This window comes from Schistocerca gregaria, unplaced genomic scaffold (assembly GCF_023897955.1).
Source record: "Schistocerca gregaria isolate iqSchGreg1 unplaced genomic scaffold, iqSchGreg1.2 ptg000378l, whole genome shotgun sequence".
Lineage (NCBI taxonomy): Eukaryota > Metazoa > Arthropoda > Insecta > Orthoptera > Acrididae > Schistocerca > Schistocerca gregaria.
Window position 1 is genome coordinate 10,004,002 of NW_026061824.1, and position 144,179 is coordinate 10,148,180.

Here is a 144,179-nt window from a genome sequence, read left to right on the forward strand (position 1 = left end):
TTTAAGTCGATTCCATAACAAATGACGAAAACGGACGGATTTCTCAGGTTTTTACTACATATGAACACTTTTCACATTCTCCCGTGCAACTCAGCTGCTAGCCCTCCTTTCATGCAGAATCTTAAGGTCCTAGCTCATGTCCAAGGCACCAAAGCCAGCTAAAAGTCAATAATCGATACCTAAAACTGGTATTGTATTAATTCTTACTGGCTATTACATCATCTTAGAAGCTTCATCTGTGTTCTACTACGGTGCTCTTAGTGTCTCCGCATACCGCAGCAACGCGACATAGCTTTGCAGACGATAAGTACAACCGTTTCAGAGAGTAGAGCGGAAAATGTGACGATCTGGCTTTAAGTCGATTCGATAACAAATGACGATGGCGAACGGATCTCTCAGGTTTTTACTACATATGAGCACATTTCACATTCTCTCGTGCAACTTAGCTGCTAGTCCTCCTCTCACGCAGATTCTTAGGGTCCTAGCTCATGTCCAAGGCACCAAAGCCAGCTAAAAAGTCAATAATCGATACCTAAAACTTGAATTGTACTACTTCTTACTGGCCATTAAATCAACATAGAAGCTTCATCTGTGTTCTACTATGGTGATTTTAGTGTCTTCGCATACCGCAGAACGCGACATAGCTTTGCAGTCGATAAGTACAACCGTTTCAGAGAGCAGAGCGGCCAATGTGACGATCTGGCTTAAAGTCCATTCGATAACAAATGACGATAACGAACAGATTTCTCAGGTTTTTACTACGTATGAACACTTTTCACATTGTCCCGCGCAACTCGGCTGCTAGTCCTCCTTTCATGCAGAATCTTATGGTCCTAGCTCATGTCCAAGGCACCAAAGCCAGCTAAAAAGTCAATAATCGATACCTAAAACTTGAGTTGTACTACTTCTTACTGGCTATTACATCAACTTAGAAGCTTCATCTGTGTTCTGCTATGGTGCTATTAGAGTCTCCACATACCGCAGCACTGCGACATTTCTTTGCGGACGATAAGTACAACCGTTTCGGAGAGAAGAGCGGGCAATGTGACGATCTGGCTTTAAGTCGATTCGATAACAAATGACGAATACAGACGGATTTCTCAGGTTTTTAGTACATATGAACACTTTTCACACTCTCTCGTGCAACTCGGCATGCTAGTCCTCGTTTCATGCAGAATCTTATGGTCCTAGCTCATGTCCAAGGCACCAAAGCCAGCTAAAAAGTCAATAATCGATATCTAGAACTTGAGATGTACTACTTCTTACTGGCTATTACATCAACTTAGAAGCTTCATCTGTGTTCTACTATGGTGCTTTTAGAGTCTCCACACACCGCAACACGCGACATAGCTTTGCAGACAATATGTACAACCGTTTCAGAGAGAAGACCGGCCAATGTGACGACCTGGCTTTAAGTCGATTCGATAACAAATGACGGAAACGGACGGATTTCTCAGGTTTTTACTACATATGAACACTTTTCACATTCTCCCGTGCAACTCGCCTGCTAGTCCTCCTTTCATGCAGAATCTTAAGGTCCTAGCTCATGTCCAAGGCACCAAAGCCAGCTAAAAAGTCAATAATCGACACTTAAAACTTGAATTGTACTACTTCTTACTGGTTATTACATCAACTTAGAAGCTTCATCTGTGTTCTACTATGGTGCTTTTAGTGCCAACACATACCGCATCACGCGACATAGCTTTGCAGACGATAAGTACAACCGTTTTAGAGAGAAGAGCGGCCAATGTGACGATCTGGCTTTAAGTCGATTCGATAACAAATGACGAAAACGGACGGATTTCTCAGGTTTTTACTACATATGAACACTTTTCACATCCTCCCGTGCAACTTGGCTGCTAGTCCTCCTTTCATGCAGAATCTTAAGGTCTTAGCTCACGTCCAATGCACCAAAGCCAGCTAAAAAGTCAATAATCGATACCTGAAACTTGGATTGTACTACTTCTTACTGATTATTACATCATCTTAGAAACTTCATCTGTGTTCTACTATGGTGCTTTTAGTGTCTCCACATACCGCAGCACGCGACATAGCTTTGCAGACGATAAGTACAACCGTTTCAGAGAGAAGAGCGGCCAATGTGACGATCTGGCTTTAAGTAGATTCCGTAACAAATGACGAATACGGACGAATTTCTCAGGTTTTTACTACATATGAACACTGTTCACAATCTCGCGTGCAATTCGGCTGCTAGTCCGCCTTTCATGCAGAATCGTAAGGTCCTAGCTCATGTCCAAGGCACCAAAGCCAGCTAAAAAGTCAATAATCGATACCTAAATCTGGTATTGTACTAAATCTTACTGGCTATTACATCATCTTAGAAGCTTCATCTGTGTTCTACTATGGTGCTTTTAGTGTCTCCGCATACTGCAGCACGCGACATAGCTTTCAGACGATAAGTACAACAGTTTCAGAGAGAAGAGTGGCCAATGTGACGATCTGGCTTTAAGTCGATTCGATAACAAATGACGAAAACGGACGGATTTCTCAGGTTTTTACTACATATGAAAACTTTTCACATTCTCCCGTGCAACTCGGCTGCTAGTCCTCCTTTCATGCAGAATCTTATGGTGCTAGCTCATGTCCAAGGCACCAAAGCCAGCTAAAATGTCAATAATCGATACCTAGAACTTGAGTTGTACTACTTCTTACTGGCTATTACATCATCTTAGAAACTTCATCTGTGTTCCACTATGGTGCTTTTAGTGTCTCCGCATACCGCTGCACGCGACATAGCTTTCAGACGATAAGTACAACCGATTCAGAGAGAAGAGCGGCCAATGTGACGATCTGGCTTTAAGTCGATTCGATAACAAATGACGAATACAGACGGATTTCTCAGGTTTTTACTACATATGAACACTTTTCACACTCTCTCGTGCAACTCGGCATGCTAGTCCTCGTTTCATGCAGAATCTTATGGTCCTAGCTCATGTCCAAGGCACCAAAGCCAGCTAAAAAGTCAATAATCGATATCTAGAACTTGAGATGTACTACTTCTTACTGGCTATTACATCAACTTAGAAGCTTCATCTGTGTTCTACTATGGTGCTTTTAGAGTCTCCGCATACCGCAGCACGCGACATAGCTTTGCAGACGATAAGTACAACCGTTTCAGAGAGAAGAGCGGCCAATGTGACGATCTGGCTTTAAGTAGATTCCATAACAAATGACGAATACGGACGAATATCTCAGGTTTTTACTACATATGAACACTGTTCACAATCTCGCGTGCAATTCGGCTGCTAGACCTCCTTTCATGCAGAATCGTAAGGTCCTAGCTCATGTCCAAGGCACCAAAGCCAGCTAAAAAGTCAATAATCGATACCTAAATCTGGTATTGTACTAATTCATACTGGCTATTACATCATCTTAGAAGCTTCATCTGTGTTCTACTATGGTGCTTTTAGTGTCTCCGCATACTGCAGTAGGCGACATAGCTTTCAGACGATAAGTACAACAGTTTCAGAAACAAGAGTGGCCAATGTGACGATCTGGCTTTAAGTCGATTCGATAACAAATGACGAAAACGGACGGATTTCTCAGGTTTTTACTACATATGAACACTTTTCACATTCTCCCGTGCAACTCGGCTGCTAGTCCTCCTTTCATGCAGAATCGTATGGTCCTAGCTCATGTCCAAGGCACCAAAGCCAGCTAAAATGTCAATAATCGATACCTAGAACTTGCGTTGTACTACTTCTTATTGGCTATTACATCATCTTAGAAGCTTCATCTGTGTTCTACTATGGTGCTTTTAGTGTCTCCGCATACCGCAGCACGCGACATAGCTTTCAGACGATAAGTACAACCGATTCAGAGAGAAGAGCGGCCAATGTGACGATCTGGCTTTAAGTCGATTCAATAACAAATGACGAAAACAGACGGATGTCTCAGGTTTTTACTACATATGAACACTTTTCACATCCTCCCGTGCAACTCTGCTGCTAGTCCTCCTTTCATGCAGAACCTTAAGGTCCTAGCTCATGTCCAAGGCACCAAAGCCAGCTAAAAAGTCAATAATCGACACTTAAAACTTGAATTGTACTACTTCTTACTGGCTATTACATCATCTTAGAAACTTCATCTGTGTTCTACTATGGTGCTTTTAGTGTCTCCGCATACCGCAGCACGCGACATAGCTTTGCAGACGATAAGTACAACCGTTTCAGAGAGAAGAGCGGCCAATGTGACGATCTGGCTTTAAGTAGATTCCATAACAAATGACGAATACGGACGAATTTCTCAGGTTTTTACTACATATGAACACTGTTCACAATCTCGCGTGCAATTCGGCTGCTAGTCCTCCTTTCATGCAGAATCGTAAGGTCCTAGCTCGTGTCCAAGGCACCAAAGCCAGCTAAAAAGTCAATAATCGATACCTAAATCTGGTATTGTACTAATTCTTACTGGCTATTACATCATCTTAGAAGCTTCATCTGTGTTCTACTATGGTGCTTTTAGTGTCTCCGCATACTGCAGCACGCGACATAGCTTTCAGACGATAAGTACAACAGTTTCAGAGAGAAGAGTGGCCAATGTGACGATCTGGCTTTAAGTCGATTCGATAACAAATTACGAAAACGGACAGATTTCTCAGGTTTTCACTACATATGAACACTTTTCACATTCTCCTGTGCAACTCGGCTGCTAGTCCTCCTTTCATGCAGAATCTTATGGTCCTAGCTCATGTCCAAGGCACCAAAGCCAGCTAAAATGTCAATAATCGATACCTAGAACTTGAGTTGTACTACTTCTTACTGGCTATTACATCATCTTAGAAGCTTCATCTGTGTTCTACTATGGTGCTTTTAGTGTCTCCGCATACCGCAGCACGCGACATAGCTTTCAAACGATAAGTACAACCGTTTCAGAGAGACGAGTGGCCAATGTGACGATCTGGCTTTAAGTCGATTCGATAACAAATTACGAAAACGGACAGATTTCTCAGGTTTTCACTACATATGAACACTTTTCACATTCTCCTGTGCAACTCGGCTGCTAGTCCTCCTTTCATGCAGAATCTTATGGTCCTAGCTCATGTCCAAGGCACCAAAGCCAGCTAAAAAGTCAATAATCGATATCTAGAACTTGAGATGTACTACTTCTTACTGGCTATTACATCAACTTAGAAACTTCATCTGTGTTCTACTATGGTGCTTTTAGTGTCTCCACATACCGCAACACGCGACATAGCTTTGCAGACGATAAGTACAACCGTTTCAGAGAGAAGAGCGGCCAATGTGACGATCTGGCTTTAAGTAGATTCCATAACAAATGACGAATACGGACGAATATCTCAGGTTTTTACTACATATGAACACTGTTCACAATCTCGCGTGCAATTCGGCTGCTAGACCTCCTTTCATGCAGAATCGTAAGGTCCTAGCTCATGTCCAAGGCACCAAAGCCGGCTAAAAAGTCAATTATCGATACCTAAATCTGGTATTGTACTAATTCTTACTGGCTATTACATCATCTTAGAAGCTTCATCTGTGTTCTACTATGGTGCTTTTAGTGTCTCCGCATACTGCAGCACGCGACATAGCTTTCAGACGATAAGTACAACAGTTTCAGAAACAAGAGTGGCCAATGTGACGATCTGGCTTTAAGTCGATTCGATAACAAATGACGAAAGCGGACGGATTTCTCAGGTTTTTACTACATATGAACACTTTTCACATTCTCCCGTGCAACTCGGCTGCTTGTCCTCCTTTCATGCAGAATCGTAAGGTCCTAGCTCGTGTCCAAGGCACCAAAGCCAGCTAAAAAGTCAATAATCGATACCTAAATCTGGTATTGTACTAATTCTTACTGGCTATTACATCATCTTAGAAGCTTCATCTGTGTTCTACTATGGTGCTTTTAGTGTCTCCGCATACTGCAGCACGCGACATAGCTTTCAGACGATAAGTACAACAGTTTCAGAGAGAAGAGTGGCCAATGTGACGATCTGGCTTTAAGTCGATTCGATAACAAATTACGAAAACGGACAGATTTCTCAGGTTTTCACTACATATGAACACTTTTCACATTCTCCTGTGCAACTCGGCTGCTAGTCCTCCTTTCATGCAGAATCTTATGGTCCTAGCTCATGTCCAAGGCACCAAAGCCAGCTAAAATGTCAATAATCGATACCTAGAACTTGAGTTGTACTACTTCTTACTGGCTATTACATCATCTTAGAAGCTTCATCTGTGTTCTACTATGGTGCTTTTAGTGTCTCCGCATACCGCAGCATGCGACATAGCTTTCAAACGATAAGTACAACCGTTTCAGAGAGAAGAGCGGCCAATGTGACGATCTGGCTTTAAGTCGATTCGATAACAAATGACGAAACCGGACGGATTTCTCAGGTTTTTACTACATATGAACACTTTTCACACTCTCTCGTGCAACTCGGCATGCTAGTCCTCGTTTCATGCAGAATCTTATGGTCCTAGCTCATGTCCAAGGCACCAAAGCCAGCAAAAAAGTCAATAATCGATATCTAGAACTTGAGATGTACTACTTCTTACTGCCTATTACATCAACTTAGAAGCTTCATCTGTGTTCTACTATGGTGCTTTTAGAGTCTCCACACACCGCAACACGCGACATAGCTTTGCAGACGATATGTACAACCGTTTCAGAGAGAAGACCGGCCAATGTGACGACCTGGCTTTAAGTCGATTCGATAACAAATGACGGAAACGGACGGATTTCTCAGGTTTTTACTACATATGAACACTTTTCACATCCTCCCGTGCAACTTGGCTGCTAGTCCTCCTTTCATGCAGAATCTTAAGGTCCTAGCTCATGTCCAAGGCACCAAAGCCAGCTAAAAAGTCAATAATCGATACTTAAAACTTGAATTGTACTACTTCTTACTGGCTATTACATCATCTTAGAAACTTCATCTGTGTTCTGCTATGGTGCTTTTAGTGTCTCCGCATACCGCAACACGCGACATATCTTTGCAGACGATAAGTACAAAAGTTTCAGAGAGAAGAGCGGCCAATGTGACGATCTGGCTTTAAGTAGATTCCATAACAAATGACGAATACGGACGAATTTCTCAGGTTTTTACTACATATGAACACTGTTCACAATGTCGCGTGCAATTCGGCTGCTAGACCTCCTTTCATGCAGAATCTTAAGGTTCTAGCTCATGTCCAAGGCACCAAAGCCAGCTAAAAAGTCAATAATCGACACTTAAAACTTGAATTGTACTACTTCTTACTGGTTATTACATAAACTTAGAAGCTTCATCTGTGTTCTACTATGGTGCTTTTAGTGCCTCCACATACCGCATCACGCGACATAGCTTTGCAGACGATAAGTACAACCGTTTTAGAGAGAAGAGCGGCCAATGTGACGATCTGGCTTTAAGTCGATTCGATAACAAATGACGAAAACGGACGGATTTCTCAGGTTTTTACTACATATGAACACTTTTCACATCCTCCCGTGCAACTTGGCTGCTAGTCCTCCTTTCATGCAGAATCTTAAGGTCTTAGCTCACGTCCAATGCACCAAAGCCAGCTAAAAAGTCAATAATCGATACCTAAAACTTGGATTGTACTACTTCTTACTGGTTATTACATCAACTTTGAAGCTTCATCTGTGATCTACTATGGTGCTATTAGTGTCTCCGCATAACGCAGCACGCGACATAGCTTTGCAGGCGATAGGTACAACCGTTTCAGAGCGAAGAGCGGCCAATGTGACGATCTGGCTTTAAGTAGATTCCATAACAAATGACGAATACGGACGAATTTCTCAGGTTTTTACTACATATGAACACTGTTCACAATCTCGCGTGCAATTCGGCTGCTAGACCTCCTTTCATGCAGAATCGTAAGGTCCTGGCTCATGTCCAAGGCACCAAAGCCAGCTAAAAAGTCAATAATCGATACCTAAATCTGGTATTGTACTAATTCTTACTGGCTATTACATCATCTTAGAAGCTTCATCTGTGTTCTACTATGGTGCTTTTAGTGCCTCCACATACCGCATCACGCGACATAGCTTTGCAGACGATAAGTACAACCGTTTTAGAGAGAAGAGCGGCCAATGTGACGATCTGGCTTTAAGTCGATTCGATAACAAATGACGATAACGGACGGATTTCTCAGGTTTTTACTACATATGAACACTTTTCAAATCCTCCCGTGCAACTTGGCTGCTAGTCCTCCTTTCATGCAGAATCTTAAGGTCTTAGCTCACGTCCAATGCACCAAAGCCAGCTAAAAAGTCAATAATCGATACCTAAAACTTGGATTGTACTACTTCTTACTGGTTATTACATCAACTTTGAAGCTTCATCTGTGATCTACTATGGTGCTATTAGTGTCTCCGCATAACGCAGCACGCGACATAGCTTTGCAGGCGATAGGTACAACCGTTTCAGAGCGAAGAGCGGCCAATGTGACGATCTGGCTTTAAGTCGATTCAATAACAAATGACGAAAACGGACGGATGTCTCAGGTTTTTACTACATATGAACACTTTTCACATCCTCCCGTGCAACTCGGCTGCTAGTCCTCCTTTCATGCAGAATTTTAAGGTCCTAGCTCATGTCCAAGGCACCAAAGCCAGCTAAAAAGTCAATAATCGATACTTAAAACTTGAATTATACTACTTCTTACTGGCTATTACATCATCTTAGAAGCTTCATCTGTGTTCTACTATGGTGCTTTTAGTGTCTCCGCATACCGCAGCACGTGACACAGCTTTGCAGAAGATAAGTACAACCGTTTCACGGAGAAGAGTGGCCGATGTGACGATCTGGCTTTAAGTCGATTCGATAACAAATGACGAATACAGACGGATTTCTCAGGTTTTTACTACATATGAACACTTTTCACATTCTCTCATGCAACTCGGCTGCTAGTCCTCGTTTCATGCAGAATCTTATGGTCCTAGCTCATGTCCAAGGCACCAAAGCCAGCTAAATATTCAATTATCGATACCTAGAACTTGAGATGTACTACTTCTTACTGGATATTACATCAACTTAGAAGCTTCATCTGTGTTCTACTATGGTGCTTTTAGAGTCTCCACATACCGCAACACGCGACATAGCTTTGCAGACGATATGTACAACCGTTTCAGACAGAAGAGCGGCCAATGTGACGACCTGGCTTTAAGTCGATTCGATAACAAATGACGAAAACGGACGGATTTCTCAGGTTTTTACTACATATGAACACTTTTCACATTCTCCCGTGCAACTTGGCTGCTAGTCCTCCTTTAATGCAGAATCTTAAGGTCCTAGCTCATGTCCAAGGCACCAAAGCCAGCTAAAAAGTCAATAATCGATACTTAAAACTTGAATTGTACTACTTCTTACTGGTTATTACATCAACTTAGAAGCTTCATCTGTGTTCTACAATGGTGCTTTTAGTGTCTCCGCATACCGCAGCACGCGACATAGCTTTGCAGACGGTAAGTACAACCGTTTCAGAGAGAAGAGCTGCCAATGTGACGATCTGGCTTTAAGTCGATTCCATAGCAAATGACGAATACGGACGGATTTCTCAGGTTTTTACTACATATAAACACTTTTCACAATCTCGCGTGCAATTCGGCTGCTAGTCCTCCTTTCATGCAGAATCTTAAGGTCCTAGCTCATGTCCAAGGCACCAAAGCCAGCTAAAAAGTCAATAATCGATACCTAAATCTAGAATTGTACTAATTCTTACTGGCTATTACATCATCTTAGATGCTTCATCTGTGTTCTACTATGGTGCTTTTAGTGTCTCCGCATACTGCAGCACGCGACATAGCTTTCAGACGATAAGTACAACCGTTTCAGAGAGAAGACCAGCTAATGTGACGATCTGGCTTTAAGTCGATTCGATAACAAATGACGAAAACGGACGGAATTCTCAGATTTTTACTACATATGAACACTTTTCACATTCTCCCATGCAACTCGGCTGCTAGTCCTCCTTTCATGCAGAATCTTATGGTCCTAGCTCATGTCCAAGGCACCAAAGCAAGCTAAAAAGTCAATAATCGATACCTTGAACTTGAGTTGTACTACTTCTTACTGGCTATTACATCATCTTAGAAGCTTCATCTGTGTTCTACTATGGTGCTTTTAGTGTCTCCGCATACCTCAGCACGCGACATAGCTTTCAGACGATAAGTACAACCGTTTCAGAGAGAAGAGCGGCCAATGTGACGATCTGGCTTTAAGTCGATTCGATAACAAATGACGAAAACGGACGGATTTCTCAGGTTTTTACTACATATGAACACTTTTCACATTCTCTCGTGCAACTCGGCTGCTAGTCCTCGTTTCATGCAGAATCTTATGGTCCTAGCTCATGTCCAAGGCACCAAAGCCAGCTAAAAAGTCAATAATCGAAACCTAGAACTTGAGATGTACTACTTCTTACTGGCTATTACATCAACTTAGAAGCTTCAGCTGTGTTCTACTATGGTGCTTTTAGAGTCTCCAAATACCGCAACACGCGACATAGCTTTGCAGACGATATGTACAACCGTTTCAGACAGAAGATCGGCCAATGTGACGACCTGGCTTTAAGTCGATTCGATAACAAATGACGAAAACGGACGGATTTCTCAGGTTTTTACTACATATGAACACTTTTCACATTCTCCCGTGCAACTCGCCTGCTAGTCCTCCTTTCATGCAGAATCTTAAGGTCCTAGCTCACGTCCAATGCACCAAGGCCAGCTAAAAAGTCAATAATCGATACCTAAAACTTGAATTGTACTACTTCTTACTGGCTATTACATCAACTTAGAAGCTTCATCTGTGTTCTACTATGGTGCTTTTAGTGTCTCCACAAACCGCACCACGCGACATAGCTTTGCAGACGATAAGTACAACCGTTTCAGAGAGAAGAGCGGCCCATGTGACAATCTGGCTTTAAGTCGATTCAATACCAAATGACGAATACAGACGGATTTCTCAGGTTTTTACTACATATGAACACTTTTCACAATCTCGCGTGCAATTCGGCTGCTAGTCCTCCTTTCATGCAGAATCTTAAGGTCCTAGCTCATGTCCAAGGCACCAAATCCAGCTAAAAATTCAATAATCGATACCTAAATCTGGTATTGTACTAATTCTTACTGGCTATTACATCATCTTAGAAGCTTCATCTGTGTTCTACTATGGTGCTTTTAGTGTCTCCGCATACCGCAGCACGCGACAGACGATAAGTACAACCGTTTCAGAGAGAAGAGCGGCCAATGTGACGATCTGGCTTTAAGTCGATTCGATAAGAAATGACGAAAACGGACGGATTTCTCAGGTTTTTACTACATATGACCACTTTTCAAAATCTCGCGTGCAATTCGGCTGCTAGTCCTCCTTTCATGCAGAATCTTAAGGTCCTAGCTCATGTCCAAGGCACCAAATCCAGCTAAATAGTCAATAATCGATACCTAAATCTGGTATTGTACTAATTCTTACTGGCTATTACATCATCTTGGAAGCTTTATCTATGTTCTACTATGGTGCTTATAGTGTCTCCGCTTACTGCAGCACGCGACATAGCTTTCAGACGATAAGTACAACCGTTTCAGAGAGAAGAGCGGCCAATGTGACGATCTGGCTTTAAGTCGATTCGATAACAAATGACGAAAACGGACGGATTTCTCAGGTTTTTACTACATATGAACACTTTTCACATTCTCCCGTGCAACTCGGCTGCTAGTCCTCCTTTCATGCAGAATATTATGGTGCTAGCTCATGTCCAAGGCACCAAAGCCAGCTAAAAAGTCAATAATCGATACCTAGAACTTGAGTTGTACTACTTCTTACTGGCTATTACATCAACTTACAAGCATCATCTGTGTTCTACTATGGTGCGTTTAGAGTCTCCACATACCGCAACACGCGACATAGCTTTGCAGACGATATGTACAACCGTTTCAGAGAGAAGAGCGGCCAATGTGACGACCTGGCTTTAAGTCGATTTGATAACAAAGACGAAAACGGACGGATTTCTCAGGTTTTTACTACATATGAACACTTTTCACATCCTCCCGAGCAACTCGGCTGCTAGTGTTCCTTTCATGCAGAATTTTAAGGTCCTAGCTCATGTCCAAGGCACCAAAGCCTGCTAAAAAGTCAATAATCGATACCAAAAACTGGTATTGTACTAATTCTTACTGGGTATTTCATCATCTTAGAAGCTTCATCTGTGTCCTACTATGGTGCTTTTAGTGTCTCCGCATACCGCAGCACGCGACATAGCTTTCAGACGATAAGTACAACCGTTTCAGAGAGAAGAGCGGTCAATGTGACGATATATCTTTAAGTCGATTCGATAACAAATGACGAAAACGGACGGATTTCTCAGGATTTTACTACATATGAACACTTTTCACATTCTCCCGTGAACTCGGCTGCTAGTCCTCCTTTCATGCAGAATCTTATGGTCCTTGCTATGTCCAAGGCACCAAATCTAGCTAAAAAGTCAATAATCGATACCTAGAACGTGAGTTGTACTACTTCTTACTGGCTATTACATCAACTTACAAGCATCATCTGTGTTCTACTATGGTGCTTTTAGAGTCTCCACATACCGCAACACGCGACATAGCTTTGCAGACGATATGTACAACCGTTTCAGAGAGAAGAGCGGCCAATGTGAAGATCTGGCTTTAAGTCGATTGCATAAAAAATGACGAATACAGACGGATTTCTCAGGTTTTTACTACATATGAACACTTTTCACAATCTCGCGTGCAATTCGGCTGCTAGTCCTCCTTTCATGCAGAACCTTAAGGTCCTAGCTCATGTCCAAGGCACCAAATCCAGCTGAAAGGTCAATAATCGATACCTAAATCTGGTATTTTACTAATTCTTACTAGCTATTACATCAACTTAGAAGCTTCATCAATGTTCTACTATGGTGATTTTAGTGTCCCCGCATATCGCAGCACGCGACATAGCTTTGCAGACGATATGTACAACCGTTTCAGAGAGAAGAGCGGACAATGTGACGACCTGGCTTTAAATCGATTCCGTAACAAATGAAGAAAACAGACTGATTTCTCAGGTTTTTACTACATATGAACACTTTTCACATTCTCCCGTGCAATTCGGCTGCTAGTCCTCCTTTCATGAAGAATCTTAAGGTCCTAGCTCATGTCCAAGGCACCAAAGCCAGCTAAAAAGCCAATAACCGATACGTAAAACTGGTATTGTACTAATTCTTACTGGCTATTACATCATCGTAAAAGCTTCATCTGTGTTCTACTATGGTGCTTTTAGTGTCTCCGCATACCGCAGCACGCGACATAGCTTTCAGACGATAAGTACAACCGTTTCAGAGAGAAGAGCGGCCAATGCGACGATCTGGCTTTTAGTCGATTCGATAACAAATGACGAAAACGGACGGATTTCTAAGGTTTTTAATACATATGAACACGTTTCACATTCTCCCATGCAACTCGGCTGCTAGTCCTCCTTTCATGCAGAATCTTAAGGTCCTACCTCACGTCCAATGCACCAAGGCCAGCTAAAAAGTCAATAATCGATACCTAAAACTTGAATTGTACTACTTCTTACTGGCTATTACATCAACTTAGAAGCTTCATCTGTGTTCTACTATGGTGCTTTTAGTGTCTCCACAAACCGCAGCACGCGACATAGCTTTGCAGACGATAATTACAACCGTTACAGAGAGAAGAGCGCCCATTGTGACGATCTGGCTTTAAGTCGATTCCATACCAAATGACGAATACAGACGGATTTCTCAGGTTTTTTCTACATATGAACACTTTTCACAATCTCGCGTGCAATTCGGCTGCTAGTCCTCCTTTCATGCAGAATCTTAAGGTCCTAGCTCATGTCCAAGGCACCAAAGCCTGCTAAAAAGTCAATAATCGATAACTAAAACTGGTATTGTACTAATTCTTACTGGCTATTTCATCATCTTAGAAGCTTCATCTGTGTCCTACTATGGTGCTTTTAGTGTCTCCGCACACCGCAGCACGCGACATAGCTTTCAGACGATAAGTACAACCGTTTCAGAGAGGAGAGCAGCCAATGTGACGATCTGGCTTTAAGTCGATTCGATAACAAATGACAAAAACGGACGGATTTCTCAGGATTTTACTACATATGAACACTTTTCACATTCTCCCGTGCAACTCGGCTGCTAGTCCTCCTTTCATGCAGAATCTTATGGTCCTACCTCATGTCCAAGGCACCAAAGCCAGCTAAAAAGTCAATAATCGATACCTAGAACTTGAGATGTACTACTTTTTACTGGCTACTACATCAACTTAGATGCTTCATCTGTGTTCTACTATGGTGCTTTTAGTGTCTCCGCATACTGCATCACACGACATAGTTTTCAGACGATAAGTACAACCGTTTCAGAGAGAAGAGTGGCCAATGTGACGATCTGGCTTTAAGTCGATTCGATAACAAATGGCGAAAACGGACGGATTTCTCAGGTTTTTACTACATATGAACACTTTTCACATTCTCCCATGCAACTCGGCTGCTAGTCCTACTTTCATGCAGAATCTTATGGTCCTAGCTCATGTCCAAGGCACCAAAGCAAGCTAAAAAGTCAATAATCGATACCTAGAACTTGAGTTGTACTACTTCTTACTGGCTATTACATCATCTTAGAAGCTTCATCTGTGTTCTACTATGGTGCTTTTAGTGTCTCTGCATACCGCAGCACGCGACATAGCTTTCAGACGATAAGTACAACCGTTTCAGAGAGAAGAGCGGCCAATGTGACGATCTGGCTTTAAGTCGATTCGATAACAAATGACGAATACGGTCGGATTTCTCAGGTTTTTACTACATATGAAGACTTTTCACATCCTCCCGTTCAACTCGGCTGCTAGTCCTCCTTTCATGCAGAATCTTATGGTCCTAGCTCATGTCCAAGGCACCAAAGCCAGCTAAAAAGTCAATAATCGATACCTAGAACTTGAGATGTACTACTTCTTACTGGCTATTACATCAACTTAGAACCTTCATCTGTGTCCTACTATGGTGCTTTTAGTGTCTCCGCATACCGCAGCACGCGACATAGCTTTCAGACGATAAGTACAACCGTTTCAGAGAGAAGAGCGGTCAATGTGACGATCTATCTTTAAGTCGATTCGATAACAAATGACGAAAACGGACGGATTTCTCAGGATTTTACTACATATGAACACTTTTCACATTCTCCCGTGAACTCGGCTGCTAGTCCTCCTTTCATGCAGAATCTTATGGTCCTAGCTATGTCCAAGGCACCAAAGCTAGCTAAAAAGTCAATAATCGATACCTAGAACTTGAGTTGTACTACTTCCTACTGGCTATTACATCAACTTACAAGCATCATCTGTGTTCTACTATGGTGCTTTTAGAGTCTCCACATACCGCAACACGCGACATAGCTTTGCAGACGATATGTACAACCGTTTCAGAGAGAAGAGCGGCCAATGTGAAGATCTGGCTTTAAGTCGATTGCATACCAAATGACGAATACAGACGGATTTCTCAGGTTTTTACTACATATGAACACTTTTCACAATCTCGCGTGCAATTCGGCTGCTAGTCCTCCTTTCATGCAGAACCTTAAGGTCCTAGCTCATGTCCAAGGCACCAAATCCAGCTAAAAAGTCAATAATCGATACCTAAATCTGGTATTTTACTAATTCTTACTAGCTATTACATCAACTTAGAAGCTTCATCAATGTTCTACTATGGTGATTTTAGTGTCCCCGCATATCGCAGCACGCGACATAGCTTAGCCGCCGATATGTACAACCGTTTCAGAGAGAAGAGCGGACAATGTGACGACCTGGCTTTAAATCGATTCCGTAACAAATGAAGAAAACGGACGGATTTCTCAGGTTTTTACTACATATGAACACTTTTCACATTCTCCCGTGCAATTCGGCTGCTAGTCCTCCTTTCATGCAGAATCTTAAGGTCCTAGCTCATGTCCAAGGCACCAAAGCCAGCTAAAAAGTCAATAACCGATACGTAAAACTGGTATTGTACTAATTCTTACTGGCTATTACATCATCGTAAAAGCTTCATCTGTGTTCTACTATGGTGCTTTTAGTGTCTCCGCATACCGCAGCACGCGACATAGCTTTCAGACGATAAGTACAACCGTTTCAGAGAGAAGAGCGGCCAATGCGACGATCTGGCTTTAAGTCGATTCGATAACAAATGACGAAAACGGACGGATTTCTCAGGTTTTTACAACATATGAACACTTTTCACATCCTCCCGTGCAACTCGGCTGCTAGTGCTCCTTTCATGCAGAATCTTAAGGTCCTAGCTCATGTCCAAGGCACCAAAGCCTGCTAAAAAGTCAATAATCGATACCAAAAACTGGTATTGTACTAATTCTTACTGGCTATTTCATCATCTTAGAAGTTTCATCTGTGTCCTACTATGGTGCTTTTAGTGTCTCCGCATACCACAGCACGCGACATAGCTTTCAGACGATAAGTACAACCGTTTCAGAGAGAAGAGCGGTCAATGTGACGATGTATCTTTAAGTCGATTCGATAACAAATGACGAAAACGGACGGATTTCTCAGGATTTTACTACATATGAACACTTTTCACATTCTCCCGTGAACTCGACTGCTAGTCCTCCTTTCATGCAGAATCTTATGGTCCTAGCTATGTCCAAGGCACCAAAGCTAGCTAAAAAGTCAATAATCGATACCTAGAACTTGAGTTGTACTACTTCTTACTGGCTATTACATCAACTTACAAGCATCATCTGTGATCTACTATGGTGCTTTTAGAGTCTCCACATACCGCAACACGCGACATAGCTTTGCAGACGATATGTACAAGCGTTTCAGAGAGAAGAGAAGCCAATGTGAAGATCTGGCTTTAAGTCGATTCGATAACAAAGACGAAAACGGACGGATTTCTCAGGTTTTTACTACATATGAACACTTTTCACATCCTCCCGTGCAACTCGGCTGCTAGTGCTCCTTTCATGCAGAATCTTAAGGTCCTAGCTCATGTCCAAGGCACCAAAGCCAGCTAAAAAGTCAATAACCGATACGTAAAACTGGTATTGTACTAATTCTTACTGGCTATTACATCATCGTTAAAGCTTCATCTGTGTTCTACTATGGTGATTTTAGTGTCTCCGCATACCGCAGCACGCGACATAGCTTTCAGACGATACGTACAACCGTTTCAGAGAGAAGAGCGGCCAATGCAACGATCTGGCTTTAAGTCGATTCGATAACAAATGACGAAAACGGACGGATTTCTCAGGTTTTTAATACATATGAACACGTTTCACATTCTCCCATGCAACTCGGCTGCTAGTCCTCCTTTCATGCAGAATCTTAAGGTCCTAGCTCACGTCCAATGCACCAAGGCCAGCTAAAAAGTCAATAATCGATACCTAAAACTTGAATTGTACTACTTCTTACTGGCTATTACATCAACTTAGAAGCTTCATCTGTGTTCTACTATGGTGCTTTTAGTGTCTCCACAAACCGCAGCACGCGACATAGCTTTGCAGACGATAATTACAACCGTTTCAGAGAGAAGAGCGCCCAATGTGACGATCTGGCTTTAAGTCGATTCCATACCAAATGACGAATACAGACGGATTTCTCAGGTTTTTTCTACATATGAACACTTTTCACAATCTCGCGTGCAATTCGGCTGCTAGTCCTCCTTTCATGCAGAATCTTAAGGTCCTAGCTCATGTCCAAGGCACCAAGGCCTGCTAAAAAGTCAATAATCGATACCTAAAACTGGTATTGTACTAATTCTTACTGGCTATTTCATCATCTTAGAAGCTTCATCTGTGTCCTACTATGGTGCTTTTAGTGTCTCCGCATACCGCAGCACGCGACATAGCTTTCAGACGATAAGTACAACCGTTTCAAAGAGGAGAGCGGCCAATGTGACGATCTGGCTTTAAGTCGATTCGATAACAAATGACAAAAACGGACGGATTTCTCAGGATTTTACTACATATGAACACTTTTCACATTCTCCCGTGCAACTCGGCTGCTAGTCCTCCTTTCATGCAGAATCTTATGGTCCTACCTCATGTCCAAGGCACCAAAGCCAGCTAAAAAGTCAATAATCGATACCTAGAACTTGAGATGTACTACTTTTTACTGGCTATTACATCAACTTAGATGCTTCATCTGTGTTCTACTATGGTGCTTTTAGTGTCTCCGCATACTGCATCACACGACATAGCTTTCAGACGATAAGTACAACCGTTTCAGAGAGAAGAGTGGCCAATGTGACGATCTGGCTTTAAGTCGATTCGATAACAAATGGCGAAAACGGACGGATTTCTCAGGTTTTTACTACATATGAACACTTTTCACATTCTCCCATGCAACTCGGCTGCTAGTCCTCCTTTCATGCAGAATCTTATGGTCCTAGCTCATGTCCAAGGCACCAAAGCAAGCTAAAAAGTCAATAATCGATACCTAGAACTTGAGTTGTACTACTTCTTACTGGCTATTACATCATCTTAGAAGCTTCACCTGTGTTCTACTATGGTGCTTTTAGTGTCTCTGCATACCGCAGCACGCGACATAGCTTTCAGACGATAAGTACAACCGTTTCAGAGAGAAGAGCGGCCAATGTGACGATCTGGCTTTAAGTCGATTCGATAACAAATGACGAATACGGACGGATTTCTCAGTTTTTTACTACATATGAAGACTTTTCACATCCTCCCGTTCAACTCGGCTGCTAGTCCTCCTTTCATGCAGAATCTTATGGTCCTAGCTATGTCCAAGGCACCAAAGCTAGCTAAAAAGTCAATAATCGATACCTAGAACTTGAGTTGTACTACTTCTTACTGGCTATTACATCAACTTACAAGCATCATCTGTGTTCTACTATGGTGCTTTTAGAGTCTCCACATACCGCAACACGCGACATAGCTTTGCAGACGATATGTACAACCGTTTCAGAGAGAAGAGCGGCCAATGTGAAGATCTGGCTTTAAGTCGATTGCATACCAAATGACGAATACAGACGGATTTCTCAGGTTTTTACTACATATGAACACTTTTCACAATCTCGCGTGCAATTCGGCTGCTAGTCCTCCTTTCATGCAGAACCTTAAGGTCCTAGCTCATGTCCAAGGCACCAAATCCAGCTAAAAAGTCAATAATCGATACCTAAATCTGGTATTTTACTAATTCTTACTAGCTATTACATCAACTTAGAAGCTTCATCAATGTTCTACTATGGTGATTTTAGTGTCCCCGCATATCGCAGCACGCGACATAGCTTAGCCGACGATATGTACAACCGTTTCAGAGAGAAGAGCGGACAATGTGACGACCTGGCTTTAAATCGATTCCGTAACAAATGAAGAAAACGGACGGATTTCTCAGGTTTTTACTACATATGAACACTTTTCACATTCTCCCATGCAATTCGGCTGCTAGTCCTCCTTTCATGCAGAATCTTAAGGTCCTAGCTCATGTCCAAGGCACCAAAGCCAGCTAAAAAGTCAATAACCGATACGTAAAACTGGTATTGTACTAATTCTTACTGGCTATTACATCATCGTAAAAGCTTCATCTGTGTTCTACTATGGTGCTTTTAGTGTCTCCGCATACCGCAGCACGCGACATAGCTTTCAGACGATAAGTACAACCGTTTCAGAGAGAAGAGCGGCCAATGCGACGATCTGGCTTTAAGTCGATTCGATAACAAATGACGAAAACGGACGGATTTCTCAGGTTTTTAATACATATGAACACGTTTCACATTCTCCCATGCAACTCGGCTGCTAGTCCTCCTTTCATGCAGAATCTTAAGGTCCTAGCTCACGTCCAATGCACCAAGGCCAGCTAAAAAGTCAATAATCGATACCTAAAACTTGAATTGTACTACTTCTTACTGGCTATTACATCAACTTAGAAGCTTCATCTGTGTTCTACTATGGTGCTTTTAGTGTCTCCACAAACCGCAGCACGCGACATAGCTTTGCAGACGATAATTACAACCGTTTCAGAGAGAAGAGCGCCCAATGTGACGATATGGCTTTAAGTCGATTCCATACCAAATGACGAATACAGACGGATTTCTCAGGTTTTTTCTACATATGAACACTTTTCACAATCTCGCGTGCAATTCGGCTGCTAGTCCTCCTTTCATGCAGAATCTTAAGGTCCTAGCTCATGTCCAAGGCACCAAAGCCTGCTAAAAAGTCAATAATCGATACCTAAAACTGGTATTGTAATAATTCTTACTGGCTATTTCATCATCTTAGAAGCTTCATCTGTGTCCTACTATGGTGCTTTTAGTGTCTCCGCATACCGCAGCACGCGACATAGCTTTCAGACGATAAGTACAACCGTTTCAGAGAGAAGAGCGGTCAATGTGACGATCTATCTTTAAGTCGATTCGATAACAAATGACGAAAACGGACGGATTTCTCAGGATTTTACTACATATGAACACTTTTCACATTCTCCCGTGAACTCGGCTGCTAGTCCTCCTTTCATGCAGAATCTTATGGTCCTAGCTATGTCCAAGGCACCAAAGCTAGCTAAAAAGTCAATAATCGATACCTAGAACTTGAGTTGTACTACTTCTTACTGGCTATTACATCAACTTACAAGCATCATCTGTGTTCTACTATGGTGCTTTTAGAGTCTCCACATACCGCAACACGCGACATAGCTTTGCAGACGATATGTACAACCGTTTCAGAGAGAAGAGCGGCCAATGTGAAGATCTGGCTTTAAGTCGATTGCATACCAAATGACGAATACAGACGGATTTCTCAGGTTTTTACTACATATGAACACTTTTCACAATCTCGCGTGCAATTCGGCTGCTAGTCCTCCTTTCATGCAGAACCTTAAGGTCCTAGCTCATGTCCAAGGCACCAAATCCAGCTAAAAAGTCAATAATCGATACCTAAATCTGGTATTTTACTAATTCTTACTAGCTATTACATCAACTTAGAAGCTTCAGCAATGTTCTACTATGGTGATTTTAGTGTCCCCGCATATCGCAGCACGCGACATAGCTTAGCCGACGATATGTACAACCGTTTCAGAGAGAAGAGCGGACAATGTGACGACCTGGCTTTAAATCGATTCCGTAACAAATGAAGAAAACGGACGGATTTCTCAGGTTTTTACTACATATGAACACTTTTCACATTCTCCCGTGCAATTCGGCTGCTATTCCTCCTTTCATGCAGAATCTTAAGGTCCTAGCTCATGTCCAAGGCACCAAAGCCAGCTAAAAAGTCAATAACCGATACGTAAAACTGGTACTGTACTAATTCTTACTGGCTATTACATCATCGTAAAAGCTTCATCTGTGTTCTACTATGGTGCTTTTAGTGTCTCCGCATACCGCAGCACGCGACATAGCTTTCAGACGATAAGTACAACCGTTTCAGAGAGAAGAGCGGCCAATGCGACGATCTGGCTTTAAGTCGATTCGATAACAAATGACGAAAACGGACGGATTTCTCAGGTTTTTACTACATATGAACACTTTTCACATCCTCCCGTGCAACTCGGCTGCTAGTGCTCCTTTCATGCAGAATCTTAAGGTCCTAGCTCATGTCCAAGGCACCAAAGCCTGCTAAAAAGTCAATAATCGATACCAAAAACTGGTATTGTACTAATTCTTACTGGCTATTTCATCATCTTAGAAGCTTCATCTGTGTCCTACTATGGTGCTTTTAGTGTCTCCGCATACCACAGCACGCGACATAGCTTTGCAGACGATAAGTACAACCGTTTCAGAGAGAAGAGCGGTCAATGTGACGATCTATCTTTAAGTCGATTCGATAACAAATGACGAAAACGGACGGATTTCTCAGGATTTTACTACATATGAACACTTTTCACATTCTCCCGTGAACTCGGCTGCTAGTCCTCCTTTCATGCAGAATCTTATGGTCCTAGCTATGTCCAAGGCACCAAAGCTAGCTAAAAAGTCAATAATCGATACCTAGAACTTGAGTTGTACTACTTCTTACTGGCTATTACATCAACTTACAAGCATCATCTGTGATCTACTATGGTGCTTTTAGAGTCTCCACATACCGCAACACGCGACATAGCTTTGCAGACGATATGTACAAGCGTTTCAGAGAGAAGAGAAGCCAATGTCAAGATCTGGCTTTAAGTCGATTCGATAACAAAGACGAAAACGGACGGATTTCTCAGGTTTTTACTACATATGAACACTTTTCACATCCTCCCGTGCAACTCGGCTGCTAGTGCTCCTTTCATGCAGAATCTTAAGGTCCTAGCTCATGTCCAAGGCACCAAAGCCAGCTAAAAAGTCAATAACCGATACGTAAAACTGGTATTGTACTAATTCTTACTGGCTATTACATCATCGTTAAAGCTTCATCTGTGTTCTACTATGGTGATTTTAGTGTCTCCGCATACCGCAGCACGCGACATAGCTTTCAGACGATACGTACAACCGTTTCAGAGAGAAGAGCGGCCAATGCAACGATCTGGCTTTAAGTCGATTCGATAACAAATGACGAAAACGGACGGATTTCTCAGGTTTTTAATACATATGAACACGTTTCACATTCTCCCATGCAACTCGGCTGCTAGTCCTCCTTTCATGCAGAATCTTAAGGTCCTAGCTCACGTCCAATGCACCAAGGCCAGCTAAAAAGTCAATAATCGATACCTAAAACTTGAATTGTACTACTTCTTACTGGCTATTACATCAACTTAGAAGCTTCATCTGTGTTCTACTATGGTGCTTTTAGTGTCTCCACAAACCGCAGCACGCGACATAGCTTTGCAGACGATAATTACAACCGTTTCAGAGAGAAGAGCGCCCAATGTGACGATCTGGCTTTAAGTCGATTCCATACCAAATGACGAATACAGACGGATTTCTCAGGTTTTTTCTACATATGAACACTTTTCACAATCTCGCGTGCAATTCGGCTGCTAGTCCTCCTTTCATGCAGAATCTTAAGGTCCTAGCTCATGTCCAAGGCACCAAAGCCTGCTAAAAAGTCAATAATCGATACCTAAAACTGGTATTGTACTAATTCTTACTGGCTATTTCATCATCTTAGAAGCTTCATCTGTGTCCTACTATGGTGCTTTTAGTGTCTCCGCATACCGCAGCACGCGACATAGCTTTCAGACGATAAGTACAACCGTTTCAGAGAGGAGAGCGGCCAATGTGACGATCTGGCTTTAAGTCGATTCGATAACAAATGACAAAAACGGACGGATTTCTCAGGATTTTACTACATATGAACACTTTTCACATTCTCCCGTGCAACTCGGCTGCTAGTCCTCCTTTCATGCAGAATCTTATGGTCCTACCTCATGTCCAAGGCACCAAAGCCAGCTAAAAAGTCAATAATCGATACCTAGAACTTCAGATGTACTACTTTTTACTGGCTATTACATCAACTTAGATGCTTCATCTGTGTTCTACTATGGTGCTTTTAGTGTCTCCGCATACTGCATCACACGACATAGCTTTCAGACGATAAGTACAACCGTTTCAGAGAGAAGAGTGGCCAATGTGACGATCTGGCTTTAAGTCGATTCGATAACAAATGGCGGAAACGGACGGATTTCTCAGGTTTTTACTACATATGAACACTTTTCACATTCTCCCATGCAACTCGGCTGCTAGTCCTCCTTTCATGCAGAATCTTATGGTCCTAGCTCATGTCCAAGGCACCAAAGCAAGCTAAAAAGTCAATAATCGATACCTAGAACTTGAGTTGTACTACTTCTTACTGGCTATTACATCATCTTAGAAGCTTCATCTGTGTTCTACTATGGTGCTTTTAGTGTCTCTGCATACCGCAGCACGCGACATAGCTTTCAGACGATAAGTACAACCGTTTCAGAGAGAAGAGCGGCCAATGTGACGATCTGGCTTTAAGTCGATTCGATAACAAATGACGAATACGGACGGATTTCTCAGTTTTTTACTACATATGAAGACTTTTCACATCCTCCCGTTCAACTCGGCTGCTAGTCCTCCTTTCATGCAGAATCTTATGGTCCTAGCTATGTCCAAGGCACCAAAGCTAGCTAAAAAGTCAATAATCGATACCTAGAACTTGAGTTGTACTACTTCTTACTGGCTATTACATCAACTTACAAGCATCATCTGTGTTCTACTATGGTGCTTTTAGAGTCTCCACATACCGCAACACGCGACATAGCTTTGCAGACGATATGTACAACCGTTTCAGAGAGAAGAGCGGCCAATGTGAAGATCTGGCTTTAAGTCGATTGCATACCAAATGACGAATACAGACGGATTTCTCAGGTTTTTACTACATATGAACACTTTTCACAATCTCGCGTGCAATTCGGCTGCTAGTCCTCCTTTCATGCAGAACCTTAAGGTCCTAGCTCATGTCCAAGGCACCAAATCCAGCTAAAAAGTCAATAATCGATACCTAAATCTGGTATTTTACTAATTCTTACTAGCTATTACATCAACTTAGAAGCTTCATCAATGTTCTACTATGGTGATTTTAGTGTCCCCGCATATCGCAGCACGCGACATAGCTTAGCCGACGATATGTACAACCGTTTCAGAGAGAAGAGCGGACAATGTGACGACCTGGCTTTAAATCGATTCCGTAACAAATGTAGAAAACGGACGGATTTCTCAGGTTTTTACTACATATGAACACTTTTCACATTCTCCCGTGCAATTCGGCTGCTAGTCCTCCTTTCATGCAGAATCTTAAGGTCCTAGCTCATGTCCAAGGCACCAAAGCCAGCTAAAAAGTCAATAACCGATACGTAAAACTGGTATTGTACTAATTCTTACTGGCTATTACATCATCGTAAAAGCTTCATCTGTGTTCTACTATGGTGCTTTTAGTGTCTCCGCATACCGCAGCACGCGACATAGCTTTCAGACGATAAGTACAACCGTTTCAGAGAGAAGAGCGGCCAATGCGACGATCTGGCTTTAAGTCGATTCGATAACAAATGACGAAAACGGACGGATTTCTCAGGTTTTTAATACATATGAACACGTTTCACATTCTCCCATGCAACTCGGCTGCTAGTCCTCCTTTCATGCAGAATCTTAAGGTCCTAGCTCACGTCCAATGCACCAAGGCCAGCTAAAAAGTCAATAATCGATACCTAAAACTTGAATTGTACTACTTCTTACTGGCTATTACATCAACTTAGAAGCTTCATCTGTGTTCTACTATGGTGCTTTTAGTGTCTCCACAAACCGCAGCACGCGACATAGCTTTGCAGACGATAATTACAACCGTTTCAGAGAGAAGAGCGCCCAATGTGACGATCTGGCTTTAAGTCGATTCCATACCAAATGACGAATACAGACGGATTTCTCAGGTTTTTTCTACATATGAACACTTTTCACAATCTCGCGTGCAATTCGGCTGCTAGTCCTCCTTTCATGCAGAATCTTAAGGTCCTACCTCATGTCCAAGGCACCAAAGCCTGCTAAAAAGTCAATAATCGATACCTAAAACTGGTATTGTAATAATTCTTACTGGCTATTTCATCATCTTAGAAGCTTCATCTGTGTCCTACTATGGTGCTTTTAGTGTCTCCGCATACCGCAGCACGCGACATAGCTTTCAGACGATAAGTACAACCGTTTCAGAGAGGAGAGCGGCCAATGTGACGATCTGGCTTTAAGTCGATTCGATAACAAATGACAAAAACGGACGGATTTCTCAGGATTTTACTACATATGAACACTTTTCACATTCTCCCGTGCAACTCGGCTGCTAGTCCTCCTTTCATGCAGAATCTTATGGTCCTACCTCATGTCCAAGGCACCAAAGCCAGCTAAAAAGTCAATAATCGATACCTAGAACTTGAGATGTACTACTTCTTACTGGCTATTACATCAACTTAGAAGCTTCATCTGTGTTCTACTATGGTGCTTTTAGAGTCTCCACATACCGCAACACGCGACATAGCTTTGCAGACGATATGTACAACCGTTTCAGACAGAAGATCGGCCAATGTGACGGCCTGGCTTTAAGTCGATTCGATAACAAATGACGAAACCGGACGGATTTCTCAGGTTTTTACTACATATGAACACTTTTCACAATCTCGCGTGCAATTCGGCTGCTAGTCCTCCTTTCATGCAGAATCTTAAGGTCCTAGCTCATGTCCAAGGCACCAAAGCCTGCTAAAAAGTCAATAATCGATACCTAAAACTGGTATGGTACTAATTCTTACTGGCTATTTCATCATCTTAGAAGCTTCATCTGTATCCTACTATGGTGCTTTGAGTGTCTCCGCATACCGCAGCACGCGACATAGCTTTCAGACGATAACTACAACCGTTTCAGAGAGAAGAGCGGTCAATGTGACGATCTGGCTTTAAGTCGATTCGATAACAAATGACGAAAACGGACGGATTTCTCAGGATTTTACTACATATGAACACTTTTCACATTCTCCCGTGAACTCGGCTGCTAGTCCTCCTTTCATGCAGAATCTTATGGTCCTAGCTATGTCCAAGGCACCAAAGCCAGCTAAAAAGTCAATAATCGATACCTAGAACTTGAGTTGTACTACTTCTTACTGGCTATTACATCAACTTACAAGCATCATCTGTGTTCTACTATGGTGCTTTTAGAGTCTCCACATACCGCAACACGCGACATAGCTTTGCAGACGATATGTACAACCGTTTCAGAGAGAAGAGCGGCCAATGTGAAGATCTGGCTTTAAGTCGATTGCATACCAAATGACGAATACAGACGGATTTCTCAGGTTTTTACTACATATGAACACTTTTCACAATCTGGCGTGCAATTCGGCTGCTAGTCCTCCTTTCATGCAGAACCTTAAGGTCCTAGCTCATGTCCAAGGCACCAAATCCAGCTAAAAAGTCAATAATCGATACCTAAATCTGGTATTGTACTAATTCTTACTAGCTATTACATCAACTTAGAAGCTTCATCAATGTTCTACTATGGTGATTTTAGTGTCCCCGCATATCGCAGCACGCGACATAGCTTTGCAGACGATATGTACAACCGTTTCAGAGAGAAGAGCGGACAATGTGACGACCTGGCTTTAAATCGATTCCGTAACAAATGAAGAAAACGGACGGATTTCTCAGGTTTTTGCTTCATATGAACACTTTTCACATTCTCCCGTGCAATTCGGCTGCTAGTCCTCCTTTCATGCAGAACCTTAAGGTCCTAGCTCATGTCCAAGGCACCAAATCCAGATAAAAAGTCAATAATCGATACCTAAATCTGGTATTGTACTAATTCTTACTAGCTATTACATCAACTTAGAAGCTTCATCAATGTTCTACTATGGTGATTTTAGTGTCCCCGCATATCGCAGCACGCGACATAGCTCTGCAGACGATATGTACAACCGTTTCAGAGAGAAGAGCGGACAATGTGACGACCTGGCTTTAAATCGATTCCATAACAAATGAAGAAAACGGACGGATTTCTCAGGTTTTTACTACATATGAACACTTTTCACATTCTCCCTTGCTACTCGGCTGCTAGTCCTCCTTTCATGCAGAATCTTAAGGTCCTAGCTCACGTCCAATGCACCAAGGCCAGCTAAAAAGTCAATAATCGATACCTAAAACTTGAATTGTACTACTTCTTACTGGCTATTACATCAACTTAGAAGCTTCATCTGTGTTCTACTATGGTCCTATTAGTGTCTCCGCTTACTGCAGCACGGGACATAGCTTTGCAGACGATAAGTACAACCGTTTCAGAGCGAAGAGCGGCCAATGTGACGATCTGGCTTTAAGTCGATTCGATAACAAATGGCGAAAACGGACGGATTTCTCAGGTTTTTACTACATATGAACACTTTTCACATTCTCCCGTGCAACTCGGCAGCTAGTCTTCCTTTCTTGCAGAATCTTAAGGTCCTAGCTCATGTCCAAGGCACCAAAGCCAGCTAAAAAGTCAATAATCGATATCTAACACTTGAATTGTACTACATCTTACTGGCTATTACATCATCTTAGAAGCTTCATCTGTGTTCTACTATGGTGCTTTTAGTGTCTCCACAAACCGCAGCACGCGACATAGCTTTGCAGACGATAAGTACAACCGTTTCAGAGAGAAGAGCGGCCAATGTGACAATCTGGCTTTAAGTCGATTCCATACCAAATGACGAATACAGACCGTTTTCTCAGGTTTTTACTACATATGAACACTTTTCACAATCTCGCGTGCAATTCGGTTGCTAGTCCTCCTTTCATGCAGAATCTTAAGGTCCTAGCTCATGTCCAAGGCACCAAATCCAGCTGAAAATTCAATAATCGATACCTAAATCTGGTATTGTACTAATTCTTACTGGCTATTACATCATCTTAGAAGCTTCATCTGTGTTCTACAATGGTGCTTTTAGTGTCTCCGCATACCGCAGCACGCGACATAGCTTTCAGACGATAAGTACAACCGTTTCAGAGAGAAGAGCGGCCAATGCGACCATCTGGCTTTAAGTCGATTCGATAACAAATGACGAAAACGGACGAATTTCTCAGGTTTTTACTACATATGAACACGTTTCGTATTCTCCCATGCTGCTCGGCTGCTAGTCCTCCTTTCATGCAGAATCTTATGGTCCTAGCTCATGTCCAAGGCAATAAAGCCAGCTAAAAAGTCAATAATCGATACCTAAAACTTGAGTTGTACTACTTCTTACTGGCTATTACATACACTTAGAAGCTTCATCTGTGTTCGACAATGGTGCTTTTAGTGTCTCCACATACCGCAACACGCGACATAGCTTTGCAGACGATAAGTACAACCGTTTCAAGGAGAAGAGCGGCCAATGTGACGATCTGGCTTTAAGTCGATTCGATAACAAATGACGAAAACGGACGGATTTCTCAGGTTTTTACTACATATGAACACTTTTCACATTCTCCCGTGAACACGGCTGCTAGTCCTTCTTTTCATGCAGAGTCTTAAGGTCCTAGCTCACGTCCAATGCACCAAGGCCAGCTAAAAAGTCAATAATCGATACCTGAAACTTGAATTGTACTACTTCTTACTGGCTATTACATCAACTTAGAAGCTTCATCTGTGTTCTACTATGGTGCTTTTAGTGTCTCCACAAACCGCAGCACGCGACATAGCTTTGCAGACGATAAGTACAACCGTTTCAGAGAGAAGAGCGGCCAATGTGACGATCTGGCTTTAAGTCGATTCCATACCAAATGACGAATACAGACGGATTTCTCAGGTTTTTGCTACATATGAACACTTTTCACAATCTCGCGTGCAATTCGGCTGCTAGTCCTCCTTTCATGCAGAATCTTAAGGTCTATGTTCTACTATGGTGCTTTTAGTGTCTCCGCATACTGGAGCACGCGACATAGCTTTTAGACGATACGTACAACCGTTTCAGAGAGAAGAGCGGCCAATGTGACGATCTGGCTTTAAGTCGATTCGATAACAAATGACGAAAACGGACGGATTTCTCAGGATTTTACTACATATGAACACTTTTCACATTCTCCCGTGATCTCGGCTGCTAGTCCTCCTTTCATGCAGAATCTTATGGTCCTAGCTATGTCCAAGGCACCAAAGCCAGCTAAAAAGTCAATAATCGATACCTAGAACTTGAGTTGTACTACTTCTTACTGGCTATTACATCAACTTACAAGCATCATCTGTGTTCTACTATGGGGCTTTTACAGTCTCCACATACCGCAACACGCGACATAGCTTTGCAGACGATATGTACAACCGTTTCAGAGAGAAGAGCGGCCAATGTGAAGATCTGGCTTTAAGTCGATTGCATACCAAATGACGAATACAGACGGATTTCTCAGGTTTTTACTACATATGAACACTTTTCACAATCTCGCGTGCAATTCGGCTGCTAGTCCTCCTTTCATGCAGAACCTTAAGGTCCTAGCTCATGTCCAAGGCACCAAATCCAGCTAAAAAGTCAATAATCGATACCTAAATCTGGTATTGTACTAATTCTTACTAGCTATTACATCAACTTAGAAGCTTCATCAATGTTCTACTATGGTGATTTTAGTGTCCCCGCATATCGCAGCACGCGACATAGCTTTGCAGACGATATGTACAACCGTTTCAGAGAGAAGAGCGGACAATGTGACGACCTGGCTTTAAATCGATTCCGTAACAAATGAAGAAAACGGACGGATTTCTCAGGTTTTTACTTCATATGAACACTTTTCACATTCTCCCGTGCAATTCGGCTGCTAGTCCTCCTTTCATGCAAAATCTTAAGGTCCTAGCTCATGTCCAAGGCACCAAAGCCAGCTAAAAAGTCAATAACCGATACGTAAAACTGGTATTGTACTAATTCTTACTGGCTATTACATCATCGTAGAAGCTTCATCTGTGTTCTACTATGGTGCTTTTAGTGTCTCCGCATACCGCAGCACGCGACATAGCTTTCAGACGATAAGTACAACCGTTTCAGAGAGAAGAGCGGCCAATGCGACGATCTGGCTTTAAGTCGATTCGATAACAAATGACGAAAACGGACGGATTTCTCAGGTTTTTAATACATATGAACACGTTTCACATTCTCCCATGCAACTCGGCTGCTAGTCCTCCTTTCATGCAGAATCTTAAGGTCCTAGCTCACGTCCAATGCACCAAGGCCAGCTAAAAAGTCAATAATCGATACCTAAAACTTGAATTGTACTACTTCTTACTGGCTATTACATCAACTTAGAAGCTTCATCTGTGTTCTACTATGGTGCTTTTAGTGTCTCCACATACCGCAGCACGCGACATAGCTTTGCAGACGATAAGTACAACCGTTTCAGAGAGTTGAGCGGCTAATGTGACGATCCGGCTTTAAGTCGATTCGATAACAAATGACGAAAATGGGCGGATTTCTCAGGTTTTTACTACATATGAACACTTTTCACATCCTCCCGGGCAACTCGGCTGCTAGACCTCCTTTCATGCAGAATCTTAAGGTCCTAGCTCATGTCCAAGGCACCAAAGCCAGCTAAAAAGTCAATAATCGACACCTAAAACTTGAATTGTACTACTTCTTACTGGCTATTACATCAACTTAGAAGCTACATCTGTGTTCTACTATAGTGCTTTTAGTGTCTCCGCATACCGCAGCACGCGACATAGCTTTGCAGACGATAAGTACAACCGTTTCAGAGAGAAGAGCGGCCAATGTGACGATCTGGCTTTAAGTCGATTCGATAACAAATGACGAAAACGGACGGATTTCTCAGGTTTTTACTACATATGAACACTTTTCACATTCTCCCGTGCAACTCGGCTGCTAGTCCTCCTTTCATGCAGAATCTTATGGTCCTAGCTATGTCCAAGGCACCAAAGCCAGCTAAAAAGTCAATAATCGATACCTAAAACTTGAGTTGCACTACTTCTTACTGGCTATTACATCAACTTAGAAGCATCATATGTGTTCTACTATGGTGCTTTTAGTGTCTCCACATACCGCAGCACGCGACATAGCTTTGCAGACGATAAGTACAACCGTTTCAGAGAGAAGAGCGGCCAACATGACGATCCGGCTTTAAGTCGATTCGATAACAAATGACGAAAATGGGCGAATATCTCAGGTTTTTACTACATATGAACACTTTTCACATTCTCCCGTGCAACTCGGCTGCTAGTCCTAATTTCATGCAGAATCTTAAGGTCCTAGCTCACGTCCAATGCACCAAAGCCAGCTAAAAAGTCAATAATCGATACCTAAAACTTGAATTGTACTACTTCTTACTGGCTATTACATCAACTTAAAAGCTTCATCTCTGTTCTACTATGGTGCTATTAGTGTCTCCGCAAACCGCAGCAGGCGACATAGCTTTGCAGACGATAAGTACAACCGTTTCAGAGAGAAGAGCGGCCAATGTGACGATCTGGCTTTAAGTCGATTCCATACCAAATGACGAATACAGACGGATTTCTCAGGTTTTTACTACATATGAACACTTTTCACAATCTCGCGTGCAATTCGGCTGCTAGTCCTCCTTTCATGCAGAATCTTAAGGTCCTAGCTCATGCCCAAGGCACCAAATCCAGCTAAAAAGTCAATAATCGATACCTAAATCTGGTATTGTACTAATTCTTACTGGCTATTACATCATCTTGGAAGCTTCATCTATGTTCTACTATGGTGCTTTTAGTGTCTCCGCATACTGGAGCACGCGACATAGCTTTCAGACGATACGTACAACCGTTTCAGAGAGAAGAGCGGCCAATGTGACGATCTGGCTTTAAGTCGATTCGATAACAAATGACGAAAACGGACGGATTTCTCAGGTTTTTACTACATTTGAACACTTTTCACATTCTCCCGTGCAACTCGGCTGCTAGTCCTCCTTTCATGCAGAATCTTATGGTGCTAGCTCATGTCCAAGGCACCAAAGCCTGCTAAAAAGTCAATAATCGATACCTAAAACTGGTATTGTACTAATTCTTACTGGCTATTTCACCATCTTAGAAGCTTCATCTGTGTCCTACTATGGTGCTTTGAGTGTCTCCGCATACCGCAGCACGCGACATAGCTTTCAGACGATAAGTACAACCGTTTCAGAGAGAAGAGCGGTCAATGTGACGATCTGGCTTTAAGTCGATTCGATAACAAATGACGAAAACGGACGGATTTCTCAGGATTTTACTACATATGAACACTTTTCACATTCTCCCGTGAACTCGGCTGCTAGTCCTCCTTTCATGCAGAATCTTATGGTCCTAGCTATGTCCAAGGCACCAAAGCCAGCTAAAAAGTCAATAATCGATACCTAGAACTTGAGTTGTACTACTTCTTACTGGCTATTACATCAACTTACAAGCATCATCTGTGTTCTACTATGGTGCTTTTACAGTCTCCACATACCGCAACACGCGACATAGCTTTGCAGACGATATGTACAACCGTTTCAGAGAGAAGAGCGGCCAATGTGAAGATCTGGCTTTAAGTCGATTGCATACCAAATGACGAATACAGACGGATTTCTCAGGTTTTTACTACATATGAACACTTTTCACAATCTGGCGTGCAATTCGGCTGCTAGTCCTCCGTTCATGCAGAACCTTAAGGTCCTAGCTCATGTCCAAGGCACCAAATCCAGCTAAAAAGTCAATAATTGATACCTAAATCTGGTATTGTACTAATTCTTACTAGCTATTACATCAACTTAGAAGCTTCATCAATGTTCTACTATGGTGATTTTAGTGTCCCCGCATATCGCAGCACGCGACATAGCTTTGCAGACGATATGTACAACCGTTTCAGAGAGAAGAGCGGCCAATGTGACGATCTGGCTTTAAATCGATTCCGTAACAAATGAAGAAAACGGACGGATTTCTCAGGTTTTTACTTCATATGAACACTTTTCACATTCTCCCGTGCAATTCGGCTGCTAGTCCTCCTTTCATGCAGAATCTTAAGGTCCTAGCTCATGTCCAAGGCACCAAAGCCAGCTAAAAAGTCAATAACCGATACGTAAAACTGGTATTGTACTAATTCTTACTGGCTATTACAACATCGTAGAAGCTTCATCTGTGTTCTACTATGGTGCTTTTAGTGTCTCCGCATACCGCATCACGCCACATAGCTTTCAGACGATAAGTACAACCGTTTCAGAGAGAAGAGCGGCCAATGCGACGATCTGGCTTTAAGTCGATTCGATAACAAATGACGAAAACGGACGGATTTCTCAGGTTTTTAATACATATGAACACGTTTCACATTCTCCCATGCAACTCGGCTGCTAGTCCTCCTTTCATGCAGAATCTTAAGGTCCTAGCTCACGTCCAATGCACCAAGGCCAGCTAAAAAGTCAATAATCGATACCTAAAACTTGAATTGTACTACTTCTTACTGGCTATTACATCAACTTAGAAGCTTCATCTGTGTTCTACTATGGTGCTTTTAGTGTCTCCACAAACCGCAGCACGCGACATAGCTTTGCAGACGATAAGTACAACCGTTTCAGAGAGAAGAGCGGCCAATGTGACTATCTGGCTTTAAGTCGATTCCATACCAAATGACGAATAAAGACGAATTTCTCAGGTTTTTACTACATATGAACACTTTTCACAATCTCCCGTGCAACTCGGCTGCTAGTCCTCCTTTCATGCAGAATCTTATGGTCCTAGCTATGTCCAAGGCACCAAAGCCAGCTAAAAAGTCAATAATCGATACCTAAAACTAGAGTTGTACTACTTCTTACTGGCTATTACATCAACTTAGAAGCTTCATCTGTGTTCTACTATGGTGCTTTTAGTGTCTCCACATACCGCAGCACGCGACATAGCTTTGCAGACGATAAGTACAACCGTTTCAGAGAGTTGAGCGGCTAATGTGACGATCCGGCTTTAAGTCGATTCGATAACAAATGACGAAAATGGGCGGATTTCTCAGGTTTTTACTACATATGAACACTTTTCACATCCTCCCGGGCAACTCGGCTGCTAGACCTCCTTTCATGCAGAATCTTAAGGTCCTAGCTCATGTCCAAGGCACCAAAGCCAGCTAAAAAGTCAATAATCGACACCTAAAACTTGAATTGTACTACTTCTTACTGGCTATTACATCAACTTAGAAGCTACATCTGTGTTCTACTATAGTGCTTTTAGTGTCTCCGCATACCGCAGCACGCGACATAGCTTTGCAGACGATAAGTACAACCGTTTCAGAGAGAAGAGCGGCCAATGTGACGATCTGGCTTTAAGTCGATTCGATAACAAATGACGAAAACGGACGGATTTCTCAGGTTTTTACTACATATGAACACTTTTCACATTCTCCCGTGCAACTCGGCTGCTAGTCCTCCTTTCATGCAGAATCTTATGGTCCTAGCTATGTCCAAGGCACCAAAGCCAGCTAAAAAGTCAATAATCGATACCTAAAACTGGTATTGTATTAATTCTTACTGGCTATTACATCATCTTAGAAGCTTCATCTGTGTTCTACTATGGTGCTCTTAGTGTCTCCGCATACCGCAGCACGCGACATAGCTTTCAGACGATAAGTATAACCGTTTCTGAGAGAAGAGCGGCCAATGTGACGACCTGGCTTTAAGTCGATTCGATAACAAATGACGAAAACGGACGGATTTCTCAGGTTTTTACTACATATGAACACTTTTCACATTCTCACGTGCAACTCGGCTGCTAGTCCTCATTTCATGCAGAACCTTAAGGTCCTAGCTCATGTCCAAGGCACCAAATCCAGCTAAAAGTCAATAATCGATACCTAAAACTTGAATTGTACTACATCTTACTGGCTATTAACTCATCTTAGAATCTTCATCTGTGTTCTACTATGGTGCTTTTAGTGACTCCGCATACCGCAGCACGCGACATAGCTTTGCAGGCGATAAGTACAACCGTTTCAGAGAGAAGAGCGGCTAATGTGACGACCTGGCTTTAAGTCGATTCCGTAACAAATGACGAAAACGGACGGATTTCTCAGGTTTTTACTACATATGAACACTTTACACATTCTCCCTTGCTACTCTACTGCTAGTCCTCCTTTCATGCAGAATCTTAAGGTCCTAGCTCACGTCCAATGCACCAAAGCCAGCTAAAAAGTCAATAATCGATACCTAAAACTTGAATTGTACTACTTCTTACTGGCTATTACATCAACTTAAAAGCTTCATCTCTGTTCTACTATGGTGCTATTAGTGTCTCCGCAAACCGCAGCACGCGACATAGCTTTGCAGACGATAAGTACAACCGTTTCAGAGCGAAGAGCGGCCAATGTGACGATCTGGTTTTAAGTCGATTCGATAACAAATGACGAAAATGGGCGAATATCTCAGGTTTTTACTACATATGAACACTTTTCACATTCTCCCGTGCAACTCGGCTGCTAGTCCTCCTTTCATGCAGAATCTTATGGTCCTAGCTATGTCCAAGGCACCAAAGCCAATTAAAAAGTCAATAATCGATACCTAGAACTTGAGTTGTACTACTTCTTACTGGCTATTACATCAACTTACAAGCATCATCTGTGTTCTACTATGGTGCTTTTAGAGTCTCCACATACCGCAACAACACGACATAGCTTTGCAGACGATATGTACAACTGTTTCAGAGAGAAGAGCGACCAATGTGACGACCTGGCTTTAAGTCGATTCGATATCAAATGACGAAAACGGACGGATTTCTCAGGTTTTTACTACATATGAACACTTTTCACAACCTCCCATGCAACTCGGCTGCTAGTCCTCCTTTCATGCAGAATCTTATGGTCCTAGCTATGTCCAAGGCACCAAAGCCAATTAAAAAGTCAATAATCGATACCTAGAACTTGAGTTGTACTACTTCTTACTGGCTATTACATCAACTTACAAGCATCATCTGTGTTCTACTATGGTGCTTTTAGAGTCTCCACATACCGCAACAACACGACATAGCTTTGCAGACGATATGTACAACTGTTTCAGAGAGAAGAGCGACCAATGTGACGACCTGGCTTTAAGTCGATTCGATATCAAATGACGAAAACGGACGGATTTCTCAGGTTTTTACTACATATGAACACTTTTCACATTCTCCCGTGCAACTCGGCTGCTAGTCCTCCTTTCATGCAGAATCTTATGGTCCTAGCTATGTCCAAGGCACAAAAGCCAGCTAAAAAGTCAATAATCGATACCTAAAACTGGTATTGTATTAATTCTTACTGGCTATTACATCATCTTAGAAGCTTCATCTGTGTTCTACTATGGTGCTCTTAGTGTCTCCGCATACCGCAGCACGCGACATAGCTTTCAGACGATAAGTATAACCGTTTCTGAGAGAAGAGCGGCCAATGTGACGACCTGGCTTTAAGTCGATTCGATAACAAATGACGAAAACGGACGGATTTCTCAGGTTTTTACTACATATGAACACTTTTCACATTCTCACGTGCAACTCGGCTGCTAGTCCTCATTTCATGCAGAACCTTAAGGTCCTAGCTCATGTCCAAGGCACCAAATCCAGCTAAAAGTCAATAATCGATACCTAAAACTTGAATTGTACTACATCTTACTGGCTATTAACTCATCTTAGAATCTTCATCTGTGTTCTACTATGGTGCTTTTAGTGACTCCGCATACCGCAGCACGCGACATAGCTTTGCAGGCGATAAGTACAACCGTTTCAGAGAGAAGAGCGGCTAATGTGACGACCTGGCTTTAAGTCGATTCCGTAACAAATGACGAAAACGGACGGATTTCTCAGGTTTTTACTACATATGAACACTTTACACATTCTCCCTTGCTACTCTACTGCTAGTCCTCCTTTCATGCAGAATCTTAAGGTCCTAGCTCACGTCCAATGCACCAAAGCCAGCTAAAAAGTCAATAATCGATACCTAAAACTTGAATTGTACTACTTCTTACTGGCTATTACATCAACTTAAAAGCTTCATCTCTGTTCTACTATGGTGCTATTAGTGTCTCCGCAAACCGCAGCACGCGACATAGCTTTGCAGACGATAAGTACAACCGTTTCAGAGCGAAGAGCGGCCAATGTGACGATCTGGTTTTAAGTCGATTCGATAACAAATGACGAAAATGGGCGAATATCTCAGGTTTTTACTACATATGAACACTTTTCACATTCTCCCGTGCAACTCGGCTGCTAGTCCTCCTTTCATGCAGAATCTTATGGTCCTAGCTATGTCCAAGGCACCAAAGCCAATTAAAAAGTCAATAATCGATACCTAGAACTTGAGTTGTACTACTTCTTACTGGCTATTACATCAACTTACAAGCATCATCTGTGTTCTACTATGGTGCTTTTAGAGTCTCCACATACCGCAACAACACGACATAGCTTTGCAGACGATATGTACAACTGTTTCAGAGAGAAGAGCGACCAATGTGACGACCTGGCTTTAAGTCGATTCGATATCAAATGACGAAAACGGACGGATTTCTCAGGTTTTTACTACATATGAACACTTTTCACAACCTCCCATGCAACTCGGCTGCTAGTCCTCCTTTCATGCAGAATCTTAAGGTCCTACCTCATGTCCAAGGCACCAAAGCCTGCTAAAAAGTCAATAATCGATACCTAACACTGGTATTGTACTAATTCTTACTGGCTATTTCATCATCTTCGAAGTTTCATCTGTGTCCTACTATGGTGCTTTTAGTGTCTCCGCATACCGCAGCACGCGACATAGCTTTGCAGACGATAAGTACAACCGTTTCAGAGAGAAGAGCGGCCAATGTGACGATCTGGCTTTAAGTCGATTCGATAACAAATGACGAAAACGGACGGATTTCTCAGGTTTTTACTACATGTGAACACTTTTCACATTCTCCCGTGCAACTCGGCTGCTAGTCCTCCTTTCATGCAGAATCTTATGGTCCTAGCTATGTCCAAGGCACCAAAGCAAGCTAAAAAGTCAATAATCGATACCTAAAAATGGTATTGTATTAATTCTTACTGGCTATTACATCATCTTAGAAGCTTCATCTGTGTTCTACTATGGTGCTTTTAGTGTCTCCGCATACCGCAGCACGCGACATAGCTTTCAGACGATAAGTATAACCGTTTCTGAGAGAAGAGCGGCCAATGTGACGACGTGGCTTTAAGTCGATTCGATAACAAATGACGAAAACGGACGGATTTCTCAGGTTTTTACTACATATGAACACTTTTCACATTCTCCCTTGCTACTCGGCTGCTAGTCCTCCTTTCATGCAGAATCTTAAGGTCCTAGCTCACGTCCAATTCACCAAAGCCAGCTAAAAAGTCAATAATCGATACCTAAAACTTGAATTGTACTACTTCTTACTGGCTATTACATCATCTTAAAAGCTTCATCTCTGTTCTACTATGGTGCTATTAGTGTCTCCGCATACCGCAGCACGCGACATAGCTTTGCAGACGATAAGTACAACCGTTTCAGAGCGAAGAGCGGCCAATGTGACGATCTGGTTTTAAGTCGATTCGATAACAAATGACGAAAACGGACGGATTTCTCAGGTTTTTACTACATATGAACACTTTTCACATCCTCCCGTGCAACTCGGCTGCTAGTCCTCCTTTCATGCAGAATCTTAAGGTCGTAGCTCATGTCCAAGTCACCAAAGCCAGCAAAAAAGTCAATAATCGATACTTAAAAGTTGAATTGTACTACTTCTTACTGGCTATTACATCATCTTAGAAGCTTCATCTGTGTTCTACTATGGTGCTTTTAGTGTCTCCACAAACCGCAGCACGCGACATAGCTTTGCAGACGATAAGTACAACCGTTTCAGAGAGAAGAGCGGCCAATGTGACGATCTGGCTTTAAGTCGATTCCATAACAAATGACGAATACGGACGGATTTCTCAGGTTTTTACTACATATGAACACTTTTCACAATCTCGCGTGCAATTCGGCTGCTAGTCCTCCTTTCATGCAGAATCTTAAGGTCCTACCTCATGTCCAAGGCACCAAAGCCTGCTAAAAAGTCAATAATCGATACCTAAAACTGGTATTGTACTAATTCTTACTGGCTATTTCATCATCTTAGAAGCTTCATCTGTGTTGTACTATGGTGCTTTTAGTGTCTCCGCATACCGCAGCACGCGACATAGCTTTGCAGACGATAAGTACAACCGTTTCAGAGAGAAGAGCGGCCAATGTGACGATCTGGCTTTAAGTCGATTCGATAACAAATGACGGAAACGGACGGATTTCTCAGGTTTTTACTACATATGAACACTTTTCACATTCTCCCGTGCAACTCGGCTGCTAGTCCTCCTTTCATGCAGAATCTTATGGTCCTAGCTATGTCCAAGGCACCAAAGCCAGCTAAAAAGTCAATAATCGATACCTAAAACTTGAGTTGTACTACTTCTTACTGGCTATTACATCAACTTAGAAGCATCATATGTGTTCTACTATGGTGCTTTTAGTGTCTCCACATACCGCAGCACGCGACATAGCTTTGCAGACGATAAGTACAACCGTTTCAGAGAGAAGAGCGGCCAACGTGACGATCCGGCTTTAAGTCGATTCGATAACAAATGACGAAAATGGGCGGATTTCTCAGGTTTTTACTACATATGAACACTTTTCACATCCTCCCGTGCAACTCGGCTGCTAGTCCTCCTTTCATGCAGAATGTTAAGGTCCTAGCTCATGTCCAAGGCACCAAAGCCAACTAAAAAGACAATAATCGATACTTAAAACTAGAATTGTACTACATCTTACTGGCTACTTCATCATCTTAGAAGCTTCATCTGTGTCCTACTATGGTGCTTTTAGTGTCTCCGCATACCGCAGCACGCGACATAGCTTTCAGACGATAAGTACAACTGTTTCAGAGAGAAGAGCGGCCAATGTGACGATCTGGCTTTAAGTCGATTCGATAACAAATGACGAAAACGGACGGATTTCTCAGGTTTTTACTACATATGAACACTTTTCACATTCTCCCGTGCAACTCGGCTGCTAGTCCTCCTTTCATGCAGAATCTTATGGTCCTAGCTATGTCTAAGGCACCAAAGCCAATTAAAAAGTCAATAATCGATACCTAAAACTTGAGTTGTACTACTTCTTACTGGCTATTACGTCAACTTAGAAGCTTCATCTGTGTTCCACTATGGTGCTTTTAGTGTCTCCACATACCGCAGCACGCGACATAGCTTTGCAGACGATAAGAACAACCGTTTCAGAGAGAAGAGCGGCCAATGTGACGATCCGGCTTTAAGTCGATTCGATAACAAATGACGAAAATGGGCGAATATCTCAGGTTTTTACTACATATGAACACTTTTCACATTCTCCCGTGCAACTCGGCTGCTAGTCCTAATTTCATGCAGAATCTTATGGTCCTAGCTATGTCCAAGGCACCAAAGCCAATTAAAAAGTCAATAATCGATACCTAGAACTTGAGTTGTACTACTTCTTACTGGCTATTACATCAACTTACAAGCATCATCTGTGTTCTACAATGGTGCTTCTAGAGTCTCCACATACCGCAACAAACGACATAGCTTTGCAGACGATATGTACAACTGTTTCAGAGAGAAGAGCGGCCAATGTGACGATCTGGCTTTAAGTCGATTCGATAACAAATGACGAAATCGGACGGATTTCTCAGGTTTTTACTACATATGAACACTTTTCACATCATCCCATGCAACTCGGCTGCTAGTCCTCCTTTCATGCAGAATCTTAAGGTCCTACCTCATGTCCAAGGCACCAAAGCCTGCTAAAAAGTCAATAATCGATACCTAAAACTGGTATTGTACTAATTCTTACTGGCTATTTCATCATCTTAGAAGCTTCATCTGTGTCCTACTATGGTGCTTTTAGTGTCTCCGCATACCGCAGCACGCGACATAGCTTTGCAGACGATAAGTACAACCGTTTCAGAGAGAAGAGCGGCCAATGTGACGATCTGGCTTTAAGTCGATTCGATAACAAATGACGAAAACGGACGGATTTCTCAGGTTTTTACTACATATGAACACTTTTCACATTCTCCCGTGCAACTCGGCTGCTAGTCCTCCTTTCATGCAGAATCTTATGGTCCTAGCTATGTCCAAGGCACCAAAGCCAGCTAAAAAGTCAATAATCGATACCTAAAACTGGTATTGTATTAAATCTTACTGGCTATTACATCATCTTAGAAGCTTCATCTGTGTTCTACTATGGTGCTTTTAGTGTCTCCGCATACCGCAGCACGCGACATAGCTTTCAGACGATAAGTATAACCGTTTCTGAGAGAAGAGCGGCCAATGTGACGACCTGGCTTTAAGTCGATTCGATAACAAATGACGAAAACGGACGGATTTCTCAGGTTTTTACTACATATGAACACTTTTCACATTCTCCCTTGCTACTCGGCTGCTAGTCCTCCTTTCATGCAGAATCTTAAGGTCCTAGCTCATGTCCAAGGCACCAAATCCAGCTAAAAGTCAATAATCGATACCTAAAACTTGAATTGTACTACATCTTACTGGCTATTAACTCATCTTAGAATCTTCATCTGTGTTCTACTATGGTGCTTTTAGTGACTCCGCATACCGCAGCACGCGACATAGCTTTGCAGGCGATAAGTACAACCGTTTCAGAGAGAAGAGCGGCTAATGTGACGACCTGGCTTTAAGTCGATTCCGTAACAAATGACGACAACGGACGGATTTCTCAGGTTTTTACTACATATGAACACTTTTCACATTCTCCCTTGCTACTCTACTGCTAGTGCTCCTTTCATGCAGAATCTTAAGGTCCTAGCTCACGTCCAATGCACCAAAGCCAGCTAAAAAGTAAATAATCGATACCTAAAACTTGAATTGTACTACTTCTTACTGGCTATTACATCAACTTAAAAGCTTCATCTCTGTTCTACTATGGTGCTATTAGTGTCTCCGCAAACCGCAGCACGCGACATAGCTTTGCAGACGATAAGTACAACCGTTTCAGAGCGAAGAGCGGCCAATGTGACGATCTGGTTTTAAGTCGATTCGATAACAAATGACGAAAATGGGCGAATATCTCAGGTTTTTACTACATATGAACACTTTTCACATTCTCCCGTGCAACTCGGCTGCTAGTCCTCCTTTCATGCAGAATCTTATGGTCCTAGCTATGTCCAAGGCACCAAAGCCAATTAAAAAGTCAATAATCGATACCTAGAACTTGAGTTGTACTACTTCTTACTGGCTATTACATCAACTTACAAGCATCATCTGTGTTCTACTATGGTGCTTTTAGAGTCTCCACATACCGCAACACACGACATAGCTTTGCAGACGATATGTACAACTGTTTCAGAGAGAAGAGCGACCAATGTGACGACCTGGCTTTAAGTCGATTCGATAACAAATGACGAAAACGGACGGATTTCTCAGGTTTTTACTACATATGAACACTTTTCACATCCTCCCATGCAACTCGGCTGCTAGTCCTCCTTTCATGCAGAATCTTAAGGGCCTACCTCATGTCCAAGGCACCAAAGCCTGCTAAAAAGTCAATAATCGATACCTAAAACTGGTATTGTACTAATTCTTACTGGCTATTTCATCATCTTAGAAGCTTCATCTGTGTCCTACTATGGTGCTTTTAGTGTCTCCGCATACCGCAGCACGCGACATAGCTTTGCAGACGATAAGTACAACCGTTTCAGAGAGAAGAGCGGCCAATGTGACGATCTGGCTTTAAGTCGATTCGATAACAAATGACGAAAACGGACGGATTTCTCAGGTTTTTACTACATATGAACACTTTTCACATTCTCCCGTGCAACTCGGCTGCTAGTCCTCCTTTCATGCAGAATCTTATGGTCCTAGCTATGTCCAAGGCACCAAAGCCAGCTAAAAAGTCAACAATCGATACCTAAAACTGGTATTGTATTAATTCTTACTGGCTATTACATCATCTTAGAAGCTTCATCTGTGTTCTACTATGGTGCTTTTAGTGTCTCCGCATACCGCAGCACGCGACATAGCTTTCAGACGATAAGTATAACCGTTTCTGAGAGAAGAGCGGCCAATGTGACGACCTGGCTTTAAGTCGATTCGATAACAAATGACGAAAACGGACGGATTTCTCAGGTTTTTACTACATATGAACACTTTTCACATTCTCACGTGCAACTCGGCTGCTAGTCCTCATTTCATGCAGAACCTTAAGGTCCTAGCTCATGTCCAAGGCACGAAATCCAGCTAAAAGTCAATAATCGATACCTAAAACTTGAATTGTACTACATCTTACTGGCTATTAACTCATCTTAGAATCTTCATCTGTGTTCTACTATGGTGCTTTTAGTGACTCCGCATATCGCAGCACGCGACATAGCTTTGCAGGCGATAAGTACAACCGTTTCAGAGAGAAGAGCGGCTAATGTGACGACCTGGCTTTAAGTCGATTCCGTAACAAATGACGACAACGGACGGATTTCTCAGGTTTTTACTACATATGAACACTTTTCACATTCTCCCTTGCTACTCTACTGCTAGTCCTCCTTTCATGCAGAATCTTAAGGTCCTAGCTCTCGTCCAATGCACCAAAGCCAGCTAAAAAGTCAATAATCGATACCTAAAACTTGAATTGTACTACTTCTTACTGGCTATTACATCAACTTAAAAGCTTCATCTCTGTTCTACTATGGTGCTATTAGTGACTCCGCAAACCGCAGCACGCGACATAGCTTTGCAGACGATAAGTACAACCGTTTCAGAGCGAAGAGCGGCCAATGTGACGATCTGGTTTTAAGTCGATTCGATAACAAATGACGAAAATGGGCGGATTTCTCAGGTTTTTACTACATATGAACACTTTTCACATCCTCCCGTGCAACTCGGCTGCTAGTCCTCCTTTCATGCAGAATGTTAAGGTCCTAGCTCATGTCCAAGGCACCAAAGCCAACTAAAAAGACAATAATCGATACTTAAAACTAGAATTGTACTACATCTTACTGGCTACTTCATCATCTTAGAAGCTTCATCTGTGTCCTACTATGGTGCTTTTAGTGTCTCCGCATACCGCAGCACGCGACATAGCTTTCAGACGATAAGTACAACTGTTTCAGAGAGAAGAGCGGCCAATGTGACGATCTGGCTTTAAGTCGATTCGATAACAAATGACGAAAACGGACGGATTTCTCAGGTTTTTACTACATATGAACACTTTTCACATTCTCCCGTGCAACTCGGCTGCTAGTCCTCCTTTCATGCAGAATCTTATGGTCCTAGCTATGTCTAAGGCACCAAAGCCAATTAAAAAGTCAATAATCGATACCTAAAACTTGAGTTGTACTACTTCTTACTGGCTATTACGTCAACTTAGAAGCTTCATCTGTGTTCCACTATGGTGCTTTTAGTGTCTCCACATACCGCAGCACGCGACATAGCTTTGCAGACGATAAGAACAACCGTTTCAGAGAGAAGAGCGGCCAATGTGACGATCCGGCTTTAAGTCGATTCGATAACAAATGACGAAAATGGGCGAATATCTCAGGTTTTTACTACATATGAACACTTTTCACATTCTCCCGTGCAACTCGGCTGCTAGTCCTAATTTCATGCAGAATCTTATGGTCCTAGCTATGTCCAAGGCACCAAAGCCAATTAAAAAGTCAATAATCGATACCTAGAACTTGAGTTGTACTACTTCTTACTGGCTATTACATCAACTTACAAGCATCATCTGTGTTCTACAATGGTGCTTCTAGAGTCTCCACATACCGCAACAAACGACATAGCTTTGCAGACGATATGTACAACTGTTTCAGAGAGAAGAGCGGCCAATGTGACGATCTGGCTTTAAGTCGATTCGATAACAAATGACGAAATCGGACGGATTTCTCAGGTTTTTACTACATATGAACACTTTTCACATCATCCCATGCAACTCGGCTGCTAGTCCTCCTTTCATGCAGAATCTTAAGGTCCTACCTCATGTCCAAGGCACCAAAGCCTGCTAAAAAGTCAATAATCGATACCTAAAACTGGTATTGTACTAATTCTTACTGGCTATTTCATCATCTTAGAAGCTTCATCTGTGTCCTACTATGGTGCTTTTAGTGTCTCCGCATACCGCAGCACGCGACATAGCTTTGCAGACGATAAGTACAACCGTTTCAGAGAGAAGAGCGGCCAATGTGACGATCTGGCTTTAAGTCGATTCGATAACAAATGACGAAAACGGACGGATTTCTCAGGTTTTTACTACATATGAACACTTTTCACATTCTCCCGTGCAACTCGGCTGCTAGTCCTCCTTTCATGCAGAATCTTATGGTCCTAGCTATGTCCAAGGCACCAAAGCCAGCTAAAAAGTCAATAATCGATACCTAAAACTGGTATTGTATTAAATCTTACTGGCTATTACATCATCTTAGAAGCTTCATCTGTGTTCTACTATGGTGCTTTTAGTGTCTCCGCATACCGCAGCACGCGACATAGCTTTCAGACGATAAGTATAACCGTTTCTGAGAGAAGAGCGGCCAATGTGACGACCTGGCTTTAAGTCGATTCGATAACAAATGACGAAAACGGACGGATTTCTCAGGTTTTTACTACATATGAACACTTTTCACATTCTCCCTTGCTACTCGGCTGCTAGTCCTCCTTTCATGCAGAATCTTAAGGTCCTAGCTCATGTCCAAGGCACCAAATCCAGCTAAAAGTCAATAATCGATACCTAAAACTTGAATTGTACTACATCTTACTGGCTATTAACTCATCTTAGAATCTTCATCTGTGTTCTACTATGGTGCTTTTAGTGACTCCGCATACCGCAGCACGCGACATAGCTTTGCAGGCGATAAGTACAACCGTTTCAGAGAGAAGAGCGGCTAATGTGACGACCTGGCTTTAAGTCGATTCCGTAACAAATGACGACAACGGACGGATTTCTCAGGTTTTTACTACATATGAACACTTTTCACATTCTCCCTTGCTACTCTACTGCTAGTGCTCCTTTCATGCAGAATCTTAAGGTCCTAGCTCACGTCCAATGCACCAAAGCCAGCTAAAAAGTAAATAATCGATACCTAAAACTTGAATTGTACTACTTCTTACTGGCTATTACATCAACTTAAAAGCTTCATCTCTGTTCTACTATGGTGCTATTAGTGTCTCCGCAAACCGCAGCACGCGACATAGCTTTGCAGACGATAAGTACAACCGTTTCAGAGCGAAGAGCGGCCAATGTGACGATCTGGTTTTAAGTCGATTCGATAACAAATGACGAAAATGGGCGAATATCTCAGGTTTTTACTACATATGAACACTTTTCACATTCTCCCGTGCAACTCGGCTGCTAGTCCTCCTTTCATGCAGAATCTTATGGTCCTAGCTATGTCCAAGGCACCAAAGCCAATTAAAAAGTCAATAATCGATACCTAGAACTTGAGTTGTACTACTTCTTACTGGCTATTACATCAACTTACAAGCATCATCTGTGTTCTACTATGGTGCTTTTAGAGTCTCCACATACCGCAACACACGACATAGCTTTGCAGACGATATGTACAACTGTTTCAGAGAGAAGAGCGACCAATGTGACGACCTGGCTTTAAGTCGATTCGATAACAAATGACGAAAACGGACGGATTTCTCAGGTTTTTACTACATATGAACACTTTTCACATCCTCCCATGCAACTCGGCTGCTAGTCCTCCTTTCATGCAGAATCTTAAGGGCCTACCTCATGTCCAAGGCACCAAAGCCTGCTAAAAAGTCAATAATCGATACCTAAAACTGGTATTGTACTAATTCTTACTGGCTATTTCATCATCTTAGAAGCTTCATCTGTGTCCTACTATGGTGCTTTTAGTGTCTCCGCATACCGCAGCACGCGACATAGCTTTGCAGACGATAAGTACAACCGTTTCAGAGAGAAGAGCGGCCAATGTGACGATCTGGCTTTAAGTCGATTCGATAACAAATGACGAAAACGGACGGATTTCTCAGGTTTTTACTACATATGAACACTTTTCACATTCTCCCGTGCAACTCGGCTGCTAGTCCTCCTTTCATGCAGAATCTTATGGTCCTAGCTATGTCCAAGGCACCAAAGCCAGCTAAAAAGTCAACAATCGATACCTAAAACTGGTATTGTATTAATTCTTACTGGCTATTACATCATCTTAGAAGCTTCATCTGTGTTCTACTATGGTGCTTTTAGTGTCTCCGCATACCGCAGCACGCGACATAGCTTTCAGACGATAAGTATAACCGTTTCTGAGAGAAGAGCGGCCAATGTGACGACCTGGCTTTAAGTCGATTCGATAACAAATGACGAAAACGGACGGATTTCTCAGGTTTTTACTACATATGAACACTTTTCACATTCTCACGTGCAACTCGGCTGCTAGTCCTCATTTCATGCAGAACCTTAAGGTCCTAGCTCATGTCCAAGGCACGAAATCCAGCTAAAAGTCAATAATCGATACCTAAAACTTGAATTGTACTACATCTTACTGGCTATTAACTCATCTTAGAATCTTCATCTGTGTTCTACTATGGTGCTTTTAGTGACTCCGCATATCGCAGCACGCGACATAGCTTTGCAGGCGATAAGTACAACCGTTTCAGAGAGAAGAGCGGCTAATGTGACGACCTGGCTTGAAGTCGATTCCGTAACAAATGACGACAACGGACGGATTTCTCAGGTTTTTACTACATATGAACACTTTTCACATTCTCCCTTGCTACTCTACTGCTAGTCCTCCTTTCATGCAGAATCTTAAGGTCCTAGCTCTCGTCCAATGCACCAAAGCCAGCTAAAAAGTCAATAATCGATACCTAAAACTTGAATTGTACTACTTCTTACTGGCTATTACATCAACTTAAAAGCTTCATCTCTGTTCTACTATGGTGCTATTAGTGACTCCGCAAACCGCAGCACGCGACATAGCTTTGCAGACGATAAGTACAACCGTTTCAGAGCGAAGAGCGGCCAATGTGACGATCTGGTTTTAAGTCGATTCGATAACAAATGACGAAAATGGGCGAATATCTCAGGTTTTTACTACATATGAACACTTTTCACATTCTCCCGTGCAACTCGGCTGCTAGTCCTCCTTTCATGCAGAATCTTATGGTCCTAGCTATGTCCAAGGCACCAAAGCCAATTAAAAAGTCAATAATCGATACCTAGAACTTGAGTTGTACTACTTCTTACTGGCTATTACATCAACTTACAAGCATCATCTGTGTTCTACTATGGTGCTTTTAGAGTCTCCACATACCGCAACACACGACATAGCTTTGCAGACGATATGTACAACTGTTTCAGAGAGAAGAGCGACCAATGTGACGACCTGGCTTTAAGTCGATTCGATAACTAATGACGAAAACGGACGGATTTCTCAGGTTTTTACTACATATGAACACTTTTCACATCCTCCCATGCACCTCGGCTGCTAGTCCTCCTTTCATGCAGAATCTTAAGGTCCTACCTCATGTCCAAGGCACCAAAGCCTGCTAAAAAGTCAATAATCGATACCTAAAACTGGTATTGTACTAATTCTTACTGGCTATTTCATCATCTTAGAAGCTTCATCTGTGTCCTACTATGGTGCTTTTAGTGTCTCCGCATACCGCAGCACGCGACATAGCTTTGCAGACGATAAGTACAACCGTTTCAGAGAGAAGAGCGGCCAATGTGACGATCTGGCTTTAAGTCGATTCGATAACAAATGACGAAAACGGACGGATTTCTCAGGTTTTTACTACATATGAACACTTTTCACATTCTCCCGTGCAACTCGGCTGCTAGTCCTCCTTTCATGCAGAATCTTATGGTCCTAGCTATGTCCAAGGCACCAAAGCCAGCTAAAAAGTCAACAATCGATACCTAAAACTGGTATTGTATTAATTCTTACTGGCTATTACATCATCTTAGAAGCTTCATCTGTGTTCTACTATGGTGCTTTTAGTGTCTCCGCATACCGCAGCACGCGACATAGCTTTCAGACGATAAGTATAACCGTTTCTGAGAGAAGAGCGGCCAATGTGACGACCTGGCTTTAAGTCGATTCGATAACAAATGACGAAAACGGACGGATTTCTCAGGTTTTTACTACATATGAACACTTTTCACATCCTCCCGTGCAACTCGGCTGCTAGTCCTCCTTTCATGCAGGATCTTAAGGTCGTAGCTCATGTCCAAGTCACCAAATCCAGCTAAAAAGTCAATAATCGATACTTAAAAGTTGAATTGTACTACTTCTTACTGGCTATTACATCATCTTAGAAGCTTCATCTGTGTTCTACTATGGTGCTCTTAGTGTCTCCACAAACCGCAGCACGCGACATAGCTTTGCAGACGATAAGTATAACCGTTTCAGAGAGAAGAGCGGCCAATGTGACGATCTGGCTTTAAGTCGATTCCATAACAAATGACGAATACGGACGGATTTCTCAGGTTTTTACTACATATGAACACTTTTCACAATCTCGCGTGCAATTCGGCTGCTAGTCCTCCTTTCATGCAGAATCTTATGGTCCTAGCTCATGTCCAAGGCACCAAATCCAGCTAAAAAGTCAATAATCGATACGTAAATCTAGTATTGTACTACTTCTTACTGGCTATTACATCTTCTTAGAAGCTTCATCTGTGTTCTACTATGGTGCTTTTAGTGTCTCCACAAACCGCAGCACGCGTCATAGCTTTGCAGACGATAAGTACAACCGTTTCAGAGAGAAGAGCGGCCAATGTGACGATCTGGCTTTAAGTCGATTCCATAACAAATGTCGAATACGGACGGATTTCTCAGGTTTTTACTACATATGAACACTTTTCACAATCTCGCGTGCAATTCGGCTGCTAGTCCTCCTTTCATGCAGAATCTTATGGTCCTAGCTCATGTCCAAGGCACCAAAGCCAGCTAAAAAGGCAATAATCGATACCTAGAACTTGAGATGTACTACTTCTTACTGGCTATTACATCATCTTAGAAGCTTCATCTGTGTTCTACTATGGTGCTTTTAGTGTCTCCGCATACCGCAGCACGCGACATAGCATTCAGACGATACGTACAACCGTTTCAGAGAGAAGAGCGGCGAATGTGATGATCTGGCTTTAAGTCGATTCGATAAAAAATGACGAAAACGGACGGATTTCTCAGGTTTTTCCTACATACGAACACTTTTCACATTCTCCCTTGCAACTCGGCTGCTAGTCCTCCTTTCATGCGGAATCTTAAGGTCCTAGCTCATGTCCAAGGCACCAAAGCCAGCTAAAAAGTCAATAATCGATACCTAAAACTTGAATTGTACTACTTCTTACTGGCTATTACATCAACTTAGAAGCTTCATCTGTGTTCTACTATGGTGATTTTAGTGTCTCCGCATATCGCAGCACGCGACATAGCTTTGCAGAAGATATGTACAACCGTTTCAGAGAGAAGAGCGGCCAATGTGACGACCTGGCTTTAAGTCGATTCCATAACAAATGACGAAAACGGACGGATTTCTCAGGTTTTTACTACATATGAACAATTTTCACACTATCCCATGCAATTCGGCTGCTAGTCCTATTTTCATGCAGAATCTTAAGGTCCTAGCTCATGTCTAAGGCACCTAAGCCAGCTAACAATTCAATAATCGATACCTAAAACTTGAATTGTGCTACTTCTTACTATTTATTACATCAACTTAGAAGCTTCATCTGTGTTCTACTATGGTGCTTTTAGTGTCTCCACATACCGCAGCACACAACATAGCTTTGCAGACGATAAGTACAACCGTTTGAGAGAGAAGAGCTGCCAATGTGACGATCTGTCTTTAAGTCGATTCCATAACAAATGACGAATACGGACGGATTTCTCAGGTTTTTACTACATATGAACACTTTTCACAATCTCCCGTGCAATTCGGCTGCTAGTCCTCCTTTCATCCAGAATCTTAAGGTCCTAGCTGATGTAAAAGGCAACAAAGCCAGCTAAAAATTCAATAATCGATACCTAAAACTTGTGTTGTACTACTTCTTACTGGCTATTACATCAACTTAGAAGCTTCATCTGTGTTCTACTATGGTGCTTTTAGAGGCTTCACATACCGCAGCACGCGACATAGCTTTGCAGACGATATGTACAACTGTTTCAGAGAGAAGAGCGACCAATGTGACGACCTGGCTTTAAGTCGATTCGATAACAAGTGACGAAAACGGACGGATTTCTCAGGTTTTTACTACATATGAACACTTTTCACATCCTCCCGTGCAACTCGGTTGCTAGTCCTCCGTTAATGCAGAATCTTAAGGTCCTAGCTCATGTCCAAGGCATCAAAGCCAGCTAAAAAGTCAATAATCGATATCTAAAATTTCAATTGTACTACTTCCTACTAGCTGTTACATCAACTTAGAAGCTTCATCTGTGTTCTACTATGGTACTTTTAGTGTCTCCACATACCGCAGCACGCGACATAGCTTTGCAGACGAATTGTACAACCGTTTCAGAGAGAAGAACGGCCAATGTGACGGCCTGGCTTTAAGTCGATTCGATAACAAATGACGAAAACGGACGGATTTCCCAGGTTTTTACTACATATGAACACTTTTCACATTCTAACATGCAACTCGGCTGCTAGTCCTCCTTTCGTGCAGAATCTTAAGGTCCTAGCTCATGTCCAAGACACCAAAGCCAGCTAAAAAGTCAATAATCGATACCTAAAACTGGTATTGTATTAATTCTTACTGGCTATTACATCATTTTAGAAGCTTCATCTGTGTTGTACTATGGTGCTTTTAGTGTCTCCGCATACCGCAGCACGCGACATAGCTTTCAGACGATAAGTATAACCGTTTCTGAGAGAAGAGCGGCCAATGTGACGACCTGGCTTTAAGTCGATTCGATAACAAATGACGAAAACGGACGGATTTCTCAGGTTTTTACTACATATGAACACTTTTCACATTCTCCCGTGCAACTCGGCTGCTAGTCCTCCTTTCATGCAGAATCTTAAGGTCCTAGCTCATGTCCAAGGCACCAAATCCAGCTAAAAGTCAATAATCGATACCTAAAACTTGAATTGTATTACTTCTTACTGGTTATTACATCAACTTAGAAGCTTCATCTGTGTTCTACTATGGTATTTTTAGTGTCTCCACATACCGCAGCTCGCGACATAGCTTTGCAGACGATAAGTACAACCGTTTCAGAGAGAAGAGCGGCCAATGTGACGATCTGGCTTTAAGTCGATTCGATAACAAATGACGAAAACGGACGGATTTCTCAGGTTTTTACTACATATGAACACTTTTCACATTATCCCATGCAATTCGGCTGCTAGTCCTCCTTTCATGCAGAATCTTAAGGTCCTAGCTCATGTCCAAGGCACCAAATCCAGCTAAAAGTCAATAATCGATACCTAAAACTTGAATTGTACTACTTCTTACTGGCTATTACATCAACTTAGAAGCTTCATCTCTGTCCTACTATGGTGATTTTAGTGTCTCCGCATATCACAGCACGCGACATAGCTTTGCAGACGATAAGTACAACCGTTTCAGAGAGAAGAGTGGCCAATGTGACGATCTGGCTTGAAGTCGATTCGAAGACAAATGACGATAAACTACGGATTTCTCAGGTTTTTACTACATATGAACACATTTCACATTCTCCCGTGCAAGTCGGCTGCTAGTCCTCCTTTCATGCAGAATCTTAAGGTCCTAGCTCATGTCCAAGGCACCAAAGCCAGCTAAAAAGTCAATAATCGATACGTAAAACTTGAATTGTACTACTTCTTACTGGCTATTACATCAATTTAGAAGCTTCATCTGTGTTCTACTATGGTGCTTTTAGTGTGTCCGCATACCGCAGCACGCGACATAGCTTTGCAGACGATATGTACAAGCGTTTCAGAGAGAGGAGCATCCGATGTGACGTTCTGGCTTTACGTCGATTCCATAACAAATGACGAAAACGGACGGATTTCTCAGGTTTTTACTACATATGAAAACTTTTCACAATCTCCCGTGCAATTCGGCTGCTAGTCCTCCTTTCATGCAGAATCTTAAGGTCCTAGCTCATGTAAAAGGCACCAAAGCCAGCTAAAAAGTCAATAATCGATACCTAAAACTTGAGTTGTACTACTTCTTACTGGCTATCACATCAACTTAGAAGCTTCTTCTGTGTTCTACTATGGTGCTTTTAGAGTCTTCACATTCCGCAGCACGCGACTAGGTTTGCAGACGATAAGTACAACCGTTTCAGAGAGAAGAGCGGCCAATGTGACGATCTGGCCTTAAGTCGATTCGATAACAAATGACGAAAACGGACGGATTTCACAGGTTTTTACTACATCTGAACACTTTTCACATTCTCCCATGCAACTTGGCTGCTAGTCCTTCTTTTATGCAGAATCTTAAGGTCGTAGCTCATGTCCAAGGCACCAAAGCCAGCTAAAAGTCAATAATCGATGCCTAAAACTTGAATTGTACTACTTCTTACTGGCTATTACATCTACTTAGAAGCTTCATCTGTGTTCTACTATGGTGATTTTAGTGTCTCCGCATACCGCAGCACGCGACATAGCTTTGCAGACGATATGTACAACCGTTTCAGAGAGAAGAACTTCCAATGTGACGACCTGGCTTTAAGTCGATTCGATAACAAATGACGAAAACGGACGGATTTCTCAGGTTTTTACTACATATGAACACTTTGCACATTCTCCCATGCAACTCGGCTGCTAGTCCTCCTTTCATGCAGAATCTTATGGTCCTAGCTCATGTCCAAGGCACCAAAGCCAGCTAAAAAGTCAATAATCGATACCTAAAACTGGTATTGCATTAATTCTTACTGGCTATTACATCATCTTAGAAGCTTCATCTGTGTTCTACTATGGTGCTTTTAGTGTCCCCACATACCGCAGCACGCGACATAGCTTTCAGACGATAAGTACAACCGTTTCTGTGAGAAGAGCGGCCAATGTGACGACCTGGCTTTAAGTCGATTCGATAACAAATGACGAAAACGGACGGGTTTCTCAGGTTTTCACTACATATGAACACTTTTCACATTCTCCCGTGCAACTCGGCTGCTAGTCCCCCTTTCATGCAGGATCTTAAGGTCCTAGCTCACATCCAAGGCACCAAAGCCAGCTAAAAAGTCAATAATGGATACCTAAAACTTGAAATGTACTACTTCTTACTGGCTATTACATCAATTTAGAAGCTTCATCTGTGTTCCACTATGGTGCTTTTTGTGTCTCCGCATACCGCAGCACGCGACATAGCTTTGCAGACGATACGTACAACCGTTTCAGAGAGAAGAGCGGCCAATGTGACGATCTGGCTTTAAGTCGATACGATAACAAATGATGAAAACGGACGGATTTCTCAGGTTTTTACTACATATGAACACTTTTCACATTCTCCCGTTCAACTCGGCTGCTAGTCCTCCTCTCATGCAGAATCTTAAGGTCCTAGCTCATGTCCAAGGCACCAAAGCCAGCTAAAAAGTCAATAATCGATACCTATAACTTGAATTGTACTACTTCTTACTGGTTATTACATCAACTTAGAAGCTTCATCTGTGTTCTACTATGGTGGTTTTTGTGTCTCCGCATACCGCAGCACGCGACATTGTTTTGCAGACGATAAGTACAACCGTTTCAGAGAGAAGAGCGGCCAATGTGACGCTCTGGCTTTAAGTCGATTCGATAACAAATTGACGAAAACGGACGAATTTCTAAGGTTTTTACTACATATTAACACTTTTCACATTCTCCCGTGCAACTCGGCTGCTAGTCCTCCTTTCATGCAGAATCTTAAGGTTCTAGCTCACGTCCAAGGCACCAAAGCCAGCTAAAGAGTCAATAATCGATATCTAAAACTTGAATTGTACAACTTCTTACTGGCTATTACACAACTTAGAAGCTTCATCTGTGTTCCACTATGGTGACTTTAGTGTCTCCGCATAACGCAGCACGCGGCATAGCTTTCAGACGATAAGTACAACCGTTTCAGAGAGAAGAGCGGCCAATGTGACGATCTGGCTTTAAGTCGATTCGATAACAAATGACGAAAACGGACGTATTTCTCAGATTTTTACTACATATGAACACCTTTCACATTCTTTCGTGCAACTCGGCTGCTAGTCATCCTTTCATGCAGCATCTTTAGGTCCTAGCTCATGTCCAAGGCACCAAATCCAGCTAAAAGTCAATAATCGATACCTAAAACTTGAATTGTACTACGTCTTACTGGCTATTACATCAACTTAGAAGCTTCATCTGTGTTCTACTATGGTGCTTTTAGTGTCTCCGCATACCGCAGCACGCGACATAGCTTTGCAGACGATAAGTACAACCGTTTCAGAGAGAAGAGTGGATAATGTGACGATCTGGCCTTAAGTCGATTCGATAACAAATGACGGAAACGGACGGATTTCTCAGGTTTTTACTACATATGAACACTTCTCACTTTCTCCCGTACAACTCGCCTGCTAGTCATACTTTCATGCAGAATCTTAAGGTCCCAGCCCATGTCCAAGGCACCAAAGCCAGCTAAAAAGTAAATAATCAGAACCTAAAACTTGAATTGTACTACTTCTTACTGGCTATTACATCAACTTAGAAGCTTCATCTGTGTTCTACTATGGTGCTTTTAGTGTCTCCGCATAACGCAGCACGCGACATAGCTTTGCAGACGGTAAGTACAACCGTTTCAGAGAGAAGAGCGGCAATGTGACGATCTGGCATTAAGTCGATTCCATAACAAATGACGAAAACGGACGGATTTCTCAGGTTTTTACTACATATGAACTCTTTTCACATTCTCCCGTGCAACTCGGCTGCTAGTCCTCCTTTCATGCAGAATCTTAAGGTTCTAGCTCACGTCCAAGGCACGAAAGCCAGTTAAAAAGTCAATAATCGATACCTAAAACTTGAATTGTACAACTTCTTACTGGCTATTACACAACTTAGAATCTTCATCTGTGTTCCACTATGGTGACTTTAGTGTCTCCGCATAACGCAGCACGCGGTATAGCTTTGCAGACGATAAGTACAACCGTTTCAGAGAGAAGAGCGGACAATGTGACGATCTGGCTTTAAGTCGATTCGATAACAAATGACGAAAACGGACGTATTTCTCAGATTTTTACTGCATTTGAACACTTTTCACATTCTCCCATGCAACTCGGCTGCTAGGCCTCCTTTCATACTGAATCTTAAGATCCTAGCTCATGTCCAAGGCATCAAAGCCACCTAAAAAGTCAATAAACGATACCTAAAATTTGAATTGTACCACTTCTTACTGGCTATTACATCAACTTAGAAGCTTCATCTGTGTTCCACTGTGGTGATTTTAGTGTCTCCGCATAACGCAGCACGCGACATAGCTTTGCAGACGATAAGTACAACCGTTTCAGAGAGAAGAGCGGCAATGTGACGATCTGGCTTTAAGTCGATTCCATAACAAATGACGAAAACGGACGGATTTCTCAGGTTTTTACTACATTTGAACACTTTTCACATTCTCCCATGCTACTCGGCTGCTAGTGCTCCTTTCATACTGAATCTTAAGATCCTAGCTCATGTCCAAGGCATCAAAGCCACCTAAAAAGTCAATAATCGATACCTAAAATTTGAATTGTACCACTTCTTACTGGCTATTACATCAACTTAGAAGCTTCATCTGTGTCCCACTGTGCTGATTTTATTGTCTCCGCATAACGCAGCACGCGACATAGCTTTGCAGACGATAAGTACAACCGTTTCAGAGAGAAGAGCGGCCAATGTGACGATCTGGCTTTAAGTCGATTCGATAACAAATGTCGAAAATGAACGGATTTCTCAGGTTTTTCCTACATATGAACACTTTTCACATTCTACCGTGGAACTCCGCTGCTGGTCCTCGTTTCATGCAGAATCTTAAGGTCCTAGCTCATGTCCAAGGCACCAAAGCCAGCTAAAAAGTCAATAATCGATACCTAAAACGTAAATTGTACAACTTCTTACTGGCTATTACACAACTTAGAAGCTTCATCTGTGTTCCACTATGGTGACTTTAGTGTCTCCGCATAACGCAGCACGCGGCATAGCTTTGCAGACGATAAGTAGAACCGTGTCAGAGAGAAGAGCGGCCAATGTGACGATCTGGCCTTAAGTCGATTCGGAACAAATGACGAAAACGGACGTTTTTCTCAGATTTTTGCTATATATGAACACCTTTCACTTTCTTTCGTGCAACTCGGCTGCTAGTCATCCTTTCATGCAGAATCTTAAGGTCCTAGCTCATGTCCAAGGCACGAAAGCCAGCTAAAATGTCAATAATCGATACCTAAAACTTGAATTGTACTACTTCTTACTGGCTATTACATCAACTTAGAAGCTTCATCTGTGTTCTACTATGGTGCTTTTAGTGTCTCCGCATACCGCAGCACGCGACATAGCTTTGCAGACGATAAGTACAACTGTTTCAGAGAGAAGAGCGGCCAATGTGACGATCATGCTTTAATTTGATTCCATAACAAATGACGAAAACGGACGGATATCTCAGGTTTTTCCTACATTTGAACACTTTTCACATTCTCCCATGCAACTCGGCTGCTAGTCCTCCTTTCATAATGAATCTTAAGATCCTAGCTCATGTCCAAGGCATCAAAGCCACCTAAAAAGTCAATAATCGATACCTAAAATTTGAATTGTACCACTTCTACTGGCTATTACATCAACTTAGAAGCTTCATCTGTGTTCCACTGTGCTGATTTTAGTGTCTCCGCATAACGCACCACGCGACATAGCTTTGCAGACGATAAGTACAACCGTTTCAGAGAGAAGAGCGGCAATGTGACGATCTGGCTTTAAGTCGATTCCATAACAAATGACGAAAACGGACGGATTTCTCAGGTTTTTACTACATTTGAACACTTTTCACATTCTCCCATGCTACTCGGCTGCTAGTGCTCCTTTCATACTGAATCTTAAGATCCTAGCTCATGTCCAAGGCATCAAAGCCACCTAAAAAGTCAATAATCGATACCTAAAATTTGAATTGTACCACTTCTTACTGGCTATTACATCAACTTAGAAGCTTCATCTGTGTCCCACTGTGCTGATTTTATTGTCTCCGCATAACGCAGCACGCGACATAGCTTTGCAGACGATAAGTACAACCGTTTCAGAGAGAAGAGCGGCCAATGTGACGATCTGGCTTTAAGTCGATTCGATAACAAATGTCGAAAACGAACGGATTTCTCAGGTTTTTCCTACATATGAACACTTTTCACATTCTACCGTGGAACTCCGCTGCTGGTCCTCGTTTCATGCAGAATCTTAAGGTCCTAGCTCATGTCCAAGGCACCAAAGCCAGCTAAAAAGTCAATAATCGATACCTAAAACGTAAATTGTACAACTTCTTACTGGCTATTACACAACTTAGAAGCTTCATCTGTGTTCCACTATGGTGACTTTAGTGTCTCCGCATAACGCAGCACGCGGCATAGCTTTGCAGACGATAAGTAGAACCGTGTCAGAGAGAAGAGCGGCCAATGTGACGATCTGGCCTTAAGTCGATTCGGAACAAATGACGAAAACGGACGTTTTTCTCAGATTTTTGCTATATATGAACACCTTTCACTTTCTTTCGTGCAACTCGGCTGCTAGTCATCCTTTCATGCAGAATCTTAAGGTCCTAGCTCATGTCCAAGGCACGAAAGCCAGCTAAAATGTCAATAATCGATACCTAAAACTTGAATTGTACTACTTCTTACTGGCTATTACATCAACTTAGAAGCTTCATCTGTGTTCTACTATGGTGCTTTTAGTGTCTCCGCATACCGCAGCACGCGACATAGCTTTGCAGACGATAAGTACAACTGTTTCAGAGAGAAGAGCGGCCAATGTGACGATCATGCTTTAATTTGATTCCATAACAAATGACGAAAACGGACGGATTTCTCAGGTTTTTCCTACATTTGAACACTTTTCACATTCTCCCATGCAACTCGGCTGCTAGTCCTCCTTTCATAATGAATCTTAAGATCCTAGCTCATGTCCAAGGCATCAAAGCCACCTAAAAAGTCAATAATCGATACCTAAAATTTGAATTGTACCACTTCTACTGGCTATTACATCAACTTAGAAGCTTCATCTGTGTTCCACTGTGCTGATTTTAGTGTCTCCGCATAACGCACCACGCGACATAGCTTTGCAGACGATAAGTACAACCGTTTCAGAGAGAAGAGCGGCCAATGTGACGATCTGGCTTTAAGTCGATATGATAACAAATTGACGAAAACGGACGAATTTCTAAGGTTTTTACTACATATGAACACTTTTCACATTCTCCCGTGCAACTCGGCTGCTAGTCCTCCTTTCATGCAGAATCTTACGGTTCTAGCACATGTCCAAGGCATCAATGCCAGCAAAAAGGCAATAATCGATACGTAAAACTTGAATTGTACTACTTCTTACTGGTTATTACATCAACTTAGAAGCTTCATCTGTGTTCTTTTATGGTGGTTTTTGTGTCTCCACATACCGCAGCACGCGACATAGTTTTGCAGACGATAATTACAACCGTTTCAGAGAGAAGAGCGGCCAATGTGACGATCTGGCTTTAAGTCGATTCGATAACAAATTGACGAAAACGGACGAATTTCTAAGGTTTTTACTACATATGAACACTTTTCACATTCTCCCGTGCAACTCGGCTGCTAGTCCTCCTTTCATGCAGAATCTTAAGGTTCTAGCTCACGTCCAAGACATCAAAGACAGCAAAAACGCAATAATTGATACCTAAAACTTGAATTGTACTACTTCTTATTGGCTATTACATCAACTTAGAAGCTTCATCTGTGTTACACTATGGTGGTTTTAGTGACTCCGGATAACGCAACACGCGACATAGCTTTGCAGACGATAAGTACAACCGTTTCAGAGAGAAGAGCGGCCAATGTGACGATCTGGCTTTAAGTCGATTCGATAACAAATGTCGAAAACGAACGGATTTCTCAGGTTTTTCCTACATATGAACACTTTTCACATTCTACCGTGGAACTCCGCTGCTGGTCCTCGTTTCATGCAGAATCTTTAGGTCATAGCTCATATCCAAGGCACCAAAGCCAGCTAAAAAGTCAATAATCGATACCTAAAACGTAAATTGTACAACTTCTTACTGGCTATTACACAACTTAGAAGCTTCATCTGTGCTCCACTATGGTGACTTTAGTGTCTCCGCATAACGCAGCACGCGGCATAGCTTTGCAGACGATAAGTACAACCGTTTCAGAGAGAAGAGCGGCCAATGTGACGATCTGGCTTTAAGTCGATTCGGAACAAATGACGAAAACGGACGTTTTTCTCAGATTTTTGCTACATATGTACACCTTTCACATTCTTTCGTGCAACTCGGCTGCTAGTCATCCTTTCATGCAGAATCTTAAGGTCCTAGCTCATGTCCAAGGCACCAAAGCCAGCTAAAATGTTAATAATCGATAAATAAAACTTGAATTGTACTACTTCTTACTGGCTATTACATCAACTTAGAAGCTTCATCTGTGTTCTACTATGGTGCTTTTAGTGTCTCCGCATACCGCAGCACGCGACATAGCTTTGCAGACGATAAGTACAACCGTTTCAGAGAGAAGAGTGGCCAATGTGACGATCTGGCCTTAAGTCGATTCGATAACAAATGACGAAAACGGACGGATTTCTCAGGTTTTTACTACATATGAACACTTCTCACTTTCTCCCGTACAACTCGCCTGCTAGTCCTCCTTTCATGCAGAATCTTAAGGTCCCAGCTCATGTCCAAGGCACCAAAGCCAGCTAAAAAGTCAATAATCGATACCTAAAACTTGAATCGTACTAATTCTTACTGGCTATTACATGAACTTAGAAGCTTCATCTGTGTTCTACTATGGTGCTTTTAGTGTCTCCACATACCGCAGCACGCGACATAGGTTTGCAGACGATAAGTACAACCGTTTCAGAGAGAAGAGCGGCCAATATGACGATCTGGCTTTAAGTTGATTCCATACCAAATGACGAAAACGGACGGATTTCTCAGGTTTTTACTACATATGAACACTTTTCACATTCTCCCATGCAACGCGGCTGCTAGTCCTCCTTTCATACTGAATCGTAAGGTCCTAGCTCATGTCCAAGGCATCAAAGCCAGCTAAAAAGTCAATAATCGATACCTAAAATTTGAATTGTACTACTTCTTACTGGCTATTACATCAACTTAGAAGCTTCATCTGTGTTCCACTGTGCTGATTTTAGTGTCTCCGTATAACGCAGCACGCGACATAGCTTTGCAGACGATAAGTACAACCGTTTCAGAGAGAAGAGCGGCCAATGTGCCGATCTGGCTTTAAGTCGATTCCATAACAAATGACGAAAACGGACGGATTTCTCAGGTTTTTACTACATATGAACACTTTTCACATTCTCCCGTACAACTCGGCTGCTAATCCTCCTTTCATGCAGAATCTTAAGGTCCTAGCTTATGTCCAAGGCACCAAAGCCAGCTAAAATGTCAATAATCGATACCTAAAACTTGAATTGTACTACTTCTTACTGGCTATTTATTACATCAACTTAGAAGCTTCATCTGTGTTCAATCATGGTGCTTTTAGTGTCTCCGCATACCGCAGCACGTGACATAGCTTTGCAGACGATAAGTACAACCGTTTCAGAGAGAAGAGCGGCCAATGTGACGATCTGGCTTTAAATCGATTCGATAACAAATGACGAAAACGGACGTATTTCTCAGCTTTTTACTACATATGAACACTTTTCGCATTCTCCCATGCCACTCGGCTGCTAGTCCTCCTTTAATGCAGAATCTTAAGGTCCTAGCTCATGTCCAAGGCACCACAGCCAGCTAACAAGTCAATAATCGATACCTAAAACGTGAATTGTATTACTTCTTACTGGCTATTACATCAACTTAGAAGCTTCATCTGTGTTCTACTATGGTGCTTTTAGTGTATCCGCATACAGCAGCACGCGACATAGCTTTGCAGACGTTAAGTACAACCGTTTCAGGGAGAAGAGCGGCCAATGTGACGATCTATCTTTAAGTTGATAAGATAACAAATGACGAAAACGGACGGATTTTTCAGGTTTTTACTACATATGAACACTTCTCACATTCTCCCGTTCAACTCGCCCGCTAGTCCTCCTTTCATGCAGAATCTTAAGGTCCTAGCTCATGTCCAAGGCACCAAAGCCAGCTAAAAAGTTAATAATCAGTACCTAAAACTTGAATTGTACTACTTCTTACTGGCTATTACATCAACATAGAAGCTTGATCTGTGTTTTACTATGGTGCTTTTAGTGTCTCCGCATAACGCAGCACGCGACATAGCTTTGCAGAAGATAAGTACAACAGTTTCAGAGAGAAGAGCGGCCAATGTGACGATCTGGCTTTAAGTTGATTCCATAACAAATGACGAAAACGGACGGATTTCTCAGTTTTTTACTACATATGAACACTTTTCATATTCTCCCGTGCAACTCGGCTGCTAGTCCTCCTATCATGCAGAATCTTAAGGTCCTAGCTCATGTCCAAGGCACCAAAGATGGCTAAAAAGTCAATAATCGATACCTAAAACTTGAATTGTACTACTTCTTGCTTGCTATTACATCAACTTAGTAGCTTCATCTGTGTTCAATCATGGTGCTTTTAGAGTCTCCGCATACCGCAGCACGCGACATAGCTTTGCAGACGATAAGTACAACCGTTTCAGAGAGGAGAGCCGCCAATGTGACGATCTGGCTTTAAATCGATTCGATAACAAATGACGAAAACGGACGGATTTCTCAGGTTTTTACTACATATGAACACTTGTCACATTCTCCCGGGCAACTCGGCTGCTAGTCCTCCTTTCATGCAGAATCTTAAGGTCCTAGCTCATGTCCAATGCATCAAAGCCAGCTAAAAAGTCAATAATCGATACCTAAAACTTGAATTGTACTACTTCTTACTGGCTAATACATCAACTTAGAAGCTTCATATGTGATCCACTGTGGTGATTTTAGTGTCTCCGCATAACGCAGCACGCGACATAGCTTTGCAGACGATAAGTACAACCGTTTCAGAGAGAAGAGCGGCCAATGTGACGATCTGGCTTTAAGTTGATTCCATAACAAATGACGAAAACGGACGGATTTCTCAGGTTTTTACTACATATGAACACTTTTCACATTCTCCCATGCAACTCGGCTGCTAGTCCTCCTTTCATACTGAATCTTAAGGTCCTACCTCATGTCCAAGGCATCAAAGCCACCTAAAAAGTCAATAATCGATACCTAAAACTTGAATTGTACTACTTATACTGGCTATTACATCAACTTAGAAGCTTCATCTGTGTTCCACTGTGGTGATTTTAGTGTCTCCGCATAACGCAGCACGCGACATAGTTTTGCAGACGGTAAGTACAACCGTTTCAGAGAGAAGAGCGGCAATGTGACGATCTGGCTTTAAGTCGATTCCATAACAAATGACGAAAACGGACGGATTTCTCAGTTTTTTACTACATATTAACACTTTTCACATTCTCCCGTGCAACTCGGCTGCTAGTCCTCCTTTCATGCAGAATCTTAAGGTCCTAGCTCATGTCCAAGGCACGAAAGCCGGCTAAAAAGTCAATAATCGATACCTAAAACTTGAATTGTACTACTTCTTGCTTGCTATTACATCAACTTAGAAGCTTCATCTGTGTTCAATCATCGTGCTTTTAGTGTCTCCGCATACCGCAGCACGCGACATAGCTTTGCAGACGATAAGTACAACCGTTTCAGAGAGAAGAGCGGCCAATGTGACGATCTGGCTTTAAATCGATTCGATAACAAATGACGAAAACGGACGGATATCTCAGGTTTTTACTACATATGAACACTTTTCGCATTCTCCCATGCAACTCGGCTGCTAGTCCTCCTTTAATGCAGAATCTTAAGGTCCTAGCTCATGTCTAAGGCACCAAAGCCAGCTAACAAGTCAATAATCGATACCTAAAACGTGAATTGTATTACTTCTTACTGGCTATTACATCAACTTAGAAGCTTCATCTGTGTTCTACTATGGTGCTTTTAGTGTATCCGCATACCGCAGCACGCGACATAGCTTTGCAGACGTTAAGTACAACCGTTTCAGGGAGAAGAACGGCCAATGTGACGATCTATCTTTGAGTCGATTCGATAACAAATGACGAAAACGGACGGATTTCTCAGGTTTTTACTACATATGAACACTTGTCACATTCTCCCGTGCAACTCGGCTGCTAGTCCTCCTTTCATGCAGAATCTTAAGGTCCTAGCTCATGTCCAAGGCATCAAAGCCAGCTAAAAAGTCAATAATCGATACCTAAAACTTGAATTGTACTACTTCTTACTGGCTATTACATCAACTTAGAAGCTTCATCTGTGTTCCACTGTGGTGATTTTAGTGTCTCCGCATAACGCAGCACGCGACATAGCTTTGCAGACGATAAGTACAACCGTTTCAGAGAGAAGAGCGGCCAATGTGACGATCTGGCTTTAAGTTGATTCCATAACAAATGACGAAAACGGACGGATTTCTCAGGCTTTTACTACATATGAACACTTTTCACATTCTCCCGTGCAACTCGGTTGCTAGTCCTTCTGTCTTGCAGAATCTTAAGGTCCTAGCTCATGTCCAAGGCACCAAAGCCAGCTAAAAAGTCAATAATCGATAGGTAAAACTTGAATTGTACTACTTCTTACTGGCTATTACATCAACTTAGAAGCTTCATCTGTGTTCTACTTTGGTGCTTTTGGTGTCTCCGCATACCGCCGCACGCGACATAGCTTTGCAGACGATAAGTACAACCGTTTCAGAGAGAAGAGCGGCCAATGTGACGATCTGGCTTTAAGTCGAGTCGGTAACAAATGACGAAAACGGACGGATTTCTCAGGTTTTTACTACATATGAACACTTTTCGCATTCTCCCATGCAACTTGGCTGCTAGTCCTCCTTTAATGCAGAATCTTAAGGTCCTAGCTCATGGCCAAGGCACCAAAGCCAGCTAAAAAGTAAATAATCAGTACCCAAAACTTGAATTGTACTACTTCTTACTGGCTATTACATCAACTTAGAAGCTTCATCTGTGTTCTACTATGGTGCTTTTAGTGTCTCCGCATACCGCAGCACGCGACATAGCTTTGCAGACGATAAGTACAACCGTTTCAGAGAGAAGAGAGGCCAATGTGGCGATCTGGCCTTAAGTCGATTCGATAACAAATGACGAAAACGGACGGATTTCTCAGGTTTTTACTACATATGAACACTTCTCACTTTCTCCCGTACAACTCGCCTGCTAGTCCTCCTTTCATGCAGAATCTTAAGGTCCCAGCTCATGTCCAAGGCACCAAAGCCAGCTAAAAAGTCAATAATCGATACCTAAAACTTGAATCTTACTAATTCTTACTGGCTATTACATCAACTTAGAAGCTTCATCTGTGTTCTACTATGGTGCTTTTAGTGTCTCCACATACCGCAGCACGCGACATAGCTTTGCAGACGATAAGTACAACCGTGTCAGAGAGAAGAGCGGCCAATATGACGATCTGGCTTTAAGTTGATTCCATACCAAATGACGAAAACGGACGGATTTGTCAGGTTTTTACTACATTTGAACACTTTTCACATTCTCCCATGCAACTCGTCTGCTAGTCCTCCTTTCATACTGAATCGTAAGGTCCTAGCTCATGTCCAAGGCATCAAAGCCAGCTAAAAAGTCACTAATCCATACCTAAAATTTGAATTGTACTACTTCTTACTGGCTATTACATCAACTTAGAAGCTTCATCTGTGTTCCACTGTGCTGATTTTAGTGTCTCCGTATAACGCAGCACGCGACATAGCTTTGCAGACGATAAGTACAACCGTTTCAGAGAGAAGAGCGGCCAATGTGCCGAACTGGCTTTAAGTCGATTCGATAACAAATGACGAAAACGGACGTATTTTCAGGTTTATACTACATATGAACACTTTTCACATTCTCCCGTGCAACTCGGCTGCTAGTCCTCCTTTCATGCAGAATCTTAAGGTCCTAGCTCATGTCCAAGGCACCAAAGCCAGCTAAAAAGTCAATAATCGATACCTAAAACGTGAATTGTATTACTTCTTACTGGCTATTACATCAACTTAGAAGCTTCATCTGTGTTCTACTATGGTGCTTTTAGTGTCTCCGCATACCGCAGCACGCGACATAGCTCTCCAGACGTTAAGTACAACCGTTTCAGGAAAAAGAGCGGAAAATGTGACGATCTGGCTTTAAGTCGATTCGATAACAAATGACGAAAACGGACGGATTTCTCAGGTTTTTACTACATATGAACACTTCTCACATTCTCCCGTTCAACTCGCCCGCTAGTCCTCCTTTCATGCAGAATCTTAAGGTCCTAGCTCATGTCCAAGGCACCAAAGCCAGCTAAAAAGTAAATAATCAGTACCCAAAACTTGAATTGTACTACTTCTTACTGGCTATTACATTAATTTAGAAGTTTGATCTGTGTTCTACTATGGTGCTTTTAGTGTCTCCGCATACCGCAGCACGCGACATAGCTTTGCAGACGATAAGTACAACCGTTTCTGAGAGAAGAGCGGCAATGTGACGATCTGGCTTTAAGTCGATTCCATAACAAATGACGAAAACGGACGGATTTCTCAGGTTTTTACTACATATGAACACTTTTCACATTCTCCCGTACAACTCGGCTGCTAATCCTCCTTTCATGCAGAATCTTAAGGTCCTAGCTTATGTCCAAGGCACCAAAGCCAGCTAAAATGTCAATAATCGATACCTAAAACTTGAATTGTACTACTTCCTACTGGCTATTACATCAACTTAGAAGCTTCATCTGTGTTCTACTATGGTACTTTTACTGTCTCCGCATACCGCAGCACGCGACATAGTTTTGCAATCGATAAGTACAACCGTTTTAGACAGAAGAGCGGCCAATGTGACGATCTGGCTTTAAGTCGATTCGATAACAAATGACGAATACGGACGGATTTCTCGGGTTTTTACTACATGTGAAGACTTTTCACATTATCCCGTGCAAATCGGCTGCTAGTCCTCCTTTCATGCAGAATGTTAAGGTCCTAGCTCATGTCCAAGGCACCAAAGCCAGCTAACAAGTCAATAATCGATACCTAAAACGTGAATTGTATTACTTCTTACTGGCTATTACATCAACTTAGAAGCTTCATCTGTGTTCTACTATGGTGCTTTTAGTGTATCCGCATACAGCAGCACGCGACATAGCTTTGCAGACGTTAAGTACAACCGTTTCAGGGGAAGAGCGGCCAATGTGACGATTTATCTTTAAGTTGATAAGATAACAAATGACGAAAACGGACGGATTTTTCAGGTTTTTACTACATATGAACACTTCTCACATTCTCCCGTTCAACTCGCCCGCTAGTCCTCCTTTCATGCAGAATCTTAAGGTCCTAGCTCATGTCCAAGGCACCAAAGCCAGCTAAAAAGTTAATAATCAGTACCTAAAACTTGAATTGTACTACTTCTTACTGGCTATTACATCAACATAGAAGCTTGATCTGTGTTTTACTATGGTGCTTTTAGTGTCTCCGCATACCGCAGCACTCGACATAGCTTTGCAGAAGATAAGTACAACAGTTTCAGAGAGAAGAGCGGCCAATGTGACGATCTGGCTTTAAGTTGATTCCATAACAAATGACGAAAACGGACGGATTTCTCACGTTTTTACTACATATGAACACTTTTCACATTCTCCCATGCAACTCGACTGCTAGTCCTCCTTTCATACTGAATCTTAAGGTCCTACCTCATGTCCAAGGCATCAAAGCCACCTAAAAAGTCAATAATCGATACCTAAAACTTGAATTGTACTACTTATACTGGCTATTACATCAACTTAGAAGCTTCATCTGTGTTCCACTGTGGTGATTTTAGTGTCTCCGCATAACGCAGCACGCGACATAGTTTTGCAGACGGTAAGAACAACCGTTTCAGAGAGAAGAGCGGCAATGTGACGATCTGGCTTTAAGTCGATTCCATAACAAATGACGAAAACGGACGGATTTCTCAGTTTTTTACTACATATGAACACTTTTCACATTCTCCCGTGCAACTCGGCTGCTAGTCCTCCTTTCATGCAGAATCTTAAGGTCCTAGCTCATGTCCAAGGCACGAAAGCCGGCTAATAAGTCAATAATCGATACCTAAAACTTGAATTGTACTACTTCTTGCCTGCTATTACATCAACTTAGAAGCTTCATCTGTGTTCAATCATCGTGCTTTTAGTGTCTCCGCATACCGCAGCACGCGACATAGTTTTGCAGACGATAAGTACAACCGTTTCAGAGAGAAGAGCGGCCAATGTGACGATCTGGCTTTAAATCGATTCGATAACAAATGACGAAAACGGACGGATATCTCAGGTTTTTACTACATATGAACACTTTTCGCATTCTCCCATGCAACTCGGCTGCTAGTCCTCCTTTAATGCAGAATCTTAAGGTCCTAGCTCATGTCTAAGGCACCAAAGCCAGCTAAGAAGTCAATAATCGATACCTAAAACGTGAATTGTATTACTTCTTACTGGCTATTACATCAACTTAGAAGCTTCATCTGTGTTCTACTATGGTGCTTTTAGTGTATCCGCATACCGCAGCACGCGACATAGCTTTGCAGACGTTAAGTACAACCGTTTCAGGGAGAAGAACGGCCAATGTGACGATCTATCTTTGAGTCGATTCGATAACAAATGACGAAAACGGACGGATTTCTCAGGTTTTTACTACATATGAACGCTTGTCACATTCTCCCGTGCAACTCGGCTGCTAGTCCTCCTTTCATGCAGAATCTTAAGGTCCTAGCTCATGTCCAAGGCATCAAAGCCAGCTAAAAAGTCAATAATCGATACCTAAAACTTGAATTGTACTACTTCTTACTGGCTATTACATCAACTTAGAAGCTTCATCTGTGTTCCACTGTGGTGATTTTAGTGTCTCCGCATAACGCAGCACGCGACATAGCTTTGCAGACGATAAGTACAACCCTTTCAGAGAGAAGAGCGGCCAATGTGACGATCTGGCTTTAAGTTGATTCCATAACAAATGACGAAAACGGACGGATTTCTCAGGTTTTTACTACATATGAACACTTTTCACATTCTCCCGTGCAACTCGGTTGCTAGTCCGTCTGTCTTGCAGAATCTTAAGGTCCTAGCTCATGTCCAAGGCACCAAAGCCAGCTAAAACGTCAATAATCGATAGGTAAAACTTGAATTGTACTACTTCTAACTGGCTATTACATCAACTTAGAAGCTTCATCTGTGTTCTACTATGGTGCTTTTAGTGTCTCCGCATACCGCCGCACGCGACATAGCTTTGCAGACGTAAGTACAACCGTTTCAGAGAGAAGAGCGGCCAATGTGACGATCTGGCTTTAAGTCGATTCGATAACAAATGACGAAAACGGACGGATTTCTCAGGTTTTTACTACATATGAACACTTTTCGCATTCTCCCATGCAACTTGGCTGCTAGTCCTCCTTTAATGCAGAATCTTAAGGTCCTAGCTCATGGCCAAGGCACCAAATCCACCTAAAAAGTAAATAATCAGTACCCAAAACTTGAATTGTTCTACTTCTTACTGGCTATTACATCAACTTAGAAGCTTCATCTGTGTTCTACTATGGTGCTTTTAGTGTCTCCGCATACCGCAGCACGCGACATAGCTGTGCAGACGATAAGTACAACCGTTTCAGAGAGAAGAGCGGCCAATGTGACGATCTGGCTTTAAGTCGATTCCATAACAAATGACGAAAACGGACGGATTTCTCAGTTTTTTACTACATATGAACACTTTTCACATTCTCCCGTGCAACTCGGCTGCTAGTCCTCCTTTCATGCAGAATCGTAAGGTCCTAGCTCATGTCCAAGGCACCAAAGCCGGCTAAAAAGTCAATAATCGATACCTAAAACTTGAATTGTACTACTTCTTGCTTGCTATTACATCAAATTACAAGCTTCAACTGTGTTCAATCATGGTGCTTTTAGTGTCTCCGCATAACGCAGCACGCGACATAGCTTTGCAGACGATAAGTACAACCGTTTCAGAGAGGAGAGTGGCCAATGTGACGATCTGGCTTTAAATCGATTCGATAACAAATGACGAAAACGGACGGATTTCTCAGGTTTTTACTACATATGAACACTTGTCACATTCTCCCGTGCAACTCGGCTGCTAGTCTTTCTTTCATGCAGAATCTTAAGGTCCTAGCTCATGTCCAAGGCACCAAAGCCAGTTAAAAAGTCAATAATCTATACCTAAAACTTGAATTGTACTACTTCTTACTGGTTATTACATCAACTTAGAAGCTTCATCTGTGTTCTACTATGGTGCTTTTAGTGTCTCCACATAACGCAGCACGCGACATAGCTTTGCAGACGATAAGTACAACCGTTTCAGAGAAGAGGGGATAATGTGACGATCTGGCTTTATGTCGATTCGATAACAAATAACGAAAACGGACGGATTTCTCAGGTTTTTACTACATATGAACACTTGTCACATTCTCCCATGCAACTCGGCTGCTAGTCCTCCTTTCATACAGAATCTTAAGGTCCTAGCTCATGTCCAAGGCACCAAAGCCGGAAAAAAGGTCAATAATCGATACCTATAACTTGAATTGTACTACTTCTTACTGGCTATTACATCAACTTCGAAGCTTCATCTGTGTTCTACTATAATGCTTTTAGAGTCTCCGCATACCGCAGCACGCGACATAGCTTTGCAGACGATAAGTACAACCGTTTCAGAGAGAAGAGCGGCCAATGTGACGATCTTGCTTTAAGTCGATTCGATAACAAATGACGAAAACGGACGGATTTCTCAGGTTTTTACTACATATGAACACTTTTCGCATTCTCCCATGAAACTCGGCTGCTAGTCCTCCTTTCATGCAGAATCTTAAGGTCCTAACTCATGTCCAAGACACCAAAGCCAGATAAAAAGTCAAAAATCGGTACCTAAAACATAAATTGTACTACTTCTTACTGGCTATTACATCAACTTAGAAGCTTCATCTATGTTCTACTATGGTGCTTTTAGTGTCTCCGCATATCGCAGCATGCGACATAGCTTTGCAGACGATAAGTACAACCGATTCAGAGAGGAGAGCGGCCAATGTGACGATCTGGCTTTAAGTCGATTCGATAACAAATGACGAAAACGGACGGATTTCTTTAGGTTTTTACTACATATGAACATTTTTCACATTCTCCCGTGCAACTCGACTGCTAGTCCTCCTTTCATGCAGAATCTTAAGGTCCTATCTCATATCCAAGGCACGAAAGCCAGCTAAAAATTAATAATCGATAACTAAAACTTGAATTGTACTACTTCCTGCATGCTATTACATCAACTTAGAAGCTAAATCTGTGTTCTACTATGGTGCTTTTAGTGTCTCCGCATACCGCAGCACGCGACATAGCTTTGCAGACGATAAGTACAACCGTTTCAGAGAGAAGGGCGGCCAATGTGACGATCTGGCTTTAAGTCGATTCGATAACAAATAACGAAAACGGACGGATTTCTCAGGTTTTTACTACATATGAACACTTTTCACATTCTCCCATGCAACCCGGCTGCTGGTCCTCCTTTCATACAGAATCTTACGGTCCTAGCTCATGTCCAAGGCACCAAAGCCAGAAAAAAGGTCAATAATCGATACCTATAACTTGAATTGTACTACTTCTTACTAGCTATTACATCTACTTAGAAGCTTCATCTGTGTTCTACTATGGTGCTTTCAGTGTCTCCGCATACCGCAGGACGCGGCATAGCTTTGCAGACGATAAGTACAACCTTTACAGTGAGAAGAGGGGCCAATGTGACGATCTGGCTTTAAGTCGATTCGATAACAAATTACGAAAACGGACGGATTTCTTTAGGTTTTTACTACATATGAACACTTTTCACATTCTCCCATGAAACTCGGCTGCTAGTCCTCCTTTCATGCAGAATCTTAATTCCTAGCTCATGTCCAAGGCTCCAAAGCCAGCTAAAAAGTCAAAAATCGATACCTAAAACGTAAATTGTACTACTTCTTACTGGCTACTACATCAACTTAGAAGCTTCATCTATGTTCTGCTATGGTGGTTTAGTGTCTCCGCATACCGCAGCACGCGACATAACTTTGCAGACGATAAGTACAACCGTTTCAGAGAGAAGAGCGGCCAATGTGACGATCTGGCTTTAAGTCGATTCGATAACAAATGACGAAAACGGACGGATTTCTCAGGTTGTTACTACATATGAACACTTTTCACATACTCCCGTGCAACGCGGCTGCTAGTCCTCCTTTCATGCAGAATCTTAAGCTCCTAGCTCATGTCCAAGGCACCAAAGCCAAGTAAATAGTCAATAATCGATACCTAAATCTTGAATTGTACTACTTCTTACTTGCTATTACATCAACTTAGAAGCTTCATCTGTGTTCAATCATGGTGCTTTTAGTGTCTCCGCATACCGCAGCACGCGACATAGCTTTCCAGACGATAAGTACAACCGTTTCAGAGAGAGGAGCGGCCAATGTGACGATCTTACTTTAAGTCGATTCGATAACAAATGACGAAAACGGACGGATTTCTAAGGTTTTTACTACATATGAACACTTTTTGCATTCTCCCATGAAACTCGGCTGTTAGTCCTCCTTTCATGCAGAATCTTAAGGTCCTAGCTCATGTCCAAGGCACCAAAGCCAGCTAAAAAGTCAAAAATCGATACCTAAAACGTAAATTGTACTACTTCTTACTGGCTATTACATCAACTTAGAAGCTTCATCTATGTTCTACTAAGGTGCTTTTAGTGTCTCCGCATACCGCAGCACGCGACATAGCTTTGCAGACGATAAGTACTACCGTTTCAGAGAGAAGATCGGCCAATGTGGCGATCTGGCTTTAATTCGATTCGATAACAAATGACGAAAACGGACGGATTTCTCAGGTTTTTACTACATTTGAACACTTGTCACATTCTCCCGTGCAACTCGGCTGCTAGTCCATCATTCATGCAGAATCCTAAGGTCCTAGCTCATGTCCAAGGCACCAAAGCCAGCTAAAAAGGCAATAATCTATACCTATAACTTGAATTGTACTACTTCTTACAGGTTATTACATCAATTTAGAAGCTTCATCTGTGTTCTACTATGGTGCTTTTAGTGTCTCCGCATAACGCAGCACGCGACATAGCTTTGCAGACGATAAGTACAACCGTTTCAGAGAAGAGGGGCCAATGTGACGATCTGGCTTTAAGTCGATTCGATAACAAATGACGAAAACGGAAGGATTTCTTTAGGTTTTTACTACATATGAACACTTTTCACATTCTCCCATGCAACTCGACTGCTAGTCCTCCTTTCATGCAGAATCTTAAGGTCCTATCTCATATCCAAGGCACCAAAGCCAGCAAAAAAGTCAATAATCGATACATAAAACTTGAATTGTACTACTTCTTACAGGCTATTACATCAACTTAGAAGCTTCATCTGTGTTCTACTATGGTGCTTTTAGTGTCTCCGCATACCGCAGCACGCGACATACCTTTGCAGACGATAAGTACAACCGTTTCAGAGAGAAGAGCGGCCAATGTGACGATCTGGCTTTAAATCGATTCGATAACAAATGACGAAAACGGACGGATATCTCAGGTTTTTACTACATATGAACACTTTTCGCATTCTCCCATGCAACTCGGCTGCTAGTCCTCCTTTAATGCAGAATCTTAAGGTCCTAGCTCATGTCTAAGGCACCAAAGCCAGCTAAGAAGTCAATAATCGATACCTAAAACGTGAATTGTATTACTTCTTACTGGCTATTACATCAACTTAGAAGCTTCATCTGTGTTCTACTATGGTGCTTTTAGTGTATCCGCATACCGCAGCACGCGACATAGCTTTGCAGACGTTAAGTACAACCGTTTCAGGGAGAAGAACGGCCAATGTGACGATCTGGCTTTCAGTCGATTCGATAACAAATGACGAAAACGGACGGATTTCTCAGGTTTTTACTACATATGAACACTTTTCACATACTCCCGTGCAACGCGGCTGCTAGTCCTCCTTTCATGCAGAATCTTAAGCTCCTAGCTAATGTCCAAGGCACCAAAGCCATCTAAATAGTCAATAATCGATACCTAAAACTTGAACTGTACTACTTCTTACTAGCTATTACATCAACTTAGAAGCTTCATCTGTGTTCTACTATGGTGCTTTTAGTGTCTCCGCATACCGCAGCACCCGACATAGCTTTGCAGACGATAAGTACAACCTTTACAGTGAGAAGAGCGGCCAATGTGACGATCTGGCTTTAAGTCGATTCCATAACAAATGACGAGAACGGACGGATTTCTTTAGGTTTTTACTACATATGAACACTTTTCACATTCTCCCTTGCAACTCGGCTGCTAGTCCTCCTTTCATGCAGAATCTTAATTCCTAGCTCATGTCCAAGGCTCCAAAGCCAGCTAAAAAGTCAGAAATCGATACCTAAAACGTAAATTGTACTACTTCTTACTGGCTATTACATCAACTTAGAAGCTTCATCTATGTTCTACTATGGTGGTTTAGTGTCTCCGCATACCGCAGCATGTGACATAGCTTTGCAGACGATAAGTACAACCGTTTCAGAGAGAAGAGCGGCCAATGGCTCGACCTGGCTTTAAGTCGATTCCATAACAAATGACGAAAACGGACGGATTTCTCAGGTTTTTACTACATATGAACACTTTTCACATACTCCCGTGCAACGCGGCTGCTAGTCCTCCTTTCATGCAGAATCTTAAGCTCCTAGCTCATGTCCAAGGCACCAAAGCCAGCTAAATAGTCAATAATCGATACCTAAAACTTGAACTGTACTACTTCTTACTAGCTATTACATCAACTTAGAAGCTTCATCTGTGTTCTACTATGGTGCTTTTAGTGTCTCCGCATACCGCAGCACGCGACATAGCTTTGCAGACGATAAGTACAACCTTTACAGCGAGAAGAGCGGCCAATGTGACGATCTGGTTTTAAGTCGATTCCATAACAAATGACGAAAACGGACGGATTACTTTAGGTTTTTACTACATATGAACACTTTTCACATTCTCCCATGCAACTCGGCTGCTAGTCCTCCTTTCAAGCAGAATCTTAAGGTCCTAGCTCATGTCAAAGGCTCCAAAGCCAGCTAAAAAGTCAAAAATCGATACCTAAAACGTAAATTGTACTATTTCTTACTGGCTATTACATCAACTTAGAAGCTTCATCTATGTTCTACTATGATGGTTTAGTGTCTCCGCATACCGCAGCACGCGAGATAGCTTTGCAGACGATAAGTACAACCGTTTCAGAGAAGAGGGGCCAATGTGACAATCTGGGTTTAAGTCGATTCGGTAACAAATGACGAAAACGGACGGATTTCTCAGGTTTTTACTACATATGAACACTTTTCACATTCTCCCATGCAACTCGGCTGCTAGTCCTCCTTTCATGCAGAATCTTAAGGTCCTAGCTCATGTCCAAGGCACCAAAGAATGGTAAAAAGTCAATAAACGAATCTAAGTCTTGAATTGTACTACATTTAACTGGATATTACTTCAACTTAGAAACTTCATCTGTGTTCTACAATGGTGATTTAAGTGTCTCCGCATACCGCAGCAAGCGACATAGCTTTGTAGACGATAAGTACAACCGTTTCAGGGAGAAGAGCGGCCAATGTGACGATCTGGCTTTCAGTCGATTCGATAACAAATGACGAAAACGGACGGATTTCTCTGGTTTTTACTACATATGAACACTTTGCACATACTCCCGTGCAACGCGGCTGCTAGTCCTCCTTTCATGCAGAATCTTAAGCTCCTAGCTCATGTACAAGGCACCAAAGCCAGCTAAATAGTCAATAATCGATACCTAAATCTTGAACTGTACTACTTCTTACTAGCTATTACATAAACTTATAAGCTTCATCTGTGTTCTACTATGGTGCTTTTAGTGTCTCCGCATACCGCAGCACGCGACATAGCTTTGCAGACGATAAGTACAACCGTTTCAGAGAGAAGAGCGGCCAATGTGACGATCTGGCTTTAAGTCGATTCGATAACAAATGACGAAAACGGACGGATTTCTTTAGGTTTTTACTACATATGAACATTTTTCACATTCTCCCGTGCAACTCGACTGCTAGTCCTCCTTTCATGCAGAATCTTAAGGTCCTAGCGCATGTCCAAGGCACCAAAGATAGCTAAAAAGTCAGTAATCGATACCTAAAAGTTGAACTGTACTACTTGTTACTGGCTATTACATTACTTAGAAGCTTCATCTGTGTTCTACTATGGTGCTTTTAGTGTCTCCGCATACCGCAGCACCCGACATAGCTTTGTAGACGATAAGTACAACCTTTACAGTGAGAAGAGCGGCCAATGGGACGACCTGGCTTTAAGTCGATTCCATAACAAATGACGAAAACGGACGGATTTCTCAGGTTTTTACTACATATGAACACTTTTCACATACTCCCGTGCAACGCGGCTGCTAGTCCTCCTTTCATGCAGAATCTTAAGCTCCTAGCTCATGTCCAAGGCACCAAAGCCAGCTAAATAGTCAATAATCGATACCTAAAACTTGAACTGTACTACTTCTTACTAGCTATTACATCAACTTAGAAGCTTCATCTGTGTTCTACTATGGTGCTTTTAGTGTCTCCGCATACCGCAGCACGCGACATAGTTTTGCAGACGATAAGTACAACCTTTACAGTGAGAAGAGCGGCCAATGTGACGATCTGGCTTTAAGTCGATTCCATAACAAATGACGAAAACGGACGGATTTCTTTAGGTTTTTACTACATATGAACTCTTTTCACATTCTCCCATGCAACTCGGCTGCTAGTCCTCCTTTCAAGCAGAATCTTAAGGTCCTAGCTCATGTCAAAGGCTCCAAAGCCAGCTAAAAAGTCAAAAATCGATACCTAAAACGTAAATTGTACTACTTCTTACTGGCTATTACATCAACTTAGAAGCTTCATCTATGTTCTACTATGGTGGTTTAGTGTCTCCGCATACCGCAGCACGCGACATAGCTTTGCAGACGATAAGTACAACCGTTTCAGAGAGAAGAGCGGACAATGTGACGATCTGGCTTTAAGTCGATTCGATAACAAATGACGAAAACGGACGGATTTCTCAGGTTGTTACTACATATGAACACTTTTCACATACTCCCGTGCAACGCGGCTGCTAGTCCTCATTTCATGCAGATTCTTAGGCTCCTAGCCCATGTACAAAGGCACAAAAGCCAGCAAAATAGTCAATAATCGATACCTAAAACTTGAACTGTACTACTTCTTACTGGCTATTACATCAACTTAGAAGCTTCATCTGTGTTCTACTATGGTGCTTTTAGTGTCTCCGTATACCGCAGCACGCGACATAGCTTTGCAGACGATAAGTACAACCGTTTCAGAGAAGAGGGGCCAATGTGACAATCTGGGTTTAAGTCGATTCGATAACAAATGACGAAAACGGACGGATTTCTCAGGTTTTTACTACATATGAACACTTTTTACATTCTCCCATGCAACTCGGCTGCTAGTCCTCCTTTCATGCAGAATCTTAAGGTCCTAGCTCATGTCCAAGGCACCAAAGAATGGTAAAAAGTCAATAAACGAACCTAAGTCTTGAATTGTACTACATTTAACTGGATATTACTTCAACTTAGAAGCTTCATCTGTGTTCTACAATGGTGATTTAAGTGTCTCCCCATACCGCAGTAAGCGACATAGCTTTGCAGACGATAAGTAAAACCGTTTCAGAGAGAAGAGCGGCCAATGTGACGATCTGGCTTTCAGTCAATTCGATAACAAATGTCGAACACGGACGGATTTCTCTGGTTTTTACTACATATGAACACTTTTCACATACTCCCGTGCAACGCGGCTGCTAGTCCTCCTTTCATGCAGAATCTTAAGCTCCTAGCTCATGTCCAAGGCACCAAAGCCAGTTAAATAGTCAATAATCGATACCTAAATCTTGAACTGTACTACTTCTTACTAGCTATTACATCAACTTATAAGCTTCATCTGTGTTCTACTATGGTGCTTTTAGTGTCTCCGCATACCGCAGCACGCGACATAGCTTTGCAGACGATAAGTACAACCGTTTCAGAGAGAAGAGCGGCCAATGTGACGATCTGGATTTAAGTCGATTCGATAACAAATGACGAAAACGGACGGATTTCTTTAGGTTTTTACTACATATGAACATTTTTCACATTCTACCGTGCAACTCGACTGCTAGTCCTCCTTTCATGCAGAATCTTAAGGTCCTAGCGCATGTCCATGGCTCCAAAGCCAGGTAAAAAGTCAAAAATCGATTCCTAAAACGTAAATTGTACTACTTCTTACTGACTATTACATCAACTTAGAAGCTTCATCTATGTTCTACTATGGTGCTTTTAGTGTCTCCGCATACCGCAGCACGCGACATAGCTTTGCAGACGATAAGTACAGCCGTTTCAGACAGAACTGCGGCCATTGTGACGATCTGGATTTAAGTCGATTCTGTAACAAATGATGAAAACGGACGGATTTCTCAGGTTTTTACTACATATGAACACTTTTCACATTTTCCCGTGCAACTCGGCTGCTAGTCCTCCTTTCATGCAGAATCTTTAGGTCCTAGCTCATGTTCAAGGGACCAAAGCCGGCTAAAAAGTCAATAATCGATACCTAAAACTTGAATTGTACTACTTCTTACTTGCTATTACATCAACTTAGAAGCTTCATGTGTGTTCTACTATGGTGCTTTTAGTGTCTCCGCATACTGCAGCACGCGACATAGCTTTGCAGACGATAAGTACAACCGTTTCAGAGAGAAGACCGGCCAATGTGACGATCTGGCTTTAAGTCGATTCGATAACAAATGACGAAAACGGACGGGTTTCTCAGGTTTTTACTACATATGAACATTTTCCGCATTCACCCTTTCAACTCGGCTGCTAGTCCTCCTTTCATGCAGAATCTTAAGGTCCTAGCTCATGTCCAATGTACCAAAGCCAGCTAAAAAGTCAATAATCGATACCTAAAACTTGAATTGTACTACTTCTTACTTTCTATTACATCAACTTAGAAGCTTCATGTGTGTTCTACTATGGTGCTTTTAGTGTCTCCGCATACTGCAGCACGCGACATAGCTTTGCAGACGATAAGTACAACCGTTTCAGAGAGAAGAGCGGCCAATGTGACGATCTGGCTTTAAGTCGATTCGATAACAAATGACGAAAACGGACAGATTTCTCAGGTTTTTACTACATATGAACACTTTTCACATACTCCCGTGCAACGCGGCTGCTAGTTCTCCTTTCATGCAGAATCTTAAGGTCCTAGCTCATGTCCAAGGCACCAAAGCCAGCAAAATAGTCAGTAATCGATACCTAAAACGTAAATTGTACTACTTCTTACTGGCTATTACATCAACTTAGAAGCTTCATCTATGTTCTACTATGGTGGTTTAGTGTCTCCGCATACCGCAGCACGCGACATAGCTTTGCAGACGATACGTACAACCGTTTCAGAGAGAAGAGCGGCCAATGTGACGATCTGGCTTTAAGTCGATTCGATAACAAATGACGAAAACGGACGGATTTCTCAGGTTGTTACTACATATGAACACTTTTCACATACTCCCGTGCAACGCGGCTTCTAGTCCTCTTTTCATGCAGATTTTTAAGCTCCTAGCTCATGTACAAAGGCACAAAAGCCAGCAAAATAGTTAATAATCGATACCTAAAACTTGAACTGTACTACTTCTTACTGGCTATTACATCAACTTAGAAGCTTCATCTGTGTTCTACTATGGTGCTTTTAGTGTCTCCGTATACCGCAGCACGCGACATAGCTTTGCAGACGATAAGTACAACCGTTTCAGAGAAGAGGGGCCAATGTGACAATCTGGGTTTAAGTCGATTCGATAACAAATGACGAAAACGGACGGATTTCTCAGGTTTTTACTACATATGAACTCTTTTCACATTCTCCCATGCAACTCGGCTGCTAGTCCTCCTTTCATGCAGAATCTTAAGGTCCTAGCTCATGTCCAAGGCACCAAAGAATGGTAAAAAGTCAATAATCGAACCTAAGTCTTGAATTGTACTACATTTAACTGGATATTACTTCAACTTAGAAGCTTCATCTGTGTTCTACAATGGTGATTTAAGTGTCTCCGCATACCGCAGCACGCGACATAGCTTTGCAGACGATAAGTACAACCGTTTCAGAGAGAAGAGCGGCAATGTGACGATCTGGCTTTCAGTCGATTCGATAACAAATGACGAAATCGGACGGATTTCTCTGGTTTTTACTACATATGAACACTTTTCACATACTCCCGTGCAACGCGGCTGCTAGTCCTCCTTTCATGCAGAATCTTAAGCTCCTAGCTCATGTCCAAGGCACCAAAGCCAGCTAAATAGTCAATAATCGATACCTAAATCTTGAACTGTACTACTTCTTACTAGCTATTACATCAACTTAGAAGCTTCATCTGTGTTCTACTATGGTGCTTTTAGTGTCTCCGTATACCGCAGCAGGCGACATAGCTTTGCAGACGATAAGTACTACCGTTTCAGAGAGAAGAGCGGCCAATGTGAAAATCTGGCTTTAAGTCGATTCGATAACAAATGACGAAAACGGACGGATTTCTCTGGTTTTTACTACATATGAACACTTTTCACATACTCCCGTGCAACGCGGCTGCTAGTCCTCCTTTCATGCAGAATCGTAAGCTCCTAGCTCATTTACAAAGGCACAAAAGCCAGCAAAATAGTCAATAATCGATAACTAAAACTTGAACTGTACTACTTCTTACTAGCTATTACATCAACTTAGAAGCTTCATCTGTGTTCTACTATGGTGCTTTTAGTGTCTCCGCATACCGCAGCACCCGACATAGCTTTGCAGACGATAAGTACAACCTTTACAGTGAGAAGAGCGGCCAATGTGACGATCTGGCTTTAAGTCGATTCCATAACAAATGACGAGAACGGACGGATTTCTTTAGGTTTTTACTACATATGAACACTTTCCACATTCTCCCATGCAACTCGGCTGCTAGTCCTCCTTTCATGCAGAATCTTAATTCCTAGCTCATGTCCAAGGCTCCAAAGCCAGCTAAAAAGTCAAAAATCGATACCTAAAACGTAAATTGTACTACTTCTTACTGGCTATTACATCAACTTAGAAGCTTCATCTATGTTCTACTATGGTGGTTTAGTGTCTCCGCATACCGCAGCACACGACATAGCTTTGCAGACGATAAGTACAACCGTTTCAGAGAGAAGAGCGGACAATGTGACGATCTGGCTTTAAGTCGATTCGATAACAAATGACGAAAACGGACGGATTTCTCAGGTTGTTACTACATATGAACACTTTTCACATACTCCCGTGCAACGCGGCTGCTAGTCCTCTTTTCATGCAGATTATTAAGCTCCTAGCTCATGTACAAAGGCACAAAAGCCAGCAAAATAGTCAATAATCGATACCAAAAACTTGAACTGTACTACTTCTTACTGGCTATTACATCAACTTAGAAGCTTCATCTGTGTTCTACTATGGTGCTTTTAGGGTCTCCGTATACCGCAGCACGCGACATAGCTTTTCAGACGATAAGTACAACAGTTTCAGAGAAGAGGGGCCAATGTGACAATCTGGGTTTAAGTCGATTCGATAACAAATGACGAAAACGGACGGATTTCTCAGGTTTTTACTACATATGAACACTTTTCACATTCTCCCATGCAACTCGGCTGCTAGTCCTCCTTTCATGCAGAATCTTAAGGTCCTAGCTCATGTCCAAGGCACCAAAGAATGGTATAAAGTCAATAATCGAACCTAAGTCTTGAATTGTACTACATTTAACTGGATATTACTTCAACTTAGAAGCTTCCTCTGTGTTCTACAATGGTGATTTAAGTGTCTCCGCATACCGCAGCACGCGACATAGCTTTGCAGACGATAAGTACAACCGTTTCAGAGAGAAGAGCGGCCAATGTGACGATCTGGCTTTCAGTCGATTCGATAACAAATGACGAAAACGGACGGATTTCTCTGGTTTTTACTACATATGAACACTTTTCACATACTCCCGTGCAACGCGGCTGCTAGTCCTCCTTTCATGCAGAATCTTAAGCTCCTAGCTCATGTCCAAGGCACCAAAGCCAGCTAAATAATCAATAATCGATACCTAAATCTTGAACTGTACTACTTCTTACTAGCTATTACATCAACTTAGAAGCTTCATCTGTGTTCTATTATGGTGCTTTTAGTGTCTCCGTATACCGCAGCACGCGACATAGCTTTGAAGACGATAAGTACTACCGTTTCAGAGAGAAGAGCGGCCAATGTGAAAATCTGGCTTTAAGTCGATTCGATAACAAATGACGAAAACGGACGGATTTCTCTGGTTTTTACTACATATGAACACTTTTCACATACTCCCGTGCAACGCGGCTGCTAGTCCTCCTTTCATGCAGAATCGTAAGCTCCTAGCTCATGTACAAAGGCACAAAAGCCAGCAAAATAGTCAATAATCGATAACTAAAACTTGAACTGTACTACTTCTTACTAGCTATTACATCAACTTAGAAGTTTCATCTGTGTTCTACTATGGTGCTTTTAGTGTCTCCGCATACCGCAGCACCCGACATAGCTTTGCAGACGATAAGTACAACCTTTACAGTGAGAAGAGCGGCCAATGTGACGATCTGGCTTTAAGTCGATTCCATAACAAATGACGAAAACGGACGGATTTCTTTAGGTTTTTACTACATATGAACACTTTTCACATTCTCCCATGCAACTCGGCTGCTAGTCCTTCTTTCATGCAGAATCTTAATTCCTAGCTCATGTCCAAGGCTCCAAAGCCAGCTAAAAAGTCAAAAATCGATACATAAAACGTAAATTGTACTACTTCTTACTGGCTATTACATCAACTTAGAAGCTTCATCTATGTTCTACTATGGTGGTTTAGTGTCTCCGCATACCGCAGCACGCGACATAGCTTTGCAGACAATAAGTACAACCGTTTCAGAGAGAAGAGCGGACAATGTGACGATCTGGCTTTAAGTCGATTCGATAACAAATGACGAAAACGGACGGATTTCTCAGGTTGTTACTACATATGAACACTTTTCACATACTCCCGTGCAACGCGGCTGCTAGTCCTCTTTTCATGCAGATTCTTAAGCTCCTAGCTCATGTACAAAGGCACAAAAGCCAGCAAAATAGTCAATAATCGATAACTAAAACTTGAACTGCACTACTTCTTACTGGCTATTACATCAACTTAGAAGCTTCATCTGTGTTCATTTATGGTGCTTTTAGTGTCTCCGCATACCGCAGCACGCGACATAGCTTTGCAGACGATAAGTACAACCGTTTCAGAGAGAAAAACGGCCAATGTGACGATCTGGCTTTAAGTCGATTCGATAACAAATGACGAAAACGAACGGATTTCTCAGGTTTTTACTACATATGTACACTTTTAACATTCTTCCTTGCAACTCGGCTGCTAGTCCTCCTTTCATGCAGAATCTTAAGGTCCTACATCATGTCCATGGCTCCAAAGCCAGGTAAAATGTCAAAAATCGATTCCTAAAACATAAATTGTACTACTTCTTACTGGCTATTACATCAACTTAGAAGCTTCATCTATGTTCTACTATGGTGCTTTTAGTGTCTCCGCATACCGCAGCACGCGACATAGCTTTGCAGACGATAAGTACAGCCGTTTCAGACAGAACTGCGGCCAATGTGACGATCTGGATTTAAGTCGATTCTGTAATAAATGATGAAAACGGACGGATTTCTCAGGTTTTTACTACATATGAACACTTTTCACATTTTCCCGTGCAACTCGGCTGCTAGTCCTCCTTTCATGCAGAATCTTAAGGTCCTAGCTCATGTTCAAGGCTCCAAAGCCAGCTAAAAAGTCAATAATCGATACCTAAAACTTGAATTGTTCTACTTCTCACTCGCTATTACATCAACTTAGAAGCTTCACCTGTGTTCTACTATGGTGCTTTTAGTGTCTCCGTATACCGCAGCACGCGACGTAGCTTTGCAGACGATAAGTACAACCGTTTGAGAGAAGAGGGGCCAATATGTCAATCTGGGTTTAAGTCGATTCGTTAACAAATGACGAAAACGGACGGATTTCTCAGGTTTTTACTACATATGAACACTTTTCACATTTTCCCGTGCAACTCGGCTGCTAGTCCTCCTTTCATGCAGAATCTTAAGGTCCTAGCTCATGTTCAAGGCACCAAAGCCGGCTAAAAAGTCAATAATCGATACTTAAAACTTGAATTGTACTACTTCTTACTTGCTATTAAATCAACTTAGAAGCTTCATCTGTGTTCTACTATGGTGCTTTTAGTGTCTCCACATACCGCAGCACTCGAAATACCTTTGCAGACGATAAGTACAACCGTTTCAGAGAGAAGACCGGCCAATGTGACGATCTGGCTTTAAGTCGATTCGATAACAAATGACGAAAACGGACGGGTTTCTCAGGTTTTTACTACATATGAACACTTTTCGCATTCACCCGTGCAACTCGGCTGCTAGTCCACCTTTCATGCAGAATCTTAAGCTCCTAGCTCATGTCCAATGTACCAAAGCCAGCTAAAAAGTCAATAATCGATACCTAAAACTTGAATTGTACTTCTTCTTACTTGCTATTACATCAACTTAGAAGCTTCATGTGTGTTCTACTAAGGTGCTTTTAGTGTCTCCGCATACTGCAGCATGCGACATAGCTTTACAGACGATAAGTACAACCGTTTCAGAGAGAAGAGCGGCCAATGTGACGATCTGGCTTTAAGTCGTTTCGATAACAAATGACGAAAACGGACGGATTTCTCAGGTTTTCACTACATATGAACACTTTTCACATACTCCCGTGCAACGCGGCTGCTAGTTCTCCTTTCATGCACAATCTTAAGGTCCTAGCTCATGTCCAAGGCACCAAAGCCAGCAAAATAGTCAGTAATCGATACCTGAAACTTGAATTTTACTACTTCTTACTGGCTATTACATCAACTTAGAAGCTTCATCTATGTTCTACTATGGTGCTTTTAGTGTCTCCGCATACCGCATCACGCGACATAGCTTTGCAGACGATAAGTACAACCGTTTCAGAGAGAAGAGCGGCCAATGTGACGATCTGGCTTCAAGTTGATTCGATAACAAATGACGAAAACGGACGGATTTCGCAGGTTTTTACTACATATGAACACTTTTCACAATACTCCCGTGCAACGCGGCTGCTAGTCCTCCTTTCATGCAGAATCTTAAGGTCCTACCTCATGTCCAAGGCTCCAAAGCCAGCTAAAAAGTCAAAAATCGATACCTAAAACGTAAATTGTACTACTTCTTACTGGCTATTACATCAACTTAGAAGCTTCATCTATGTTCTACTATGGTGGTTTTAGTGTCTCCGCATACCGCAGCACGCGACATAGCTTTGCAGAGGATAAGTACAGCCGTTTCAGACAGAACTGCGGCCAATGTGACGATCTGGATTTAAGTCGATTCTATAACAAATGATGAAAACGGACGGATTTCTCAGGTTTTTACTACATATGAACACTTTTCACATTCTCCCTTGCCACTCGGCTGCTAGTCCTCCTTTCATGCAGAATCTTAAGTTCCTAGCTCATGTTCAAGGCACCAAAGCCGGCTTAAATGTCAATAATCGATACCTAAAACTTGAATTGTACTACTCCTTACTGGCTATTACATCAACTTAGAAGCATCATCTGTGTTCTACTATGGTGCTTTTAGTGTCTCCGCATACCGCAGCACGCGACATAGCTCTGCAGACGATAAGTACAACCGTTTCAGAGAGAAGAGCGTCCAATGTGACGATCTGGCTTTAAGTCGATTCGATAACAAATGACGAAAACGAACGGATTTCTCAGGTTTTTACTACACATGAACACTTTTCGCATTTTCCCGTTCAACTCGGCTGCTTGTCCTCTTTTCATGCAGAAACTTAAGGTCCTAGCTCATGTCCAAGGCACCAAAGCCAGCTACAAAGTCAATAATCGTTACCTAAAACTTGAATTGTACTACTTCTTACTGGCTATTACATCAACTTAGAAGCTTCATCTATGTTCCACTATGGTGATTTTAGTGTCTCCGCATACCGCAGCACGCGACATAGCTTTGCAGACGATAAGTACAACCGTTTCAGAGAGAAGAGCGGCCAATGTGACGCACCGCTTGAAGTCGATTCGATAATAAATTACGAAAACGGACGGATTCCTCACGTTTTTACTACATATGAACACTTTTCACATTCTCCCTTGCAACTCGGCTGCTAGTCCTCCTTTCATGCAGAATCTTAAGGTAATAGCTCGTGTCCAAGGCACCAAAGCCAGCAAAAAGTCCATAATCGATACCTAAAACTTGAATTGTACTACTTCTTACTGGCTATTACATCAACTTAAAAGCTTAATCCGTGTTTTACTATAGTGCTTTTAGTGTCTCCGCATACCGCAGCACGCGACATAGCTTTGCAGACGATAAGTACAACCGTTTCAGAGAGTAGAGCGGCCAATGTGACGAACTGCTTTAAGTCGATTCGATAAGAAATTACGAAAACGGTCGGATTTCTCAGGTTTTTACTACATATGAACACTTTTGACATTGTCCCTTGCAACTCGGCTGCTAGTCCTCCTTTCATGCATAATATTAAGGTCCTAGCTCATGTCCAAGGCAGAAAAGCGAGCTAAAAAGTCAATAATCGATACCTAAAACTTGAATTGTACTACTTCTTACTGTATATTACAACAACTTAGAAACTTAATCTGTGTTCTACTATGGTGCTTTTAGTGTCTCCGCATACCGCAGCACGCGACATAGCTTTGCAGACGATAAGTACAACCGTTTCAGAGAGAAGAGCGGACAATGTGACGATCTGGCTTTAAGTAGATTCGATAATAAATTACGTAAACGGACGGATTTCTCAGGATTTTTCTACATATGAACACTTTTCACATTCTCCCATGCAACTCGGCTGCTAGTCCTCCTTTCATGCAGAATCTTAAGGACATAGCTCATGTCCAAGGCACAAAAGCCAGCTAAAAAGTCAATAATCGATACCTAAAACTTGAATTGTACTACTTCTTACTGGCTATTACATCAACTTAGAAGCTTCATCTGTGTTCCGCTATGTTGATTTTAGTGCCTCCGCATACCGCAGCACGCGACATAGCTTTGCAGACGATAAGTACAACCGTTTCAGAGAGAAGTGCGGCCAATGTGACGATCTGGCTTTAAGTCGATTCGATAACAAATGACGAAAATGGACGGATTTCTCAGGTTTTTACTACATATGAACACTTTTCACATACTCCCGTGCAACGCAGCTGCTAGTCCTCCTTTCATGCGGAATCTTAAGGTCCTAGCTCATGTCCAAGGCACCAAAGCCAGCTAAAAAGTCAATAATCGATACCTAAAACTTGAATTGTACAACTTCTTACTTGCTATTACATCAACTTAGAAGCTTCATCTGTGTTCCACTATGGTTATTTTAGTGTCTCCGCATACCGCAGCACGCGACATAGCTTTGCAGACGATAAGTACAACCGTTTCAGAGAGAAGAGCGACCAATGTGACGATCTGGCTTTAAGTCGATTCGATAACAAATGACAAAAACGAACGGATTTATCAGGTTTTTACTACATATGAACACTTTTAACATTGTCCCTTGCACCTCGGCTGCTAGTCCTCCTTTCATGCGGAATCTTAAGGTCCTAGCTCATGTCCAAGGCACCAAAGCAAGCAAAAAGTCCATAATCGATACCTAAAACTTAAATTGTACTACTTCTTACTGGCTATTACATCAACTTAGAAGCTTAATCTGTGTTCTACTATGGTGCTTTTAGTGTCTCCGCATACCGCAGCACGCGACATAGCTTTGCAGACGATAAGTACAACCGTTTCAGAGAGAAGAGAGGCCAATGTGACGCACTGCTTGAAGTCGATTCGATAATAAATTACGAAAACGGACGGATTCCTCACGTTTTTACTACTTATGAACACTTTTCACATTCTCCCTTGCAACTCGGCTGCTAGTCCTCCTTTCATGCAGAATCTTAAGGTAATAGCTCGTGTCCAAGGCACCAAAGCCAGCAGAAAGTCCATAATCGATACCTAAAACTTGAATTGTACTACATCTTACTGGCTATTACATCAACTTAAAAGCTTAATCTGTGTTTTACTATAGTGCTTTTAGTGTCTCCGCATACCGCAGCACGCGACTTAGCTATGCAGACGATAAGTACAACCGTTTCAGAGAGTAGAGCGGCCAATGTGGCGCACTGCTTTAAGTCGATTCGATAAGAAATTACGAAAACGGTCGGATTTCTCAGGTTTTTACTACATATGAACACTTTTAACATTGTCCCTTGCAACTCGGCTGCTAGTCCTCCTTTCATGCAGAATCTTAAGGTCCTAGCTCATGTCCAAGGCAGAAAAGCCAGCTAAAAAGTCAATAATCGAAACCTAAAACTTCAATTGTACTACTTCTTACTGTATATTACATTAACTTAGAAACTTAATCTGTGTTCTACTATGGTGCTTTTAGTGTCTCCGCATACCGCAGCACGCGACATAGCTTTGTTGACGATAAGTACAACCGTTTCAGAGAGAAGAGCCACCAATGTGACGATCTGGCTTTAAGGCGATTCGATAATAAATTACGTAAACGGACAGATTTCTCAGGAATGTACTACACATGAACACTTTTCGCATTCTCCCGTTCAACTCGGCTGCTAGTCCTCCTTTCATGCAGAATTTTAAGGTCCTAGCTAATGTCCAAGGCACCAAAGCCAGCTAAAAAGTCAATAATCGTTACCTAAAACTTGAATTGTACTACTTCTTACTGGCTATTACATCACTTTAGAAGCTTCATCTGTGTTCCACTATGGTGATTTTAGTGCCTCCGCATACCGCAGCACGCGACATAGTTTTGCAGACGATAAGTACAACCGTTTCATATAGAGGAGCGGCCAATGTGACGATCTGGCTTTAAGTCGATTCAATAACAAATGACGAAAATGTACGGATTTCTCAGGTTTTTACTACATATAAACACTTTTCACATACTCCCCTGCAACGCGGCTGCTAGTCCACCTTTCATGCAGAATCTTAAGGACCTAGCTCATGTCCAAGGCTCCAAAGGCAGCTAAAAAGTCAATATTCGATACCTAAAACTTGAATTGTACTACTCCTTACTGGCTATTACATCAACTGAGAAGCTTCATCTGTGTTCTACTATGGTGCTTTTAGTGTCTCCGCATACCGCAGCACGCGACATAGCTTTGCAGACCATAAGTACAACCGTTTCAGAGAGAAGTGCGGCCAATGTGACGCACTGCTTTAAGTCGATTCGATAATAAATTACGAAAACGGTCGGATTTCTTAGGTTTTTACTACATATGAACACTTTTCACATCCTCCCGTGCAACTCGGCTGCTAGTCCTCCTTTCATGCAGAATCTTAAGGACATAGCTCATGTCCAAGGCACAAAAGCCAGCTAAAAAGTCAATAATCGATACCTAAAACTTGAATTGTACTACTCCTTACTGGCTATTACATCAACTTAGAAGCTTCTTCTGTGTTCTACTATGGTGCTTTTAGTGTCTCCGCATATCACAGCACGCGACATAGCTTTGCAGGCGATAAGTACAACCGTTTCAGAGAGAAGAGCGGCCAATGTGACGATCTGGCTTCAAGTTGATTCGATAACAAATGACGAAAACGGACGGATTTCTCAGGTTTTTACTACATATGAACACTTTTCACATTCTCCCTTGCAAATCGGCTGCTAGTCCTCCTTTCATGCAGAATCTTACGGTCCTAGCCTGTGTCCAAGGCACCAAAGCCAGCAAAAAGTCCATAAACGATACCTAAAACTTGAATTGTACTACTTCTTACTGGCTATTTCATCAACTTAAAAGCTTAATATGTGTTCTACTATAGTGCTTTTAGTGTCTCCGCATACCGCAGCACGCGACATAGCTTTGCAGACGATAAGTACAACCGTTTCAGAGAGAAGTGCGGCCAATGTGACGCACTGCTTTAAGAAGATTCGATAATAAATTACGAAAATGGTCGGATTTCTCAGGTTTTTACTACATATGAACACTTTTCACATCCTCCCGTGCAACTCGGCTGCTAGTCCTCCTTTCATGCAGAATCTTAAGGACATAGCTCATGTCCAAGGCACAAAAGCCAGCTAAAAAGTCAATAATCGATACCTAAAACTTGTATTGTACTACTTCTTACTGGCTATTACATCAACTTAGAAGCTTCATCTGTGTTCCGCTATGTTGAATTTAGTGCCTCCGCATACCGCAGCACGCGACATAGCTTTGCAGACGATAAGTACAACCGTTTCAGAGAGAAGAGGGGCCAATGTGACGATCTGGCTTTAAGTCGATTCGATAACAAATGACGAAAATGGACGGATTTCTCAGGTTTTTATTACATATGAACACTTTTCACATACTCCCGTGCAACGCAGCTGCTAGTCCTCCTTTCATGCAGAATCTTAAGGTCCTAGCTCATGTCCAAGGCACCAAAGCCAGCTAAAAAGTCAATAATCGATACCTAAAACTTGAATTGTACTACTTCTTACTTGCTATTACATCAACTTAGAAGCTTCATCTGTGTTCCACTATGGTTATTTTAGTGTCTCCGCATACCGCAGCACGCGACATAGCTTTGCAGACGATAAGTACAACCGTTTCAGAGAGAAGAGCGACCAATGTGACGATCTGGCTTTGAGTCGATTCGATAACAAATGACAAAAACGAACGGATTTATCAGGTTTTTACTACTTATGAACACTTTTAACATTGTTCCTTGCTCCTCGGCTGCTAGTCCTCCTTTCATACAGAATCTTAAGGTCCTAGCTCATGTCCAAGGCACCTAAGCCAGCAAAATGTCCATAATCGATACCTAAATCTTGAATTGTACTACTTCTTACTGGCTATTACATCAACTTAGAAGCTTAATCTGTGTTCTACTATGGTGCTTTTAGTGTCTCCGCATACCGCAGCACCGACATAGCTTTGCAGACGATAAGTACACCCGTTTCAGAGAGAAGAGCCACCAATGTGACGATCTGGCTTCAAGTTGATTCGATAACAAATGACGAAAACGGACGGATTTCTCAGGTTTTTACTACATATGAACACTTTTCACATACTCCCGATCAACTCGGCTGCTAGTCCTCCTTTCATGCAGAATCTTAAGGTCCTAGCTCAGGTCCAAGGCACCAAAGCCAGCTAAAAAGTCAATAATCGATACCTAAAACTTGAATTGTACTACTTCTCACTGGCTATCACATCAACTTAGAAGGTTCATCTGTGTTCTACTATGGTGCTTTTAGTGTCTCCGCATACCGCAGCACGCGACATAGCTTTGCAGACGATAAGTACAACCGTTTCAGAGAGAAGAGCGGGCAATGTGACGCACTGCTTTAAGTCGATTCGATAATAAATTACGAAAACGGACGGATTTCTCAGGTTTTTACTACATATGAACACTTTTCGTATCCTCCCGTGCAACTCGGCGGCTAGTCCTCCTTTCATGCAGAATCTTAAGGTCCTAGCTCATGTCCAAGGCACCAAAGCCAGCTAAAAAGTCAATATTCGATACCTAAAACTTGAATTGTACTACCCCTTACTGGCTATTACATCAACTTAGAAGCTTCTTCTGTGTTCTACTATGGTGCTTTTAGTGTCTCCGCATATCGCAGCACGCGACATAGCTTTGCAGACGATAAGTACAACCGTTTCAGAGAGAAGAGCGGCCAATGTGACGATCTGGCTTCAAGTTGATTCGATAACAAATGACGAATCGGACGGATTTCTCAGGTTTTTACTACACATGAACACTTTTCACATTTTCCCATGCAATTCGGCTGCTAGTCCTCTTTTCATGCAGAATCTTAAAGACATAGATCATGACCAGGGCACCAAAGCCAGCTAAAAAGTCAATAATCGATACCTAAAACTTGAATTGTACTACTTCTTACTGTATATTACATCAACTTAGAAGCTTCATCTGTGTTCCCCTATGGTGATTTTAGTGCCTCCGCATACCGCAGCACGCGACATAGCTTTGCAGACGATAAGTACAACCGTTTCAGAGAGAAGAGGGGCAAATATTACGATCTGGCTTCAAGTTGATTCGATAACAAATGACGAAAACGGACGGATTTCTCAGGTTTTTACTACATATGAACACTTTTCACATACTCCCGATCAACTCGGCTGCTAGTCCTCCTTTCATGCAGAATCTTAAGGTCCTAGCTCAGGTCTTAGGCACCAAAGCCAGCTAAAAAGTTAATAATCGATACCTAAAACTTGAATTGTACTACTTCTGACTGGCTATTACATCAACTTAGAAGCTTCATCTGTGTTCTACTATGGTGCTTTTAGTGTCTCCGCATACCGCAGCACGCGACATAGCTTTGCAGACGATAAGTACACCCGTTTCAGAGAGAAGAGCGGCCAATGTGACGCACTGCTTTAAGTCGATTCGATAATAAATTACGAAAACGGACGGATTTCTCAGGTTTTTACTACATATGAACACTTTTCGTATCCTCCCGTGCAACTTGGCGGCTAGTCCTCCTTTCATGCAGAATCTTAAGGTCCTAGCTCATGTCCAAGGCACCAAAGCCAGCTAAAAAGTCAATATTCGATACCTAAAACTTGAATTGTACTACTCCTTACTGGCTATTACATCAACTTAGAAACTTCATCTGTGTTCTACTATGGTGCTTTTAGTGTCTCCGCATATCGCAGCACGCGACATTGCTAGGCAGACGATAAGTACAACCGTTTCAGAGAGAAGAGCGGCCAATGTGACGATCTGGCTTCAAGTTGATTCGATAACAAATGACGAAAACGGACGGATTTCTCAGGTTTTTACTACGTATGAACACTTTTCACATACTCCCGATCAACTCGGCTGCTAGTCCTCCTTTCATGCAGAATCTTGAGGTCCTAGCTCAGGTCCAAGGCACCAAAGCCAGCTAAAAAGTCAATAATCGATACCTAAAACTTGAATTGTACTACTTCTGACTGGCTATTACATCAACTTAGAAGCTTCATCTGTGTTCTACTATGGTGCTTTAAGTGTCTCCGCATACCGCAGCACGCGACATAGCTTTGCAGACGAAAAGTACTACCGTTTCAGAGAGAAGAGCGGCCAATGTGACGATCTGGCTTTAAGTCGATTCGATAACAAATGACGAAAACGGACGGATTTCTCTGGTTTTTACTACATATGAACACTTTTCACATTCTCCCATGCAACTCGGCTGCTAGTCCTCCTTTCATGAAGAATCATAAAGTCCTAGCGCATGTCCAAGGCAGAAAAGCCAGCTAAAAAGTCAATAGTTGATACCTAAAACTTGAATTGTACTACTTCTTACTGGGTATTACATCAACTTAGAAGCTTAATCTGTGTTCTACTATGGTGCTTTTAGTGTCTCCGCATACCGCAGCACGCGACATAGCTTTGCAGACGATAAGTGCAACCGTTTCAGAGAGAATAGCGGCCAATGTCACGCACTGCTTTAAGTCGATTCGATAATAAATTACGAAAACGGACGGATTTCTCAGGTTTTTACTACATATGAACACTTTTCGCATCCTCCCGTGCAACTCGGCTGCTAGTCCTCCTTTCATGCAGAATCTTAAGGTCCTAGCTCATGTCCAAGGCACCAAAGCCAGCTAAAAAGTCAATATTCGATACCTAAAACTTGAATTGTACTACTCCTTACTGGCTATTACATCAACTTAGAAGCTTCATCTGTGTTCTACTATGGTGCTTTTAGTGTCTCCGCATACCGCACCACGCGACATAGCTTTGCAGACGATAAGTACAACCGTTTCAGAGAGAAGAGGGGCAAATGTTACGATCTGGCTTTAAGTAAATTCGATAACAAATGACAAAAACGAACGGATTTCTCAGGTTTTTACTACATATGAACACTTTTAACATTGTCCCTTGCAACTCGGCTGCTAGTCCTCCTTTCATGCAGAATCTTAAGGTCCTAGCTCATGTCCAAGGCACCAAAGCCAGCAAAAAGTAGATAATCGATACCTAAAACCTGAATTGTACTACTTCTTACTAGGTATTACATCAACTTAGAAGCTCCATCTGTGTTCCGCTATGGTGATTTTAGTGCCTCCGCATACCGCAGCACGCGACATAGCTTTGGAGACGATAAGTACAACCGTTTCAGATAGAGGAGCGGCCAATGTGACGATCTGGCTTTAAGTCGATTCGATAACAAATGACGAAAATGGACGGATTTCTCAGGTTTTTACTACATATAAATACCTATCACATACTCCCGTGCAACGCGGCTGCTAGTCCTCCTTTCATGCAGAATCTTAAGGTCCTAGCTCATGTCCAATGTACCAAAGCCAGCTAAAATGTCATTAATCGATACCTAAAACTTGAATTGTACTACTCCTTACTGGCAATTACGTCAACTTAGAAGCTTCATCTGTGTTCTACTATAGTGCTTTTAGTGTCTCCGCATACCGAAGCACGCGACATAGCTTTGCAGACGATAAGTACAACCGTTTCAGAGAGAAGAGCGTCAAATGTGGCGATCTGGCTTTAAGTCGATTCGATAACAAATGACGAAAACGAACGGATTTCTCAGTTTTTTACTACATATGAACATTTTTCACATACTCCCGATCAACTCGGCTGCTAGTCCTCCTTTCATGCTGAATCTTAAGGTCCTAGCTCAGGTCCAGGGCACCAAAGCCAGCTAAAAAGTCAATAATCGATACCTAAAACTTGAATTGTACTACTTCTGACTGGCTATTACATCAACTTAGAAGCTTCATCTATGTTCTACTATGGTGCTTTTAGTGTCTCCGCATACCGCAGCACGCGACATAGCTTTGCAGACGATAAGTACAACCGTTTCAGAGAGAAGAGTGGCCAATGTGACGATCTGGCTTTAAGTCGATTCGATAACAAATGACGAAAACGAACGGATTTCTCAGGTTTTTACTACATATGAACACTTTTAACATTCTCCCTTGCAACTCGGCTGCTAGCCCTAATTTCATGCAGAATCTTTAGGTCCTACCTCATGTCCAAGTCACCAAAGCCAGCAAAAAGTCAATAATCGATACCTAAAACTTGAATTATACTACTTCTTACTGGCTATTACATCAACTTAGAAGCTTAATCTGTGTTCTACTATGGTGCTTTTAGTGTCTCCGCATACCGCAGCACGCGACATAGCTTTGCAGACGATAAGTACAACCGTTTCAGAGAGAAGAGCGGCCAATGTGACGCACTGCTTTAAGTCGATTCGATAATAAATTACGAAAACGGACGGATTTCTCAGGTTTTTACTACATATGAACACTTTTCGCATCCTCCCGTGCAACTCGGCTGCTAGTCCTCCTTTCATGCAGAATCTTAAGGTCCTAGCTCATGTCCAAGGCACCAAAGCCAGCAAAAAAGTCAATATTCGACACCTAAAACTTGAATTGTACTACTCCTTACTGGCTATTACATCAACTTAGAAGCTTCATCTGTGTTCTACTATGGTGCTTTTAGTGTTTCCGCATACCGCAGCACGCGACAAAGCTGTGCAGACGATAAGTAGAACCGTGTCAGAGAGAAGAGCGGCCAATGTGACGATCTGGCTTTAAGTCGATTCGATAACAAATGACGATAACGGACGGATTTCTCAGGTTTTTACTACATATGAACACTTTTCACATACTCCCGTGCAACGCGGCTGCTACTCCTCCTTTCATGCGGAATCTTAAGGTGATAGCTCATGTCCAAGGCACAAAAGCCAGCTAAAAAGTCAATAATCGATACCTAAAACTTGAGTTGTACTACTTCTCACTGGCTATCACATCAACTTAGAAGCTTCATCTGTGTTCTACTATGGTGCTTTTAGTGTCTCCGCATACCGCAGCACGCGACATAGCTTTGCAGACGATAAGTACAACCGTTTCAGAGAGAAGAGCGGCCAATGTGACGCACTGCTTTAAGTCGATTCGATAATAAATTACGAAAACGGAAGGATTTCACAGGTTTTTACTACATATGAACACTTTTCACATACTCCCGATCAACTCGGCTGCTAGTCCTCCTTTCATGCAGAATCTTAAGGTCCTAGCTCAGGTCCAAGGCACCAAAGCCAGCTAAAAAGTCAATAATCGATACCTAAAACTTGAATTGTACTACTTCTGACTGGCTATTACATCAACTTAGAAGCTTCATCTGTGTTCTACTATGGTGCTTTAAGTGTCTCCGCATACCGCAGCACGCGACATAGCTTTGCAGACGAAAAGTACTACCGTTTCAGAGAGAAGAGCGGCCAATGTGACGATCTGGCTTTAAGTCGATTCGATAACAAATGACGAAAACGGACGGATTTCTCTGGTTTTTACTACATATGAACACTTTTCACATTCTCCCATGCAACTCGGCTGCTAGTCCTCCTTTCATGCAGAATCATAAAGTCCTAGCTCATGTCCAAGGCAGAAAAGCCAGCTAAAAAGTCAATAGTTGATACCTAAAACTTGAATTGTACTACTTCTTACTGGGTATTACATCAACTTAGAAGCTTAATCTGTGTTCTACTATGGTGCTTTTAGTGTCTCCGCATACCGCAGCACGCGACATAGCTTTGCAGACGATAAGTGCAACCGTTTCAGAGAGAATAGCGGCCAATGTGACGCACTGCTTTAAGTCGATTCGATAATAAATTACGAAAACGGACGGATTTCTCAGGTTTTTACTACATATGAACACCTTTCGCATCCTCCCGTGCAACTAGGCTGCTAGTCCTCCTTTCATGCAGAATCTTAAGGTCCTAGCTCATGTCCAAGGCACCAAAGCCAGCTAAAAAGTCAATATTCGATACCTAAAACTTGAATTGTACTACTCCTTACTGGCTATTACATCAACTTAGAAGCTTCATCTGTGTTCTACTATGGTGCTTTTAGTGTCTCCGCATACCGCAGCACGCGACATAGCTTTGCAGACGATAAGTACAACCGTTTCAGAGAGAAGAGGGGCAAATGTTACGATCTGGCTTTAAGTAAATTCGATAACAAATGACAAAAACGAACGGATTTCTCAGGTTTTTACTACATATGAACACTTTTAACATTGTCCCTTGCAACTCGGCTGCTAGTCCTCCTTTCATGCAGAATCTTAAGGTCCTAGCTCATGTCCAAGGCACCAAAGCCAGCAAAAAGTCCATAATCGATACCTAAAACCTGAATTGTACTACTTATTACTATCTATTACATCAACTTAGAAGCTTAATCTGTGTTCTACTATGGTGCTTTTAGTGTCTCCGCATACCACAGCACGCGACATAGCTTTGCAGACGATAAGTACAACCGTTTCAGAGAGAAGAGCGGCCAATGTGACGCACTGCTTTAAGTCGATTCGATAATAAATTACGAAAACGGACGGATTTCTCAGGTTTTTACTATATATGAACACTTTTCACATTCTCCCATGCAACTCGGCTGCTAGTCCTCCTTTCATGCAGAATCTTAAGGACATAGCTCATTACCAAGGCACCAAAGCCAGCTAAAAAGTCAATTATCGATACCTAAAACTTGAATTGTACTACTTCTTACTGGGTATTACATCAACTTAGAAGCTCCATCTGTGTTCCACTATGGTGATTTTAGTGCCTCCGCATACCGCAGCACGCGACGTAGCTTTGGAGACGATAAGTACAACCGTTTCAGATAGAGGAGCGGCCAATGTGACGATCTGGCTTTAAGTCGATTCGATAACAAATGACGAAAATGGACGGATTTCTCAGGTTTTTACTACATATAAACACCTATCACATACTCCCGTGCAACGCGGCTGCTAGTCCTCCTTTCATGCAGAATCTTAAGGTCCTAGCTCATGTCCAATGTACCAAAGCCAGCTAAAATGTCATTAATCGATACCTAAAACTTGAATTGTACTACTCCTTACTGGCTATTACGTCAACTTAGAAGCTTCATCTGTGTTCTACTATAGTGCTTTTAGTGTCTCCGCATACCGAAGCACGCGACATAGCTTTGCAGACGATAAGTACAACCGTTTCAGAGAGAAGAGCGTCAAATGTGGCGATCTGGCTTTAAGTCGATTCGATAACAAATGACGAAAACGAACGGATTTCTCAGTTTTTTACTACATATGAACACTTTTCACATACTCCCGATCAACTCGGCTGCTAGTCCTCCTTTCATGCTGAATCTTAAGGTCCTAGCTCAGGTCCAGGGCACCAAAGCCAGCTAAAAAGTCAATAATCGATACCTAAAACTTGAATTGTACTACTTCTGACTGGCTATTACATCAACTTAGAAGCTTCATCTATGTTCTACTATGGTGCTTTTAGTGTCTCCGCATACCGCAGCACGCGACATAGCTTTGAAGACGATAAGTACAACCGTTTCAGAGAGAAGAGTGGCCAATGTGACGATCTGGCTTTAAGTCGATTCGATAACAAATGACGAAAACGAACGGTTTTCTCAGGTTTTTACTACATATGAACACTTTTAACATTCTCCCTTGCAACTCGGCTGCTAGCCCTAATTTCATGCAGGATCTTAAGGTCCTACCTCATGTCCAAGTCACCAAAGCCAGCAAAAAGTCAATAATCGATACCTAAAACTTGAATTATACTACTTCTTACTGGCTATTACATCAACTTAGAAGCTTAATCTGTGTTCTACTATGGTGCTTTTAGTGTCTCCGCATACCGCAGCACGCGACATAGCTTTGCAGACGATAAGTACAACCGTTTCAGAGAGAAGAGCGGCCAATGTGACGATCTGGCTTTAAGTCGATTCGATAACAAATGACGAAAACGGACCGATTTCTCAGGTTTTTACTACATATGAACACTTTTCACATACTCCCGTGCAACGCGGCTGCTACTCCTCCTTTCATGCGGAATCTTAAGGTGATAGCTCATGTCCAAGGCACAAAAGCCAGCTAAAAAGTCAATAATCGATACCTAAAACTTGAGTTGTACTACTTCTCACTGGCTATCACATCAACTTAGAAGCTTCATCTGTGTTCTACTATGGTGCTTTTAGTGTCTCCGCATACCGCAGCACGCGACATAGCTTTGCAGACGATAAGTACAACCGTTTCAGAGAGAAGAGCGGCCAATGTGGAGCACTGCTTTAAGTCGATTCGATAATAAATTACGAAAACGGAAGGATTTCACAGGTTTTTACTACATATGAACACTTTTCACATACTCCCGTGCAACTCGGCTGCTAGTCCTCCTTTCATGCAGAATCTTAAGGTCCTAGCTCATGTCCAAGGCACCAAAGCCAGCTAAAAAGTCAATATTCGATACCTATAACTTGAATTGTACTACTCCTTACTGGCTATTACATCAACTTAGAAGCTTAATCTGTGTTCTACTACGGTGCTTTTAGTGTCTCCGCATACCGCAGCACGCGACAAAGCTGTGCAGACGATAAGTACAACCGTTTCAGAGAGAAGAGCGGCCAATGTGACGATCTGGCTTTAAGTCGATTCGATAACAAATGACGAAAATGGACGGATTTGTCAGGTTTTTACTACATATGAACACTTTTCACATACTCCCGTGCAACGCGGCTGCTACTCCTCCTTTCATGCGGAATCTTAAGGTCCTAGCTCATGTCCAAGGCACAAAAGCCAGCTGAAAAGTCAAATTCGATACCTAAAACCTGAGTTGTACTACTTCTCACTGGCTATCACATCAACTTAGAAGCTTCATCTGTGTTCTACTATGGTGCTTTTAGTGTCTCCGCATATTGCAGCACGCGACATAGCTTTGCAGACGATAAGTGCAACCGTTTCAGCGAGGAGAGGGGCCAATGTGACGATCTGGCTTTAAGTCGATTCGATAACAAATGACGAAAACGGACGGATTTCTCAGGTTTTTACTACATATGAACACTTTTTACATTCTCCCGTGCAACTCGGCTGCTAGTCCTCCTTTCATGCAGAATCGTAAGGTCCAAGCTCTTGACCAAGGCACCAAAGCCAGCAAAAAAGTCAATAATCGATACCTAAATCTTGAATTGTACTACATCTTACTGGCTATTACATCAACCTTTGAAGCTTCATCTGTGTTCTACTATGGTGCTTTTAGTGTCTCCGCATACCGCAGCACGCGACATAGCTTTGCAGACGATAAGTACAACTGTTTCAGAGAGGAGAGGGGCCAAAGTGATGATCTGGCTTTAAGTCGATTCGATAACAAATGACGAAAACGGACGGATTTCTCAGGTTTTTACTACATATGAACACTATTTACATTCTCCCGTGCAACTCGGCTGCTAGTCCTCCTTTCATGCAGAATCGTAATGTCCTAGCTTATGTCCAAGGCACCAAAGCTAGCAAAAAAGTTAATAATCGATACCTAAATCTTGAATTGTACTACTTCTTACTGGCTATTACATTAACTTTGAAGCTTCATCTGTGTTCTACTATGGTGCTTTTAGTGTCTCCACATACCGCAGCACGCGACATAGCTTTGCAGACGATAAGTACAACCGTTTCAGAGAGAAGAGCGGCCAATGTGACGCACTGCTTTAAGTCGATTCGATAATAAATTACGAAAACGGACGGATTTCTCAGGTTTTTACTACATATGAACACTTTTCGCCCCCCCCCCCCCTTGCAACTCGGCTGCTAGTCCTCCTTTCATGCAGAATCTTAAGGTCCTAGCTCATGTCCAAGGCACCAAAGCCAGCTAAAAAGTCAATATTCGACACCTAAAACTTCAATTGTACTACTCCTTACTGGCTATTACATCAACTTAGAAGCTTCATCTGTGTTCTACTATGGTGCTTTTAGTGTTTCCGCATACCGCAGCACGCGACAAAGCTGTGCAGACGATAAGTACAACCGTTTCAGAGAGAGGAGCGGCCAATGTGACGATCTGGCTTTAAGTCGATTCGATAACAAATGACGAAAATGGACGGATTTGTCAGGTTTTTACTACATATGAACACTTTTCACATACTCCCGTGCAACGCGGCTGCTACTCCTCCTTTCATGCGGAATCTTAAGGTGATAGCTCATGTCCAAGGCACAAAAGCCAGCTAAAAAGTCAATAATCGATACCTAAAACTTGAGTTGTACTACTTCTCACTGGCTATCACATCAACTTAGAAGCTTCATCTGTGTTCTACTATGGTGCTTTTAGTGTTTCCGCATACTGCAGCACGCGACATAGCTTTGCAGACGATAAGTACAACCGTTTCAGAGAGAAGAGCGGCCAATGTGACGCACTGCTTGAAGTCGATTCGATAATAAATTACGAAAACGGACGGATTCCTCACGTTTTTACTACATATGTACACTTTTCGCATCCTCCCGTGCAACTCGGCTGCTAGTCCTCCTTTCATGCAGAATCTTAAGGTACTAGCTCATGTCCAAGGCACAAAAGCCAGCTAAAAAGTCAAATTCGATACCTAAAACCTGAGTTGTACTACTTCTCACTGGCTATCACATCAACTTAGAAGCTTCATCTGTGTTCTACTATGGTGCTTTTAGTGTCTCCGCATATTGCAGCACGCGACATAGCTTTGCAGACGATAAGTACAACCGTTTCAGCGAGGAGAGGGGCCAATGTGACGTTCTGGCTTTAAGTCGATTCGATAACAAATGACAAAAACGGATGGATTTCTCAGGTTTTTACTATATATGAACACTTTTCACATTCTCACATGCAACTCGGCTGCTAGACCTCCTTTCATGCAGAATCATTAGGTCCCAGCTCAAGTCCAAGGCAAAAAAGCAAGCTGAAAAGTAATAATCGATACCTAAAACTTGAATTATACTACTTCTTACTGGCTATTACATCAACTTAGAAGCTTCATCTGTGTTCTACTACGGTGCTTTTAGTGTCTCCGCATACCGCAGCACGCGACACAGCTTTGCAGACGATAAGTACAACCGTTTCAGAGAGAAGAGCGGCCAATGTGGAGCACTGCTTTAAGTCGATTCGATAAGAAATTAAGAAAACGGACGGATTTCTCAGGTTTTTACTACATATGAACACTTTTCGCATCCTCCCGTGCAACTCAGCTGCTAGTCCTCCTTTCATGCAGAATCTTAAGGTCCTAGCTCATGTCCAAGGCACGAAAGCCAGCTAAAAAGTCAATATTCGATACCTAAAACTTGAATTGTACTACTCCTTACTGGCTATTACATCAACTTAGAAGCTTCATCTGTGTTCTACTATGGTGCTTTTAGTGTCTCCGCATACCGCAGCACGCGACATAGCTTTGCAGACGATAAGTACAACCGTTTCAGAGAGAAGAGCGGCCAATGTGACGATCAGGCTTCAAGTTGATTCGGTAACAAATGACGAAAACGGACGGATTTCTCAAGTTTTCACTACATATGAACACTTTTCACATACTCCCGTGCAACGCTGCTGCTAGTCCTCCTTTCATGCAGAATGTTAAGGTCCTAGCTCATGTCCAAGGCACCAAAGCTAGCTACAAAGTCAATAATCGATACCTAAAACTTGAATTGTACTACTTCTCACTGGCTATCACATCAACTTAGAAGCTTCATCTGTGTTCTACTATGGTGCTTTTAGTGTCTCCGCATACCGCAGCACGCGACATAGCTTTGCAGACGATAAGTACAACTGTTTCAGAGAAGAGAGGGGCCAAAGTGATGATCTGGCTTTAAGTCGATTCGATAACAAATGACGAAAACGGACGGATTTCTCAGGTTTTTACTACATATGAACACTATTTACATTCTCCCGTGCAACTCGGCTGCTAGTCCTCCTTTCATGCAGAATCGTATTGTCCTAACTCATGTCCAAGGCACCAAAGCTAGCAAAAAAGTTAATAATCGATACCTAAATCTTGAATTGTACTACTTCTTACTGGCTATTACATTAACTTTGAAGCTTCATCTGTGTTCTACTATGGTGCTTTTAGTGTCTCCGCATACCGCAGCACGCGACATAGCTTTGCAGACGATAAGTAAAACCGTTTCAGAGAGAAGAGCGGCCAATGTGACGCACTGCTTTAAGTCGATTCGATAATAAATTACGAAAACGGACGAATTTCTCAGGTTTTTACTACATATGAACACTTTTCGCATCCTCCCGTGCAACTCGGCTGCTAGTCCTCCTTTCATGCAGAATCTTAAGGTCCTAGCTCATGTCCAAGGCACCAAAGCCAGTTAAAAAGTCAATATTCGACACCTAAAACTTCAATTGTACTACTCCTTACTGGCTATTACATCAACTTAGAAGCTTCATCTGTGTTCTACTATGGTGCTTTAAGTGTTTCCGCATACCGCAGCACGCGACAAAGCTGTGCAGACGATAAGTACAACCGTTTCAGAGAGAGGAGCGGCCAATGTGACGATCTGGCTTTAAGTCGATTCGATAACAAATGACGAAAATGGACGGTTTTCTCAGGTTTTTACTACATATGAACACTTTTCACATACTCCCGTGCAACGCGGCTGCTACTCCTCCTTTCATGCGGAATCTTAAGGTCCTAGCTCATGTCCAAGGCACAAATGCCAGCTAAAAAGTCAATAATCGATACCTAAAACTTGAGTTGTACTACTTCTCACTGGCTATCACATCAACTTAGAAGCTTCATTTGTGTTCTACTATGGTGCTTTTAGTGTCTCCGCATACTGCAGCACGCGACATAGCTTTGCAGACGATAAGTACAACCGTTTCAGAGAGAAGAGCGGCCAATGTGACGCACTGCTTGAAGTCGATTCGATAATAAATTACGAAAACGGACGGATTCCTCACGTTTTTACTACATATGTACACTTTTCGCATCCTCTCGTGCAACTCGGCTGCTAGTCCTCCTTTCATGCAGAATCTTAAGGTACTAGCTCATGTCCAATGCACCAAAGCCAGCGAAAAAGTCAATAATCGATACCTAAAACTTGAATTGTACTACTTCTTACTTGCTATTACATCAACTTAGAAGCTTAATCTGTGTTCTACTATGGTGCTTTTAGTGTCTCCGCATACCGCAGCAGGCGACATAGCTCTGCAGACGATAAGTACAACCGTTTCAGAGAGTAGAGCGGCCAATGTGACGATCTGGCTTTAAGTCGATTCAATAAAAAATGACGAAAATGGACGGAGTTCTCAGGTTTTTACTACATATGAACACTTTTCACATACTCCCGTGCAACGCGGCTGCTAGTCCTCCTTTCATGCGGAATCTTAAGGTCCTAGCTCTTGTCCAAGGCACCAAAGCCAGCTACAAAGTCAATAATCGATACCTAAAACTTGAGGTGTACTACTTCTCACTGGCTATCACATCAACTTAGATGCTTCATCTGTGTTCTACTATGGTGCTTTTAGTGTCTCCGCATACTGCAGCACGCTACATAGCTTTGCAGACGATACGTACAACCGTTTCAGAGAGAAGAGGGGCCAATGTGACGATCTGGCTTTAAGTCGATTCGATAACAAATGACGAAAACGGACGGATTTCTCAGGTTTTTACTACATATGAACACTTTTTACATTCTCCCGTGCAACTCGGCTGCTAGTCCTCCTTTCATGCAGAATCGTAAGGTCCTAGCTCTTGACCAAGGCACCAAAGCCAGCAAAAAAGTCAATAATCGATACCTAAATCTTGAATTGTACTACTTCTTACTGGCTATTACATCAACTTTGAAGCTTCATCTGTGTTCTACTATGGTGCTTTTAGTGTCTCCGCATACCGCAGCACGCGACATAGCTTTGCAGACGATAAGTACAACCGTTTCAGAGAGAAGAGCGGCCAATGTGACGCACTGATTTAAGTCGATTCGATAATATATTACGAAAACGGACGGATATCTCAGGTTTTTACTACATATGAACACTTTTCGCATCCTCGAGTGCAACTCGGCTGCTAGTCCTCCTTTCATGAAGAATCATAAGGTCCTAGCTCATGTCCAAGGCACCAAAGCCAGCTAAAAAGTCAATATACGATACCTAAAACTTGAATTGTACTACTCCTTACTGGCTATTACATCAACTTAGAAGCTTCAGCTGTGTTCTACTATGGTGCTTTTAGTGTCTCCGCATACCGCAGCACGCGACATAGCTTTGCAGACGATAAGTACAACCGTTTCAGAGAAAAGAGCAGCCAATGTGACGACCTAGCTTTAAGTCGATTCGATAACAAATGACGAAAACGGACGGATTTCTCAGGTTTTTACTACATATGAACACTTTTTACATTCTCCCGTGCAACTCGGCTGCTACTCCTCCTTTCATGCAGAATCGTAAGGTCCTAGCTCATGTCCAAGGCACCAAAGCCAGCAAAAAAGTCAATAATCGATACCTAAATCTTGAATTGTACTACTTCTTACTGGCTATTACATCAACCTACAAGCTTCATCTGTGTTCTACTATGGTGCTTTTAGTGTCTCCGCATACCGCAGCACGCGACATAGCTTTGCAGACGATAAGTACAACCGTTTCAGAGAGAAGAGCGGCCAATGTGACGCACTGCTTTAAGTCGATTCGATAATAAATTACGAAAACGGACGGATTTCTCAGGTTTTTACTACATATGAACACTTTTCGCATCCTCGAGTGCAACTCGGCTGCTAGTCCTCCTTTCATGCAGAATCATAAGGTTCTAGCTCATGTCCAAGGCACAAAAGCCAGCTAAAAAGTCAATATACGATACCTAAAACTTGAATTCTACTACTCCTTACTGGCTATTACATCAACTTAGAAGCTTCAGCTGTGTTCTACTATGGTGCTTTTAGTGTCTCCGCCTACTGCAGCACGCGACATAGCTATGCAGACGATAAGTACAACCGTTTCAGAGAGGAGAGGGGCCAATGTGACGATCTGGCTTTAAGTCGATTCGATAACAAATGACGAAAACGGACGGATTTCTCAGGTTTTTACTACATATGAACACTTTTTACATTCTCCCGTGCAACTCGGCTGCTACTCCTCCTTTCATGCAGAATCGTAAGGTCCTAGCTCATGTCCAAGGCACCAAAGCCAGCAAAAAAGTCAATAATCGATACCTAAATCTTAAATTTTACTACTTCTTACTGGCTATTACATCAACTTTGAAGCTTCATCTGTGTTCTACTATGGTGCTTTTAGTGTCTCCGCATACCGCAGCACGCGGCATAGCTTTGCAGACGAAAAGTACTACCGTTACAGAGTGAAGAGCGGCCAATGTGACGATCTGGCTTTAAGTCGATTCGATAACAAATGACAAAAACGGACGGATTTCTCAGGTTTTTAATAAATATGAACACTTTTCACATTCTCACGTGCAACGCGGCTGCTAGACCTCCTATCTTGCAAAATCTTAAGTTCCTAGCTCATGCCCAAGGCACCAAAGAAGGGTAAAAAGTCAACAATCGATACCTAAAACTTGAATTGTACAACATATTACTGGCTATAACATCAACTTGGAAGCTTAATCTGTGTTCTAGTATGGTGCTTTTAGTGTCTCCGCATGCCGCAGCACTCGACATAGCTTTGCAGACGATAAGTACAACCGTTTCAGAGAGAAGAGCGGCCAATGTGACGATCTGGCTTTAAGTCGATTCGATAACAAATGTCGAACACGGACGGATTTCCCTGGTTTTTACTACATATGAACACTTTTCACATTCTCCCGTGCAACTCGGCTGCTATTCCTCCTTTCGTGCAGAATCGTAAGGTCCTAGCTCATGTCCAAGGCACCAAAGCCAGCTAAAAAGTCAATAATCGATATCTAAAATTTAAATTGTACTACTTCCTACTAGCTATTACATCAACATAGAAGCTTCATCTGTGTTCTACTATGCTGCTTTTAGTGTCTCCGCATACTGCAGCACGCGACATACCTTTGCAGACGATAAGTGCAAGCGTTTCAGAGAAAAGAGCGCGCAATGTTACGATCAGGCTTTAAGTCGATTCGATAACAAACGACGAAAACGGACGGATTTCTCAGGTTTTTACTACATATGAACACTTGTCACATTCTACCGTGCAACTCAGCTGCTAGCCCTCCTTTCATGCAGAATCTTAAGGTCCTAGCTCATGTCCAAGGCACCAAAGCCAGCTAAAAAGTCAATAATCAATACCTAAAACTGGTATTGTACTAATTCTTACTGGCTATTACATCATCTTAGAAGCTTCATCTGTGTCCTACTATGGTGCTTTTAGTGTCTCCGCAAACCGCAGCACGCGACATAGCTTTCACACGATAAGTACAACCGTTTCAGAGAGAAGAGCGGCCAATGTGACGATCTGGCTTTAAGTCGATTCGATAACAAATGACGAAAACGGACGGGTTTCACAGGTTTTTACTATATATGAACACTTTTCACATTCTCCCGTGCAACTCGGCAGCTAGTCCTCCTTTCATGAAGATTCTTAAGGTCCTAGCTCATGTCCAAGGCACCAAAGGCAGCTAAAAAGTCAATAATCGATATCTAAAATTTAAATTGTACTACTTCTTACTAGCTATTACATCAACTTAGAAGCTTCATCTGTGTTCTACTATGGTGCTTTTAGTGTCTCCACATACCGCAGCACGCGACATAGCTTTGCAGACGATAAGTACAACCGTTTCAGAGAGAAGAGCGGCCAATGTGACGATCTGGCTTTTCAGTCGATTCGATAACAAATGTCGAACACGGACGGATTTCTCTGGTTTTTACTACATATTAAAACTTTTCACATTCTCCCGTGCAACTCGGCTGCTAGTCCTCCTTTCATGCAGAATCTTAAGGTCCTAGCTCATGTCCAAGGCACCAAGGCCAGCTAAAAAGTCAATAATCGATACCTATAACTTAAATTGTACTACTTCTTACTGGCTATTACATCAACTTAGAAGCTTCATCTGTGTTCTACTATGGTGCTTTTAGTGTCTCCGCATACCGCAGCACTCGACATAGCTTTGCAGACAATAAGTACAACCGTTTCAGAGAGAAGAGCGGCCAATTTGACGATATGGCTTTAAGTCGATTCGATAACAAATGTCGAACACGGACGGATTTCTGAGGGTTTTACTACATGTGAACACTTTTCACATTCTCCCGTGCAACTCGGCTGCTAGTCCTCCATTAATGAAGAATCTTAAGGTCCTAGCTCATGTTCAAGGCACCAAAGCCAGCTAAAAAGTCAATAATCGATACCTACAACTTGAATTGTACTACTTCTTACTGGCTATTACGTCAACTTGGAAGCTTCATCTGTGTTCTACTATGGTGCTTTTAGTGTCTCCACATACCGCAGCACGCGACATAGCTTTGCAGACGATAAGTGCAACCGTTTCAGAGAGAAGAGCGGCCAATGTGACGATCTGGCTTCAAGTCGATTCGATAACAAATGACGAAAACGGACGTATTTCTCAGGTTTTTACTATATATGAACACTTTTCACATTCTTCCGCGCAACTTGGCTGTTAGTCCTCCTTTCATGCAGAATCTTAAGGTCCTAGCTCATGTCCAAGGCACCAAAGCCAGCTAAAAAGTGAATAATCGATACCTATAACTTGAATTGTACTACTTCTTACTGGCTATTACATCAACTTAGAAGCTTCATCTGTGTTCTACTATGGTGCTTTTAGTGTCTCCGCATACCGCAGCACGCGACATAGCTTTGCAGACGATAAGTACAACCGTTTTAGAGAGTAGAGCGGCCAATGTGACGATCTGGCTATAAGTCTATTCGATAACAAATGACGAAAACGGACGTATTTCTCAGGTTTTTACTACATATGAACACTTTTCACATTCTCACGTGCAACGCGGCTGCTAGACCTCCTATCATGCAAAATCTTAAGTTCCTAGCTCATGCCCAAGGCACCAAAGAAGGGTAAAAAGTCAACAATCGATACCTAAAACTTGAATTGTACTACTTCTTACTGGCTATTACATCAACTTGGAAGCTTAATCTGTGTTCTAGTATGGTGCTTTTAGTGTCTCCGCATGCCGCAGCACTCGACATAGCTTTGCAGACGATAAGTACAACCGTTTCAGAGAGAAGAGCGGCCAATGTGACGATCTGGCTTTAAGTCGATTCGATAACAAATGTCGAACACGGACGGATTTCCCTGGTTTTTACTACATATGAACACTTTTCACATTCTCCCGTGCAACTCGGCTGCTATTCCTCCTTTCGTGCAGAATCGTAAGGTCCTAGCTCATGTCCAAGGCACCAAAGCCAGCTAAAAAGTCAATAATCGATATTTAAAATTTAAATTGTACTACTTCCTACTAGCTATTACATCAACATAGAAGCTTCATCTGTGTTCTACTATGCTGCTTTTAGTGTCTCCGCATACTGCAGCACGCGACATACCTTTGCAGACGATAAGTGCAAGCGTTTCAGAGAAAAGAGCGCGCAATGTGACGATCAGGCTTTAAGTCGATTCGATAACAAACGACGAAAACGGACGGATTTCTCAGGTTTTTACTACATATGAACACTTGTCACATTCTACCGTGCAACTCAGCTGCTAGCCCTCCTTTCATGCAGAATCTTAAGGTCCTAGCTCATGTCCAAGGCACCAAAGCCAGCTAAAAAGTCAATAATCAATACCTAAAACTGGTATTGTACTAATTCTTACTGGCTATTACATCATCTTAGAAGCTTCATCTGTGTCCTACTATGGTGCTTTTAGTGTCTCCGCAAACCGCAGCACGCGACATAGCTTTCACACGATAAGTACAACCGTTTCAGAGAGAAGAGCGGCCAATGTGACGATCTGGCTTTAAGTCGATTCGATAACAAATGACGAAAACGGACGGGTTTCTCAGGTTTTTACTATATATGAACACTTTTCACATTCTCCCGTGCAACTCGGCAGCTAGTCCTCCTTTCATGAAGATTCTTAAGGTCCTAGCTCATGTCCAAGGCACCAAAGGCAGCTAAAAAGTCAATAATCGATATCTAAAATTTAAATTGTACTACTTCTTACTAGCTATTACATCAACTTAGAAGCTTCATCTGTGTTCTACTATGGTGCTTTTAGTGTCTCCACATACCGCAGCACGCGACATAGCTTTGCAGACGATAAGTACAACCGTTTCAGAGAGAAGAGCGGCCAATGTGACGATCTGGCTTTAAGTCGATTCGATAACAAATGTCGAACACGGACGGATTTCTCTGGTTTTTACTACATATTAAAACTTTTCACATTCTCCCGTGTAACTCGGCTGCTAGTCCTCCTTTCATGCAGAATCTTAAGGTCCTAGCTCATGTCCAAGGCACCAAGGCCAGCTAAAAAGTCAATAATCAATACCTAAAACTTGAATTGTACTACTTCTTACTGACTATTACATCAACTTAGAAGCTTCATCTGTGTTCTACTATGGTGCTTTTAGTGTCTCCGCATACGGCAGCACGCGACATAGCTTTGCAGTCAATTAGTACAACCGTTTCAGAGAGAAGAGCGGCTAATGTGACGATCTGGCTTTAAGTCGATTCGATAACAATGACGATAACGAACGGATTTTTAAGGTTTTTACTACATATGAACACTTTTCACATTCTCCCGTGCAACTCGGCTGCTAGTCCTCCTTTCATGCAGAATCTTAAGGTCCTAGCCATGTCCAAGGCACCAAAGCCAGCTAAAAAGTCAATAATCGATACCTAAAACTTGAATTATACTACTTCTTACTGGCTATTACATCAAATTAGAGGCTTCATCTGTGTTCTACTATGGTGCTTTTAGTATCTCCGCATACCGCAGCCCGCGACATAGCTTTGCAGTCGATAAGTACAACCGTTTCAGAGTGAAGAGCGGCCAATGTGACGATCTGGCTGTAAGTCAATTCCATAACAAATGGCAAAACGGAAGGATTTCTCAGGGTTTTACTACATATGAACACTTTTCACATTCTCCCGTGCAACTCGGTTGCTAGTCCTCCATTAATGAAGAATCTTAAGGTCCTAGCTCATGTTCAAGGCACCAAAGCCAGCTAAAAAGTCAATAATCGATACCTACAACTTGAATTGTACTACTTCTTACTGGCTATTACGTCAACTTGGAAGCTTCATCTGTGTTCTACTATGGTGCTTTTAGTGTCTCCACATACCGCAGCACGCGACATAGCTTTGCTGACGATAAGTACAACCGTTTCAGAGAGAAGAGCGGCCAATGTGACGATCTGGCTTCAAGTCGATTCGATAACAAATGACGAAAACGGACGTATTTCTCAGGTTTTTACTATATATGAACACTTTTCACATTCTTCCGCGCAACTTGGCTGTTAGTCCTCCTTTCATGCAGAATCTTAAGGTCCTAGCTCATGTCCAAGGCACCAAAGCCAGCTAAAAAGTCAATAATCGATACCTATAACTTGAATTGTACTACATCTTACTGGCTATTACATCAACTTAGAAGCTTCATCTGTGTTCTACTATGGTGCTTTTAGTGTCTCCGCATATCGCAGCACGCGACATAGCTTTGCAGACGATAGGTACAACCGTTTTAGAGAGTAGAGCGGCCAATGTGACGATCTGGCTTTAAGTCTATTCGATAACAAATGACGAAAACGGACGTATTTCTCAGGTTTTTACTACATATGAACACTTTTCACATTCTCACGTGCAACGCGGCTGCTAGACCTCCTATCATGCAAAATCGTAAGTTCCTAGCTCATGCCCAAGGCACCAAAGAAGGGTAAAAAGTCAACAATCGATACCTAAAACTTGAATTGTACTACTTCTTACTGGCTATTACATCAACTTAGAAGCTTCATCTGTGTTCTACTATGAGGCTTTTAGTGTCTCCGCATGCCGCAGCACTCGACATAGCTTTGCAGACGATAAGTACAACCGTTTCAGAGAGAAGAGCGGCCAATGTGACGATCTAGCTTTAAGTCGATTCGATAACATATGACGAAAACGGACGGATTTCTCAGGTTTTTACTACATATGAACACTTTTCACATTCTCACGTGCAACGCGGCTGCTAGACCTCCTATCATGCAAAATCTTAAGTTCCTAGCTCATGCCCAAGGCACCAAAGAAGGGTCAAAAGTCAACAATCGATACCTAAAACTTGAATTGTACTACTTCTTACTGGCTATTACATCATCTTAGAAGCTTCATCTGTGTACCACTATGGTGCTTTTAGTGTCTCCGCATACCGCAGCACGCGACATAGCTTTCAGACGATAAGTACAACCGATTCAGAGAGAAGAGCGGCCAATGTGACGATCTGGCTGTAAGTCGATTCGATAACAAATGACGAAAACGGACTGATTTTTCAGGTTCTTACTACATATGAACACTTTTCGCATTCTCCCGTGCATCTCGGCTGCTAGTCCTCCTTTCATGCGGAATCTTATGGTCCTAGCTCATGTCCAAGGCACCAAGGCCAGCTAAAAAGTCAATAATCAATACCTAAAACTTGAATTGTACTACTTCTTACTGACTATTACATCAACTTAGAAGCTTCATCTGTGTTCTACTATGGTGCTTTTAGTGTCTCCGCATGCCGCAGCACTCGACATAGCTTTGCAGACGATAAGTACAACCGTTTCAGAGAGAAGAGCGTCCAATGTGACGATCTGGCTTTAAGTCGATTCGATAACAAATAGCGGAAACGGACGGATTTCTTAGGTTTTTACTACATATGAACACTTTTCACATTCTCCCGTGTAACTGGGCTGCTAGTCCTCCTTTCGTTCAGAATCATAAGGTCCTAGCTCATGTCCAAGGTACCAAAGCCAGCTGAAAAGTCAATAATCGATACCTATAACTTGAATTGTACTACTTCTTACTTTCTATTACATCAGCTTAGAAGCTTCATCTGTGTTCTACTATGGTGCTTTTAGTGTCTCCGCATACCGCAGCACGCGACATAGCTTTGCAGTCGATAAGTACAACCGTTTCAGAGAGAAGAGCGGCCAATGTGACGATCTGGCTGTAAGTCAATTCGATAACAAATGACGAAAACGGAAGGATTTCACAGGTTTTTACTACATATGAACATTTTCCACATTCTCCAGTGCAACTCGGCTGCTAGTCCTCCCTTTATGCAGAATCTTAAGGTCCTAGCTCATGTTCAAGTCACCAGAGCCAGCTAAGAAGTCAATAATCGATACCTATAACATGAATTGTACTACTTCTTACTGGCTATTACATAGGCTTAGAAGCTTCATCTGTGTTCTACTATGGTGCTTTTACTGTCTCCGCATACCGCAGCACGCGACATAGCTTTGCAGACGATAAGTACATAACCGTTTCAGAGAGAAGAGCGGCCAATGTGTCGATCTGGCTTTAAGTCGATTCCATAACAAATGGCAGAAACGGACGGATTTCTCAGGTTTTTACTACATATGAACACTTTTCACATTCTCCCGTGCAACTGGGCTGCTAGTCCTCCTTTCATGCAGAATCATAAGGTCCTAGCTCATGTCCAAGGTACCAAAGCCAGCTAAAAAGTCAATAATCGATACCTATAACATGAATTGTACTACTTCTTACTGGCTATTACATAGGCTTAGAAGCTTCATCTGTGTTCTACTATGGTGCTTTTACTGTCTCCGCATACCGCAGCACGCGACATAGCTTTGCAGACGATAAGTACATAACCGTTTCAGAGAGAAGAGCGGCCAATGTGTCGATCTGGCTTTAAGTCGATTCCATAACAAATGGCAGAAACGGACGGATTTCTCAGGTTTTTACTACATATGAACACTTTTCACATTCTCCCGTGCAACTGGGCTGCTAGTCCTCCTTTCATGCAGAATCATAAGGTCCTAGCTCATGTCCAAGGTAACAAAGCCTGCTAAAAAGTCAATAATCGATACCTATAACTTGAATTGTACTACTTCTTACTGGCTATTACATCAACTTGGAAGCTTCATCTGTGTTCTACTATGGTGCTTTTAGTGTCTCCACATACCGCAGCACGCGACATAGCTTTGCAGACGATAAGTACAACCGTTTCAGAGAGAAGAGCGGCCAATGTGACGATCTGGCTTTAAGTCGATTCGATAACAAATGACGAAAACGGACGTATTTCTCAGGTTTTTACTATATATGAACACTTTTCACATTCTTCCGTGCAACTTGGCTGTTAGTCCTCCTTTCATGCAGAATCTTAAGGTCCTAGCTCATGTCCAAGGCACCAAAGCCAGCTAAATAGTCAATAATCGATACCTATAACTTGAATTGTACTACATCTTACTGGCTATTACATCAACTTAGAAGCTTCATTTGTGTTCTACTATGGTGCTTTTAGTGTCTCCGCATACCGCAGCACGCGACATAGCTTTGCAGACGATAAGTACAACCGTTTTAGAGAGTAGAGCGGCCAATGTGACGATCTGGCTTTAAGTCGATTCGATAACAAATGACGAAAACGGACGTATTTCTCAGGTTTTTACTACATATGAACACTTTTCACATTCTCACGTGCAACGCGGCTGCTAGACCTCCTATCATGCAAAATCTGAAGTTCCTAGCTCATGCCCAAGGCACCAAAGAAGGGTAAAAAGTCAACAATCGATACCTAAAACTTGAATTGTACTACTTCTTACTGGCTATTACATCATCTTAGAAGCTTCATCTGTGTACCACTATGGTGCCTTTAGTGTCTCCGCATACCGCAGCACGCGACATAGCTTTCAGACGATAAGTACAACCGTATCAGACAGAAGAGCGGCCAATGTGACGATCTGGCTGTAAGACGATTCGATAACAAATGACGAAAACGTACTGATTTTTCAGGTTCTTACTACATATGAAGACTTTTCGCATTCTCCCGTGCATCTCGGCTGCTAGTCCTCCTTTCATGCGGAATCTTATGGTCCTAGCTCATGTTCAAGGCACCAAAGCCAGCTAAAAAGTCAATAATCGATACCTAAAACTTGAGTTGTACTATTTCTTACTGGCTATAACATCAACTTAGAAGCTTCATCCGTGTTCTATTATGGTATTTCTAGTTTCTCCGCATACCGCAGCACGCGACATAGCTTTGCAGACGATAAGTACAACCGTTTCAGAGACAAGGGCGGACAATGTGACGATCTGGCTTTCAGTCGATTCGATAACAAATGACGAAAACGGACAGATTTCTCGGGTTTTTACTACAAATGAACATTTTTTACATTCTCCCGTGCCACTCGGTTGATAGTCCTGCTTTGATGCACAATCGTAAGGTCCTAGCTCATGTCGAAGGCACCAAAGCCAGCTAAAAAGTCAATAATTGATACCTAAAACTGGAATTGTAATACTTCTTACTGGCTATTACAAAATCTTAGAAGCTTCATCTGTGTTCTACTATGGTGCTTTTAGTGTCTCCGCATACCGCAGCACTCGACATAGCTTTGCAGACAATAAGTACAACCGTTTCAGAGAGAAGAGCGGCCAATGTGACGATCTGGCTTTAAGTCGATTCGATAACAAATGTGAACACGGACGGAGTTCTGAGGGTTTTACTACATATGAACACTTTTCACATTCTCCCGTGCAACTCGGCTGCTAGTCCTCCATTAATGAAGAATCTTAAGGTCCTAGCTCATGTTCAAGGCACCAAAGCCAGCTAAAAAGTCAATAATCGATACCTACAACTTGAATTGTACTACTTCTTACTGGCTATTACATCAACTTGGAAGCTTCATCTGTGTTCTACTATGGTGCTTTTAGTGTCTCCACATACCGCAGCACGCGACATAGCTTTGCAGACGATAAGTACAACCGTTTCAGAGAGAAGAGCGGCCAATGTGACGATCTGGCTTTAAGTCGATTCGATAACAAATGACGAAAACGGACGTATTTCTCAGGTTTTTACTATATATGAACACTTTTCACATTCTTCCGTGCAACTTGGCTGTTAGTCCTCCTTTCATGCAGAATCTTAAGGTCCTAGCTCATGTCCAAGGCACCAAAGCCAGCTAAAAAGTCAATAATCGATACCTATAACTTGAATTGTACTACTTCTTACTGGCTATTACATCAACTTAGAAGCTTCATCTGTGTTCTACTATGTGGCTTTTAGTGTCTCCGCATGCCGCAGCACTCGACATAGCTTTGCAGACGATAAGTACAAACGTTTCAGAGAGAAGAGCGGCCAATGTGACGATCTGGCTTTAAGTCGATTCGATAACAAATGTCGTCCACGGACGGATTTCTCTGGTTTTTACTACATATGAACACTTTTCACATTCTCCCGTGCAACTCGGCTGCTAGTCCTCCTTTCATGCAGAATCTTAAGGTCCTAGCTCATGTCCAAGGCACCAAAGCCAGCTAAAAAGTCAATAATCAATACCTAAAACTTGAATTGTACTACTTCTTACTGACTATTACATTAACTTAGAAGCTTCATCTGTGTTCTACTATGGTGCTTTTAGTGTCTCCGCATGCCGCAGCACTCGACATAGCTTTGCAGACGATAAGTACAACCGTTTCAGAGAGAAGAGCGGCCAATGTGATGATCTAGCTTTAAGTCGATTCGATAACAAATGACGAAAACGGACGGATTTCTCAGGTTTTTACTACATATGAACACTTTTCACATTCTCACGTGCATCGCGGCTGCTAGACCTCCTATCATGCAAAATCTTAAGTTCCTAGCTCATGCCCAAGGCACCAAAGAAGGGTAAAAAGTCAATAATCGATACCTAAAACTTGAGTTGTACTATTTCTTACTGGCTATTACATAAACTTAGAAGCTTTATCTGTGTTCTACTATGGTGCTTTCAGTGTCTCCACATACCGCAGCACGTGACATAGCTTTGCAGACGATAAGTACAACCGTTTCAGAGAGAAGAGCGGCCAATGTGACGATCTGGCTTTAAGTCGATTCGATAACAAATGACGAAAACGGACGTATTTCTCAGGTTTTTACTAGATATGAACACTTTTCACATTCTTCCGTGCAACTTGGCTGTTAGTCCTCCTTTCATGCAGAATCTTAAGGTCCTAGCTCATGTCCAAGGCACCAAAGCCAGCTAAAAAGTCAATAATCGATACCTATAACTTGAATTGTACTACATCTTACTGGCTATTACATCAACTTAGAAGCTTCATCTGTGTTCTACTATGGTGCTTTTAGTGTCTCCGCATACCGCAGCACGCGACATAGCTTTGCAGACGATAAGTACAACCGTTTTAGAGAGTAGAGCGGCCAATGTGACGATCTGGCTTTAAGTCGATTCGATAACAAATGACGAAAACGGACGTATTTCTCAGGTTTTTACTATATATGAACACTTTTCACATTCTTCCGTGCAACTTGGCTGTTAGTCCTCCTTTCATGCAGAATCTTAAGGTCCTAGCTCATGTCCACGGCACCAAAGCCAGCTAAAAAGTCAATAATCGATACCTATAACTTGAATTGTACTACATCTTACTGGCTATTACATCAACTTAGAAGCTTCATCTGTGTTCTACTATGGTGCTTTTCGTGTCTCCGCATACCGCAGCACGCGACATAGCTTTGCAGACGATAAGTACAACCGTTTTAGAGAGTAGAGCGGCCAATGTGACAATCTGGCTTTAAGTCGATTCGATAACAAATGACGAAAACGGACGTATTTCTCAGGTTTTTACTACATATGAACACTTTTCACATTCTCACGTGCAACGCGGCTGCTAGACCTCCTATCATGCAAAATCTGAAGTTCCTAGCTCATGCCCAAGGCACCAAAGAAGGGTAAAAAGTCAACAATCGATACCTAAAACTTGAATTGTACTACTTCTTACTGGCTATTACATCATCTTAGAAGCTTCATCTGTGTACCACTATGGTGCCTTTAGTGTCTCCGCATACCGCAGCACGCGACATAGCTTTCAGACGATAAGTACAACCGTATCAGACAGAAGAGCGGCCAATGTGACGATCTGGCTGTAAGACGATTCGATAACAAATGACGAAAACGTACTGATTTTTCAGGTTCTTACTACATATGAAGACTTTTCGCATTCTCCCGTGCATCTCGGCTGCTAGTCCTCCTTTCATGCGGAATCTTATGGTCCTAGCTCATGTTCAAGGCACCAAAGCCAGCTAAAAAGTCAATAATCGATACCTAAAACTTGAGTTGTACTATTTCTTACTGGCTATAACATCAACTTAGAAGCTTCATCCGTGTTCTATTATGGTATTTCTAGTTTCTCCGCATACCGCAGCACGCGACATAGCTTTGCAGACGATAAGTACAACCGTTTCAGAGACAAGGGCGGACAATGTGACGATCTGGCTTTCAGTCGATTCGATAACAAATGACGAAAACGGACAGATTTCTCGGGTTTTTACTACAAATGAACATTTTTTACATTCTCCCGTGCCACTCGGTTGATAGTCCTGCTTTGATGCACAATCGTAAGGTCCTAGCTCATGTCGAAGGCACCAAAGCCAGCTAAAAAGTCAATAATTGATACCTAAAACTGGAATTGTAATACTTCTTACTGGCTATTACAAAATCTTAGAAGCTTCATCTGTGTTCTACTATGGTGCTTTTAGTGTCTCCGCATACCGCAGCACTCGACATAGCTTTGCAGACAATAAGTACAACCGTTTCAGAGAGAAGAGCGGCCAATGTGACGATCTGGCTTTAAGTCGATTCGATAACAAATGTGAACACGGACGGAGTTCTGAGGGTTTTACTACATATGAACACTTTTCACATTCTCCCGTGCAACTCGGCTGCTAGTCCTCCATTAATGAAGAATCTTAAGGTCCTAGCTCATGTTCAAGGCACCAAAGCCAGCTAAAAAGTCAATAATCGATACCTACAACTTGAATTGTACTACTTCTTACTGGCTATTACATCAACTTGGAAGCTTCATCTGTGTTCTACTATGGTGCTTTTAGTGTCTCCACATACCGCAGCACGCGACATAGCTTTGCAGACGATAAGTACAACCGTTTCAGAGAGAAGAGCGGCCAATGTGACGATCTGGCTTTAAGTCGATTCGATAACAAATGACGAAAACGGACGTATTTCTCAGGTTTTTACTATATATGAACACTTTTCACATTCTTCCGTGCAACTTGGCTGTTAGTCCTCCTTTCATGCAGAATCTTAAGGTCCTAGCTCATGTCCAAGGCACCAAAGCCAGCTAAAAAGTCAATAATCGATACCTATAACTTGAATTGTACTACTTCTTACTGGCTATTACATCAACTTAGAAGCTTCATCTGTGTTCTACTATGTGGCTTTTAGTGTCTCCGCATGCCGCAGCACTCGACATAGCTTTGCAGACGATAAGTACAACCGTTTCAGAGAGAAGAGCGGCCAATGTGACGATCTGGCTTTAAGTCGATTCGATAACAAATGTCGTCCACGGACGGATTTCTCTGGTTTTTACTACATATGAACACTTTTCACATTCTCCCGTGCAACTCGGCTGCTAGTCCTCCTTTCATGCAGAATCTTAAGGTCCTAGCTCATGTCCAAGGCACCAAAGCCAGCTAAAAAGTCAATAATCAATACCTAAAACTTGAATTGTACTACTTCTTACTGACTATTACATTAACTTAGAAGCTTCATCTGTGTTCTACTATGGTGCTTTTAGTGTCTCCGCATGCCGCAGCACTCGACATAGCTTTGCAGACGATAAGTACAACCGTTTCAGAGAGAAGAGCGGCCAATGTGATGATCTAGCTTTAAGTCGATTCGATAACAAATGACGAAAACGGACGGATTTCTCAGGTTTTTACTACATATGAACACTTTTCACATTCTCACGTGCATCGCGGCTGCTAGACCTCCTATCATGCAAAATCTTAAGTTCCTAGCTCATGCCCAAGGCACCAAAGAAGGGTAAAAAGTCAATAATCGATACCTAAAACTTGAGTTGTACTATTTCTTACTGGCTATTACATAAACTTAGAAGCTTTATCTCTGTTCTACTATGGTGCTTTCAGTGTCTCCACATACCGCAGCACGTGACATAGCTTTGCAGACGATAAGTACAACCGTTTCAGAGAGAAGAGCGGCCAATGTGACGATCTGGCTTTAAGTCGATTCGATAACAAATGACGAAAACGGATGGATTTCTCAGGTTTTTACTACATATGAACACTTTTCACATTCTCCCGTGCAACTCGGCTGGTAGTCCTCCTTTCATGCAGAATCTTAAGGTCCTAGCTCATGTCCAAGGCACCAAAGCCAGCTAAAAGTCAATAATCGATGATTACAACTTGAATTGTACTACATTTTACTGGCTATTACATCAACTTAGAAGCTTCATCCGTGTTCTATTATGGTATTTCTAGTTTCTCCGCATATCGCAGCACGCGACATAGCTTTGCAGACGATAAGTACAACCGTTTCAGAGACAAGGGCGGACAATGTGACGATCTGGCTTTCAGTCGATTCGATAACAAATGACGAAAACGGACAGATTTCTCGGGTTTTTACTACAAATGAACATTTTTTACATTCTCCCGTGCAACTCGGTTGATAGTCCTGCTTTGATGCACAATCGTAAGGTCCTAGCTCATGTCGAAGGCACCAAAGCCAGCTAAAAAGTCAATAATTGATACCTAAAACTGGAATTGTACTACTTCTTACTGGCTATTACAAAATTTTAGAAGCTTCATCTGTGTTCTACTATGGTGCTTTCAGTGTCTCCACATACCGCAGCACGTGACATAGATTTGCAGACGATAAGTACAACCGTTTCAGAGAGAAGGGCGGACAATGTGACCATCTGGCTTTAAGTCGATTCGATAACAAATGACGAAAACGGACGGATTTTTCGGGTTTTTACTACATATGAACACTTTTCACATTCTCCCGTGCAACTCGGCTGCTAGTCCTCCTTCATGCAGAATCTTAAGGTCCTAGCTCATGTCCAAGGCACCAAAGCCAGCTAAAAAGTCAATAATCGATAACTAAAAATTGAATTGTACTACATCTTACTGGCTATAACATCAACTTAGAAGCTTCATCTGTGTTCTACTATGGTGCTTTTAGTGTCTCCTCATACCGCAGCACACGACATAGCTTTGCACACGATAAGTACAACCGTTTCAGAGAGAACAGCGGCCAATGTGACGATCTGGCTATTAGTCGATTCGATAACAAATGTCGATAACGAACGGATTTCTCAGGTTTTTACTACATATGAACACTTTTCACATTCTCCCGTGCAACTCGGCTGCAAGTCCGCCTTTCATGCTGAATCTTAAGGTCCTAGCTCATGCCCAAGGCACCAAAGCCAGCTAAAAAGTCAATAATCGATACCTAAAACTTTAATTGTACTACTTCTTACTGGCTATTACATCATCTTCGAAGCTTCATCTGTGGTTTACTATGGTGCTTTTAGCGTCTCCGCATACCGCAGCACGCGACATAGCTTTCAGACGATGAGTACAACCGTTTCGGAGATAAGAGCGGCCAATGTGACGATCTGGCTTTAAGTCGATTCGATAAAAAATGACGAAAACGGACGGATTTCTCAGGTTTTTACTACATATGAACACTTTTCACATTCTCCCGTGCAACTCGGCTGCTAGTCCTCCTTTCATGCAGAATCTTAAGGTCTTAGCTCATGTCCAAGGCACCAAAGCTAGCTAAAAGTCAATAATCGATACCTATAACTTGAATTGTACTACATCTTACTGGCTATTACATCAACTTAGAAGCTTCATCTGTGTTCTACTATGGTGCTTTTCGTGTCTCCGCATACCGCAGCACGCGACATAGCTTTGCAGACGATAAGTACAACCGTTTTAGAGAGTAGAGCGGCCAATGTGACAATCTGGCTTTAAGTCGATTCGATAACAAATGACGAAAACGGACGTATTTCTCAGGTTTTTACTACATATGAACACTTTTCACATTCTCACGTGCAACGCGGCTGCTAGACCTCCTATCATGCAAAATCTGAAGTTCCTAGCTCATGCCCAAGGCACCAAAGAAGGGTAAAAAGTCAACAATCAATACCTAAAACTTGAATTGTACTACTTCTTACTGGCTATTACATCATCTTAGAAGCTTCATCTGTGTACCACTATGGTGCCTTTGGTGTCTCCGCATACCGCAGCACGCGACATAGCTTTCAGACGATAAGTACAACCGTATCAGACAGAAGAGCGGCCAATGTGACGATCTGGCTGTAAGACGATTCGATAACAAATGACGAAAACGTACTGATTTTTCAGGTTCTTACTACATATGAAGACTTTTCGCATTCTCCCGTGCATCTCGGCTGCTAGTCCTCCTTTCATGCGGAATCTTATGGTCCTAGCTCATGTTCAAGGCACCAAAGCCAGCTAAAAAGTCAATAATCGATACCTAAAACTTGAGTTGTACTATTTCTTACTGGCTATAACATCAACTTAGAAGCTTCATCCGTGTTCTATTATGGTATTTCTAGTTTCTCCGCATACCGCAGCACGCGACATAGCTTTGCAGACGATAAGTACAACCGTTTCAGAGACAAGGGCGGACAATGTGACGATCTGGCTTTCAGTCGATTCGATAACAAATGACGAAAACGGACAGATTTCTCGGGTTTTTACTACAAATGAACATTTTTTACATTCTCCCGTGCCACTCGGTTGATAGTCCTGCTTTGATGCACAATCGTAAGGTCCTAGCTCATGTCGAAGGCACCAAAGCCAGCTAAAAAGTCAATAATTGATACCTAAAACTGGAATTGTAATACTTCTTACTGGCTATTACAAAATCTTAGAAGCTTCATCTGTGTTCTACTATGGTGCTTTTAGTGTCTCCGCATACCGCAGCACTCGACATAGCTTTGCAGACAATAAGTACAACCGTTTCAGAGAGAAGAGCGGCCAATGTGACGATCTGGCTTTAAGTCGATTCGATAACAAATGTGAACACGGACGGAGTTCTGAGGGTTTTACTACATATGAACACTTTTCACATTCTCCCGTGCAACTCGGCTGCTAGTCCTCCATTAATGAAGAATCTTAAGGTCCTAGCTCATGTTCAAGGCACCAAAGCCAGCTAAAAAGTCAATAATCGATACCTACAACTTGAATTGTACTACTTCTTACTGGCTATTACATCAACTTGGAAGCTTCATCTGTGTTCTACTATGGTGCTTTTAGTGTCTCCACATACCGCAGCACGCGACATAGCTTTGCAGACGATAAGTACAACCGTTTCAGAGAGAAGAGCGGCCAATGTGACGATCTGGCTTTAAGTCGATTCGATAACAAATGACGAAAACGGACGTATTTCTCAGGTTTTTACTATATATGAACACTTTTCACATTCTTCCGTGCAACTTGGCTGTTAGTCCTCCTTTCATGCAGAATCTTAAGGTCCTAGCACATGTCCAAGGCACCAAAGCCAGCTAAAAAGTCAATAATCGATACCTATAACTTGAATTGTACTACTTCTTACTGGCTATTACATCAACTTAGAAGCTTCATCTGTGTTCTACTATGTGGCTTTTAGTGTCTCCGCATGCCGCAGCACTCGACATAGCTTTGCAGACGATAAGTACAAACGTTTCAGAGAGAAGAGCGGCCAATGTGACGATCTGGCTTTAAGTCGATTCGATAACAAATGTCGTCCACGGACGGATTTCTCTGGTTTTTACTACATATGAACACTTTTCACATTCTCCCGTGCAACTCGGCTGCTAGTCCTCCTTTCATGCAGAATCTTAAGGTCCTAGCTCATGTCCAAGGCACCAAAGCCAGCTAAAAAGTCAATAATCAATACCTAAAACTTGAATTGTACTACTTCTTACTGACTATTACATTAACTTAGAAGCTTCATCTGTGTTCTACTATGGTGCTTTTAGTGTCTCCGCATGCCGCAGCACTCGACATAGCTTTGCAGACGATAAGTACAACCGTTTCAGAGAGAAGAGCGGCCAATGTGATGATCTAGCTTTAAGTCGATTCGATAACAAATGACGAAAACGGACGGATTTCTCAGGTTTTTACTACATATGAACACTTTTCACATTCTCACGTGCATCGCGGCTGCTAGACCTCCTATCATGCAAAATCTTAAGTTCCTAGCTCATGCCCAAGGCACCAAAGAAGGGTAAAAAGTCAATAATCGATACCTAAAACTTGAGTTGTACTATTTCTTACTGGCTATTACATAAACTTAGAAGCTTTATCTGTGTTCTACTATGGTGCTTTCAGTGTCTCCACATACCGCAGCACGTGACATAGCTTTGCAGACGATAAGTACAACCGTTTCAGAGAGAAGAGCGGCCAATGTGACGATCTGGCTTTAAGTCGATTCGATAACAAATGACGAAAACGGACGTATTTCTCAGGTTTTTACTAGATATGAACACTTTTCACATTCTTCCGTGCAACTTGGCTGTTAGTCCTCCTTTCATGCAGAATCTTAAGGTCCTAGCTCATGTCCAAGGCACCAAAGCCAGCTAAAAAGTCAATAATCGATACCTATAACTTGAATTGTACTACATCTTACTGGCTATTACATCAACTTAGAAGCTTCATCTGTGTTCTACTATGGTGCTTTTAGTGTCTCCGCATACCGCAGCACGCGACATAGCTTTGCAGACGATAAGTACAACCGTTTTAGAGAGTAGAGCGGCCAATGTGACGATCTGGCTTTAAGTCGATTCGATAACAAATGACGAAAACGGACGTATTTCTCAGGTTTTTACTATATATGAACACTTTTCACATTCTTCCGTGCAACTTGGCTGTTAGTCCTCCTTTCATGCAGAATCTTAAGGTCCTAGCTCATGTCCACGGCACCAAAGCCAGCTAAAAAGTCAATAATCGATACCTATAACTTGAATTGTACTACATCTTACTGGCTATTACATCAACTTAGAAGCTTCATCTGTGTTCTACTATGGTGCTTTTCGTGTCTCCGCATACCGCAGCACGCGACATAGCTTTGCAGACGATAAGTACAACCGTTTTAGAGAGTAGAGCGGCCAATGTGACAATCTGGCTTTAAGTCGATTCGATAACAAATGACGAAAACGGACGTATTTCTCAGGTTTTTACTACATATGAACACTTTTCACATTCTCACGTGCAACGCGGCTGCTAGACCTCCTATCATGCAAAATCTGAAGTTCCTAGCTCATGCCCAAGGCACCAAAGAAGGGTAAAAAGTCAACAATCGATACCTAAAACTTGAATTGTACTACTTCTTACTGGCTATTACATCATCTTAGAAGCTTCATCTGTGTACCACTATGGTGCCTTTAGTGTCTCCGCATACCGCAGCACGCGACATAGCTTTCAGACGATAAGTACAACCGTATCAGACAGAAGAGCGGCCAATGTGACGATCTGGCTGTAAGACGATTCGATAACAAATGACGAAAACGTACTGATTTTTCAGGTTCTTACTACATATGAAGACTTTTCGCATTCTCCCGTGCATCTCGGCTGCTAGTCCTCCTTTCATGCGGAATCTTATGGTCCTAGCTCATGTTCAAGGCACCAAAGCCAGCTAAAAAGTCAATAATCGATACCTAAAACTTGAGTTGTACTATTTCTTACTGGCTATAACATCAACTTAGAAGCTTCATCCGTGTTCTATTATGGTATTTCTAGTTTCTCCGCATACCGCAGCACGCGACATAGCTTTGCAGACGATAAGTACAACCGTTTCAGAGACAAGGGCGGACAATGTGACGATCTGGCTTTCAGTCGATTCGATAACAAATGACGATAACGGACAGATTTCTCGGGTTTTTACTACAAATGAACATTTTTTACATTCTCCCGTGCCACTCGGTTGATAGTCCTGCTTTGATGCACAATCGTAAGGTCCTAGCTCATGTCGAAGGCACCAAAGCCAGCTAAAAAGTCAATAATTGATACCTAAAACTGGAATTGTAATACTTCTTACTGGCTATTACAAAATCTTAGAAGCTTCATCTGTGTTCTACTATGGTGCTTTTAGTGTCTCCGCATACCGCAGCACTCGACATAGCTTTGCAGACAATAAGTACAACCGTTTCAGAGAGAAGAGCGGCCAATGTGACGATCTGGCTTTAAGTCGATTCGATAACAAATGTGAACACGGACGGAGTTCTGAGGGTTTTACTACATATGAACACTTTTCACATTCTCCCGTGCAACTCGGCTGCTAGTCCTCCATTAATGAAGAATCTTAAGGTCCTAGCTCATGTTCAAGGCACCAAAGCCAGCTAAAAAGTCAATAATCGATACCTACAACTTGAATTGTACTACTTCTTACTGGCTATTACATCAACTTGGAAGCTTCATCTGTGTTCTACTATGGTGCTTTTAGTGTCTCCACATACCGCAGCACGCGACATAGCTTTGCAGACGATAAGTACAACCGTTTCAGAGAGAAGAGCGGCCAATGTGACGATCTGGCTTTAAGTCGATTCGATAACAAATGACGAAAACGGACGTATTTCTCAGGTTTTTACTATATATGAACACTTTTCACATTCTTCCGTGCAACTTGGCTGTTAGTCCTCCTTTCATGCAGAATCTTAAGGTCCTAGCTCATGTCCAAGGCACCAAAGCCAGCTAAAATGTCAATAATCGATACCTATAACTTGAATTGTACTACTTCTTACTGGCTATTACATCAACTTAGAAGCTTCATCTGTGTTCTACTATGTGGCTTTTAGTGTCTCCGCATGCCGCAGCACTCGACATAGCTTTGCAGACGATAAGTACAACCGTTTCAGAGAGAAGAGCGGCCAATGTGACGATCTGGCTTTAAGTCGATTCGATAACAAATGTCGTCCACGGACGGATTTCTCTGGTTTTTACTACATATGAACACTTTTCACATTCTCCCGTGCAACTCGGCTGCTAGTCCTCCTTTCATGCAGAATCTTAAGGTCCTAGCTCATGTCCAAGGCACCAAAGCCAGCTAAAAAGTCAATAATCAATACCTAAAACTTGAATTGTACTACTTCTTACTGACTATTACATTAACTTAGAAGCTTCATCTGTGTTCTACTATGGTGCTTTTAGTGTCTCCGCATGCCGCAGCACTCGACATAGCTTTGCAGACGATAAGTACAACCGTTTCAGAGAGAAGAGCGGCCAATGTGACGATCTGGCTTTAAGTCGATTCGATAACAAATGACGAAAACGGATGGATTTCTCAGGTTTTTACTACATATGAACACTTTTCACATTCTCCCGTGCAACTCGGCTGGTAGTCCTCCTTTCATGCAGAATCTTAAGGTCCTAGCTCATGTCCAAGGCACCAAAGCCAGCTAAAAGTCAATAATCGATGATTACAACTTGAATTGTACTACATTTTACTGGCTATTACATCAACTTAGAAGCTTCATCCGTGTTCTATTATGGTATTTCTAGTTTCTCCGCATATCGCAGCACGCGACATAGCTTTGCAGACGATAAGTACAACCGTTTCAGAGACAAGGGCGGACAATGTGACGATCTGGCTTTCAGTCGATTCGATAACAAATGACGAAAACGGACAGATTTCTCGGGTTTTTACTACAAATGAACATTTTTTACATTCTCCCGTGCAACTCGGTTGATAGTCCTGCTTTGATGCACAATCGTAAGGTCCTAGCTCATGTCGAAGGCACCAAAGCCAGCTAAAAAGTCAATAATTGATACCTAAAACTGGAATTGTACTACTTCTTACTGGCTATTACAAAATTTTAGAAGCTTCATCTGTGTTCTACTATGGTGCTTTCAGTGTCTCCACATACCGCAGCACGTGACATAGATTTGCAGACGATAAGTACAACCGTTTCAGAGAGAAGGGCGGACAATGTGACCATCTGGCTTTAAGTCGATTCGATAACAAATGACGAAAACGGACGGATTTTTCGGGTTTTTACTACATATGAACACTTTTCACATTCTCCCGTGCAACTCGGCTGCTAGTCCTCCTTCATGCAGAATCTTAAGGTCCTAGCTCATGTCCAAGGCACCAAAGCCAGCTAAAAAGTCAATAATCGATAACTAAAAATTGAATTGTACTACATCTTACTGGCTATAACATCAACTTAGAAGCTTCATCTGTGTTCTACTATGGTGCTTTTAGTGTCTCCTCATACCGCAGCACACGACATAGCTTTGCACACGATAAGTACAACCGTTTCAGAGAGAACAGCGGCCAATGTGACGATCTGGCTATTAGTCGATTCGATAACAAATGTCGATAACGAACGGATTTCTCAGGTTTTTACTACATATGAACACTTTTCACATTCTCCCGTGCAACTCGGCTGCAAGTCCGCCTTTCATGCTGAATCTTAAGGTCCTAGCTCATGCCCAAGGCACCAAAGCCAGCTAAAAAGTCAATAATCGATACCTAAAACTTTAATTGTACTACTTCTTACTGGCTATTACATCATCTTCGAAGCTTCATCTGTGGTTTACTATGGTGCTTTTAGCGTCTCCGCATACCGCAGCACGCGACATAGCTTTCAGACGATGAGTACAACCGTTTCGGAGATAAGAGCGGCCAATGTGACGATCTGGCTTTAAGTCGATTCGATAAAAAATGACGAAAACGGACGGATTTCTCAGGTTTTTACTACATATGAACACTTTTCACATTCTCCCGTGCAACTCGGCTGCTAGTCCTCCTTTCATGCAGAATCTTAAGGTCTTAGCTCATGTCCAAGGCACCAAAGCTAGCTAAAAGTCAATAATCGATACCTATAACTTGAATTGTACTACATCTTACTGGCTATTACATCAACTTAGAAGCTTCATCTGTGTTCTACTATGGTGCTTTTCGTGTCTCCGCATACCGCAGCACGCGACATAGCTTTGCAGACGATAAGTACAACCGTTTTAGAGAGTAGAGCGGCCAATGTGACAATCTGGCTTTAAGTCGATTCGATAACAAATGACGAAAACGGACGTATTTCTCAGGTTTTTACTACATATGAACACTTTTCACATTCTCACGTGCAACGCGGCTGCTAGACCTCCTATCATGCAAAATCTGAAGTTCCTAGCTCATGCCCAAGGCACCAAAGAAGGGTAAAAAGTCAACAATCGATACCTAAAACTTGAATTGTACTACTTCTTACTGGCTATTACATCATCTTAGAAGCTTCATCTGTGTACCACTATGGTGCCTTTAGTGTCTCCGCATACCGCAGCACGCGACATAGCTTTCAGACGATAAGTACAACCGTATCAGACAGAAGAGCGGCCAATGTGACGATCTGGCTGTAAGACGATTCGATAACAAATGACGAAAACGTACTGATTTTTCAGGTTCTTACTACATATGAAGACTTTTCGCATTCTCCCGTGCATCTCGGCTGCTAGTCCTCCTTTCATGCGGAATCTTATGGTCCTAGCTCATGTTCAAGGCACCAAAGCCAGCTAAAAAGTCAATAATCGATACCTAAAACTTGAGTTGTACTATTTCTTACTGGCTATAACATCAACTTAGAAGCTTCATCCGTGTTCTATTATGGTATTTCTAGTTTCTCCGCATACCGCAGCACGCGACATAGCTTTGCAGACGATAAGTACAACCGTTTCAGAGACAAGGGCGGACAATGTGACGATCTGGCTTTCAGTCGATTCGATAACAAATGACGAAAACGGACAGATTTCTCGGGTTTTTACTACAAATGAACATTTTTTACATTCTCCCGTGCCACTCGGTTGATAGTCCTGCTTTGATGCACAATCGTAAGGTCCTAGCTCATGTCGAAGGCACCAAAGCCAGCTAAAAAGTCAATAATTGATACCTAAAACTGGAATTGTAATACTTCTTACTGGCTATTACAAAATCTTAGAAGCTTCATCTGTGTTCTACTATGGTGCTTTTAGTGTCTCCGCATACCGCAGCACTCGACATAGCTTTGCAGACAATAAGTACAACCGTTTCAGAGAGAAGAGCGGCCAATGTGACGATCTGGCTTTAAGTCGATTCGATAACAAATGTGAACACGGACGGAGTTCTGAGGGTTTTACTACATATGAACACTTTTCACATTCTCCCGTGCAACTCGGCTGCTAGTCCTCCATTAATGAAGAATCTTAAGGTCCTAGCTCATGTTCAAGGCACCAAAGCCAGCTAAAAAGTCAATAATCGATACCTACAACTTGAATTGTACTACTTCTTACTGGCTATTACATCAACTTGGAAGCTTCATCTGTGTTCTACTATGGTGCTTTTAGTGTCTCCACATACCGCAGCACGCGACATAGCTTTGCAGACGATAAGTACAACCGTTTCAGAGAGAAGAGCGGCCAATGTGACGATCTGGCTTTAAGTCGATTCGATAACAAATGACGAAAACGGACGTATTTCTCAGGTTTTTACTATATATGAACACTTTTCACATTCTTCCGTGCAACTTGGCTGTTAGTCCTCCTTTCATGCAGAATCTTAAGGTCCTAGCTCATGTCCAAGGCACCAAAGCCAGCTAAAAAGTCAATAATCGATACCTATAACTTGAATTGTACTACTTCTTACTGGCTATTACATCAACTTAGAAGCTTCATCTGTGTTCTACTATGTGGCTTTTAGTGTCTCCGCATGCCGCAGCACTCGACATAGCTTTGCAGACGATAAGTACAAACGTTTCAGAGAGAAGAGCGGCCAATGTGACGATCTGGCTTTAAGTCGATTCGATAACAAATGTCGTCCACGGACGGATTTCTCTGGTTTTTACTACATATGAACACTTTTCACATTCTCCCGTGCAACTCGGCTGCTAGTCCTCCTTTCATGCAGAATCTTAAGGTCCTAGCTCATGTCCAAGGCACCAAAGCCAGCTAAAAAGTCAATAATCAATACCTAAAACTTGAATTGTACTACTTCTTACTGACTATTACATTAACTTAGAAGCTTCATCTGTGTTCTACTATGGTGCTTTTAGTGTCTCCGCATGCCGCAGCACTCGACATAGCTTTGCAGACGATAAGTACAACCGTTTCAGAGAGAAGAGCGGCCAATGTGATGATCTAGCTTTAAGTCGATTCGATAACAAATGACGAAAACGGACGGATTTCTCAGGTTTTTACTACATATGAACACTTTTCACATTCTCACGTGCATCGCGGCTGCTAGACCTCCTATCATGCAAAATCTTAAGTTCCTAGCTCATGCCCAAGGCACCAAAGAAGGGTAAAAAGTCAATAATCGATACCTAAAACTTGAGTTGTACTATTTCTTACTGGCTATTACATAAACTTAGAAGCTTTATCTGTGTTCTACTATGGTGCTTTCAGTGTCTCCACATACCGCAGCACGTGACATAGCTTTGCAGACGATAAGTACAACCGTTTCAGAGAGAAGAGCGGCCAATGTGACGATCTGGCTTTAAGTCGATTCGATAACAAATGACGAAAACGGACGTATTTCTCAGGTTTTTACTAGATATGAACACTTTTCACATTCTTCCGTGCAACTTGGCTGTTAGTCCTCCTTTCATGCAGAATCTTAAGGTCCTAGCTCATGTCCAAGGCACCAAAGCCAGCTAAAAAGTCAATAATCGATACCTATAACTTGAATTGTACTACATCTTACTGGCTATTACATCAACTTAGAAGCTTCATCTGTGTTCTACTATGGTGCTTTTAGTGTCTCCGCATACCGCAGCACGCGACATAGCTTTGCAGACGATAAGTACAACCGTTTTAGAGAGTAGAGCGGCCAATGTGACGATCTGGCTTTAAGTCGATTCGATAACAAATGACGAAAACGGACGTATTTCTCAGGTTTTTACTATATATGAACACTTTTCACATTCTTCCGTGCAACTTGGCTGTTAGTCCTCCTTTCATGCAGAATCTTAAGGTCCTAGCTCATGTCCACGGCACCAAAGCCAGCTAAAAAGTCAATAATCGATACCTATAACTTGAATTGTACTACATCTTACTGGCTATTACATCAACTTAGAAGCTTCATCTGTGTTCTACTATGGTGCTTTTCGTGTCTCCGCATACCGCAGCACGCGACATAGCTTTGCAGACGATAAGTACAACCGTTTTAGAGAGTAGAGCGGCCAATGTGACAATCTGGCTTTAAGTCGATTCGATAACAAATGACGAAAACGGACGTATTTCTCAGGTTTTTACTACATATGAACACTTTTCACATTCTCACGTGCAACGCGGCTGCTAGACCTCCTATCATGCAAAATCTGAAGTTCCTAGCTCATGCCCAAGGCACCAAAGAAGGGTAAAAAGTCAACAATCGATACCTAAAACTTGAATTGTACTACTTCTTACTGGCTATTACATCATCTTAGAAGCTTCATCTGTGTACCACTATGGTGCCTTTAGTGTCTCCGCATACCGCAGCACGCGACATAGCTTTCAGACGATAAGTACAACCGTATCAGACAGAAGAGCGGCCAATGTGACGATCTGGCTGTAAGACGATTCGATAACAAATGACGAAAACGTACTGATTTTTCAGGTTCTTACTACATATGAAGACTTTTCGCATTCTCCCGTGCATCTCGGCTGCTAGTCCTCCTTTCATGCGGAATCTTATGGTCCTAGCTCATGTTCAAGGCACCAAAGCCAGCTAAAAAGTCAATAATCGATACCTAAAACTTGAGTTGTACTATTTCTTACTGGCTATAACATCAACTTAGAAGCTTCATCCGTGTTCTATTATGGTATTTCTAGTTTCTCCGCATACCGCAGCACGCGACATAGCTTTGCAGACGATAAGTACAACCGTTTCAGAGACAAGGGCGGACAATGTGACGATCTGGCTTTCAGTCGATTCGATAACAAATGACGAAAACGGACAGATTTCTCGGGTTTTTACTACAAATGAACATTTTTTACATTCTCCCGTGCCACTCGGTTGATAGTCCTGCTTTGATGCACAATCGTAAGGTCCTAGCTCATGTCGAAGGCACCAAAGCCAGCTAAAAAGTCAATAATTGATACCTAAAACTGGAATTGTAATACTTCTTACTGGCTATTACAAAATCTTAGAAGCTTCATCTGTGTTCTACTATGGTGCTTTTAGTGTCTCCGCATACCGCAGCACTCGACATAGCTTTGCAGACAATAAGTACAACCGTTTCAGAGAGAAGAGCGGCCAATGTGACGATCTGGCTTTAAGTCGATTCGATAACAAATGTCGTCCACGGACGGATTTCTCTGGTTTTTACTACATATGAACACTTTTCACATTCTCCCGTGCAACTCGGCTGCTAGTCCTCCTTTCATGCAGAATCTTAAGGTCCTAGCTCATGTCCAAGGCACCAAAGCCAGCTAAAAAGTCAATAATCAATACCTAAAACTTGAATTGTACTACTTCCTACTGACTATTACATTAACTTAGAAGCTTCATCTGTGTTCTACTATGGTGCTTTTAGTGTCTCCGCATGCCGCAGCACTCGACATAGCTTTGCAGACGATAAGTACAACCGTTTCAGAGAGAAGAGCGGCCAATGTGATGATCTAGCTTTAAGTCGATTCGATAACAAATGACGAAAACGGACGGATTTCTCAGGTTTTTACTACATATGAACACTTTTCACATTCTCACGTGCATCGCGGCTGCTAGACCTCCTATCATGCAAAATCTTAAGTTCCTAGCTCATGCCCAAGGCACCAAAGAAGGGTAAAAAGTCAATAATCGATACCTAAAACTTGAGTTGTACTATTTCTTACTGGCTATTACATAAACTTAGAAGCTTTATCTCTGTTCTACTATGGTGCTTTCAGTGTCTCCACATACCGCAGCACGTGACATAGCTTTGCAGACGATAAGTACAACCGTTTCAGAGAGAAGAGCGGCCAATGTGACGATCTGGCTTTAAGTCGATTCGATAACAAATGACGAAAACGGATGGATTTCTCAGGTTTTTACTACATATGAACACTTTTCACATTCTCCCGTGCAACTCGGCTGGTAGTCCTCCTTTCATGCAGAATCTTAAGGTCCTAGCTCATGTCCAAGGCACCAAAGCCAGCTAAAAGTCAATAATCGATGATTACAACTTGAATTGTACTACAATTTACTGGCTATTACATCAACTTAGAAGCTTCATCCGTGTTCTATTATGGTATTTCTAGTTTCTCCGCATATCGCAGCACGCGACATAGCTTTGCAGACGATAAGTACAACCGTTTCAGAGACAAGGGCGGACAATGTGACGATCTGGCTTTCAGTCGATTCGATAACAAATGACGAAAACGGACAGATTTCTCGGGTTTTTACTACAAATGAACATTTTTTACATTCTCCCGTGCAACTCGGTTGATAGTCCTGCTTTGATGCACAATCGTAAGGTCCTAGCTCATGTCGAAGGCACCAAAGCCAGCTAAAAAGTCAATAATTGATACCTAAAACTGGAATTGTACTACTTCTTACTGGCTATTACAAAATTTTAGAAGCTTCATCTGTGTTCTACTATGGTGCTTTCAGTGTCTCCACATACCGCAGCACGTGACATAGATTTGCAGACGATAAGTACAACCGTTTCAGAGAGAAGGGCGGACAATGTGACCATCTGGCTTTAAGTCGATTCGATAACAAATGACGAAAACGGACGGATTTTTCGGGTTTTTACTACATATGAACACTTTTCACATTCTCCCGTGCAACTCGGCTGCTAGTCCTCCTTCATGCAGAATCTTAAGGTCCTAGCTCATGTCCAAGGCACCAAAGCCAGCTAAAAAGTCAATAATCGATAACTAAAAATTGAATTGTACTACATCTTACTGGCTATAACATCAACTTAGAAGCTTCATCTGTGTTCTACTATGGTGCTTTTAGTGTCTCCTCATACCGCAGCACACGACATAGCTTTGCACACGATAAGTACAACCGTTTCAGAGAGAACAGCGGCCAATGTGACGATCTGGCTATTAGTCGATTCGATAACAAATGTCGATAACGAACGGATTTCTCAGGTTTTTACTACATATGAACACTTTTCACATTCTCCCGTGCAACTCGGCTGCAAGTCCGCCTTTCATGCTGAATCTTAAGGTCCTAGCTCATGCCCAAGGCACCAAAGCCAGCTAAAAAGTCAATAATCGATACCTAAAACTTTAATTGTACTACTTCTTACTGGCTATTACATCATCTTCGAAGCTTCATCTGTGGTTTACTATGGTGCTTTTAGCGTCTCCGCATACCGCAGCACGCGACATAGCTTTCAGACGATGAGTACAACCGTTTCGGAGATAAGAGCGGCCAATGTGACGATCTGGCTTTAAGTCGATTCGATAAAAAATGACGAAAACGGACGGATTTCTCAGGTTTTTACTACATATGAACACTTTTCACATTCTCCCGTGCAACTCGGCTGCTAGTCCTCCTTTCATGCAGAATCTTAAGGTCTTAGCTCATGTCCAAGGCACCAAAGCTAGCTAAAAGTCAATAATCGATACCTATAACTTGAATTGTACTACATCTTACTGGCTATTACATCAACTTAGAAGCTTCATCTGTGTTCTACTATGGTGCTTTTCGTGTCTCCGCATACCGCAGCACGCGACATAGCTTTGCAGACGATAAGTACAACCGTTTTAGAGAGTAGAGCGGCCAATGTGACAATCTGGCTTTAAGTCGATTCGATAACAAATGACGAAAACGGACGTATTTCTCAGGTTTTTACTATATATGAACACTTTTCACATTCTTCCGTGCAACTTGGCTGTTAGTCCTCCTTTCATGCAGAATCTTAAGGTCCTAGCTCATGTCCACGGCACCAAAGCCAGCTAAAAAGTCAATAATCGATACCTATAACTTGAATTGTACTACATCTTACTGGCTATTACATCAACTTAGAAGCTTCATCTGTGTTCTACTATGGTGCTTTTCGTGTCTCCGCATACCGCAGCACGCGACATAGCTTTGCAGACGATAAGTACAACCGTTTTAGAGAGTAGAGCGGCCAATGTGACAATCTGGCTTTAAGTCGATTCGATAACAAATGACGAAAACGGACGTATTTCTCAGGTTTTTACTACATATGAACACTTTTCACATTCTCACGTGCAACGCGGCTGCTAGACCTCCTATCATGCAAAATCTGAAGTTCCTAGCTCATGCCCAAGGCACCAAAGAAGGGTAAAAAGTCAACAATCGATACCTAAAACTTGAATTGTACTACTTCTTACTGGCTATTACATCATCTTAGAAGCTTCATCTGTGTACCACTATGGTGCCTTTAGTGTCTCCGCATACCGCAGCACGCGACATAGCTTTCAGACGATAAGTACAACCGTATCAGACAGAAGAGCGGCCAATGTGACGATCTGGCTGTAAGACGATTCGATAACAAATGACGAAAACGTACTGATTTTTCAGGTTCTTACTACATATGAAGACTTTTCGCATTCTCCCGTGCATCTCGGCTGCTAGTCCTCCTTTCATGCGGAATCTTATGGTCCTAGCTCATGTTCAAGGCACCAAAGCCAGCTAAAAAGTCAATAATCGATACCTAAAACTTGAGTTGTACTATTTCTTACTGGCTATAACATCAACTTAGAAGCTTCATCCGTGTTCTATTATGGTATTTCTAGTTTCTCCGCATACCGCAGCACGCGACATAGCTTTGCAGACGATAAGTACAACCGTTTCAGAGACAAGGGCGGACAATGTGACGATCTGGCTTTCAGTCGATTCGATAACAAATGACGAAAACGGACAGATTTCTCGGGTTTTTACTACAAATGAACATTTTTTACATTCTCCCGTGCCACTCGGTTGATAGTCCTGCTTTGATGCACAATCGTAAGGTCCTAGCTCATGTCGAAGGCACCAAAGCCAGCTAAAAAGTCAATAATTGATACCTAAAACTGGAATTGTAATACTTCTTACTGGCTATTACAAAATCTTAGAAGCTTCATCTGTGTTCTACTATGGTGCTTTTAGTGTCTCCGCATACCGCAGCACTCGACATAGCTTTGCAGACAATAAGTACAACCGTTTCAGAGAGAAGAGCGGCCAATGTGACGATCTGGCTTTAAGTCGATTCGATAACAAATGTGAACACGGACGGAGTTCTGAGGGTTTTACTACATATGAACACTTTTCACATTCTCCCGTGCAACTCGGCTGCTAGTCCTCCATTAATGAAGAATCTTAAGGTCCTAGCTCATGTTCAAGGCACCAAAGCCAGCTAAAAAGTCAATAATCGATACCTACAACTTGAATTGTACTACTTCTTACTGGCTATTACATCAACTTGGAAGCTTCATCTGTGTTCTACTATGGTGCTTTTAGTGTCTCCACATACCGCAGCACGCGACATAGCTTTGCAGACGATAAGTACAACCGTTTCAGAGAGAAGAGCGGCCAATGTGACGATCTGGCTTTAAGTCGATTCGATAACAAATGACGAAAACGGACGTATTTCTCAGGTTTTTACTATATATGAACACTTTTCACATTCTTCCGTGCAACTTGGCTGTTAGTCCTCCTTTCATGCAGAATCTTAAGGTCCTAGCTCATGTCCAAGGCACCAAAGCCAGCTAAAAAGTCAATAATCGATACCTATAACTTGAATTGTACTACTTCTTACTGGCTATTACATCAACTTAGAAGCTTCATCTGTGTTCTACTATGTGGCTTTTAGTGTCTCCGCATGCCGCAGCACTCGACATAGCTTTGCAGACGATAAGTACAACCGTTTCAGAGAGAAGAGCGGCCAATGTGACGATCTGGCTTTAAGTCGATTCGATAACAAATGTCGTCCACGGACGGATTTCTCTGGTTTTTACTACATATGAACACTTTTCACATTCTCCCGTGCAACTCGGCTGCTAGTCCTCCTTTCATGCAGAATCTTAAGGTCCTAGCTCATGTCCAAGGCACCAAAGCCAGCTAAAAAGTCAATAATCAATACCTAAAACTTGAATTGTACTACTTCTTACTGACTATTACATTAACTTAGAAGCTTCATCTGTGTTCTACTATGGTGCTTTTAGTGTCTCCGCATGCCGCAGCACTCGACATAGCTTTGCAGACGATAAGTACAACCGTTTCAGAGAGAAGAGCGGCCAATGTGATGATCTAGCTTTAAGTCGATTCGATAACAAATGACGAAAACGGACGGATTTCTCAGGTTTTTACTACATATGAACACTTTTCACATTCTCACGTGCATCGCGGCTGCTAGACCTCCTATCATGCAAAATCTTAAGTTCCTAGCTCATGCCCAAGGCACCAAAGAAGGGTAAAAAGTCAATAATCGATACCTAAAACTTGAGTTGTACTATTTCTTACTGGCTATTACATAAACTTAGAAGCTTTATCTCTGTTCTACTATGGTGCTTTCAGTGTCTCCACATACCGCAGCACGTGACATAGCTTTGCAGACGATAAGTACAACCGTTTCAGAGAGAAGAGCGGCCAATGTGACGATCTGGCTTTAAGTCGATTCGATAACAAATGACGAAAACGGATGGATTTCTCAGGTTTTTACTACATATGAACACTTTTCACATTCTCCCGTGCAACTCGGCTGGTAGTCCTCCTTTCATGCAGAATCTTAAGGTCCTAGCTCATGTCCAAGGCACCAAAGCCAGCTAAAAGTCAATAATCGATGATTACAACTTGAATTGTACTACATTTTACTGGCTATTACATCAACTTAGAAGCTTCATCCGTGTTCTATTATGGTATTTCTAGTTTCTCCGCATATCGCAGCACGCGACATAGCTTTGCAGACGATAAGTACAACCGTTTCAGAGACAAGGGCGGACAATGTGACGATCTGGCTTTCAGTCGATTCGATAACAAATGACGAAAACGGACAGATTTCTCGGGTTTTTACTACAAATGAACATTTTTTACATTCTCCCGTGCAACTCGGTTGATAGTCCTGCTTTGATGCACAATCGTAAGGTCCTAGCTCATGTCGAAGGCACCAAAGCCAGCTAAAAAGTCAATAATTGATACCTAAAACTGGAATTGTACTACTTCTTACTGGCTATTACAAAATTTTAGAAGCTTCATCTGTGTTCTACTATGGTGCTTTCAGTGTCTCCACATACCGCAGCACGTGACATAGATTTGCAGACGATAAGTACAACCGTTTCAGAGAGAAGGGCGGACAATGTGACCATCTGGCTTTAAGTCGATTCGATAACAAATGACGAAAACGGACGGATTTTTCGGGTTTTTACTACATATGAACACTTTTCACATTCTCCCGTGCAACTCGGCTGCTAGTCCTCCTTCATGCAGAATCTTAAGGTCCTAGCTCATGTCCAAGGCACCAAAGCCAGCTAAAAAGTCAATAATCGATAACTAAAAATTGAATTGTACTACATCTTACTGGCTATAACATCAACTTAGAAGCTTCATCTGTGTTCTACTATGGTGCTTTTAGTGTCTCCTCATACCGCAGCACACGACATAGCTTTGCACACGATAAGTACAACCGTTTCAGAGAGAACAGCGGCCAATGTGACGATCTGGCTATTAGTCGATTCGATAACAAATGTCGATAACGAACGGATTTCTCAGGTTTTTACTACATATGAACACTTTTCACATTCTCCCGTGCAACTCGGCTGCAAGTCCGCCTTTCATGCTGAATCTTAAGGTCCTAGCTCATGCCCAAGGCACCAAAGCCAGCTAAAAAGTCAATAATCGATACCTAAAACTTTAATTGTACTACTTCTTACTGGCTATTACATCATCTTCGAAGCTTCATCTGTGGTTTACTATGGTGCTTTTAGCGTCTCCGCATACCGCAGCACGCGACATAGCTTTCAGACGATGAGTACAACCGTTTCGGAGATAAGAGCGGCCAATGTGACGATCTGGCTTTAAGTCGATTCGATAAAAAATGACGAAAACGGACGGATTTCTCAGGTTTTTACTACATATGAACACTTTTCACATTCTCCCGTGCAACTCGGCTGCTAGTCCTCCTTTCATGCAGAATCTTAAGGTCTTAGCTCATGTCCAAGGCACCAAAGCTAGCTAAAAGTCAATAATCGATAATTACAACTTGAATTGTACTACTTTTTACTGGCTATTACAGCAACTTTGAAGCTTCATCCGTGTTCCACTATGGTATTTCTAGTGTCTCCGCATACCGCAGCACGCGACATAGCTTTGCAGACGATAAGTACAACCGTTTCAGAGAGAAGGGCGGACAATGTGACGATCTGGCTTTAAGTCGATTCGATAACAAATGACGAAAACGGAGGGATTTCTCGGGTTTTTACTACATATGAACACTTTTCACATTCTCCCGTACAACTCGGCTGCTAGTCCTCCTTTCATGCAGAATCTTAAGGTACTAGCTCATGTCCAAGGCACCAAAGCCAGCTTAAAAGTCAATAATCGATAACGAAAAATTGAATTGTACTACTTCTTACTGGCTATTACAACATCTTAGAAGCTTCATCTGTGTTCTACTATGGTGATTTTAGTGTCTTCGCAAACCGCAGCACGCGACATAGCTTTGCAGACGATAAGTACAACCGTTTCAGAGAGAAGGGCGGAAAATGTGACGATCTGGCTAAAAGTCGATTCGATAACAAATGATGATAACGAACCGATTTCTCAGGTTTTTACTACATATGAACACTTTTCACATTCTCCCGTGCAACTCGGCTGCATGTCCGCCTTTCATGATGAATCTTAAGGTAGTAGCTCACGTCCAAGGCACCAAAGCCAGCTAAAAAGTCAATAATCGATACCTAAAACTTGAATTGTACTACTTCTTACTGGCTATTACATCAACTTAGAAGCTTCATCTGTGTTCTACTATTTTTCTTTTAGTGTCTCCACATACCGCAGCACGCGACATAGCTTTCAGACGATAAGTACAACCGTTTCGGAGAGAAGAGAGGCCAATGTGACGATCTGGCTTTAAGTCGATTCGATAACAAATGACGAAAACGGACGGATTTCTCAGGTTTTTACTACATATGAACACTTTTCACATTCTCCCGTGCAACTCGGCTGCTAGTCCTCCTTTCATGCAGAATCTTAAGGTCCCAGCTCATGTCCAAGGCACCAAAGCCAGCTAAAAGTCAATAATCGATGATTAAAACTTGAATTGTACTACTTTTTACTGGCTATTACATCAACGTAGAAGCTTCATCCGTGTTCTACTATGGTATTTCTAGTGTCTCCGCATACCGCAGCACGCGACATAGCTTTGCAGACGATAAGTACAACCGTTTCAGAGAGAAGGGCGGACAATGTGACGATCTGGCTTTAAGAAGATTCGATAACAAATGACGAAAACGGACTGTTTTTTCAGGTTTTTACTACATATGAACACTTTTCGCATTCTCCCGTGCAACTCGGCTGCTAGTCCTCCTTTCATGCGGAATCTTATGGTCCTAGCTCATGTCCAAGGCACGAAAGCCAGCTAAAAAGTCAATAATCGATACCTAAAACTTGAGTTGTACTACTTCTTACTGGCTATTACTTCAACTTAGAAGCTTAATCTGTGTTCTACTATGGTGCTTTCAGTGTCTCCACATACCGCAGCACGTGACATAGCTTTGCAGACGATAAGTACAACCGTTTCAGAGAAAAGAGCGGCCAATGTGACGATCTGGCTTTAAGTCGATTCAATAACAAATGACAAAAACGGACGGATTTCTCAGGTTTTTACTGCATATGAACACTTTACACATTCTCCCGTGCAACTCGGCTGCTAGTCCTCCTTTCATTCAGAATCTTAAGGTCCTAGCTCATGTCCAAGGCACCAAAGCCAGGTAAAGTCAATAATCGATGATTAAAACTTGAATTGTACTACTTCTTACTGGCTATTACATCAACTTTGAAGCTTCATCTGTGTCCTACTATGGTGATTTTAGTGTCTCCGCATACCACAGCACGCGACATAGCTTTGCAGACGATAAGTACAACCGTTTCAGAGAGAAGAGCGGCCAATGTGACGATCTGGCTTTAAGTCGATTCGATAACAAATGACGAAAACGGATGGATTAGTCAGGTTTTTACTACATATGAACACTTTTCACATTCTCCCGTGCAACTCGGCTGCTAGTCCTCCTTTCATGCAGAATCTTAAGGTCCTAGCTCATGTCCAAGGCACCAAAGCCAACTAAAAGTCAATAATCGATGCCTAAAACTTGAGTTGTACTACTTCTTACTGGCTATTACATCAACTTAGAAGCTTCATCCGTGTTCTACTATGGTATTTTTAGTGTCTCCGCATACCGCAGCACGCGACATAGCTTTGCAGACGATAAGTACAACCGATTCAGAGAGAAGAGCGGCCAATGTGACAATCTGGCTTTAAGTCAATTCCATAACAAATGACGATAACGAACGGATTTCTCAGGTTTTTACTACATATGAACACTTTTCACATTCTCCCGTGCAACTCGGCTGCAAGTCCGCCTTTCATGCTGAATCTTAAGGTCCTAGCTCATGTCCAAGGCACCAAAGCCAGCTAAAAAGTCAATAATCGATACCTAAAATTGGAATTGTACTCCTTCTTACTGGCTATTACAACATCTTAGAAGCTTCATCTGTGTTCTACTATGGTGCTTTCAGTGTCTCCACATACCGCAGCACGTGACATAGATTTGCAGACGATAAGTATAACCGTTTCAGAGAGAAGAGCCGCCAATTTGACAATCTGGCTTTAAGTCAATTCCATAACAAATGACGAAAACGGACGGATTTCTCAGGTTTTTACTACATATGAACACTTTTCACATACTCCCGTGCAACTCGGCTGCTAGTCCTGCTTTCGTGCAGAATCCTAAGGTCCCAGCTCATGTCCAAGGCACCAAAGCCAGCTAAAAAGTCAATAATCGATACCTAAAACTGATATTGTACTAATTCTTACTGGCTATTACATCATCTTAGAAGCTTCATCTGTGTTCTACTATGGTGCTTTTAGCGTCTCCGCATACCGCAGCACGCGACATAGCTTTGCAGACGATAAGTACAACCGATTCAGAGAGAAGAGCGGCCAATGTGACAATCTGGCTTTAAGTCAATTCCATAACAAATGACGATAACGAACGGATTTCTCAGGTTTTTACTACATATGAACTCTTTTCACATTCTCCCGTGCAACTCGGCTGCAAGTCCGCCTTTCATGCTGAATCTTAAGGTCCTAGCTCATGTCCAAGGCACCAAAGCCAGCTAAAAAGTCAATAATCGATACCTAAAACTTGAATTGTACTAATTCTTACTGGCTATTACATCATCTAAGAAGCTTCATCTGTGTTCTACTATGGTGCTTTTAGCGTCTCCGCATACCGCAGCACGCGACATAGCTTTGCAGACGATAAGTACAACCGATTCAGAGAGAAGAGCGGCCAATGTCACGATCTGGCTTTAAGTCGATTCGATAACAAATGACGATAACGAACGGATTTCTTAGGTTTTTACTACATATGAACACTTTTCACATTCTCCCGTGCAACTCGGCAGCTAGTCCTCCTTTCACGCAGAATCTTAAGGTCCTAGCTCTTGTCCAAGGCACCAAAGCCAGCTAAAAAGTCAATAATCGACACCTAAAACTTGAAATTTGCTACTTCTTACTGGCTATTACATCAACTTAGAAGCTTCATCTGTGTTCTACTATGGTGCTTTTAGTGTCACCGCATACCGCAGCACGCGACATAGCTTTGCAGACTATAAGTACAACCGTTTCAGAAAGAAGAGCGGCTAATGTGCCGATCTGGCTTTAAGTCGATTCCATAACAAGTGACGAAAACGGACGGATTTCTCAGGTTTTTACTACATATGAACACTTTTCACATTCTCCCGTGCATCTCAGCTGCTAACCCTCCTTTCATGCAGAATCTTAAGGTCCTAGCTCATGTCCAAGGCACCAAAGCCAGCTAAAAGTCAATAATC